Raw genomic sequence first — 144,179 nt, 5'->3', positions numbered from 1 at the left:
TCACAGACAGCAAGCCAACAATCTTTATCTTCACCTTCATCTCACTGAGGATTATGTGAACTTGTGTATCATAAAGTGTTACACATGCTACATTGTATACAGTATCTAACAATTCATTAACCCAAATGCTGAAATATGGCTTTTTGATTGACAAAAATGTGCTTGGTGTTTCTTAATGTGCACGTGCCAAAATCATTCTCTCATTTGTGTTATCTAATAAAAACTTGCACCACATGCAAATTTTTGCTTGCCACATACTATGCTTTCCAGTAATTTAAAGCCATGCAGGAGATGACCTGAATATAGGACATTGAGAAACACTAAATATTGCATACATAATTTACATTTGCTTGGGGACAGTGATGTATGAGTTTCATTGTGCAATTGTATAATTTCTGTACATGCAGTGCAGTATAAGGACATATTGCTCAGGTCAGGGTATTCTTTTTGGTGAACGTGCACATTGCATCATGTCCTACAGAGTGCCTTCTCATAAATGTAAAATAAAGAACTTTGTAGTGATGTCACAACTGGCTGACAGATTTCTACAACGCATAGAAACTTTTAAAACAACTCTAATAGGATCCGGCATTGTGGTTGTTCTGGCGTATTGTGCAATGAGAGAAATGATGGTGTTTCAGTAAATGGTTGAGAAGTGGGCAGTTATTTGACCCCGTGTACTGTTGGGTGTGGGTAAAGGTACCTCTTCTGCATGTCTTCTAGTATTTGTCATAGGCCTGGTGAACGCTGAGGGAAGTTCCCTATTAACGGACAAAGTGTTTCTGTAATTTCCTGAAGTGTTTGTATTCTTCTTATATAATCACATAAATGTCATATGTGCGCGTATGATATTGCTGAAACAAAGCAAAAGCAGTTTGTATTGTGTCTTCTTCGGAAATCACATATGCATCTTTGAAATTTGACTGCTCCTGTGATTCATATCTCTAGAATACCGCTGTGTCTCTGTCAGGTGTGTGCGAGCCTTTGTACATGAGAGAGAGGGTGTATAAGGGTGTGTGCTGTGCTATCTGGCGTATTCGGCACAAGGCAAGCTTAAAGGAAGCCGGTGGTACATGTTTTTGTATATCTGTTGAGGTAATCAGGCTACCCCAGATGCCATCTACCGCTGGGGGTCTGTGGTCTCTGTCACCGTGTCGTCCCACCACACAAGTACACTTACACAACACGCACACACACACACAAATAGTACACTTCCCGATAGTCCCCCTCCTCCCCTTCCCTTCTTCTGGTAAGTTTCCTCTTTTTCCCCCGTCAATTACTTTGTATAGGACTGTCCATCTGCCGAGGGGAAGGACAGCACGTTTCTGATGCGCTTTATCAATCACACGCACACGGATCTGACATCACTCAATGCAGATCTGTTGGTACTGTTTGTTCTGGGGACAACAGGATTTTGCGAAATCTGTAAAACTTTACGAGAAATGGGAAAGGCCCCTTTTGTGAGCTGGTGCATAAGGGTGCTGAGCTTTACACAGTCTGCAGTCTAATAATTGCACTCAAGGAATATAACCACATGATACATCCCACATTTGAATGCTAAAAATCCCAGAATTACATATATAGTGTTGGGTGTAAACTGTAAACTTTAAAAAATTGAGATATTCGCTCTTTAATCAAATATTTTATTAAAGATGCATTAAAAATTTTGTATGCATGCGTTGCTTGGTGTGTTTAAAGTAACTGAAGCACAGCTTTGAGAAAAAAATTAAACAAAACATTTTTATTTTTAATATTCAAATAAAACCCAGATTGAGTGGCGTTCAGCATTTCATACATTTTCTCATGAGTTTTTTGTGAGTGGAGTGTTTTGGTTCCGGTCACATTTTGAGATTGCTGACATTAACTTGGTTTTGATGGTCTGGCTACAATCTAAAAGTCATTTAAAATTTGTATTAATGTGATTCTTGGGTGCAATTAATGCTGTTGATACAGTTTCTGTATGCTTTCTACACTGTTGTTCAGATCTTGCAAATTCCTTATGTAATGTCAAACTCCTGCTCTTATTAAATTGATTCTTCCTTTCAAGGCCATTCCCATGCATGGAAATGCATGTCCAATTTATATGACATTTGTTTTTTATCATATTTGACTATGTTTGATAGTCTTAGTTTTTTTAGATTATAATCTATTTTTGAGGACAATAAATGTGCAGTAATACTAGATATATATACAATACTATACTTGCAGAACTATGTATGCCTTTTCTGCTGCAAATTCAGCATCAAACTAGAAATGAAAAAAATTGTCACCTAAATACCGGGAACAAACAAACACTTTGTAGAAAGCTGCATCACCTGTTGCTTTACTTCTGGGTTCTTTGGAAAGCTGAACAAGGTTATACTGTATGGGCCCTATCTTGCAGCCAGCGCAATTGACTTTGTCAGTGACGCATGTATCATTCGTATTTTGCACCGGCGCACAGCGGGTTTTTCCCTCCACAGACGCACGTCGGCAAACTATGGAATGAACTTGCGCTCCCTGGGCGGATCAGCCCAAAAAAGCAGGCGTGTTGCGGCGCAAACCATCCCTGATGCTATTTTGCAGTTTCAAAAAACAATTGCGCCACTGACCAGAAAAAAAAAGTTTAAAGTCAGTCGCGCTGTTCATTATGCTATTTTAAGGGCGCATGCTTGACCATAATGTATAGCGTGCACAACGCGCATACACTTTGCTTAACTAATCTACACAGATGCAACAGTTATTTTTGCAAATCATAAATTGTTACACTAAAAAATATTAATACACGAGATAAGGGAAATCATAGTGGTGAGCATTGTGGTGATAGTTTTTATTTATTGTGTGGCTGCGTTAAAAAATTCTCATGCAAATAACGATTAAAATATTTTCATAAGTTTGTTGTGTATTTTATGTAAATAATAATTAAAATGTTTTCATAAGAAACCTTAATGTATATGAACTTGATTTGTAAGAGTACTTTGGGGTTGGACCTTGCTTGCGTTTCTAGGGTCCGATTTCAAAGCCCCCAAATCCTTTCAGCGATGAAGGTGGACGCAGCGATGTCCTCTGCTGGCGTCAGGTCCTGAGGCAGATCCACCTCCTGTTACACGGCGTGCCCGATTTATGCTGGAAAGCTTGGGATTCCCCCGTCTCCTGACATCATTGTAGCGCTTGGCGCAACGATGGGGATGCCAGCTGATGAGACTGTGGCTATTTCCTCTCACGTCTGTTTAACTTACGCTGATTTGGGCGGGTTTCTCCTATCCCTATACAAAACAACTTCTCTGTCTTTGACTGCTCCTACATGAACGGGGGTCTCCTCGGCTGTGAACCGCTCCTGGCATACGCCTGGTAAATCCGTCATAATAATAGCAACCCACCATGGAACTTGCGCCCTTGCGTTTAAAGGGAATGTTGGATGACGTTCTGATTGGTTTATTTGACGTTACGCCCAAACCACACCTATGAATAATGAACCTACTTCAGACCAACCCCTTATTGATTTGCGCCCGGCGCAAGAGTTATTTCTCATTCCGGGAAAATAGCAACAGCGCCCAAGATCCGCCCACAAACTCACTTGCGCTTTGCGCTTTGTACTTGCATTTCAGATCGTTAAAATAGGGCCCTATTTCTCTCACAACCAAAAACACCACCAATGTTATTTCGTGACATTGTAGATTTTGTGATCTGAAAACAAAGCGGAAAATCTTTCTTGAGCTGTGAAGCTCTGCCAATGACTCCGTAACCCGAACGAAGTACGTTGATAGGCATGCTCTTGCTCACGCTCTGGGTGCCCATACAAGGATTTCCACCCTTTATGACAGGGGTGGGGAACCCTGGTCCTGGAGGGCCACTGTCCTGCAGAGTTTAGTTCCAACCCTAATTAAACACAACTGAAAAATCTTATTAAAGTCTTCAGGATTACTTGAAAATGAAATTCAGCTGTGTTTGGTTAGGGTTGGAACTAAACTGTGCAGGACAGTGGCTCTCCAGGACCCAGGGTTCCCCACTCCTGCTTTATGACAGTGGTCACCAATACTGGTCCTGGAGGGCCGGTGTCTCTGCAGAGTTTAGCTCCATCCCTAATCAAACACACCTGAAAGTACCTTAATTAGCTGCTTCAGGTGTGTTTGATTAGGGTTGGAGCTAAACTCTGCAGAGACACCGGCCCTCCAGGACCAGGATTGGTGACCACTGCTTTTATGATTTTATAAAGGGCAATTTTCCAAAACTTTTCAAAACTCCTGAAAAGTTTTATCAGTTTTATCAAATCCTAACCGAGTATTTTCGGCACAGACATTTTAAAATGTGCGCATGTTTAGCATGAGAATCTTGCTAATCGTTAACAGTGTAAATAAGTTCTTTAAATATGTATTTCATTGAAAACATAACTGTGACTTCTTATATTGACATAATCTAGACTGAAGTTCTGATATATGTTATTGACTACACACTGAGCAGTAAAAAAATAACAAAAAGGCCGGAAGCCATACAGCAAATTTTTTCGTGTACACGAATGTATGCACACGGTCGAACACACAGCCTTGCAAAGCATAGTTTATTTGACTCATTCATGTACGCAGACATTCAACGCATGCGCATTGCAATAAAATGAAATGCATCTCCTGGGCTACATACTACATTCTCCTGTACCCCATCCGCGACTTACGCAAACAAAGTATGTGCGGTTACAACAATCTGGAGGCAGGGCCGGAGTGGGGCCACTTTTCAGCCCGGGAGTTTCAGGACCAAAACTTTGTCAAAATGTAACAATTCATGTCCAAATCATGATCAAAATCATGTACAAATTCGCACTTGTGCCAAATTGGATAAATGAAGCAACAGTTCAGCACTTACTTAATACCATGGTTCAACAACTAATGTAAAGGTTAAATATTAATTAAATAATAATAGTCTTATTCACTACAAAAATAATAATAAAAAGTAATTTTACTGCATACACAGATCAAGCTTGAGTTTTGTTATGAATATTAAACTGCATAATATAGTCTATGAATCGCCATGTATTGCATGATACACAAAAGCCTAATATTTTGATTAAACTTTATATTTTGCTTGTGAATAGGTAGACAACGGTATTAGCTGAATAATTAAGTTGCTAATGCTAATCATTACTAGGCATATCTCTCTTTACCTGTCGCCACTTGTGTTTATCCTCTTGAAAATAAAGAGGCAACCTTGGCACATTTGGCAGCATCCTCCTCCAATGTCTTTCTTTTCTTCAACCTGGCTTTTACAGCCCCTTCCTCCCACCCATCCTCCCTGAAACGCGTACTGTTACCGTAGGGCCGGCCCAGCCTACCTGAGAAAAGTTTTGGAAAAGACGCACAATGAACCGAACCAACTCTATGGGAGGGGGGAAACTCACTTACATGGTACAACCGGGTACAACCCATGCAGATGCTGCGCGCTGCGGTGTCAGAATGCGTGTGTAGTGTTATTTAAGAGAAGATACACTCACTAATGTGACAAATGTAAAAAAAAAAACTCAAACAGCCCAACGGTGAAGCGGCCTACCGGAATTCTCCCGGTTCTCCCTATTACCCACCCAGGGCCTGTCCGGAGGTGTACGTACAGTACGCCAATGGTTCTTAAAATGGGGGATGTGAGATGGTGCCAGAGGGTCCCTCAGTTTTATGACATTTTATAAAATACATTAATTTGCCATCAATTCTGTGTAATTAAACCTCAGAAAAATAAGGCTACCAACAGTAATACATTGTATCATTTAATGTGTTTTGTTTAATTAATACAAATGTGATGTTTTGGAATGTTTTATGTCATAAATTTTCTTTTAAGGGAGCCATAAAGGGATGCACACAAGGGGGGCGCACGCCGAAAAAGTTTGAGAACCACTGCAGTACGCGCTGTACACGGACCCTTGTGTATGCGTAAAAACATGACTATAGACGGTTTCATCGGATGCACACGCATTGTCGCGGTTACACGCCTTAACCCGAATGTGAACTTCCTGTTTGTATATTTTTTATAAATCTGGCTAGTGGCTAAACCGAACAAATAAAACCGGTCGAAACAAAGTTTTGGTTTGCTAAAGACGAGGGAAGACGACACATGGATCACAACTATGTGGAGAGGTTTGGCAGCCGGGCAAGAATTCAAGGATCTGTAGTTAACATTGTAGCAGGACTCTGTTGTTATGGAAGTTTACTTTAAGTCGTGTTTAGTCCAGAAAAGCCCTTTGTTTATGTTGTTGCTGCTGAAACCGTCTATACTTCTAGCTTAAAACATTTGAAATTGAGGAACAATCAACATTTAGAGGAGAGGGTTGTTGATCAGTTGTCCATCTGTGATGAGTCAGACATGATCTTTAGCCGCGCCTGCAATGTGGACCTCAGCATTACCTCCCATCATGCAGAAAGGGGAAGCGAAAAGGGCTGACGGCTACTGCAGGCCTCTTTACAGTCTTCCTGTTGGGTTTAATTTAAGGACAAGAGAGAGAACTCCTGTCCCTCTCTCCTCATTTCCAGGTTCTCCATCCATCCACACGAATCACATGGCCCATCAACGCCATGACCAACTTCTGTTTTTTTTCTGCGTATGTGTGTTTTTGTATTACTGTGTGCACGCACATGTACGCATATAGGACTGTACCTTCCATTTAGCTCAGCATATTTAGGAAAGGGAAAGGTTGTAGAAACCTTACTGTTTCCTCATACAGTATTGTGTGGTGGAATCTGACTGCAAGCATAATGAAGTTTTACTCTAGTAATGGAAATGTATGTAAAACAACAGCCTGTTGACAGAAAGTTCAAGGGAATAACTGGACCAAAGCTGATTTTAAAACCTTTTTTGTGCTAATGCAAAATACCAGCATTCCCAAATTCTGTCTTGGAGTATTCCCAACACTTGCACGCTTCCAATGTTTCCGTTTTCTGACACTTCCAGTTAAGGTATCAAAAGGTTTGTAACAGATTTTCAAAAATTAGCTGATGAATTGAATCAAGTGTATTATAGGGAGACATCCAAATGTGCAGTGTTCAGGGTATTTCAGCACCAGGATTCAGAAACTGTGAAAACATTGGAACATAAAGTGAAAACAAAATGATTTTATATTCACAAATTTCTCTCTTGTCATTCTTTCTTTTTTTGTAAGATCTTTTAGAAAAATGTCTGCTGTCACATTGGATGAAATCCATGTAATTTTTTTTTAGCTAAATTAGGTAATTTAATGTGGATTGTTTGATCTTTATGATTTAGTATTGCACCTTGACTACGCTTTATATGTTTGTTTTATTTGGGATGATCAAAATCTACTTTTTCCCTGCTTAAGTTTTTGTTCACGTATGTTTAAGGAATACTGTGTGTGGTGTTATGCAAAATGTCTTGCACATGTTGAATACAGATCGGCATAAACCTCTCACTGGACCCAATGTGATTTTACTGATTGTTTTGGTATTCTTAGTGATGATGAAAGACTTTTCAAAACATTTTTCAGTATTTCGTAAGCAAAGTTGTGTAGAAACTGAAACTTTGCCTGTATTCATATGATATTACTTTTGCTTTCTGTTGGTGTTACAGTAGCCTGAGGAGTCAACTGAACAGAATCTTTACAATATTTAGAAACGTCTGAAGCCCTTTCGTAATCCTCAGCTGAGTTCAAGACTGCTTACAGACAGGCTTACGTGTGCAGGCTTTTTAAATGCATTCTCTATTTAACTTTTTTAATATTTACTGTATTAACAGCTAATGGCAAAGGAGAATTTGGTCATTGATTTGGTTGGTGTTGCTTATTGGAATCTTATATTCTCTGTTAAAACTACTGTACACTGATGTAAATGTTTCATCAGGTAATACAAAAATGTCCTATAGGTCTCAGGTGTGCCTAGAATGTGTCTGTGAAGTTTCAGTTCAAAAAACCCACAGATCATTTTTTATAGCATGTCCAAAATGCCCCTAGGGAGAACAAAACGCTGTTTTCGTGTGTGTACCTTTAAAAGCAAATGAGATTTTAAAGGTACAGACCGTAATGCTTTCAGTTAAAGGAACAGTATGTAAGAAATTTATATCAATGAATCATAAAATGGCCCTGATATGTCACTACACATTAATAAATCATTTTCATTTCAAATACTTATATCACTGACAACAGTGGTCTGGCAGGATATTGTCATTTAAAAAGTGGAGTCTTCAACTGATGTTTATGTTGTCATGTTGTGTATTGGCCACCAGTTGTGTGATTGCAGTACCAGTTTCAGCCACACGTTTTGTGATTGCAATATCAGTTTTGGCCACAATCCTACATACTGTTCCTTTAAAATAGATCAATACAGTCTGAGACAATAGTATCTTTAGCCGCATTAGCACTACAACATAACAAACACATTTAAAAAAGCTTTTAGGTAAAATTAACCAGTCAGTGGCTGCGGGCAGGGCTTTATCAGTGTGATGTCACATTAACAAGAGATTCAAAACAACATGTCTAATGAGTTTAATGCGGATTAAAAAAATAATTATTGGATGGATTGTTGCCAATACACTGTATGTCCAAACACTTTAAAAGTGTATTTTGCATAATTTGTGCCCTTTAATGTAACATTAGGTAACACCAATAAAAATCACAGAAGAACATAATTTGTTTAGCTCTGATAATTTCTGAAGATATAAACGAATCTCTCAAAATGATAAGACAGATGAGAGTGAGGGATTTAAATGGTATCTACATATTACATTGACTAGATCTGAATATGATTTTGGATGAAGTTTCAGCTCTTTATTATCTATTTTAATGCATTCTCAAATGCACTCGACATTATGTTTGTCACTTTCATTTTGTACTGTATAAATCACTGTATTAAACAGGACTAGCAAATGTATTCTGCTTCAGTGTTAGGACAGCTATGGTGTTAGATTTGGGACTGTGTGTATTTGTCTCATCTGATCTCAGCAGTAGCCAAATGAACATAAACTGAGATTAATAAATGCTGTAATAGTATTGTTAATTTTTAGTTCATCTTAGCTAATGCATTAACTAATGTTTAAAACCTTTAAAGTGTTACCGAAATTTCTATGTAGTATTAAAAAACAGAATAGCGTTATAAAAATTTAGTGTGATCTTCTCTTACCCATGTGTTCTGTTTCACAAACAACAACATATTTCAATGTTACACACACACACACACACACACACACACACACACACACACACACACACACACACACACACACACACACATAAACACATGCCAGGCATTAGGAAGAATAAACAGGCACACAATTATGAATTAAACATTGAAATGTGACGACAGACTATCTACGTGCTTTAGGACCTAAGCCAACTATATTGTTGACTTTTGACCTTCAGAGTCACCTTGTGTAAACACCATGAAACCTCCCCTCCATGCAACCCGTCTGAATATGAACTTTGGCCTGGTGAACAGTGCAGGGCAGGGTGTGTGACTGTGTATTTAGGAAAGTATATGTGTGCACTGGGGGGAACAAAATTGTCTCGATAAGTAATCTATATATGACAAAAACTCTTTAAGAGAAAGACGTTTACATGTATTCAAATTGTTATTGTAAATATTACAATGTAACAGGCTAGACTTAGGGTGTGGGTTAAAGTTAGTCTATTGTAATTTTAATTAGAGATCTATGGTATATCATCATTTAAATAGCCAATATGTGTGTGTGTGTGTGTGTGTGTGTGTGTGTGTGTGTGTGTGTGTGTGTGTGTGTGTGTGTGTGTGTGTGCGTGCGTGCGTGCGTGCGTGCGTCCGTGCGTGCGTGCGTGCGTGTGCACATGCGTTTTTGTGATTGTTTATAAATGTTGGAATGGATCATTGTATACTTTGGAAAATTCCATAGCAATTATTAACCAGTGTTGTCCTTTACTGTGAGGCACTCAGAAAACACATACAGACGAGTGTGCATGTGTGTTTCCTTATGTCTATCGCAAAGACGGTTACCTTATGGATTTCTGCCCGATCTGAATCTTACATTTATTAATTCAAAAGAAATAAGATCATATGATTTTTGACTAGCAACTAATTTAGATTTTTAAATTCAGGGTTAGGGTTAAAACACATTTAAAAAGAAGCATTTAATAGTTTGCAGTAATTTAAATGTTCTGTCCTATAAGAAACACTATATCAGTAGTATTGTAAAAACATTACTAAAAGTACAAAAGTTGTACTTTAACACTGTAATATTTTGGTTTAATGGTGTAAGGCTCTACAACTTTTACATTTAGCTCTTGAACAACATATTGGGAGCCACTGGATTCTGTTTATAACACTTGTGCTATATGCATGTTTAAAAACAAAGCATTTAAGAAGGAAATATTTTTATTTATGTTTCACACATGACACTAATAGATGTTTGTAATAAAAATTATATTAGTTACCAAAATAAATACAATTGCTAAGAAATAAAATTACATTACAATTAGTGAACAATTATGGTTTGGGTTCAGAAAATGATTTTCTGTGATGACTGATGAAGTCTTGAGGTTCTTATTGTGTGACTACCATAGCAGATCTGGTCCAACTTCAACCAGTGCTTATTCAAATTTCCGAAAAGTTTCTCTGTTTTTACATTCAGCCTGGTGGTGGATCAGAGCATAAATGACATAGTAACATAAATATAAATTATATAGGTGAAGAATACCTTTGAAGCTCCTTTTCATAAAAATGTGAACACTTACTGGATTAGGTTGGTTAAATTATGGCTTCGCTTTATTCTTCTTCAGTAATGATTTACCAAAGCGACTCACCCTGTTGGCTAAAAGAAAAATGGAAAATATGATTCTTGACCTTTCAAAGAGGTTGTTTCACTAGCCCAGGAACAAAGGTCAAACTGTGAATAGCACAAATGAGGCAAACATTATGGAGATTTTGAATCATGTCAGATATGACCAGACAAAAGAAAGAGAGAGAGAGAGAGAGAGAGAGAGAGAAACAAGAATTAGGTGAAATGGGGGTGAACGTGTGAATAGACAAAAGCAGAAAAGGACAGAGACATGTGCGTGATCTTACCTAAATTATTTAGTCACGCTGAGTAACAGATGTTTGCCTTATTTCTTTGCATAAGTTGGGTTTAACTTCCAAGAAGAAACATTTCTTGTCATTTCTAAAAAAAAAAAACTTAATGAAACACCATTCTTTTTTTATCAATTTAAGTCTTCAAATAGTAAGAGGAAAAAAGTGTTGTTATATTTGTTTATGAGTACTGTACAGCCCAATCTCATGACAAATCATAACTATTTTACAAGGTGGCAAATTCATAGGAATTTGAACAATTTAATTTGTACAAATTTTTACAATTTTGCTTCTTACCCGATGTGGGGTCTGTCCTGGGGATTTATTATTATTATTTTTGTAAATAATTGTGCATTTATGTCACAAAAATACATATTTATTTGCCAACTCTTAAAATAGTGATAAATTCCTGTAAGATCAGGCTGAATAAAACCATAAATATGCCAAATCATCTGTGTTGTTTGTGTTAGTGTTTTGGTGGGATCTTCTTATCTATTGATTAGTAAAATGTAAAAAATAAGATTGTTTGGTGGCGTTACATCTTAAAGGCGTGTGTTTGTGTTCACGTGTGATAATGTACAGTATTGTTTTGTGGGTTTGGGAGTGTTCTGCTACCTCATGCTCAGTCATGTTTGTGTGTGAGTTTCTTTCTTTGAGAGATTTGATAGATTAAAGGCATCATTGCCGTAGGCTGCAGTCCTCTGGCTTCACATTCATTCTCATAAAATCTGAAAAGAGATGTTGGCATTGAGAGTGCCTTTAATTTACATTTTGGGCACATTAATTAACTCACATTAGTGTGAACGATGTTTGGTCTGTGTCTCTGATTTGTATAAACTAGAATGTGAAATGATGTTTGTGTTATCATTAACTTCATTTCTGATGATGTGCGTATGATTTTGTGTATTTTTGACAGGAAAGACTGCAGTGTGAAACATTTTCTGTGTTTGTGATTTCAGGCCGTCTTTTCATTCTTCTTCTTTTAACTTGATTAGGGCTTCTTTGTAATCCCTGTAAAAGTTTAGTTCTAAAAATGCTGGGTTATAATTTAACTTATGCTGGGTTGTTTTAACAAATATAAAAAATGTTTGGGTTAATTTAACCCAACGATTGGGTTTGTCCCTTTTTGACCCAACATTTTTAGAGTGTAAGTCACCTGTGCACATTGATCTAATTATTTTAGTATGAGATAAAAAGATCACCTGCCAAACTATCCACCTATCAGAGATGTTAACTATTGAAGTCTGTCTATGAATGTGTGTGACCTCATCGATCAATATGGGTCTGAATGTGTATGACCCGACTTATCAAAGTGTGTGTGTGCTCTCAGCTTATCAAAATGCCCTCTGTCTGCCGAATAGTATCTCATCTGCGTGTTAAGAGCAGGTTTTATCTCACCCAGTTCTACCTTTGCACCTAGTATCACTGCGTCCTGTTTGTTAAAGCCCATATCTCCATACACCCCATCTTTTTCAGCCATGCACAGAAACACATTCCCTATCTCTCTACGTCAGTCAGTTTGCCGTTGATTAAGAGCTTAATTGTCGACTGAGAAGTCATTGCACATGCAGGTCAAGAAAGAGGCTCCATAGCAATACACATTGTGTTGGTTTTTATTACATTAATTGTACAAGATCACAGGTGCATGAATGGCCATCTTGTTTGTTGCTTACCACTACCCAGTGTTGTTCATTTATTCCAGTCTGTTTAACACTCAGACTTCAGGTGTGCCAGTATTGCGCTTTAGGGGGAGCAAAAGCTCCAGTTTGTGAAGGTCTGGGACACAACACTCACTCACATAATAAAGACACTGCTGTTTGGTGTTAATTTAAGCTTGACTCTGCTGTTTGGTGTTAGTATGAGCTTATGACATCGACACAGTTCTTTTAAAGAATGAAAAGCATTTAGGAAACATTGTTACAGCAGAGAAATAAGCTCAGAGCAAGGGCTTTAAAGGGGCCATGGCATGAAAATCTGACTATAATTGGGTTCCCAATGCTTCTATCAACCTAGTAAATGTGAAAAAGATCAACCCAGTAACTTAGTTTTGGTAAACCATTCTCTATAAGCACATGAAAAAATAGGTAGTTGAAATTTGGCTCTCCTTATGATGTCATAAGGAGCTCTTATTATAAAATACCACCCCTTAATCTGCACTATCCAACCACAGCACTGCCATTTAGTGCAGAGAGAAAGAGAGAGAAAATAATTCACAGCACAATTAAGTTTCAGTTTCAACAAACCATCATCATTGTGATCTGTGTGCACCTCATCCGGTCATTTGCACACCCGAAACGGCACATTTTTGCACACACCTACAAAGTGGCAATTTTAACATGCTATTATAAATTATTTATATGGTATTTTGAGCTAAAACTTTACATATGTGCTCTGGGTACACCAAAGATATATTTGACATCTTAAAAAAGTATTGTGACATGGCCCCTTTAAGCATTTTAACTGTCTAAAAAACAACTTTTTAAAAGTGCATTATATTCATAAAATTATTGTAAAAAAGTGCATTTAATTGCGATTGCAAGAAATTTGTTAACATTATCAATAATACTATGTGATTAGTTTACATCTGTTCAAATTTTGAATGCTTTTAAATGTACACATGAGCATTGGCCTTGTGTTTATAAATGTGCCAGCCAAAGAGATTGGCTTCCCTAATTGAGTCTTGGTTCCTCCCTGGGTTTCTTCCTCAAACATCTTAAACTGTTTTGCCTTGGCACGGTTGCATAGAAAGTGACTATTTTTGTAAAGCTGCTGAAACAATATGTATTGAGAAACAACTATTAGTACTATTTTGGTGAATTTCTTTTGAATTGATAAGTATTGCCAGTCTACACTGTCCTAAAAAAAGAAATGGCCATAGCTTTCACTAGGGTGGTACAGTCAACTAGGTTTGAATTAAAAATTCAAATACATAATTTGATTTTCAAAGATTTATTATAAAAACTGATTATTTTTTTCCACAAAATGCAATAAATCCATGATTTTTTGTGTTAGCATGACAGAAGCTTGATGCTGTCGGTAGAGCAAGCAACAGCCAACATTTTTCGTCTCCCAAGTGCCTTTCATGTAAATTATTCAATTTTGATGGCTTACGTTTCTTCCCCATCACAGAAAACCACCACAGGTTTGCCAACAAAGTATTATTTTGTTTTTGTCTGTTTGATGATCACGAAGTACAAGGTAGATGAGGAAAACTAGGATTCTGTGTGTATTCAATGCGCCGCCATTGTTGTTCACAATGCATGGAATGGTGAGCTGTGCTTTATTTAAACGGATTTATTGCATTCTGCAGAAAAGGAGGAGTGGTGTTTATCATGTTTTGGGAAAAAAGGGAGAAAGATGACAGAATAACATTGTGGATATTGGATTTTGCATAAAATTAAGAATTTACTTTTTAAAACTGACCTGATCCAATACTGATTTTGTAGCTATTTTTTAAAATTGCGTTTAACGCGTTTTGGAACCAAACTCTTTATATATTAGTACCTCAGAGGTACATATTGGTACCAAATGTATGTCTGTCTGTACCAGGGGAGAGGCCAGAAATGAGTGGACCTTGGTGAAATAGAGTGGATCTCAATGCCTACTCTTAAATTACATAACTTTACAATATAGTAAATAAATGGATTACATTTACGTTTTTTAAAACATGGATTGTATCATTTTCGGATCAGCAAAAAATGAATATAAGGAAAATAAAATAAGAATAAATCAAGAAATTATACGCATATGTAAGTAGATAAGAACAGAGGTACAAATAAAGTATAACATTAGTATTTAGGAAAAAAATTAAATGAATAATAACACTTATTCAGTCTTCTTCATTGTACAAAATTAAATATAATTGATCTTTTTAAAGCTACAGAAGTGATTTAAATTTTGTCTTCTGTTGATTGATTACATAATGACACAAACAAGCAGATTTTTGAGGGTACTGTCACTTTAAGATTGAATAAGCGCGGATCCATACTGACACACACATCTGATTTCTTTCTGAACTGTTTGCGTTTACTGACTGTTTTTATGAGATTACTTGCCCGGACTGTGGTATTTCAAGATAATCTTGGGTGTATGTGTCCTGTCAAATGCAGAGATTCTGTGTTTGCGTGCTTTTTGAAATGCGCATCTCCGTGCCTGTGCGTATGAGTGTGTGTACATTTGAGTATGTGTGTGCGTCTGTGCGCACAGAAAACAGCTCACTTTAACATCTTGCGCTCAAATAGTTTAAATGGCTTGAATGTTAAGATTTGAAAGTTTAAGAAACACATGCAAATGATTAACTTACTTTATTAATAGTAATTTATAAAATATTTGAGTGTTTATTATTAAAGATATCATTATAATTTGTGCGTGATTTATTTTGCTTTTATTTTGTGTATCTCTGATTGGGTGGGCCAGTGCCACCTCTTATGTAGCATCACCAATGGTCTGTACTTACATTTTAGGAACTTTATAAAGTGTCCTGCCCAGTAGCTTGGGACCATTTTTGACAATTTTTCTCAGAGTGTACACTGTTTTTAAAATTGCCTGTATTAAAATGTACTTGGGTAATCAAACTAATACAAGTCTAAACAGTATATATCAAACTAATCCATTTGGAAAAAAACATGGTTGTTTTAATGTTAACTTACTGCTTTTACAATAATGTATGTAAAAAATGTAGGCTGCTTTTAGGTCCCTGATATGAAAGGGAATTATTAAATATGTCTGATAGAGGGAAAGGTATGCCATTGTTCTTTTATGTAATAAATAGAAAGCGAGATGTTCAGAACCCATGCTCTAACCTGCCAACACTAATATTTCATCTATCACTCCCCTCTTCTTACCCGTCACCACAAATCTTTTAGATCTATCTTTAATTTCACAGAGAGAGAGAGAGAGAGAGAGAGAGAGAGAGAGAGAGAGAGAGAGAGAGAGAGAGAGAGAGAGAGAGAGAGAGAGAGAGAGAGAGAGAGAGAGAGAGAGAGAGAGAGAGAGAGAGAGAGAGAGAGTTTTATCAGTTAAATATCTGGTTTGCATGTAGCCAGCTGAGCCAACAACCTTCTCCAAATTTGATTCTTTTTCCCCCTGTGGAGACATGTTTAGAATTTAGGACTAGATATCTTTATTATTCAGTTTCGCAGAATGTTCTGTTTGATTTTAGCTATTGTTTGCTTTGACAGACTTTTATTACAGATATTGGAAAGATGAGTGACACTTTAACGGGGGCGAAGTTTCCAGGGGGGATGGAGGGAGGTAACCCCCTCCACGTAATCAAAACTAGCAATTACAACCGTATAATATTTATACAGTGATTAATGAAAACATATGTACATTTGACAATTCAACACCCCATTGTTCAAAACAAATCTACGCCCTTGCTCTTCAGTGCCAGTTATATTGTGCTGTTAGAACAGTTAACCATACATTTCTTGTGTTCTTATAGGTTTGCTTAATAATCACACTTTGTAAAAGATTTCCTGGTGGTCCGTGGAACAGTGATATCCAGCTCAACAAAAGCAGCCACCTAGTATTGCCAATATTTCTCTTATTTGTTCATTTTTTGCCCAACCTGTTTAATTTATTGTTTGCCAATTAAGCGAATAGTTCACCGGAAAATGAAAATGATTCCCTTTACTCGTCCTCGTGCCATCCCAGGTGTACATGACTTTCTATAGCTTAACAAAAGAAGTTATGTTAAAAAATGTCCTGGTTTTTCATAGATTATTACATCATTGAAGTATACCAAATCACAGTTCTTGCATTTCTTATGATAACACACATATAAACACGGCCATGAACAGGGGGGTGGCCCGGTGGCTAGAGCCACTGCCTTTCTGCCTTCATCGGCTGAGGTGCCTTTCTCATCAACTGTCAACATTTCAAAATTCAACGTCGATCTGATGTCAAAATCCAACACAAGTGGATACAGCAAACTGATAACATACCGTTTTTTCCGGACTATAAGTCGCTCCTGAGTATAAGTCGCATCAGTCAAAAAATGCGTCATGAATAGGAAAAAAACATATATACGTCGCACTGGACTATAAGTCGCATTTATTTAGAAAATTCTTATTCTTTTTAGGGGCATTTGGTTTGTTAAGTCTTTCTCTGTTGTCTTTAAGTTAATGTTTCAGTTAACAGTTTTTTTCAGGGGTAGGCTACATGAGCAACAAAAAGCACCCTCTCGGGGCTGTAGACGATACTGTATTCTTTTGGTTTGTGTTAGTCAGTATGAATTAATTTTGCCATATAAGTCGCACCTGACTATAAGTCGCCGGATCAGCCAAACTATGAATAAAAGTTCGACTTACAGTCCGGAAAATACGGTAAATGTTTTTCCAGTATAAGTCTGGACATTTATTATGAAATATTAGCTTACAACCTAAAGGGTTTCTACAAGTCTTAGGTGAGGTTAGGTTACTTTTTATTATTGTTTTACAGTGCAATGACATTCTATGGCATCCATTACAATGACACACCACACAGATCACTCCACAACACATTGGGACAAATAATTAAATAAATTAATAAATCTTAAATAGTCTTAGTCAAGGGACTTGAAAGAACCAATGCTTGAAAGAACCAATGAGATTCATTATATCAACATGCTGCCATATTTGAACCCTCTTTGTTGCTATGGAAATGCTATGTATAGATCACTATATTAGCTCAAAATATTTATTGTTTCCTCTAACAATCATAATTTTTCACTCTCTAAAGTAATTTTGATAACTTTAATGATGGATGGATGTGCTGGTAGGTGCTTGTTAACCCCCAAATAAAAAGGTAAAATGATGGCGTCATACATATTTGTATTTGCAAGTAAATTATGAGAGAATTTTCATATTTGGGTGATGTTATAATTTCAATAATAAGGTGATTTTAAGTAACAATCAATAGTAAAATTTGTATAACCGCTGATGTTTCCAAGAAAAAAATTATAATGTTGTTGATGTTATAGACAAAAGTTGATAAAAAGTACCTTTTAAAAAAGTATATTTGTACCTAAAATGTGCATTTTGGTACCTCAAATGTCATAGAGGAGCATGCTGGTTCCTCAAAGGTACATTTCTGTACCAAAATGGTACAAATAAGGTTTTTGTACTAACTTGTGTACTAATGAAAGTCAATTGTTTATTGGACTATTATTGACAACAGAACTTACATTGTGAAAAATCCTTTGCTGCCTTACATTTTTGTTGTTGTTGAATTATCTCAGATTTACAAGTCATGTCAACTTACTATGATTTATCTTGACTATAGATAAGCTGCTATAACTTATAAAATTTAGTTGAAATATGTCAACAAATAAGTTGTAGCAACTCAAGATACAAAAAGTATGTTGAAATAACTAAGGCAAAAAATTTAAGGTAGCAAAGATTTTTTACAGTGTAGTCTTATCACTTGTTTATAATATAATTACATTTATGAAATAAGTCAGGTCTTTGTTGTTGATGTGAAGTATGTTTCGAGCATGTGTATGTGTAGAATGTGTGGTCTGAGATCTTCATCATATGTGAGTGAAGGGTTCAGTGAAGAGATGATGGATTGGAGTAGAGAGGCTCTTGAGGTAACAGGACAAACAAGTCAGAGCAGAGTAACAGAATCATGATCATTCTTCTCACTGTCATTTTCCCACTGAAGTGATGACATGGAAACAGATCACCATCATACACCCCACCATCTGCCAACTACCTACATCTATTTCTGTTATGCTCCTAACTGGTCTAACAGGTCTACGTAAGTTGAAATGATCTCCTGTAGACAGACAGGCAGACCCCCCCACTACACACACATATACACACAATTTTAACATTTCTTAAAAAGCCTATGCTGGGTTGTTTAGCCCAACCATGCATTGCATTGAAACATTTATTAACCCAACATGTGTTCTGCCCAATATTTACCCAGCATTGGGTTAAAAATAACCCAGCCAAATTTAGAGTGCTTCTAAAAGCAAGCCAAGTGCCTTTTATCAATATACCCTCCACCTACTCATTCAGGCCTAATTCTAGTACCTGACAAGAAAATGCTACGGTTTTAATAATGTCATATAACACAGTTGGCTAAAGTATTTAATATGTTTTGGACTTGATTTAGTTTTTGTAAGCCCTAAATAAAGATATGTAGCTGACATTCGCAAACTCTTACACCAAAGTCACTCAATAAGTCTTCTGAAAGAGGTCCAGAGAGAAAAGATTGAACTTTTTGCACAATGCATCATCGACAGCTGTGAAATCTCTTAATGGCTTGTGCTAATTTAACTGCTACCAGCACATTCCCCCGAGGTGCAGGGGAACAGGAGAGTCCCTGACTGATTTGTTGCTTTTCTGCATTCTGACGCTCAGATAATAATTCTGTCCAAAAAACATAACTCAAACTATAAGTGGGGTGAGGGCTGAAAGGGGGAAGAGTGAAAAATATGTACACAGAGAGAAACGGAAGTGGAGGAGTATGTTTGCCAAAGGGAGGATTCTTTCAACGCTGTTTCTTAACATTTTGAGGCAATGCTGAACCTTTTCCAGCCTACCCCCCCAACGTTTCCATCATTTTTCTATAATTCTCTGCTGTTGTCTTCTTGAAAGCTTTAAAATAAATGAATGTAGTGTTGGAGAAAAACTGTACCAAGTTTTTAAAAGTGCAATTTGAAACCGTAACCAATTTGCAGCAATATTCAGGCTTTCTATTCAAGAAAAGTGAGGAATGGTTTCAATTGCATTTCCGTTCAAGCACGGTGTAAGCACTGTACGATTACACACTGTTCCCAGACTGGATTTCTCAGCACGGTTACCTCAGTTGTTTCCCGCTAGTTAGTGAATTTTGCTACAATTTGGATGAGATATAGAATTAAATCAAAATACATAAAAGGAAACTGAAATGCTTTCAGCTGTTACGTCTGTGGAAGTGACATTTACTCTTATTGATATTTGGGCAAGCACTCTAATTTTGATTTCATATAGGGAAAAAAAACCTAACCATGCCAACTGGCCCAAATCGTCAGAGAATAGAATGGTTTTGCAACGAAAACCGTTCGGCCGATGGTAAAAGCGCACTTTTATGTTATCCTCGCAACACTTTCCGTGCCATCACAAAATGGACAATTTCCCTCCAGTTTCAAAATCATCAATGATTGTGTTACATTGGCTAACAGAAGTGATCTAAAGATTTCAATCAGAATTGATCATTTTGTTTTGAGACTGCAGTAACCCTATATCGCTTTAAGCTACTTTCTTAATATGGAAAATCATCATCATCATCTCTGTTTTTAACATGTTTATTAACACGTGCCAAAATTATAATGTTTTCAAGAGATTTATTGCCATGGTCTGCCAATAGCATCACATGTGAAATCACATATCAACACACTTCACAAAAATCTGGGTTGATCAAGGACGATGTAAATGAAATATGAAATAGTTTAACTTTAAATAAGCTGCATCACATCTTTGAAGGTTCAACATGTTACTACACGCTGCCTTCATAAGAAAGGGGAACACAGTGCAACAATGCAAAAGATTCAGAAAAGTGCAAAGTTAGCATATTCCACTTAAGGGATTCACTTTTCATCTAGTGTACCAGTGTGTTTATTTGAATGCTCTAAACGGTTTTTGTTTGCAATGAAATAAAGTGCTTTGTTTCAAGAAACTGTTGGCTACTTGCAACACAATATAAATTTTTGTTGTATTGAGAAACCGACGGGTTTGGCACCTGTGAATCCCTTATGATTTGATGGCATTGCCAAACTGAGTCTAAGATTTATAGATTTCTGACCATTTCAAAGACCTACATCTGAATTTTATGATGGTCTCTCAAAAGACGAGCTTTAATAATGCAATATACCTTACTTTGCATGACAGTTTTGTTGAAAGAAAAGTCAAATACTGTGCAAATAAATAAAATTTACTTTTCCTCATATTGCTCATGCATACAGTACATAAATACATTATTGCATTTGTTGTGGCACGGGGAAAAATAAAGACAGAAACAGCACAATGTTTGACAAATGTACATTTATGTGCCTTATGTGCATTTACTGTATCTGTAAATGTGTTTAAATGTACTGTGCATTATATATACATTTGACTAGAATGTGTTTTATGTTTAAAATTAAAATTATAGCCAAAAGTATAATTGTGCCAACATTTTTATATGTCTTTGAAATGGATGACTTGGATTAAACAGTGTAAAAAAAGGGTGAGACCTCAAGAAGCTGCTTGATAAACTACATTTTTGCAAATTCTAGGCAAAGGGGGACTATACAGAAGATGCCTAAAAGTTTTGATTTACACTAAAACATATAAAAAATAAAATTTAACAAATATAATTGATTACATTTGTAATCTACAGTACACAGCAAAATCACCAATCTACACTGCTAGTGTTTATATGGGTACCACGAGACCTGGTGGTACCCATATATACACCTTGAGTGTACATTTCACACTAGTGATTTTGCTGTGTAGGGGTGTTAAAGTCATTTTAGGTTGAGGGCTGGATCGTAAGAAACGTCACCATGTCAGGGCCGTATCAAACTTTTTTAAAGCTTGGTGTGCTGATAATGTGTTAAAATTAACTAAGCAAACTACAAAATTTTTAGTAAGAAAGCTAGAAAAACATGGCTCTATGAAAACTTAAGTTTCTCATTAAAGTTCCTGTAAACATTAACATACTCATTAACATACTCATACTCAAATATACACAAATTTACATCTGTAAAAACCCACTGGTCTCGGGTTGAAAAGCCTTAATTTAACTTCCTCTCTATGAAACTTTAGCAGAATTATACCTTAGTCTCTCTGTATTGCCAAATAATGCCAAAATCATTCATAAATCTTTCACTTACAGTCATTTAGCAAAGAAAATGCTAGATTGCATTTGAAAAGCATTACAGGGACTAATACAGTTTGAAAAACAGGCATTATGCTTTTAACTAGTGCTTTCTTACTTTTTTCAACCACCAGATGAACATCACCAGTTTTGGGGAAAGTGCTACTTTCATTTCTAGACCTCTGAGTGTGAGTCCAGACTACCCACGACATTCAATAGAAACCCTTTTCAAAACTAGAACCCACTGTTCGTCGCCTGTTGCCATCGCGGCTTGTTAAAGCAGAAACTGATTCATGGGAGTTTCATACACTGTACGCAAACAAGCGGCGGAATCGCCATGCGGCTGGCACTTTTCTGGTGGCTATTTATTTGTATGATACAGCTGCAAATAAGTATTTGAACACCTGAGAAAATCAAGTCAAGGTTATATTTTAGTCTCATCTGACCACATGACTTTCTCCCATGACTCCTCTGGATCATCCAAATGGTCATTGGCAAACTTGACATGTGCTGGTTTAAGCCGAGAAACCTTCTGTGCCATGCATGATTTCAAACCATGACGTCTTAGTGTATTACCAACAGTTACCTGGGAAACGGTGGTCCCAGCTCTTTTTAGGTCATTGACCAGCTCCTCGCATGTAGTTCTGGGCTAAGTTCTCACCTTTCTTAGGATCATTGAGACCCCACGAGGTAAGATCTTGCATGGAGCCCCAGTCCGAGGGAGATTGACAGTCATGTTTAGCTTCTTCCATTTTCTAATGACAATTTCAGACCCCTCCATGATTTCTAAGTGGGTGGAAGAACTTGCAAAATAGGGTATTCAAATACTTATTTTCCTCACTGTATATTATATATTTGGCCACCTGCTAACGTCTTCTATCCACTCCACAATAGTACGCGGATCTGGTAGCCGCATACCATTTGATAAAGTGCCATTTTTAAAATAACTTTCTCTGTTTGTGTTGCTTAATCTGCTTGCGTAGCTTGACACGCTGCTGATCCTCGCCATACTTCCATTGCCAAAATGCGCGCACACTGCCACATCATCATTCACACATTATCATCAAAGGGTCTATATTCAATTCTTAACACTGTCATTTTTGGAAACAAACAATTAAACAGCTTTTTGTTTAGCAGAGAGATATTATCTACCATTAACATCAAGAATACATACTCAGTATTAAGTAATGTAAGTTTTGACAATTGTGCTTATCAGTTTTACTTTCTCTAAAAAGAAAATGACAACATCTTCTGTTCTGCAGAAATGCTTATGTTGTGATCATTGGTGTATCTTTACTTTCAGGAAATGTTTTATCTAATCTGAATGAGTTTGTGCTAACCGAATCCATCTATTCATCCATCTGTCCTGAGTTTCTCGCAATGAAACTCAGCACATTTATTTTTCAGAGCAGGAATGATTTCTCATCATTTCTTAGTTTTGTAAAAGTTACAATGTTCTGACATCATTGCTTTTATAGCACCAAAAGTGCGTCATATCGAGTGACACATCCAGCTGATTTTTTATTGTGTGTAATTTTATAAACATATTGTCTCATAATCTGGACAGGGTGTATGACTGTAAGCAGTAGGACATATAAGTGCTCTGTTTTCAGTGTTTGAAGGATGATTGTGTGTTCAGATGCCTGGTGCGAGTATGCATGGTAAAGTTTATGTGTTGGGCAATATGCGTATTTTCTTTGCCGAACGCTGCGAGTGTTTGTAGCCTTGCAGGGAATGATTAAGTGGTGTAATCATTGGCTGACATTAGAAGATGTCAATGAAATGCTCTGATTGAGGCTGACATCAATTACATGTAGCTGGAGTGGATAACTGCTCGTGTATGTGCACAGGTTTTGTGAGGGCCAGATTTGAAAATGTCCTCACTGATATAGTAAAACATGCTGAAGAGGTCCTCCCTATTTATAATGCTTATAAACTGGCTACATTATGACTTATTTTTAGACATCAACAGGTTTGCTTGGAGGTTAGAAGTAGGTTATAATAAATGTCATTATCTTTGATTTTTTTAATAAGGTATGGTGTTATACGTTATACGTATCATTATTAGAAAGGACATCCCATTAATTTTAGATTAATCTTGTAAAATATATTTGGTAAGATTTGACAAATATACAGATTTTACAAATTTGTTAACATGAACTATAATGAAAAATACTACAAACATTCCATAGCAATTATTCATCTTATTTAATTTTACAATTTAAGATCAAATGTTAACATAGTTACTAAACGATGAACTTTATTGGCATTAACTAACATTAAGAAAAATGAATAAATGCATATAAAACCTTATTGTAAAATGTGACCAAATATTTCAATAAAAACAAGATTTGTCTGGTTTAAAGGGTTAATATTACAGTAACATTTGAGTAAATATTCACATATTTTACCAACATTTAAATATATTGATTGCTTGTTTATATTGTTAAAATTGATAGGAAATTATATTACACTTTAACCATGGATCTGTGTTTAAACATCACATGGATAAATATAAATTTGGAATCAAGAAAACAAAATTTAGAAAAGTAGCTTATTTCTAAAGACATGACATTCATGATATTCAAGTAGGGCACTCCAGGTAAACCCTCCCATTGAGAAGATTTACTGTCAAATCACAGCTCAAGTACAGTCTTGTTGTGGAATAAAGGAGCTGCACTTCTAGAGTCCCCAAGTTCCCAAGTTAGAACATGCAGTGTCACAGTGAAAATGTGTGAAAGCAAACACACAAAAACATCACAGTGCGTGCTTGCGTGGGTATGACCAAACACCATGTGGGTGATATAAGGTCATCTGATACCAAAATATCCTCTGACACATATACTTATCTGGTCATCCCCTCTTTTAACAGTGTTTATCGATAACACTTCATGATAAAGCTGTGTTAATGTATTTAAATAAATTACAATAACACACAAAATGTAGGGGAAAGGCGGGAACAACCAACACATTTTGGTTTTGACTAAATCATTCATTCAAACAATTTTTTTTAGATTAAGCATTAATCATATTTTTACACAAGCAACATACACATCTCTGCTACAAATGAGCAGTAGACTACAAACTGTTTCTAGAACCTACCGTTCTCGTACAATTAAACCAAAAGTGACAGAAGTGAAACTGTTTTAAGTTACCCATGAGGTTAATTGTAACAGACAGGGTTTGTTGTAACACTTGCTAGATTCTGTTTAAAAAAAAGAGAATTAATTATTACTAAATTATTGTTCTCAACACTGTTAGAAGAAATGGTCAAAATATGTTCCCCGGCTGTTACTGGGGCAATACTCTTTTAAAAAAAATACACCTTTGCTTTACAAAGTTCATATTGGTACTTACCATCAAAGGTACATACTGCTACCAAATGTATGGAAAAATTTATGACGGACCATTGAATTATTAGAAAATAATGCACACCCAAGGTGGTAATGCCTCACAACGCAAAAAGGAGTGCCACTACACTGCGGGTGTGCTTTTTTTTTCAAATAATTTGAAGGCACGGAGTTAATTACTGCTACCACCGACATTGCTCTGGTGGTTGTTTTAAGACATATGGCAGGTTAGGTGTGCATTAGTCGAAAAATATTGCATACCCATGAAATGTTTCTCAGCCAATCAGAATTAAGCATTTAAAAGCACAGGGGTATAAAGATATATCTGTACCTAATATAAGGACCTCATCTTAGCATCTTTCTATTATGGATTGATAGATATGGATATATATTTTATGAATGGGCGGCACAAATGAAAAAATCGTCAATTATTGCCCCTGCTGTGTTTACATTTATTATTTTGATTAATGGAATGTACAGTACAATGTTTCAGTGTCGGCACCATGAGCTGGCCCTGGGGGTTGGGGCCTATGGCACGGCCCCTTGGGTCATTGTGCCCCTTTACTTATCGAAATAATAATGAACTTGATCATTTTAAAAAAAGTGTGTTGCAAATCATTCAAACTAATTTTTAAACTTAAGAGTTTACTTAATAAAAAATACTAACATAATGCAATGCTAACATAGTCAGCCCATTACATACACGCAGCCACTACGAACAACACAAAGCTCTTGAAGCTATTGTTTTTTTCTGAACTGAAGGTTGCTGTCTTGTTCGGGGCCATGAGGCTATGTTTCAGGCGATTGTTATCTCAGAATAAAATGTCTTGGAATGTTGCGACTGGCCAATCACAACCAAGCCTGCTGCCTGCCGTCACCATCTTGGCTGCGCGTCACCACGCATCACTCTCATATAACCGAAAAAAAGGGTAAAGAGGGGGCACATGGGTGAAGCTGAGGTGGCTGGTTGCTGAAACCACGCCTGTCTAGCTCGATTCTAGTGACAGCAGTGGCAGTTCACTCGTCACTCAAGTGGCCACGCCCTTAATTATGCAGAACTTTAAGGCTTAATATAATTTAAACGGATGAGTTACAAAAAACTCACCACCCTCACAGTTGTCATGAAGGGCAAAATTAGCTATATAGACCAAAAACACTTTTTGTACCAGGCTGTAAACTCCCTTGCGGAGCCACCCGATGAATTGCAGTTTAAGTCACTTCCGTATTGTCTTCATCAGAGAGTTCAGAAGGTTGCCCCTCAATGCTGACCCTGCATTGTTTCCATTTCATTATTTGAGAAAGAAAGAAGGCTTTGTAGAAATGTGTTTTTAAGTTAACAGTTACTAGGAGTTGCTAACATGTTTAAAAATTTTGCTGTTTTAGCCAACAAGAAACAATAAAATAAGCTTGGATTTGGTGACTTACACACCCAACTCAGAAATCGAAGAAACATGAAGAAGAAATTTACTTCCATGCCTTCAAAATACTCTATTTCTTATTGTTAGAAGACGTTATGATACTAAAGACCAAAAGCACAGATTGTTCGGCCCTGTGTAACTAAAAGAGCTGTGTTACAATTAAACCTGTGTTAGTTTGTGCTCTAGTTTCCCACATTCACCTGTTTCACCCTAAATCTTCATTCTTACTTTCAGGGCTTTTCACATCTGTTCTCCCAGATGTTCGTAAAATCATGTGGCTAAACTGGAAACACAATGATGTTACACTAAAGGTAAGTATTTTCCCTCTGTTTCATATTACTTTAGCCTTTAGGGTCAAGGCTTGATTTTCTCATTTACATCATGTTTATTTGATGACTTCATTATATAAACATCATACAGAGGAATTAGCGGTTACTAATTCCTAAAAACAATAGAAGACTTTACAAAAACAATAGAAGACAAACATAAACTAAGAGATCACTGATCATGAGTCGAAAGTTAAAATAATTTAACTTTGGGGGGCATGACATACAGTACTGATGTGATCGGAACAGAATGTGTCATAGTGTCATGAGGCTGTCATTGTGGGTGCGCGGGTGCGTGTGTGTGTGTGTGTGTGTGTGTGTGTGTGTGTGTGTGTGTGTGTGTGTGTGTGTGTGTGTGTGTGTGTGTGTGTGTGTGTGTGTGTGTGTGTGTTTTAGAATAGGACTGTTGCTTGTTCTGCAAAGGGGTCATTTTTTTTATTACTAATCACATGCAGAACAAACAAACTAATTTACCATTCGTCATTTTCCTAACCACTGACTAATGCATTTATTCATTCTTTTTCTCACTGATTGCTGTAGCTGGCTATGATATCTATAATTTCTCCTCCATGTTTTTGAGTTAATTTGCCATTAAAAGATCGTAAAGAATGTCGGAGCCGATGATGTAGTGGACAGTGCTCCGACATATGGTGCAGACGCATTTCCGGCGACCTGAGTTCGATTCCCGGCTCGAGGTCCTTTGCCGATCCCATACCCCTCTCTCCACCCTGTACTTTCCTGTCGTCTCTCAGTTACCCAAAAAATTACTTTAAAATAAAAAAATTTTAAAAAAGATTGTAAAGAAATATGTAAGCAAACTATGAGGGGGTCAAGGAAAGACATTACGTATGCATTCTATATTTAAACAGATAGATAGAGAAGGAAAAAGACAGTGAGTAATTTGACAAAGAGCATTGGGAACAGGGTCATGATCATTCATATGGTTGGCCTGTGAGAGGAAATGTGAGTGCGCTTTCGGTGATGAGGTCAACACTCGTGGACTGCTCAGACTGAATGAGTAACACATGCACAATCATGGGTGCCTATACGCACACAGGGTAAAGTCACAAATGTACATTTATTTAAGACTCCCATGTTAGGATGTGTTTTTGCTTTTTGATGCCCTTGATTCTGCACAAGAGGTACTTTGCGGTGTGATAAAGCTGTTTTAAATGGTTTGCATGTTTGTAATAGAAAGTCTGACTGCTGTAATGTTGAGCTTTCTATACAGATATGGTTGCATTCTAAAAAAAGTGAACAAAACAGCCACAAGTGTTTCCACTGCACACTCTGTTTCAATGTCCTTTGACACAAATATGATTCAAACTGAGAATTAATCAAAGTTATAGAAAGGCATTTTAATAATCTGCCTTAACGACTTTATTTATCCAGGGATGTATATAATGCCAAGTTTACCATTATAACAGCCTGTCAGAACACATTCTCTCATTCTCGTGTGATTTGTCCTCAAGGAAAGCTTGTGAATCTTATTCCCTGACAGCAGATTTTGATCAGTGCAAACAATTGGATTTGGATTGAACTGGATTTTTCATCTATTTGCGAAAAGGGGAGGGGAAGGACAAAGTACTTTGACTGTGGTACGCTTAGAGTATGTGCTGAGCCAGTTTGGTGCCAGGCATTCCGGTGTCTGCACATGGCACAAAGCAGGTGTTGTACAGTGCGTACAGGTGCTAAGAGTCTTATGGACTTGGAGTTACTTTGATGAACATTGGGAGGGCATTCCAGTCCACTTCAACGCAGTGACGTAACAAGCTGTAGTGTCCTGGAATGAATAATGCATTCAAACACAAATTCCTGTTTGTTTGGGATTTGAACGTTGTAACCGAAAGCCAGAGGTGTAGATATGAGCAGAGACATTGAAAATATTTTTTCGGTGCCATTGTTTCTCTCAAAATGCACACTGTTAATGTTTCTTTCTACAGCATGTTTTTTTAAAAAGCAACTTAAATATCCTAATCTACCTGAGGAATAGTCTTGGCTTAAGCTGAGCCTTGTCTGTGAAACCGAGTGTGTGAATTTCCTTTGCTTTTGATAACAAAGTGACAGTTTACTCACTTTCAAAATCACCTTGCACACAGGCTGAGTGACAACATGCCGATGTTTCAAAACACAGGGACAGTTGTATATGTCTTAGGATTGAATGTTGTAACTCATTACTGCTCGCTTCTGTGGTTAACCAATGTATTCGCTTAAATATATTACAAATGTAAATCAGCATTTTAACTGTATGAAAGTGTAAATGAAAGTGTTATGTCATCCATGATCATGCAAGATAATTTTTTTTCTGTTTCTAAAGTTTAAAGAAAAGCATTAAAATAAACAAAAATTAAATAAGAAATAATTGACAAGGCAGTTGAATTATTTGAAAATAGTGCACACCCAAGGTTTTTATTCAGACGGAGTCAATTTTTCCAGAAAAAATCATGTTAAATAACATTTATCAAAAAAAAGGCATACCCGTGGAACATTTCTCAAACAATCCGAATAAAGCATTCAAAAGCCCCATGATATAAAGATTAAAAAGAAATTGCATTATATGAGGTCATATTTGTAGCCTTCTGTCAGTCAAAACAGTTTGTATGAATGCGGCATAAACTTTATACTTCGATTCAACGTAAAATTGTTTGTTTAGCTAATATTGAAAACAATTAATTAACTTTGTCTTGACAACTTAATATAAGAACATGGCATTTCCGTCTGACGTACATGTATTTCTGGTCTGTCTGACCTATTCCTTGTTTTTATTGATTATGTCTCGCCAAGACATATTAAAGATTTTAATTTGAGCACATGGGTGTGGTCTAGATGTTTTCAAAGTGACTGAAATGATTAATTGTGGTTCAACCGAAATATTTTTGTTATGCACATAATACAAACCAAGGAAATATTACAAACCACATCACAGTGATGTAATGTTTCATACACTGCAGTATGATGCATTGGAAAAACACTGCGGTGCTATGATGGGTATAGAAGTGAACTTTAATATTAGATTAACAGTAAGGATCTAGTACAACAGGATTATAAATCTTCGTAAAAATATCAAAGCCCAACCTTTAAATGATATGGGTAGAAGAGTTACACCAACAGCTTTGGATGCCCACATACACTTTACTTTGTGGATCTAAATGTTTTATTTCAGTCTCAAAGCAACAATGAAGTAAAATACTACTTAAATTGGTGAAAATCTGCCCGTAACTGTGCAGAGATCAGCTCTTAATGCCGTTAAACTTATGGGAATAAAGCTGAAAACACTGCCATGCATACTTATCACAAGTTAAAATCTATGGAAATTTTTTCTGCCATTTTGAATGGATTTATTAATGATAAAATAAAAGTTAAAACCATATTTATTTTACATAACATTATAAAAAACATTTTGGCACAAATTTTGCATACATTTTTCTATAATGAAATGGTAAATCTGTTTTTAATTTTAATTTTAATCATTAAATGTTTTATTTAAACCAGAGGCTTGACATAAGATTCCGCCTGATTTTGCAACACTGTAAGTATCATCTGGAGCTCTTTTATACCTGTTGAAATACAATTTCAAGGCTTGTAATGTTGTTTAAGAAGAATTAGCTGTGAATTGTGTTAAAGCTAAATGGTCATTTTTGTCGCACTAGAGATGGCACACACAGGCTCCTCAAATTCATATAGTTGGTTGACCAAATGTTGTAGATGCTTAGAAAAAACAAAGCCTTTAAAGTTCACACTTTCATTAAAGTTAACCTGTAAATGGTAAATCTGTTGTAACATGTTGAGCTGAGTTTGCCACACAATTGCACACTAACAAACTTTAATTTAAAAGGTTAATACTTGATATCTTAACATGTTGCCACTGTATTGTCACAGTAATTTTAAACATATGTTCTTAATGTCATTTTTATCTGTTTTCAGAGTTTGTGGGTGGAAAGTGTTTGTTGTTCATTGGACTTGTGAATCAGCACAACACTGCCTGCTACACTGGGAAGTGGTTAACACGCTTCCTCTTTCAGTCTAACAGAGGAGAGAAAAAGAAACAGACAGACAGAAAGCATGGCTAGTCTCATGATTGAGGGTGGATGGGGTTGTTTATAAAGAGACTGTCTGCAATATACATATACAGTATTGTAGCCTGTCAAACAAGCACACACATATTGCTGGATGTTGTTCAAATTTGTTTATTTGTCTCTACAGGAAGTAGATCCTCTTATAGAGCATGTGGTCCTGCATCATCCCAATGGTGTGTGTATGGTTTGCAGCTGATCTTATTAGAGTCATAGTTATATAAACTGTAAAACAGCTTGAGTATAATCATTCCTTTAGATCCTTTTTCTTTAGAGTGTGGCATTTCTGTGTATTAGTAACACAGCTATGTCTGGTGTGCATTGGGCGGCTGCTAATCAGGGTGAAAGTTGACAGGAGAAATATTTTAAATACTGTGCGAAGGTTCGCTTACTCATTTTTCCGTCTGAAGTCTTTAATTACTTAGACAATAAACCCTAAGGGTACACATAGAGATACAAAATGTGTACTTTTACGTTGTCACCAGTGCAGTACATTCAAATAGTACACATGCTATACCTGATGAAAAATGTACATCAGGTGTGTCTTTTGATGGAGCTGTAACAAGTAGCCTAGGACAAAAATACAAACTTTACACATTTTAATGATAATAATTTAAATTTAATAATTTAATCCAAACCGACTAACAGTGCATTCAAGTCATACATTAAACCAATGTGTTAGTTTCTCTTTAGGAATCGAACCCATAACCTTTCACGCCACTGACGCAATGTTTTACCAACTGTGCTGTTTTGTGTTAAAAATAAGTTAACATCAGGTCATGGCTTCAGATGTAAATAGCATTGATTCCCACATCCCTCACTTAACCACAACTAACTTGTTACTATGACTGCAATAAAGGGAGGATTCCATATTCCTAATCCCCATCCCACGTCAGACAAGTGATAAGAGCCATTAGGGACTGATGATGGGATCCTCCTACAGCAGAGTGCTCTGAGTGAACCAAAGCATGTGAGATCCAGGCTTTGTTTTTGGCAGACGATGGATAATCTATATAGCGCTAGTTCAGCAAACATGTCATTTGCTGTAGCATGACACATATAGCTGCATATGTTGAATGATAATAAGTATATTCTGGATAGCATCTTAACTGAGATACAGAAAGTTCTGTTCTTCGTGATTTACACAAATACATTTGATGTCAGTACAATTATGCAGAAAAGGCTGTGAGAATGTTTGGATCCGTGAGATTCAGGAGGATCTGTACTTTTTATGTCTTCAATGTTGTAAACTGCAGAATTGCTTATCCATCCGCATATTAATTTTTAGAATACCAACATCGAGGCCTGAACCGTGCTGTATCTGTTCAATGTTTGGCGTAAAGCAAAACATTTATTTAAAAAAGGAACAGGAAATCATTTTTGAGAAAAATCACTTCCAAAGCATCTGATCATCATGTTGGTTTATCTCCTGACCGCATATCCAACATAGCCTTTAGGGAGAGCACGGGTCATCTGGCTTTATTTGCTCATGTTATTATTTATCCTTTGAAGTTCATTGAAGGATCGGTCCAGAGAACATTACTAATGATTGTGATGAATTCCTCACATGCAGATTTTAAAGACCAAAAAGACAAATGGAAAAAATCTGTATGTGATACGGCAAAGTTATTGCTTGTTTTTTGGAGAAGAATGATAAATGAATGAGTCTCATGTTCTCACATGAATATTCAATAGTCACAATGTGATTGCCAATCATCTCATCGTGATTTTGCCCTTTAGGAGATGTGGGGTTTTTTGTGATGTTTGTGAACTTTTGTTATTCTTTGCTGGGAAAATAAATCACTGGCATCTGCAAACAGATTTTGGAAAGCGTTTAGAATATTCTTCTAATAACCAAAACTAGCTCACAGAAAACAATGGGGCCTGTAAAAATGTCTTGTTTTGAATTACTGCATGTTTAGTTGTACCAGAAAAGTAAGCATTGAGCGTTCAGGAATTCTAATAAAAAAATCATTGAGACCATAATGTATACGTATGAAGACATTTATAAGTGCTAATATTTAGATGTTGCAGAATGATGCTTTGGTTACTGCCAATATCGTAAGCTGTAGCAAACTGGACAGGATCAGAAAGGAATCTAATGAATATATGACGTAATCTGATCTGGTTATTTGGTTCAGATAACATCTTTTTATATGGTTGAAATAGCTGTTCTGTAAAGGGCGGGAGAGGGGTGCTAATGACCACAGCTGAGTTTCCTTTTGAAGAAAACGGCACTGAGATAAAGTTTTCATCTGTTTGCTTTGTTTATCAGAAATTGAATGTGTCTTATATGAAGAACGGCCCAAATTAAGCCCACATGGTATAAAGCGTATGATGTCATCCAGTCGAGTTTTAGCATTGTGGCCATTTGCAGTGCAAGAGTTTATTAGTGGGCTCTCATTGCCATTTAAAGCCCTCAAATCTATTCAGTATATTTCAATTATGTTTAAAAGATAATTGAAATGTTTGGCAGGACGTCAGAGCAGACTGGTAATGCTGCTCATCCACTATACAATAGAAACTGATTAAAATAACCGTAATGCTCTTCTCAAATCTAAAGGGGGTCGGTCGGTACACCGGACGAGAAGCGTCGCGTCTAGGACAACTCGTAGGTATTGTACACATTAAATTGCGCAAGCTTAGTCACATAGCGTCTACTTCAAAATGCAAAATTTATGTTAATCGCTAATGATTTTGGACAAATATGATGTTATTTAATGTTAAACTTTGTGAGTTGCGCTCTGTGGTGCGACAGGGATTTGAGCAGTGTCCAGAGTCACAGCGGACAGGCACCGCCGGTGTGGGAACATTCATAGAAAATAATGTGTTCTGTTTTTAGATTCATGGCGTGGCACTTCTTGTCCGGTGTGCGACCACCTTTAAGGAATCTCTTGCTGTATCCAAAACTGCTCCATGTCTTTTATATAGATGGTTTCATCAGACGCACGTGTTGTGGTTACTCTCCTGAACCAAAGTGAACTTCATGTCTGTATTTATTTATTGGCTGAACTGATCTCTGAAACACATACCTTGTCGGAAATAAAATGTTTTGGTTTACTAAATGCGAGTAGAGATGACAAGCATGGATCACAACTGTGCAGAGAGGCTTGGCAGCCAGGCAAGAATTCAAAGATCTGTAGTTAAAGGAACAGTATGTAGGATTGTGGCCAAAACTGGTACTGCAATCCCACAACTGGTGCTCAATACACAACATGATAACATAAACATAAGTTAGGGCTGCAACTCCACTTTTTAAATGACAATATCTTGGCCGGACCACTGTTAGGTATATAAGTATTGAAATGAAAATTATTTCTTAATGTATTGGAACATGTCAGGGCCATTTTATGATTAATTGATATAAATTTCTTATACTGTTCCTTTAACATTGTATAAATTAATTTTACACAGTAATGTCAGCTCAGTGTAATAGTTGATACACATTAGATATAATATATGGACAGAGGTAATTTACTTGTCATTTATTTCCCTTGTTATCAAAAATAAACTAATGAAAAATGACTATTATTATTTATTCTGGAAGTACTGGAAGTCCACAAAAGCTGTTTGTTTATGTTGTTGCTGCTGAAACCGTCTAGTAGTGCACTATATTAGGTGTCAGCCATTTTGTAGTGGTGTCCCGAAACCTGGGTAAACAAATTGCCTATAATAATTCACTCTTTTTTCTTTACAATGCACTGTCTGTGCATCCAATGTAAACTCGCTAACTTACCATTTCCTATGTTCCCAGATAAGACAGCTGCCTTACTGAATTGTGTAAACCCTGTAAATGTATAATCATACGCTTGCTTAGATTATAAAATATATAAAATAACCTCTTCTTTTAAGAACCTTTGACTGAACGGTTGGAACCAGAAATAGTTCTTCTGTGGCATCGCATTATTTTTAAGAGTGTAATGTTTATAATGAAAGTGATAATACTTTCTGCCGTATGGTATTTACGACAGTCTCTGGAATCGCTCACTCATTTCCATTCACTTCTTCCTTAATACTCAAATGTCTTCTGCTATATAGGGAACAAGAAGAAGTGAACAAGTGAGTGGTTTCGGACACAGCATCTGTGCCTCAACTCAAAATGTTTAAGGTCCAGCTGAGCTTCTGCCAGAGAATGTCAAGCCCACGCCCTCCGAGGCAAACACTGGATAACGGCCCAGAGAGCTCACATGATAGGCCAGCTGACCGCAACCCTTTCAGCCAATGATTACACTTGTGGAGCTGACAACCCACCCCCTTTTAACCTTCCACCTCATTGGGCATCCGGGATTGGTAGATTGGTATTGGCCTAACATGGTCTTTTTAGCATGACATAGGCTATATATGCAAATGTACACTCAATCATATTGAAACTCATACAGTCAATTCAATACACTGGATGATTCCAGTAAATCCGGGATCCTTTTTATTTTTGTAGCCTGGCATGGTTTACCTGGTGGGAGAGGAGGGGATGTACTGTGTAAGCCATTTAGTTTCACCTTGTGTGCCCTGCATTCACTTTTTCTTTAATTTGTTCAGAAAAATATATGACTCATACCTTCTAACTGACCCTTTCTCATTTGTTTAACTATTCCCACTCATCCCTTACATACACACTTTGCATGTATCCAGATCAAATGCAATGTGAGGACACAATCAAATAGATCAACATGCCAAAGTCACGTGGTGTGTGAACGCAATTACAAACCAGAATTACATTTAGTCAGGTGTAGGTTCAACAGTTTCATCAGCTGGTAGTATTTACATGTAATTGTAAGACAAATTGTTGCTTTTCCTAGTTTCATTTTTTTTTATTCATGTGTTATGCATTACTAAATTGCACAACATTTTGTTTCGTTTGTTGTGTGAATAACAAAGACCTTAATGTGACATTAAGGGTGGCCGCCAATCAAAATGACCGTAGAGTTATTAGCGCTTCACGTGGAAATAATCCACGGTCTGAACCCATGATTTGGTACGAAGCCAAAATGATTTATTGATGTCTGTCATCACGCAGTTCCTGTTACATCCATAAGGCAGTGTTACATATCAAACGCTCATTGAAGCACACATTCGTACACTCTAAACCGTGACTACTCACACCTTTATTGCCAGGTAAATGCCAATCAGGTTTTGGGACAGTTCAGGGCTTCAATCGCCCATAACAGGCATCTATGACAGAGTACATTCCTTACAGCACAACTACTTCAAAGCCAATGGTTGACCGGAGCTCCTGTTATTCAGAAAGGGCTTTCACAAACCGTCAGTGACGCATGCAAATGCACTCACAAAGCATTTTCCAAATATTGTCCTTTAATCAAGTGTCATTATGTGATTTTCCTGACCTTAGAGACAAACATCACCCACTTATTTTGATCCAAACAGCCTCCTTCCTCCTCTTACGTAAGACCATTAAGATTGTTCATCTGTCTTTCTCATTCTGTCTCTTGGATCAAGTCTCTCTATTGTATTGTTTTTAAGGCAGCACTGGACCAGTGTGCGTTCTGATTGTATTACAGTGCATGTGTGGGCACAGTGGTGGAGATGTGGCTTTGCTGTCTCATAAAACAGTGAGCAGCTCTGCCGTTTAGCTTGTCATGTAGGCCCACATGAAATCTGCACCCACACAGAACTTCACAAGCGCTGCAGCATTCAAAATAAAAAATAAAATAATGCACGTTCTTCACAAACTCTTGTAAGGTTATTAAATATTTTTGGATTTATTAATAATGCATTTTCAATTAAACAGGATAAAAGCAGAAGCAGCTCCATTTTGCTGTGTTTAAATCTTTTTGCCAGAATTCTGCAGCTTAATTGTGATTTAAATGTACAAAATGCCAAAAAATCCAATCGATTCTGTCTGAGCTGGGTCATAAGATACCAACACAAGCCTACAGCCATGTGCTCTTACAGCACTCATGCTTCTCTCTCTCTCTCTCTCTCTCTCTCTCTCTCTCTCTCTCTCTCTCTCTCTCTTTCTTTCTCTCTCTCTCTCTCTCTCTCTCTCTCTCTCTCTCTTTGCTTGCTCTGGTTATTATAAAACAGTCCAAACTTAGTACCCAACACATTTCTTAGCATGTTCTGCTATAGAGAGTTAAGATTTTAAGCTGTATATATTGGAGAACCAAATGAAAAAATATTCTTTATTATTAATAGACTGTAATATATATTATGAATATAATATACTGTATATTCACTATAGTAAATTCTAGTAAAATTCCTGAATACTAAATTGCTTCTGAACCTATACCATAGTAAATATAAAGGATACTGCAGTATTTGCTACAGTTTAGCAATTCACTACAGTTAACACTACAGAATACTGTAATATACATTATCAAAGTGTAGTTATTATTATACTAGTCTACAGTATACAACATTTTGCTGTAGTTTACTTTTTCAGAATTGGGAAATTAGCAGTCGAAAGGATTTTTCACATTTCAGTGGTGCATACAAACATGTTAACATTATTCCAACCTTTTTTCTTATAAATACACACACATTGCATGAATTCTCCAATATATCTCGATATAAACCCACTATATGCATGTGACTCCAGCAGAGTTTAAAAGGTTAAGACACAAAACTCGCATGCACACTCACACACAAAAATACACTGTTGGTAATACCATTCCTTGGGGGCTTATCATGTTCTCTATGTGTGAAATGACTTCACATGTAACTGCCTCTAATATATAGGTCTTGCCCTCATAACTAATGCTAACACCTTCACCACAATTAGGCCTTCACGCTTTTCAAACTGCATTTCCATGGAAAACACTGCTAATGCTAATCCGGTTAAAGGTGATGTTGCTGTCATGTGGCCAGAGTCGGAAATTCTTTCAATCGTGCACTGAAACATTGCAAGCGTTGAATAGACAGAACTACCTTGACCAAAAAAGTATCTGGTGGCACCATTGCACAGAGTGCAATGGTTCCATAGTATTAAATAATTACCATAATGGTATTTAGAAGTTAATAGTTTATTGTGCATGTCCAAAAACCTTATACAGCTGTTTGACTTCTGACAACTATTGTACAACTATTGACCTATGACTTTTAATTCAAAACACATCCTTTTTACTTTGGCTTTTTATATCAGTGCAGTTGTTGCTTATGGTTAATCTAGTAGAATAATGATGCACTTAACCTCAAGCACCTCATTTAGATAAAATTGTTGTTATTTAACTGCTATTACATTATTAAGAAATATTATTTCCTTCTAATAATAATCCATTTTGATGGCTTCTTTGAAGTATCGCTTTCTCTGGAAAGCAAGTCATATGAATCAAGGTTGTCATTCGAAAGTTAACTTGTCCAATCAGGTTTTTACTGTATGAGTGATGCACATTTTTAGAATGACATCACAACTCCCTCCTACACCGAGGTCCATATCACACTATTAATCCTAAACAGATCATTTGCACCAATATTTTTATTCATAGGAGAAAGAGGTGAAGAAAAGTATTTGGACCAGATCCGTGCTGTATTTTATAGTGTTTCTGCAGCTGGATGAGTCTGTGTGCTGTTGCTTTGCTTTGGAGGTCGGATTGACGCCTTCAGGGCAACAGCTGATGGATAAAGATAACAGGGAAAATTAAAACAATATACCGCATCTGTTCTATGAGCCTCTCTTTTTCTTTTTTATTCAGCTGGAAACAAACACCCTGATTTCTGTATGTATTCTGTAAATTAATTTATTCTTAACATGTAAATCTGACAAAACTGGACATCAGCACGAGTGCGTTTTTATTTTGAAATACATTTTCTTACACCAGTTTAGTGCAAATACAACCAAAAATGTCAGATTATACCCCACAGTATTTATATAGTAAATATATGATTTCGTTTTAATGGCCCAACATTGGCTAAAACCAATGACGTGAGTTCAAATCATGTACATGGAAAAGTGTTCAGGAAACCTACATAAAAAAAACTATACAGAAAACAATATTTGTATTCCAGTTCTTTGCGATAAATTCTTAAAAAATGTCTGGTGTTCTGTTGTACCTCAGTTTCACCCAACGGGGGAGGTTTGCACGAAAATGTCTATTTAATTAAGTGTCATTATGTGGTTTTCCTGTCACTACAGACAAACATCACCCACTTATTTCAACCTACAGAGCCCCCTTTTCTCATCTTACATAACTAGTCCGTTTTATACATCCATCTGTCTCTCTCCTCTTTTTCAGATGAAGTCTCTCCGCTTTAGCCGCATGGGACCAGTGTTCTGACTCTATTATAGTGCTTGTGTGGGCACAAGGGTAAAGATATGGCTTTAGTACAGTTTACTGTTGTTTTAGTTTCATAAACAGCTTTGCTTATGAGGTACAAACACAGGCCCACAGACAAAGTCTTGTATCAACATTCCTAGGAGGTGTTTTATCTCACACTGTCTGGCATTTTTTGCTTTTTTCAGAAGGAATCACCTGAAAAACTTTGGAGGAAGCATTGTGGGTAAATAAAACTTAAATAAACATGAATAAATATAAATAAAGGAAACACATAAACAATGCCATAAATATATAATACAATTTCCCTTCCTTTTTTTTTGGTAAGATGTGTGGTTTGATATAATCAGCTGAACTACTTTAACAGGCTTAAATATGTTTAAATTAACTCAGACCACAACAGAGAGACCAGGACTAGAGAAAAAGAAATCACATGAAATCAGAGTTTTATGTTTAGCCACTTGCAGGGTTCGTGTTTTTCTCTATGAGACTGTGTGTATCCGTTCAAAAAAACATAAATATGTTTTGTTGCCTTGTACTCAATGTTTCCACTGCGGTGAAGCGTTTTAAACACTCAACAACACACAACAAACAAGTCCTCTGCAACAAATTGCAATGCCATTAACATTCTGTAATTAATAGACGTTTATTACATTCGACAGCATAGGGCAAAAAGGAATGCTGCGCTAAAGAGTGTGTTTAACTTAACATTAAAATTAATAATATTAAAGCTGGGTGAACAATATAGTAAAGCAGATATGACTGATCACACATGCTGAAGGAATGTCTGGCCTATTTGTTTTACTCCAAATAAAAATCATACTTGTTCATTCACCTCAGAATGGCCAAAGGGCCAATGCCCATCCGCAAGACGCTCTCATTGGCTCAGGCGCTTATGGATATTTTATGCAGCAGATGTATTTCATCATCCTGCTGTGCTGTTTGTGCTCACAAACAAAAAAAGTGTGAAATTGCTGTGGAGAGATTTGGGACGCTGCTAGCAGGGTAACGTAGAGCAACGTTTCCATCTAGTGCTGAGAGGGAGTAGTTCATTGTCACCCTGATGCAAGACTGAGATTCTTTAGCTGTGCAGTCTTACTGTATAATGTGTGTGACTGCATTCAGAATACATACAACTTAAGGATGTGTATAGATAAATGAGTTTATTAGTTCATCTGTCTTTCATAGATAGAGAGCTGTTATTTCAGTAAGAACATCAGACAGTGTGCCTGGGGAAACCATTTGGATCAGGAATCAACCTTTACACACTCAAATGATTCAGTTTTTATTGTGTATTGCAGACCAAGAGAGGAAAGTAGGCTACATGTGTTGAGATGTGCATTGGACACATAATGTTGAAATCCTCTCTTATCCGCAAGCTGTATGTGATTTTGAAACATGTTGATTTGTGATGAAGTATGGGCCCTGAACTTTTCTTAAGCTCTCTCTGAGGACAGCTGCTGGGGTGAGTTGCCACGCGCTGACTAGCAGTAGGGGATCTGGAAAGGAAGAGCCGGGGTCTTTAGCTCTCATTGGACACACAACACAGAGTTAGGGGAGGTCACACACGTGCTACAGCCAAAACTGACTTCATTGAGAAAGAAAGAAAGAAAGAAAGTAGGAAAGAAAGAAAGAAAGAAAGAAAGAAAGAATTGTTCATGAACGTATATGAACATTAAACTTATTTACATTATTTGTACTGATAAAGATAATAAAATAAATTAATAAAATAAAATTCTCTGTGATTTTACAATGGTACAAGTTTAACCTGAATGCAGTGAAAGTATGGATAGAAGTGTCTGCCAAATGCGCAAATGTACAAAATAAATGTATTAAATGTATTTAAATGTTTAAAACTTGAGCAAGAGTCAGAGAGAATGAGAAAAAAGAAAAATCTCCCTTTCATCCAGGTTCCTAAGAGAGGATGCTGGAGAGGTACTGACAGATTTTAGACAGCAAAGGATAGGATTTACTTTTAAAGCAGTCAAAGATTAGACATGGACTCTCTGGCAATCTCCTAAAGGACTTTGCCTATAACAAGATCAAATGCGTTTGCTTTAAATTTATGAATTGTTGAGTGATGGGACTTTAGATTGAGAAACCACATGACAGGTTGTTGATCATTTGCCGTCCTATAATATTATTTCTCAGGCCGAATATTAAGATTTTTATCAGTCCCATTCTCCCTCTCCTATTACACGCACTGTCAACTGCGGTGCGCCTCAGAGCCACTAGGTAGCGCGGTAGCCACTGTTTTCGACACTCTCTTTGCGACAATTTCTGACGCTGTACGGCAGCGCCTAATGTCCACATGGTCGCTCGTGTTATTAGCTTGTCTGGATTTTTCAACTACCTCGCAGCTGATATTACATTTAAAGTGTAAAGCACTTAAAAAACATCCAGATGGGAAAGACGAAGAACACCAAATTTAAACGACCGCCGTTTTCGCCTGACGGCCTTGCAGTAACTTCTGTTACACATGCTGCTGAAGAAATAGATGATGAAGATTCTCCTGCAGCGGAGTTACTCGATAAAGTGAGTTTACTATGAGTTTACAACACTGACAGCTTTGTTGATAGGCGGTAAATCATCGTTACAAATCAGTAACTCCAAAGTAAAGTAAATAGAGACCGTGACAGGAATAAATATGGCGCATATAATGACTGTGACAGCTCTTAAACTTGGATGCATTGTAAGCATGGTCACTCGATAAAGCCAGTCAGCTAACATGCTTTAAATCCTGACTGTCAGACAATGGAATCAACTCCTCCATATAATTTCGGATGTACGCAGTCTTTGTTTAATTTAGTAGAGGGTTTATAAAATCTGTTTTTTTGTGTGTTTGTTTAGTTGCAGAGTCCGTCAGCAGACATGCGCGAGTATGCTTGCGCGAGCATCTCTCGTGTTGTGCAGCAGAGTCTGACAATCCCAGCATTCCTGCAAAGAGATGCAGTCAGGAAGATTGGACCCTTACTGCTGGATCACAGCCTGGCTGTCAGAGAAACTGCTGCTGGAGCACTCAGGTGACACTGACAGATACATAATACATAACACACAAAACATCAAAGAGTAAATGTGACCCGAGCTGGCGGAAGGAGCACATTTTCAAAAATGAGTTTATTTATATTTTGACATTCTCTAATAAAAACAAACTTCAAAACGATGTATGATTTGTTGGAATTTGACAAAAAATTCTACACATGTTGCAAGTTAATAGATTCAGCATAGTCAACCTTGAGAGCAAAATAACTGGTGAAACTAATAGATTTGGAGCGCACAAAGTCAAAACAATATCTCATTTTCCAGCATGGGTCCCAAATTGCCTCGCCCCTGTGAAACACAACCAGGTGTTCCCAAACTTTGTCATTTCAGAAACCACCTGGACAAGTATAATTGTCAAAACACACCTAATTGTTTTTTTTAATGGAAATATGGGGGAAAATAAAATTATTTTCTTTAGTAGTTTTTTGTCATTGTTTGAATAAAATATAAGTTTAATAGCAATACAAAATATTATGATTAGGTAGTAAATCCATTGTCATTGCTAGTCATTAAGTGCAGGGACTAAACTGGACTAGACAGGGAGTAAACTATTTTTGCGTCATTGACCACAACAGCCAAGTGACTTTAACACATGAAAGGGATAGTAGGCCTACACCCCAAAGTTAAAATGATGTCATCATTTACTCACCCTTTTGTTGGTTTAAACCTGTATGAGTTTTGTTATTTTGTCAAACAGAATCAAATATATTTTGATCATGGATGGTAAGCACACACTACCTTCTGACTTCCATAATATTTGTTTTTCCTACTATGGAACTCAGTGGGTACAGTGTCAACTGTGTGGTTAGCATCCTTTATCAAAATACCTTCTTTTGTGTTCAACGTAACAAAGAAACACGTGCATGAACAACATTAGGAGGAGTAAATGATAACAGTGGTATGAATTAGTTCAGATCAGATGTTCATCTGAATGTAATTTTGCTTCTTTACCTTCTGTGCATGTGTTACAGAAATCTGAGTGCCTGCGGAGGTCCTGAAGTATGTGAAAACATGGTCAGACAGGATGTGCTGACGCCTCTCTCTGCTCTCATGAGGGAGGTATGAATGTTTTATCTTTACACTGTTAACTCTTGTAGGAATACAAAAACTGAAAATTCTTATATCATTTACTCACTTTTATGCCACCCCACCAGGTGTATATGACTTTCCTTCTTCGGTTGAACACAACCACAGTCAATTAAAAAATATGATGTCTCTCTTCTCTTAGTAATGGAATTGGATGATGCCAAATTTGTTAAAACTCCAAAAAGCACATACCGCTATCATAAAATGAATCCATATGATTCCATCGCCTGAATAAATGTCTTCTGAAGCAAAATCATTTTTGGAAATTTGCATTGTGAAAATTTTATTTAAATGATCCACATGGGTTTCCAGATCAAACATTCACAGGGGAGTCGAGTTCACACTGCTTCTTACATGAGTGACACATTATAAAGCTTACTTGAGATTTTTCATTTTTGGATGAACTATTCCTGTGCTATTCACAGCTGTTACCCTATGATTTATACATGTATATTAAGTCAAATACCTATTGGGATTGATTTGCTTGACAATTTTTTTATTCACTAAAAACACCTGCTCTTATCTGTTTTATATTTTCTGGTGGAGAACAGTGCTGTGCTGGTTTTGACGTGAACCCTGCTACTGTTACGAAGGGACAAAAGCATGTGGTGGAGAACATTGCCAATGAGGCTGTGAATTTACTTTGGAACCTCTGGTAAGATTGAGCTCAGACAGACATATTATACAATACCTTAACAGCTCTGTGGCAAGTTTCTTGAATACATCTCCTTAGGCCACCTGATATCAAATTGAGAGGAAGTGTTTTTGTGACTGCATATATCAATCTCAGTGAGCATTCTGGTGTGAGGCATACAGAAAATGAATAATGCAGTTGTCTAGACTTAACTATGAAGAGTATTTATCACAGATAATAATGAGATCTCTGTGTGTGTTGTGTTTTGCTGTGTGTGTGTGAACAGTGAGAGCAGTAGCACTGCGGTATCCATGTTTAATAAAGCCGGACTTCTAGATGCTCTTCTACACTGTCTAGAAAGGCACCACCAAAATATGGAGCTTGCGTTGTCAGCAGGTGACACCAACTGCATTTATTATTTATACCTCTCATGTATGAACAAACACAGCTGTATGTGTCTCTTTATTCATTCTCATATTTCCATGTTTTGTATGTTTTGTCTGTGTAGCCCACTGCTTGCACACAGTATCAGAGGAGAACTCAGACCTGGTCCGCAGTGTGAATGCAACAATGTTTGCTGTGTTGGATAACATTCTGTCCGCAACGCATACCAGTATGGAGTACACTCTCTTGCGTACCCTGGCTGCAGGTAAATAACACACAACACTGGATGTGCTTATTCCTACAATGTACAGGGTTCCCACTGGTTCTTGAAATCCTTGAAAGTTTGAATTTGGGGGGAAAAAATTCAAGGCCCTGGGAAGTTTTTGAAAATATACATAGATACAGGTCATTGAAAGTGCTTGAATCTATGTAATGTAATGTTTGTTCCCTGAGAAGGGAACGAGACGCTGCGTCTCCCTTGCCATACTTCCTGCCTCCCCGTAACGCCATCTTTGGCAATATTTCAGATAGCAATATTCTTCATGGCTCTCGTGTCACCCTGTCTTTGTCGTTAAGCCTCACCATTGGTTGAATTTGATATACACATTCAGATGCACTTAACCCCGGAGGTGTCCCCAAAGTGTTACTGCAGTGACGCAGCACGGCTTTCCTCAAAAGGGACTTTAACAATGTATCTTAAAAGGTAACACAATGTAACTTTGCTCTCACTTGAAATTTGTCCGCACATTTAGTCCTTGAATTTGAGGGTATTGGACCTGGAAAGTCCTTGACAGATCCTTGAATTTGAAGTTAACTAAGGTGTGGGAACCCTGAATGTAGTAAGAGTACAAAACTTGCCCTGCAACATGCTTCACAGCCTCTGTGGGACCATTTTACGGATTTCAATTGGATTTTGTTAATAAAGAATTTGTAAAAAGCTAATAATAAGTTATTGAGTTAATTATAAATGCTGTTGTAGTGCTTTGTGATTGGCTGGTTTACGGAGCCTAATAAATGTTTCGTATAAATAATAGTTATTTATGTTTCCGAAGGCTCTTTATGGAATCTAAAGAACGGTCTGTCTTCAGCCCAGCAGTCTCAGACAGTCAGCGCACTCGTAGCCACTCTCTCACAAAGCCTCAGTTTGGACGCTGGAAAGTTTATCCCAGATCTGTGGCGTGCTGAATCTGCTCGTCTGACTATAGATAGCACATCTGCCACAGACTCAGCTAATACAGACGAACAGCCGCACAACACAGATGAAGCAGAGGATATGGAGGAGGATGGGAAGATTAATGGAGGAACACCGAATGGCAGGAAGTCCAAAAAAAATAACGATATCTCAGATTTGTTGCCCGTAAGTTATAGCTGCTCTGTCTTGTGATGCTTTAAGTGGGCACATTAAAGAAAATTTTGCACTAAAGCTGCCAAAGGTAATGGGGTGCTATATTAGATTATTATGTATTTAACAGCATAAAATATTATTTGCAGTTAATTTCATCATGGAGTTTGAAAGTAATACAGTATCTGAATGCACAACAAGTGTACGTGTTCAACAGCATTCAGATATTTTCTTTTTATCAGTAAAATATGGAGAACATTTTTTTTATTCAGTCCAGATAGGACCTTTATTGGCAGCCCTAGTTTGCACTCATTCTGTGCTAGACATAGAAGAGTCAAAGTGCACGCAGAGGTCAGCAACACCCATCGAAAGACCGTCTGCACTTTATTCCACTACTTGATGGCTCTGTCTTACCCTCTGGGTAAATGTTACATGACTCAGTTATGGGTATTGTGAAGCAGGACATTCAGTACCATACTCCACCCTGCCTGTTTTCTCTGTCTTCCCTCAAACCATCTTAAGCATGTGGTGGCACATCTGTCCCTCAGATGTCAGTCAGTTGATTTCAGCATCGGTTATATTGCTAAATAGTAGTCATCATAACAGTTCAGATGCAAAACCCTCTAACAGAGTCTGAGATGTTTTCTTATGTTTAGATTCTGTGTTTCCACTTTAATGCCAATGAAATGGTTATTGGTCAGTAATTGAAAAGCATTATTTTCACAAATGTCACTTATTTTGCAAATTTGACTGTCTTTCGCTGCAAAACCTTTTAAATGCAACTAACTTCTAACTTCTAAAAAAATTTACTTCTTTTGATGGGACATAAACAGTTGCAAAATCACTGTAAAAAATAAACAATAAACATTTCAGAAAATGTCAGAATGTAAAAATAAAGAAACTGAACCCCAAATTAGGGGGCGCTGTAATCCATGTCAGCCATATTTGGATTGTGTTCAGGTCTAAAGCCTGATTTATAGTCGTGCGTAAGCTTTATGCCGTAGGTACGCTGCAGGTTACCCGTTTACTGTGCGTAGCTCTGCGTAGCCTGACGTGCACCTCGCTAAATTTTTAACAGCGTGTCAGTTCTACGCGACCTGCAAGCGCTGTGATTGGTCCATCAGAACCCCACCCGTCAGGTAAAAATTAAACTGCGTCATAGGTATTTCCATTTTGTGAAGGTGAAAACAAAGATGGGCCAATTTGAGGAGTGATTTAACTCAAACTGCAACAAAAGTTGCTGTTTATTTACTTCCATCATTGTTGGTCTTGTGAAATCATACACAAAAAGTTGCTGTTTCTTCTTTGTTTGTGGGTTAACTTGCCAAGCTGCTGCTTCTTTGACGGTCGCGCTGCTACTGTGGTTACACACGTCACGTCGATACTGCCTACCAGCGGTCTGTGCATGTTTGCAAGTCGAGGTGGACGACGACGCAAAAGTATGAATGAAAACGATATATCGGGCCGATATTTGTGAGTTTTATGTGCATCGGCCGATATGTGACTGCCTTGTTCGACGATTTTTTCCGGCATTATTTACAGACAGAGTGCTGGAAGGCGCGAGCGATTGCAGGTCATGTGACTAAAAACAACCAACCTTTCCATGACAACATCGAAAGCTCGGCCTAACAGCTGATCATAGCTGGACAAAGCGGGTTTTTATTTCTCATCTCTATGGGGTGGTTTCTCGGACAGGGATTAGACTAGTCCTAGACTAAAATAAATGTAAGAACTGTCCAAACTAATAACATCTCTTTTTAACATATCTTAAAATACATCAGTGCCCTGTGTCTTGCCTCAAAATGGACACAAGTAATGTTTTTAGTAAGGCATGTTTGTTAAAACTAGTGATATTTCCCAATTAAACTAAGCTGTCCTAGTTTAAGTATATATATATATTTGAAGGAGTAAAGTGCTAGAAATCAATATCCTTTGCTGATAGTTTCTCGTCATTGTGGAGAGTGCAGTTCATGGTTCCATATCACCCTCACCTGTTTTTACTATTTGTTAAATATAGTTTTTTTTTTAAGTTCAATAAATGTTACTTTTTTAAAATTGAGACTTGTAACATTTGGCATCATCATTGTCATTTTATGATGTAAATTGAGTGAGCAAAATCAGTATCAGCTCAAGAAAATTGGCAGCCTGTATCGGTCATCGGCTAAGGCTGATGAAACAAAAATCAGTATCTATATCGGCACTGAAAAATCCATATCGGTCGATCCCTAGAACCTACCCCATCGCAGCTCCACCATAGGACCTAAGCACAACTATAAAGAGCTCTTAAGTACTCACAAGGGATATCAGTTTGAATGTGATCCACTGTCATCAAGTCTCATGCACTTAGAGGACTTTGCTGTGGATGTGGTATTTCTGAATGGCCTTAGGCCGGGATTAACCCGATTTGAAGGGAAGGTATTTGATAAACATATAATACGTGCCGAAAACATTTGGTTAATATCATCTGATTTTTGTAGGAGTGCCGTTAAGTGGCTTTTGCATCTGAGCTCCTCTTATATACCCATCTCTACATGTGTTCAGATGACTCCAGTAATTAGTTTTTTGCTGTGTGTTTATAGAGAGACAGACTGGAGTTACGTGAGGCAAGTGCACTGCTGTCAGCACAGCAGACGTCTCTGGAAATCATCGTCAACATGTGCTGCTCTGATGGTGAGTGTGTGCGCATAGGCAAGCGGGTGCTTGTGGGAGCGACATTATTATTATTTGAAGTGCTAATGTGCCAGATTAGCGCAATGACCTCTATGTGTTAAAGAATACCAGGCAGAGGGTAACGTGATTGGGTTTTTCAAAAGAAATGACTGTACTCCCAAAGGACTACAACATGTGGATCAACAGCATTGATGTTGTCTAACACTATTCATTCTCAATTAGTGTTTATTGTGTGTGTGTAGAGCCGTCAGATGATGAGTGGGAGGAGATGTCCAGCAGTGATGAGAGTGAGATGTGTGCTGATGGGATATCAGACACTAACTCCTCCCTCTTCTCTCCTCTATGCCTGTCTGCCGAACTACACACAACCCTGCTCGATCACAGCATACCTCAACAGGTAACACAACCATGGCATTACACAGCAAGCAAAGGCCAGAACCACAAGAGTCTGATTTAATGATGTGTTTTACTGAGCGTATACCTTACCGGTCCAGCGGGAGGATGCAACTTTTTCATGCTTCATTCCAGACTGCTCTTGGATATTTGCAAAAATAAACTTAAATGAGAGCTTTGTCGGTGTATTTTGTACTTTGGTGATTATGGAGTGCATGCCAGCTTTGTATATCTGTTTTTTAGGTTTTAAAGAAGGCAGAGTTTCCAAGCCCCGCTGCCCTCGAGCTCTGTAGCAAGTACCCTGTTTGGAAATGCCTTGTGAAGAAGTAAGGCATCCACAGATATTTTATGGTTTTTTGTATTGTGATCTTTATTCATCTGTGTTGTTAAGGTGCTTGTAGGTGGGATATGCTATACACTTTCTTTGTTTCTTCCAGGATGTATCGGGTACAGTGCCGAGCACTGACGTGTCTCCATAACATCCTTGCTTCTATGGACACAGACACTCTTGGTGGGGCTTCAGGGCTCCAGGCCGTTGCTCAGCACCTCTCCTCTTTAATCTTCAGCTCAGCAGGTAGGCCTTAATTTTTCGATTTCCTACCAAATCTGTCAGGCTTTTAAAAGAAAGTCATTAATATGACTAGCCACGCATTCTTGGGGCTAATGTGGTTTTGCACATTTCATTGTTTCGGTTGGTCTTTAGACTTCTATTAGATCTTATAAGAGATGTTAGGTCATTATTTTAAAGGAGGTTTAAAGAAGTGTAATATCTTTTGTATTTGATTATTCATTTTTAGAGGTATTGAAAGATGAGGAGTTCCTAGAGGCGGTAACCAGTGCAATACGCTCTCTGCTACAGATCATGGCCTCCAAAAGCATGCCTCAGGTAAAAAGCACAGTTATTTATTATTTTAATCTATTAGTAGATCATTGTCGTAAGCTGTAGTTTGTGTTTTACATCTATGTGTGTGTTTTCCTGCAGTGTATGACTCCACACCAGCTAATGAGTTTTTGTGAGGCAGCAACCAGGTGTGAGTTGGTCAGTGTGAGAGTTAATGCTCTGGCCATTCTCGGCATTACAGGAAGCTCTCTTGCCAAAGAGAAAGACACTGCAGAAACTCTACAGGTAATACTGATAGTAAAAGTTTTTCAGATCATATTATTCTTCATATTCTGTATTTTTATCCTAATATGGACACAAAACATTTTAAAATTTTGCGATACACCAAACCACTGCCAGCAAAGTAGCGCAGTCTGTGAGGTTGCTTCACATTGCCAATTTGCTGGCTGCGTCAGGGTTCAAAGTTGACCTGGCACAACAAATGGACGTTGGCCAAATCCTACGTTTGTTTTGCACCTGCGTGAGTTGAGATAACTTCCTGTACCAGCAGGTGCCAGTGGTTGGTGTTCATTACTCAAAATGGGTAACCGGAGGAGCTAGTGAATGCAGTGATTCATGATATATTTGTAATGTCTTATGAGTTGTATATTTTAGGAATATTCTTATGCGTATTTAAATTAGCGTTCTTGAATTCGTTGTTTAGTTTCTTCATCACTTCTGCTTTTCATGTGCACTGGTTGGCTATGCAAAACAGCCAATCAAAATGATCCGACTCCTATACTACCACCACCGCTTATTCAACATGATGAATCGGCCAAAAAAAGTGACAGTGACTTACTTTAGTGGGCAGTGCAGAACACACAGAAAAAATAAGTCAGATGACGCTCAAAACCTGCTCAAATGCCGACTATTGGCTTGGTGTGTAATTGGCTTTAGAGTAAATTGAATTTAAAACAGTGATGTTTTATTACGTTATTTTATGTTTTACAAGTTAAATACGATTGTATACAATGAGAAAGTTAATCTTTTTTTGGGCTTTGTGGAAACTTGGATATATGGTGTATCATGTCAAGCTATGTGCTTCTGTGTATCTTGCGAGTTTAATACTGAGCAATTTTAGCAGTATGTGTCTAAAGAATTTTAAAAACTTACTTATTTGCAGATGATTGGAATTGCATTGCTGAATATTGCAATGAAGGACACAAACCTTGTGGTGTGTGGAGAGGCGCTGGACGCCCTCTTTGATGTGTTTGCCGATGGCGATGAAGCTGAAAAAGCTGCAAAAAACATTAACCTGCTCTCATCTCTCAAAGCCCTTCAGCCAGGATTCAGGGCCAAGGTATTACAGAAAAGCAATATTATAGGAATATTATCAGAAGCTCACACTGTATATCACATTCACACACCAAAAAGAAACATCTCGCATCTCATGTACATGTTTTAGTGTGGACCTAAAGGTCAAAAGCCAAGCTTTCCAAAGCCACTTCACACAGTGAGGAAAGTGACACTTAAATTTGAATGTACAAAACTGTTGACCAATCAAAGAATTTCCACTTTAAAAAGTGTTTTATTTTTTTAAAGAAATTCCGTCTGGAAACGTCTAAGGACACATAAGTATATCTCTGTATTCTAGTATGTTCTTAAGCCTTTAGGTGGCAGGCTTTTCACAGTTTGGCATTTTATTCTCTCAAAGCTACGAAAGGAGGGGAAAGGAAAATACAGCCCTGATCAGCTTTGTGTTCTGGACAACATAAGGATCAACCTCAAGAGATTCATCGGCTACCTAGAGAACCTGAGAAAATGAGTTTCCATATCATTAATACAAAACGGCTCACCTTTTTGTAATTAGCTTTTTTATGTCTAAAGTTTTATTGAGTGTTTATGTCTGGAAATTTAAGTTGAAAAAATAGGTTTGGTGACATTACTTTGCCGTTAATGTTTGTAACAAAACATATTGGTGCTTGAATTAAAGCATAAATTATCATAAGTGTCTGGTGGTGTTACATTTTTGTGTATACATTTTTATAATATATACTTTTCTGGTCAATTGATTTTTGCATTTGTATTGCTTTTAAAAAAATAAAAAATACGATAAAACGACATTCATAATAGTCCCATAATAGTTATATCATGCTTTCTTGTAAAACATGTCCTTAATCTCTGCATTAGCATATAAAAAAATTATGGATCAGTGCCCAGGGGTTACTTTTACAAAAACTGCTATTGCTAACCTTCCCCTGCATCCATAATGATGAGGGAGAACAATCAAGCACTATTCTGTAACAGATTAGCAATGTTGCATTAAACCTCTAAACTGTTAGAAGAAGAAATAGTGCCTTTGAGTTGTTTTCCCAAGTTCTGGATTTTGATAAATCTTAATATTTTGTTTTGTCAGTTCTGTAATATGTTTGGAATTAGATTAACCAACACCATATCTATCTTCAAGTTTTAGAAGCTTCACGGCCAATTTTTCTTAGTGTTCTCAATTACAAAATCTCACAATTATATAATAATAGTAAAACCCACATAAATTGTTATAAAGCTCATGCCTCGTTTCACGTGCAGTCTGAAATATGACCTCAAGTCACGCTAAGGCTTCACATTACATGTATTCAAATTACTACATTGTATCAAAGCCTCAGCGTGGCCGGCTGTTGTTACGTAACAAAACCTTTACGTGCGCTCTTGCGTAACATTCGATGTCCGCGCGCGCGCACACGCCGCTCGCCCGCCATCCGAAGCATGCGCAGTAGCCCCGTTAGTAGTCCGCCATTGAGGAGACACGATCTGAGATAGAAACAGGTCAGAGGCATTAAACAGACGCCTGTCACGTTTCGCTGTCCACGAGCTCTGAAGTTCGACGGTTGCCTATTTGTTTTAGCTAACGTTAAGCATCTTTTTACGGTATCTTCATAAAGCGCGACGCTGTATTTTTTTCTCGGGAGAGACGTTAATGGACCCACACAGTCCCCAACGGATATTTTAGTAGCGGTCTAGGGCGAAGAGAGCGAGCGTGTCCCTCAGCGCAAAGCGTGCTAGTGGGTTAAGCGAACCGAGCCTGGCTCTGGTCTGGGGGCTCTGGGGTTTGATGGATCCTAGAATCGCCTGGTCTCAGCCAGAACAACGCGGACCTGCCAACAACCTGTGGATGCAAATCTGGGAAACGACACAGACGCTGGGAAATCTCTACTTTAACAACAACTGCAACACCGCCAGTGCCAAACCGACTAAAAACGGCAGCAGCAGCGAGCCCAAGGATCAGCAGGGGATGTCTGGATCCAAACCTGACAGTGAGGTCGCCGATCAGCTAGACTTTATTCCGCTGGAAACAAATAACAATAACAGCAGCAAGGCTGTGGTGACCAGGGGTGTTGGCGGAGGGGGGCAAGTGGGTGGAAGTGGGGTCGTCGGATTGGGCAGGGGGCTCCCCAACAAGAGGAAACGAGACAACAAGGCGAGCACCTACGGTTTTAACAGGAGCCTGCAGACAGCTGGGGAAGAGCAGATCTACACGGGCACACCATGGAAAAACAGGAACTATTCACATGGCATCGTGGGGTGAGTTCACGAAATAACTTTATATGTGTGGGTGAATGAAAACATCTCAAACCCATGTTGGGCCCGGTTGTTTGCTCGGAGCAAAGGTTATGTTTCAGGAGGTGGCCTAACGTTACATTTATGCTAAAATAAGGGTTGTGTGAAAAGTTGCGATGAGTGAGCTGACGCTGGAACAGATTATGATCATCACCATCTCAGCAAAAGCTGTCTTTAAATATTTAATAAGATGTGTATAAGCAGCACGTCGTTGTTTCTGGCACCATCTATTTATTACAGTAACGTATAGAACCTCGCATGTTTATCAGTCGTTAAACATCCAAGCTTGTTTCACCATATTTGGCATGTCTAGAGTATCCCAGCAATCCTTCCGTTTAAATACCCTGCTCTGTTCCCGTGACGTTTCTCTATTCCAAAACCAGCAGTCTCACAGACTTTCAGAAAGTTCTCGCAGTTTTTACTTTTGCTTTGTGATAAAAGATCTGCGATGAACACATAAAACCCTTAGGTAAATGTGCCACAAATGATGACTCACGATTCCATAGTGAGAAAACCTATACAGATACAATAAAACGTAAGCATCACTGTAAATAAAAAGTAAACAAAATGTTAAAGGCTAATCTTACACAGTTTTACAACAGAAACAATAGTGGGACTAACTGTAATTTTGAAAACCGTACTTACTATGGTAAAGTTTAATGCAACAATTTACATACCAATAAATGCTCAAAGTTATTATTGTTTATGTGGCAAACATTCCTGTAGCTCAACGTATAGCATTGTGATAGCAACGCAAAGGTCATGGGTTCGATCTCTAAGAGCACAAATACTGAATAAAAATGTATTTGTTCAAAGCACTTTGGATAAAAGCATATACCAAATGCTGAAATGTAAAATATCTGTTTTTCCAGAAAGATTAACAGTATATGAAACACTGTATATAGTGTTACACGTGGTTGTTGTACGGTTTCTTCCTCCTATTAATCATTATCTTTCAGTCATTCAGGTAGTTAGTAATCTGCACCATGCATCTCACATTCAGCTTACCCTTAAGTTTTCGAAGATTACGAGTCATACTGACATGCACTTTTTGTCTGGATTTTTATTGGCGTCATTAAAGGTGTTTTTAATTACACCTCCATTATACATCCGATATTATTTTTATTATTTTAAGCTGTTCTCCATGTTTGTCATTCAGAATAAAATATGTTGACCCGTGAAATTAAAAGTGAGCAACATGCTGCCAATCCATTCTTATCTCTGTCTAGATGGATGCAGTTGGGTTATAATGGTTGGGTTTTATTAAGAGCACCAAATGTTAATGTTAAATCTTCTAGTGTAATAGAGAGGTGTACTGCTAAACTATGAAGTGCAAAGCTGTCAATTTGTTGGATCCTATAGTGGTGTGTTGTTAGAATTCGGTGCTGTGGGTGTGGTGGTGGTTTGGTAGGTTTTTAGAAAGTGCATATGACCGTTTGTGATATATGCAGCAGCTTGTGAAGCCCAGAGCAAAGTACACTGGAGAAAAGCTTTATCCTCATTTATAGTAATGTTAGTAGATTGTTTATATAAGAGCATTCCTTTGTGATTAGTCTAATACTCCAGCCCACACCTTACAGACCTTCCCACCTGATGATCTCACTTTCTCTGTTTTCTGTTCCTCTTATAAATAATCTCCTTTTAGTTCAGTGAGTCTTATAGATGTGCGACAAAATGTACTGATTTAAATGTTCATACGACAGCTTAATATTCAGAGAAAATGTCTGGGATGCTTTAATGTTTTTTTTCTGCTTATTTGGGGATTATTCATTTTCGGCAAACATAAAATAAGAATGAAATCTACATATGTTCTCCCTTTATTCGGTATAGGGTATATCCAAGCTACGGCAGTATAGCAGTGTTTTATTCATAATTTTTACAGGGAATTTTTGCTGTGTGTGTGTGGTTGAGGTTCATTTCTCACTATAATCATGTCAGTCAGTGTACTTTTAGGAGGCATAAGAAGAGTGATAGTTTTATGGGTGTGTCTGAGTGTAGAGAATTTTGTTTATATTCTCTGCGTGTTGAGCGAGTTCCTTCCCATTCTTCCCAAAACAAACGCTCCCCTTTTCAGATGACACACGATCCCAGTCTCTCTGATGTCACAGTGCTTCTAACCAATCAGCTTTCTCAGAGTGAATTCTGATCTTTTCATCAGCCTGACAGCTATGCTGCAGTGTGAGAGGGTTTCCCCTCTGTTCTTTCTCCACTCAGTTGTGCCGCTGCTGAATTTTTTATGTTGGGTTTTTCTAAAAAAAAAAAACAAAAAATAGTAGGAAGGTTTCAGTATTTGGCTAGCCTGTTAGTACACTGAAGTAATTTAAAAATGTCACTCTTAAAAAAGTGTGAGGACCCCTGTTGAACACCACTATTGTTTTTATGGCTGTCTCGTGCATGTCTGTAGACTAAACATGATGTACACATTTACTGTTTTCACAGATTCCTTTTTTTGAGAAAAATGATAATGCTGTCGTTTTGCAAAACTTTGAAACTCAGGGAACGTCCCCAGGGAACGTCCCCAGGGAACTTGCATACTGAAACAAAATGTATAGATTGAATGCACTCTTAAGTTGCTAAGTGCATCTGCCAAATGCATAAATGCATGTAAATGATTGGTATTATTTACTGTTTAGAATAAAAACCCTCTGGCTGCTGCCTCTCAAATTAAAGCTAAATGTTCCGTTTTTAAGCGATCACTGTTATTACGTACATACCATAATTACACAGGACACGAGGGAGGCATTTCTAGTTGGTTGATGGAGTCTATATTAAAATAAAACCGTGTTTGTTTCCTTAGAACTTTAAGATACTACACAAGTAATCTCACTCTCAGCATGCATTTCCCTGAGTATACTAAATCTCTGTTGCTAGGAGAGGTTTTTGGGTGTGTGAGTTTTATAAGCTCTGTGCCAAAGGTTTGACTGTGCCAGACACCCGTACCCAGTTAAAGCCCTTAAGTCAGACTCTGAATCATTACTGTGGCTCTTCCTAAAGTGGTATTTTCCGAAAAATAGAGTTACTTTGGGTCAAGTAAGTTAAACACTTTGACAGTTGTGTGTTAAAGAATGTGTATGACTCATGTTACTTTTGTTTTTAGTACAATGGCAGCAACATTTTTAGAATCTGCATTATGCAATTTGTTAATGACTGCATTATGTTGGTGATGTTGCCTGGTAAATAATAGTTAGCAAAATTTAGGAAAAGCTATCTAGGAACAATATTAAATGTGAGGCCATGGGTGAGGCCATGTTGGGCGCTTTTTATGTTGTACTAACAAAGATATAATTAACATTGCGGCCAAAATCTCTAAAATGCTGCCTTCAGAGGCATCAAGGCACGTCCGAATCCAATGTTTGTTTTACTTTCTGTCTCCTGAGATACAGTGCCTTCATTATCTTGTGCCTTGATGCATTGATACCTGGAAGGCAGGGCTGGATTTGAGTTTGTCCATCAATATCTGATTGGATTGTTTGAAGTTGGGTTGTGTTGCTAATTGCTAATCTCAGCGATCTTCTCCGGGACCCCGCCCACCTGCCAAACCATATGACCGGAAGTAAAGAGAGATCGTTTTGAGGAGGGGAGGAGATTTGCGTGTTTGGTTAAATATAATGAGGGCACATGAATAAAAAAAAATGAAGCTTACAGATAATTCATTTGTAAAAAAGCCATAATATTGCAAACAAATGACAGTTTTTCCTTTTAATTTAATGGCGACTTTAAAAACAACCAATGTGTGAACTGCCTCTTTCACATTGTTCCTGTGTGTGATTATGATTTGTATTATTGACTTTTGAAACAGAAGGTAGTCCCATAAGTAACAAAGCTAACTTTGATTAAAATCAGTGTTTTTACATCAGATGTAGGGGACAGGATTGCATATTTATAGGAAGTAAACCGTTAGCACACACTGAACACGAATAATGGGGGTGTATAATGTATGTAATTGTGGTTTTATCATGGTTCTCCTAAGTGTTTAAGCTTTAAAGGGTCAGTATGCTCTCAGCAGCCTAAAGGCATTGCCATTCCTGACTTGACAGCAGGTCAAACTGTGCCTAGCAACCTGAAATGGAGCACCTTGCCTAAAGGTATTGCATGTTCTTTGGTCAGACTTAAGTTAAGAGTTGGGTATTGTACTTTGAACTTTAATAATTGCTTGAAGGTCAGTTATTTATCACAGAACTGTGCCAAATATGTCTTGTGGAAACTTTATATATAATCGGTTAGCAAAACGATTGCAATGGTAAATTTAAACAGAGACACAATTCCCAAATAATAAAAAAGACTGGCTGTCTAGCCAATAATACAGGGCTTTCTAAACCCAGACTAGTCGTTTAATTTTGATTATAAAAAACATTTCTGCATATCCCTACTAAGGATGTAACGATTGGCGGTTTTACAGTTTATCATGATAAAAATTCCAGATGGTTAGTATTACCATTTTCAAATTTTAATTATCGGGAAACCATAAATACTGTCCTGCATCCACTAGGGCTGTGACGATACATTGCGTTCCCCATTAAAAAGACCTGCCTGAAATTGATTCTGAATCGCAAGGCTCCGATTCTGTGTAACATGCACAGCTTGTGCATGTACTACGGCTCTGTGATCAGTAGGAAGTCCTTATCAATCTAAAATCACTATGAGTTTGACTCGTTTGTAATGTGAATTTAAAAAAGCAACACTCGTCAAACACAATTATTCAAAATATTCTTAATTATCATGAAAATACCTCAAACAATCTGAAGAACAGCGATATAAATATCCCTTTAGACATTTTCATGGAATAGCGTTTGCAATGCTACTTCTTCTGTGGCACAAATGGCTCTTCTAGACCAGAGCGCCCTCTGGCTTTTGGATGTGGCGGCATTTCACTGTAATTCATTCAAATTCATTCATTGAGAAAACGCGCATTTGCACGATTAATCCACCAAAGTTGCCAACAATCTTACACAGGCAAGTGGATCATAAAACAGGTTTTATTAATTTATGTTAGGAATGCAAAAGCAACATGCAAAATAATCTGTAGTTAACTAGGGCTGTGATGATTAATGGTGCAAATGCGCGTTTTCTTAATGAATGAATTGTAATGAATTACGGTGAAGCACGCTCATGCAGAGACTTCATTTATGCCACAGAAGAAGAACCATTACAAACGCTATTCCAGGATATATCTAGTGGCATATTTATGTATATTTAGGCATATTTATCACTGTTCTTCAAATTGTTTCAGGTATTTTCATGATAATAAAGAGAATTTGGAATGATTATGTTTGACGAGTTTTGCTTTTTTAAATGCACATTACAAACGACTTAAACTTGAAATTCAGAATCGTATTTTTTATGTGAAACGCTATGTATCATCACAGCCCTAAAGTTAACACAACACACTGATATTCATTCACTTCTCCTCCCATTTATTTGTGATAACAGCGCTTCTCTATTACAACCTACACTCTAAAAAAACAAACGGTGCTATATAGCACCAAAACAATTGCTTTGGATCGTAACGATAGAAGAACCATTTTAGTGCCATATAGCACCGGTGAAGAACCAGTGAAGCACCAGTGAAGCACCAGTGAAGCACCAGTGTAGAACCATATAGGGGCCATATAGCACCACATATGGTTCTACATAGCACTATATGGTTCTACACAGGTGCTTCACTGGTGCTTCACTGGTGCTTCACTGGTTCTTCACTGGTGCTATATGGCACTAAAAATGGTTCTTCTATCGTTACGATCCAAAGCAACTGTTTTGGTGCTATATAGCACCGTTTGTTTTTTAGAGTGTATAGTCCAAAAGGGTGCATACATAACCAAACATCTTGTTCATGTTTTCATTATTTCTTCTTTGTTGCTTAAGCTGACCGATGCTGACAGATGATTGCTGTTTTTTGATGAGATTTATTTTATTATTATTATTATTTTGATGCTAAAAATCATTTTGGTCACTATAATCATGATATTAAATGTTCATGTTACATCTCTAATCCCTACTGTAGTCAAATTAAGGCAATATTTTGGCACATGCAATCCATTAGATAAACAGATGATTAATGACTGTATGTAGTATGTATGATCATTACCGCCCCAAAAAGAAAGGCCTTGTGGAGGATAACTTGATATCAGTCTTGCCATCATGCCAATGAACAATTTGATCTCTTGGAGGGCAGATGGTTAACTTACTTGTTCTGTTTTTTTACTGTTCCTTGTTTGTTTGTTTGCTTGTTTGTTTATTGAATTGTGTTGTGTCTATATGATGATGTAGTTTTGCATTTATAAAAGTAGGATTTTCTAACCTAAACATCACTGCACATTACCATATTTGTGTATTGTATTCTCTGTAGAGATGCTGTAGGTGACACAATGATTGACCTTTAACAATAGCTTTGAACTTGGTCAACAGATACCAAAATGTCACAATAATTTTTTTCACAGAAACCCATTTTGCACACAAACACACATTGCAACCAAAATCAATGTTATCTCAACATTAAAGTATGCATGTTTTTATGTGTACTTTAAGTCATCCAGTAAAAACATCTTTTAGGTTTTGGGATGAATGGACTTGTAGGGTTGTGACAGGCTGATTGGCTGACAGGGGCAGTAAACCGCATGTTGCTTGTGTTTGATTGGATGGCTTAACGGGCAGCTCTGAAGAATGGAAACTTATCTGAACAGCTTTTCTTGTGAAACGAAACTCTGGGCTGTTATACTCAGTGGGTGTCTGTTTTCCCATAACATGAATGGACAACACTGAGGTCAAATGTGCCTTTGAAACAGGCTTCTAGGGATGAATGCTTTAAAGGTCTAGATCTTGTTTTAGATTTGGTGAAATAAGTTGAAATCAGAATGCCATTTATACTCTCTCTTCCTCTTTCAACTGATCTCAGTTCTGTTGTTAGACTGAGCATACTTTCTATGTAGACTTTGTGCTACAACATATGTGCAAGCACATTCACTATTATATGCAAAAAACTATTATTGTAGTTGAACTTCTCAAATTGATATGTGATGATTTGATTACAGACTGATGTGTGTAGTTCATGATGGAGTAATGTTATGATAAACTATACTATAATAGTGCTAGAAAATTAAAGTATCATAATTTAACAACTGTTTATTTATCGGCAATGTGTAACATATTCCACTCCCTCTTTTATAGACACAACTTAAACCAAAGTAGCCTATACTTGGTTAGTGGGAACAGCTTAAATCTCAACAAATACAGATTTTGCCACGCCTCAATACAGGACTAATCAACCAAACAGACTGCAAATGCACATCTCCTGGCATGTCAAGAAATGCAGCTGGCACTACCAAAAATGTATCATTCTGCACAACAATTGCAGAATGCTATATAAGGCGGCGGCCATTATTAAATTAATTTATTATTTACTTTTTAATTATTTAATGCATAAAGTATATGATGATAAAACAAAGCAGCATCAGAACTGTCTTTAAACTGAGGTGGCTCAGTCAGAACAGCATATAAGATGTTTTAAATATGAAGTGAGCACTCAATACAGCAAGATTAAAACAAAAATCATTGTACTTTATATTGTAATCATGATTATTAAAGCTGAGAAGTGTTATGGATGCTGTTTTAAGCATTATTTAATTAAGTCTAGTTGCATGATAAACAAAATGTGAATTCAAACTGGTAATAAATGGTGTACCGAAAGCGATCATAATGGATCACTGAAACTGTCAATTACTTAAAATTAATGTCCCAAAACTCTCTTGCATGCATCTAATTTTCATCACATATTAACTCTGATGTTTATGATGAAAGCATCAGTGCGCACATCAGAACTCCTCATTAAAACACATCTTATTGCCCATTACATTCCTTAGCTTAACAGACATGCCTGTGATTTGTTTAAATGCACAACACTGCAAAAAAATGTATTAGGAAATCTAAAATCTAAATGTTTAATGCTGCAATTGACATGTTTCGTTAATTTTTACAATTCATTAAGATCACAACATTTGTAAAAGGTCTGGTTTGAAACTTGGGTGACAATTTTGTTGATCTTTCTGACCATGCTTTCCATTTAATTTGAAAACTGCTCATATTCTTTTACTAACATTTAAACATCTGCTGAGATTGCGAAATGTTTAAGGGTGCTTTTTTCGCATCATGGGATTTTCTTGGCACAAACGTTGCACATTGCAGAACCGTCCAGTGTGTTTGCATTGGGTGTGTTTGTGTTGCAGCGGTGACCGCCTCTGATGAATGTTGTCCGACTGCCTCTGCGGAGTGTCTTTGAGAGCAAAGTTAGGGCTGAATTTCTCATGCAGTTTGGGTTCTTCAGCACAGTCAGACAAACACACGGGACCCCAAGAGACCACGTGTTTGCATGCTCAAAGTTTTGCATGACTCATTTGTTTGTGACTTGTTATAGAAAATGTGAACATTACTTTCAGAGTTTCCACTCAGACAAGCACGCAGTCTGCATTTGTTTCACTTATTCAGTCAAATGAATCCCTGTTTAGGTCAACTTTACCTTTATGAAACCACTTTTTCACTCGGCACAGATAAGGTGTAAATGTGATCCATCAGTTTGACTCGTGGGGCATTGCCACAAGGTTTGTTAACAATTCCTGAGAGTCACTCTCATTCTTCTGTAATAGGATGCATAGAATTCCCGAGCGACAATGTTCTTTAGGGCAGGTGTCACACCTGTGTGGACTATTTCTGAAATATCTGGGTGGAAGATATTTTTCTTGTATTCTTTTACTGTTAAGTTTCGTTTTATTTATGTCAGTTGTTCCCTGACTATGTAAGAAAAAATATGGAAGAACTTGGTTAAGGAGTGTTATGCACATTGGGAACTTTAATAGTTACCTTGAGGTTCAATCAATTAAAGCTCAAGAATTTTACAATATCAGCTTTTGTTTAAAGCTGAAAACACATTTATTGGTATCTTTAATTTTTTATTAGTTGATTAGTGAAGCCATATTAGTTGAATGTAGCATGCATGTTTAAATGCACTAGGACTGTTGGACTTCAGTGATGTCTACTAATCTAGGTTTTGGCCTGGAGGTGTGTAATGGGCCATCACCTGCCGCCGGCAATCTCTATCTGCCTGCTGTAATAATAACCAGCCTTTGAATGTTTACTTGAGCGTAACTAGGGTGTGAGTTGCTTACTGCTCTGTCACCGCCACCACTCAAAGCACATAAATATGCATACATGCATACATACATACATACATGCACACATAGAACACATAGAAACATATATAAATATTCAGGACTCCGGTCCTTTGAATTATGTAAGGAATAATTGACAATGGGCCTTTACAGTCCTTTGAATTATTTGAAAATAACTTGTCAATTATTCCGCTTGTACCACAGTTAACATAGACATTGCGAAGACATTGCTCTGGTGGTTATGTTAAGACATTTGACTGGTCACGTGTGCTTGAAAAATAATGCATTATCATAGAACATTTCTTAACCAATCAGAATAAAGTATTCAACAGCCCAATGGTATAATTGAAAATAACACACACCTGTTTCACGTTGCACTGCATTGGGTGCGCAATATTTTCGAATAATACAACAGCCCATTGTCAATTATTCCTTGCATGATTTTTGACATTAAAGAAAAATCTATAATTTTGAGCCATACAATGTATTGTTTCCTATTGCTAATATACTTGTGGGTACTTATGACTGGTTTTGTGGCCCAGGGTCACGTATATGCTTTAGTTAAGTGCCATTAAATACTGAAGCAAACTACAAATCTGTTACATGGGTGGAACAAGTCTGTCAGGCTTGATTCACATTCTACTTACAGTGCACACAGACACATATAAGGACTTTCTAGTAAGTCTGTCATGTGATTATAGCTGCACCTTGTGTTTGGTCCTGTAACTTCTGTTACATGTAGAGTAATTGCTATTAGATGTAAACATGATCCCTTGCCTTAAATTATGTTTACATTAAGTATTGGAAAACTATTTGTATTATTTTAATTTTAAAATAAATTCTCCGAATCGGCCAACAAATACTCTTCTTTAGAAATTATTTCCAAAGAACAATGTAAGCCTTAGCATATGCATTTCAGCTCAAAAGGTCACAGGGTTTATTGTAGGCACCACCTGATTCTGGTACTGTGCTGCTTAAGCACTTCTGTGTGGTATTACTGTTAATAATTTAGGAGCCTTATTTTAAATGAAGACATCATTCCTTTAATATCTAGTGATTCTGTCATGCTCAGTTAATTTCTCCCTCTTTTTCCAGGCTGCATGAAGAGATAAAGGACTTTTATGAATACATCTCTCCTCGCCCAGAGGAAGAGCAAATGAGGCTGGAGGTGGTGGCCAGGATCCAGAGAGTCATCAAGGACCTGTGGCCCAGTGCCGAGGTTAGTGTTACTTGCACACTTGTAGTTGACTGATTATCCACATAAAGTTTCTATAATGTATATTATTAGACAGTTGAGTCCCAGTACAAAAACATAAAATCTCATCTGACGGAGATATTTTAGTTGACCTTTTTAAAATCTCAAAGAACCTGAGTTCAATGATTGTGCAAACGATTGTGACAAATTCAATTCTAAATATAAATTTATAAAAATAAATAAATAACGTAATTTAAAATAAACAAAGTCAGTTTAATCTATGGTCTCAGTGAGGCGCCAAAGTACCCAGGAGCCTATAAAATCTATTCATTGCCATGCATAAAAATACATTGTAAAAACTGCACTTCAAGTGCCAGTGCTGAGGTTGTTTTTTTCCTGCATGGTTGCTTATGTATTTTGGGATTTAGGAATAAAAAGTTTTGTCAGACATGCCCATTTCTCTCAAGATCCCTACTCCTCTAAAAACATGTAGGAAAATATTATTTCTATTATTCAATGGACATCATAGACTCGTACTGGAAGAGCTTCATATGAATAGTGTGTAAGCAGATTGAGTATTTAACTGTGCAAGGAGAGGCTTTATCTGCTATTTTTGAACCATACAGACTCTTGCATCACTAAGCGCCTGCACAACAACACTGTCTTAATAAATATTGATACTTATTTTCTAGGCCCAAATTCAAATTTCTAAGTTCAAATTTTTTTATTTCGAATTAGGTTATAATATGTTGCGGCATTCTGTTGATTTTAACAAAACGTAGTTTTAACGTTTTTCTCCTTTTGCAATAAAAGCCATTTTGACAGAAGTACCAATGACAGTGGGAATCCAAGACCATGGGAATCTATGGGGGATTATGGGGGACATTGTCCTATAGACCTTGATTAAAAGCACCAAATCTAATGAATTTTTAAGTCAAGACTATGCCACAGATGTTGTCAGAGCTTAGCTTGTTTTTACATAGAACAATACGTGTTTTCTTTTTTTTTGCTGTATATATGAGGTCAGTTCTTTTTAGCTATTACTTACACAATGTCACCAAGAACTATATACGAGGATTAAGATGGGTGCCACGTGGCACCTGAAAGCAATGTTTGGGGCTTAAAACAAACACAAAAACTCTCGACTATGTTTCTAAAGGCTTTTGACACATGTATTAAGCTGTGTCTGGCTACATGAAACAACACAAAAGTGCTCTGATTTAAAAGGATTTGAAGAAAAGCCACTGAACATCCATATCAATATAATGCAAACTAAACTAATGAGGTTATTTGACCAGTATTTCGGCAGTGTCTTGTTAGTGCCTGAGCACTGGGAGCAGGCCAGAGGGATTGTTTTTTCTTTTTTCAGGGTCTTACCATCCTCAAAAAGTCCTAAAACTTGGTACAAACGTCAGCGTCGTCGGCCATTAGGGCAAATGCTGGCACACAGGTGTGATGAGGGGGCTCTGTAGCGAACCCCTGTAATGCAAAAAATCTTGAAGGAAACATTAAGTGTCTTGATATAAGACATGCATTGTTTGATTGTGAGGTGTATGTTTGACCAAGGAGTCTGATCACATTGATGTGGCAATTGTAAGTCCCAGGCATAGTGCCACCAACTGGCACAAGGAAGTGTGACAGTCACAAAAGTGGATGTTTTTGACAGTTGCATGTAATGAACTTTTAAATACTCCTAGGGGATTCATGCGATTTGACACCAAACTTCATCAAAATTATGCCAATTGGACATTGGAGATGCTAAATTTAAGGCTCTTGGCATGCTTAGAATAACATGAAATTTGGCACAGACATAGTATTCAATCTTTACGTGGGGGCAAAAGCACAGACTTTTCATTCTTGCTTTCAAATCCTATCATTACTTTGTTTAGTTGTACATGTATTGTTATTATTGTGTTTGTGGTTTGAGGTCTATGTATGAACAGAATGGACAGAAACTCGGCTCATGGGAATACTAGTCATCTGTTCAGCCTGAAATCTGAACAAAGGAATGACTATTGGTGATGATGGTTTCACAGTTTCAGTCTGACCTCTTTTCCTTTTTCCTTGTTCAGGTTCAAGTATTTGGCAGCTTCAGCACGGGCTTGTACTTGCCTACAAGGTAATGCCAAAACCTTTTTACTTATGCTATTTTTGTTACTTAAAACAACATCTGTATGGTATATTTTAATAGTCTTGAAAGTATCTATTATTCCACCTGTTTGGCCCATTTAAACAAAGTGGAGAGGTAATGGGATTTAAATTACTTATTTGTTTCTTAATTCAACTATGTTAAAGAAGTTATAAGGTAGAACAAAGATTGCATTGTATTGAATCAGTTTTTTTTAGTACTTTGTTCCCTCATTTTGTTTCCATGTATGAGTAGGTAGGGGTGTGTGTGGGGAGATTAAGATTTGTAATTTTAGCTCTGCTTATCCCATGATCCAGACTGTGTGCATTTTTCCATGAGATTCAATCTCACGTCACTCAGCCCAGTCATACTGCATTTATTCTTCCCCTGAATCACTGAACCATGTCTTATTTAAATAAATCTGTGTGTGTGCACGTGGTGTGTCCAAAGCAGTCTATCTCATTCATGTTGAGTTAATTTTGTGTTTTTTTCACTATCTCTCTTCCTCTGTGTACCAGTGACATAGACTTGGTGGTTTTTGGGAACTGGGAGACTTTGCCTCTCTGGACTCTTGAAGAGGCGCTACGCAAGAGACAAGTTGCAGACGAGAACACTATCAAAGTGCTTGACAAAGCAACGGTACGAGCGCTGCTTTATGTTGTATGTTTTGGTGGTCATTTTGGTTTTCCATATATAATGCTCTGTTCGTGTGTCTGTGTGTAGGTCCCCATCATCAAACTCACAGACTCGCGCACAGAGGTCAAAGTGGACATCAGCTTTAATGTGCAAAGTGGTGTTAAAGCTGCAAACCTTATCAAGGACTTCAAACAGGTGAGTGTGGGGTGCTGGCACATTAGCGCACACTGAGGTGTAAAATAGATGCTGTGTAGGTTTTAGATGCTGTGATTTGAAAAAAAGTACATTGGATCAGCACCAGGGGCTTGATAACTCAAACAGATTTTGACTTGTTTGTATTTGTGTGTTACAGCAATACCCTGTGTTACCATACCTGGTGATGGTTTTAAAGCAGTTTTTACTGCAGAGAGAGCTGAATGAGGTTTTCACTGGAGGAATCGGATCCTACAGTCTATTCCTTATGGCGGTTAGCTTCTTACAGGTCAGGCTTCTTCTCTAAATCTCGCTCTTGCTTGTAAACACATGCATACCAAAATGTACTCAATTGTGCATTTAAAGCTCACATAACACATGCTGTTTCTGCTTATTTCATGTTAATTTTAAGTATCTATAGAGTAGCATTGCAGCCTTCATATATCCAAAGAGTCTTCAGTTTAATCAGATTTATAAAGGACAAATCCCCTGTAATGATTCTTTCTGAATACACACAAGGCCCTACCACGGGCGGACCGAGTCAAGAGCAAGCAACACACCCAAAACATTATCCCAATATCTCGGTAACTTATGATTCACTATATGTTCGTGTTGTGACTCCGACTGTAACTGCCCCATTTTAACAAAATCCACCGTTGAACAAACACTTGCAATCCACTGCTACCCCAGATAAACAAACTATATCTATCGTTTCCATACTGCTGGGTTCTTTGGAAAGCTAAACAAGCTTAAATTTCCCTCACAAACAACAACACACTTCTTTGGTGAGGTTGATTTCATGTCAGCTCTTGTTTGGTGTGTGCGTGCGCTATTCTGGTTAAAGTGCCCAGATAAGTACTCCACTGTAATTCCAGCAGTGAAATTGCCCAAAAAAAGAAATAAAACAAGATTGTTATGTATGAATCTTGCATGTTCAAAAAAAAAAAAAACTTTCTGAAACTTGTACGAACCTTGGAGAGGTGCATTCGGCACAGAAATACTTTGTCATCAACTGCTTTGTTAACACTTTGCCTATGTTTAGCATGAAGAATCCAACTCTTTAACAGTGTTAATAAGTCAGAATGCATAAAATACCTTTAACCCCCCCCCCCCCCTAAATATTTCTGGTAAACACATTTAACTAAACAAATTATATAATGAAAGATGATTTTCTTTTAGAAGATCAGGATTATTTTAATTCTTCCCTTGATAGTTTTCTGATATTACGTCTACTTTCTTTGTGCGCATATTTATAAGCTGTTAAGTATGCAATAACATTGTAATAATAATTTCTTCTTTATTATCTAGCTTCATTACCGAGAGGATGTGAACAGTCCAAACCCAAACCTGGGTGTGCTATTAATAGAGTTCTTTGAGTTGTATGGTCGGCATTTTAACTACCTGAAGACGGGGATCAGGATCAAAGATGGTGGCTCGTATGTGGCTAAAGATGAAGTGCAGAAGGGCATGCTGGATGGGTACAGACCCTCTATGCTTTACATTGAGGATCCATTGCAACCAGGTCTCTTATTCACATTCAGAAAGAATACAGACATTTACAAGAAAATTTGCTGATCTGGATATATACAATATTTATGCAATCTTTCCCACCTGAATGTTCTAACATATGTTTGTGTATCTGCCTGTCACAGGAAATGATGTTGGACGAAGTTCATATGGAGCGATGCAGGTGAAAGATGCTTTTGATTATGCTTACCTTGTCTTGGGTCACGCTGTATCTCCAATTGCCAAGCACTACCCCAACAGCAAGTTTGAGAGGTGAGACAGTGCATGTAAATTTACAGTCGTCTTACAAAAATTGTGCATTTCATTTTCTTAGTAGTTAATAGCACGGTGATACAGTATATTGTGTAAATACAACATACATTACTGTTCAGAAGCACTTGCTTGAAATTTTTCGCATGATCATAAATATATTGTAATCTGAAAGTGGATGTTTATATTAATTACTTATAATAACTGGGCCAGCAGAAAACTAAAACACAAATTGTATTTAAAAACACATTTTTGGAATCGATGATTTGGACTGAATAATGAAGAAAAACAGCCAATAAGAGCCCAGAATAAATGTGAACTCATTCAATGCTGTTTAAAAAGTATCTCGGGTGAGACTTCAAGAAGCTTTTTGGTGAATTTCTGCAAATTCTTTTAAAGGCTGACTAGATCGAAGATGATCAAATATAACATAGTTTTGATTTGATTTTGGATGCTTTTGGATCGTTGTTATTTTTTTTGTAAAGTTTAATATTATTATAATTAATAGTAATAAGATATTACTTTTATGATTAAATATATACTTTCTTTAATAAAATACTTGTTTTGTGGTGGTTGTGTCAAAAATGGGATAGTTCACCCAAAAAAGAAAATTCTGTCATCATTTACTCACTCTCATGTTGTTACAAACCTGTATAAATGTATTTGTTCTGATGAACGCGGCGGAAGATATTTTAAGGAATATTTGTAACCAAACCGTTCATGAGCCCCATTTACTTCCATTGTATTATTTTTCCTATTATGGAAGTAAATAGGGCTTATGATCGGTTTAGTTACAAACATTCCTAAAAAATCTTAATCGTGTTCATCAGAACAAAGAAATGTTTAAGGTTTGTAACAATATGAGAGTGAGAAAATTATTTCTATTTTTGGGTGAACTATCCCTCATCCCTTTAACACTCAGGTGTAAATAAATAAATCCTGTCACAAAACAGGATGAACTCAGGATAGGATTCATATCTTCACTTCATTTTTATCTCCCACAGCATTCTGGGTAGAATAATCCGTGTCACCCAGGAAGTAGCAGAGTATCGTGACTGGATCAGTAAACACTGGGTCCAGCAAAGCAACAACGACCCTGCCCTCAACTGTAATGGTATGACATTACTCTATGACTTAGCTCATTGTGATCTCTGGTATACCTCTGTCTTTGGAAAGCTGAATATTCCTTAATGTTTTTTTTTTAATAGGAAATGATGTCACTCTGCTAGTTGAGCCTGAGGATGAATGTAATAATAACTTTTCAGAGGAAGTTGAAGAGCTTCTTCCAGTCCCCAGAAGCAAAGTGTCATCCAGTTCCTCCTCTTCTTCTCCTTCATCAACATCCTCTTCACCTTTAACATCTCCATCCTCAACAGCTTCCAGCTCAAGCGATGCGGTAAGCACTTTTTACCCATGCAAACACGTTCTTTCATCTGAAACAAAAAGTTTAGGACCGATGTCATGCGTCGTGACTGTCTTTCTGCAGGATTCTGATGGAACGCCCTGTAAGACGGCAAAAGCACTGGGTGGGCGGGGCTCCGGCACTCACAGTGAGAGTACTGAGAGAAATATGTCCAATCACAGATCTCAGAATCATTCAACGCCAATGCAAACACCCACTAATAAGGGCAGTAAGGTAAGCAATGTCTGTAAATCAATTTATGACAGACATTATTTTCCAAGGTACCCGTCATCTATAATGTTTTTCATGTGTTTTAACTAGAACCGGCAGCGTGCCAACGCTAAAAGTGCTCCAGGGCCACAGAACAATCCCAACAAGATACAACAAAACAGCAAGCCTCATCACAAAGTCATTGCGAAGAAGAGGAAACCCCAAAGTGAGGCAGCGCTCAAGGACCTGTGTAGATAGGAGGCGCTGTTCTTGCAGACTCACACCTGCTCTTACCGTCTCTGACCACAGAGGAGCACCGATGGTATCATTTATCTCTCCTGTCCCACTGTTCAGGGGCTACGTGTGACTCTGTTGCTGGAAAAGAAAAAAAAACTTTTATTAGGGGTTTAGTCCACTGAATTTAAATCATGTGGGAGAGTTTAGGCCTGAACTCCACTGGCTTTTGCACAGCTTCTGTTCACTGCCTATAGAGGAGCTGCTCTGCCCTGCTGAAGGACTCCATGGTGGTTAATGTGGAGGACCTGAGAACGTAGGAGAGAAATTTCAACTTGAGCAATACCTAATACCCCAGACTTTTACCTCACTGAGGAAAACTGAAATTTAAAAAAAGACTGATTACAAAAAAAGATGTGTTATATTGAAAGTACAAAGATTTTTAAATGTCTATAAAAACATGGAAAATGTAATGAGTACAAAAAGAAATTATGCATGTTTTTGTTCCTTTTTTGAAGAGTGGTTATTTTTGGTCATGTACAAGATAATACAAATATTTGTACAAAAAAAAAAACTTAACAAAACATAAAAAGCTTTAAAAAAAGTTTAAAAAAGAAAAATACATGATCAAACTTGGAAATGGTTTCATAAGACTTTTATAGCATTGTTCAAATTTAGCTATGCTATAAATATAAACATATTAGCACTGCGGTTCCTCAAAGCTATGTACGGGTTTGGGTTCAATTGCCAACATTATTCATCAGCCTCTGTTATTATGTTGTGTTTATGTATGTTTTGGTAGGGCAATGTCGGCAACTGAAAGAGAGCATATTCATAGATGACCGCACCACCCATTTTGAAGTGCAAGTATAAAATTGCGCTTACATGAGTTTTGCTGTCTTTCACAGAGAGTTTGAAGAGGAGAAGTGTGTTGATGTTGACATTTAAAAACACTATCAACATTGCCATGTTTAAAAGATTACAGCCTCTCGGAGTCATCTGCCCATAAGAAGTTATATTTGTTAACGTATTTATTTTTTATCAGTGACCTTGGATTTATGTATGCTTTTGGTAGAGGCCAGATGTTTTGTGTCCTGTCTTAGGGCTGAGTGACAATTAATGATTGTTGCTTTTCATGTAGTGTGCAATTTTTCTTTTTTCCTGATAACCATTGAGTGACCAAGTTTATTTCTGAAATCTGAAAATAACATTTTAAAAGAGATATAGAAAAAGTGATGTAATTATTTTAATTTGTGGCTGGTCTACTTAAAGGGAGGTAAGTTTTTTTTGTCTATGTGAAATAATTTTTATTTTGTTTATTTTATTTTTTCCATTCCACTGGATCTTGATGTCTTGCAAAAGAAAGCCTGTGCTCTGAACCTATTAATGCAGTTCTTAAAATGAACAGTAGGTGATGGTATAACCTAATGTTACTTCATACACTGTAACTCCCTGTTGACTTTCCTCTTTTTGGTTTAGTTATGCCAGCAGGTGTATGTTTAAGAGACGATGGCTTTTGATCAGGCAATATTAGTTCTCCATCTGTATTGTGAAGCTCTATATGAGATCAAGCCCCCTATCAAAGCCAGTAGTGTCTTAAAACCAGATGGATCTCATTGAAATAGATTTAGATATAGGATATTTGAAGTTCTTCAGTGCCACGGCAAATGCTCCAACAGTTCACATTACATGTATCCATGATTGGCTCCAATTAATGCAATAAAATTACAGCACAACTATCAAATATCAAGGTGGTATGTTTACTATTTCAACCTGCAGTGCATTCAGTCTATACATTTGTTATCAGCATGTATGTTCCTGTTTTTTGAGAGATTGTTATGGATTTTATACTCTCCAAAAGTAAATATGCTACATGTTGTTTTGATAATGTTCTGTCTTGGTATAAATGTTTAGCTGTCATTAAGCTAAATACAAATATATAGCCGAACCGACGACTAATGCCCCCAATAGGCAGCTGGTACAACACTGCATCCTAATGGAAACATATTAAGCACACTGTCCAAGATCATTTAATGTTTCTTAATTAGCTAAGACCCAAGGCAGTTAATGTGTTACAATCTCTATCCAGCACACAAACTAATTTTCCCACAAAAATACTGATACCCACTTTTAAAACATTATCTGAACCGTATTTCATCAAGTTAAATCTCTTAAAATATCAGTCTGATACTTCTCACAATGTTGGAGACATTGCTAGGCTCAAGGATTGATTTTAAAACTAAAGTAGTGATGGACATAATTTGTTCAGGTATCTCTGTCCCAGAGATAGTTTTCTTTTCGTCTTGTCTTTGGTATGCAAATAGTCATACCTTGTTATTTTTGTGGTTGTGGTTTGGGAACAATTGTTGCTGCTTGCAGTCATGTCTCAAAAAGCAGTTACCAAATAGTTAAAAAATGGCAGAAATACTGTTTCATAATACTTTTTGTATATTTCCTACTGATAGTGTCTGTCTGTGGGGAGGGTTTAAGCAATTCCAGCTGGTTCACTAATATGCACAAAAATTGCCGTTTTTCATGGTTTTCTATAGACTTCAATAGTCACTTCTTAGGTAATATTGTCAATCCCAAAATACATATTCATGAACAATATATATATATATAAACAATATACATAATTATATTTTATTATATTAATGTTATTATTTTTATAACATTTTCATGATTGATCTGTATTCTGAAGAATTTGTGTTAAATCATCAACTGTATGACTGTGATCACCCATTTTCTTCATAGGATAGCCTTCTGTTAGGACATCAATATGTTTTGTATATTTTTGTGAGAATGCAAATTGTGGAAAGCTCAATCTGTAACTTTTTTGACTTAATCAGAGGAAAGATCTGTATTCTACAATAATAAAATGCACTTTCAAACCCGAAATGTACGTGTTATCGACTTTCTTGACGCTTTCCAACGAATATAAACTATAGTCTCAATATTTACAGTTAGTACCGTTATGAAGACATTAAAGTCATACCGTTTGGAATATAAACCTCTGATTGTTGTTTTGGGTTTCTAAGAGTAGCCTAGATCTTTGTGATATCACATTATTATGTATAATCTCTCAAATTGCAGACACTACATAAATACTGTATTATTTAAACATGTGAAGGCTTGTCAGCATTGGCTGTACGCAGGGAGGCGCGCGCTGAACACAAATGTTCCGCGCGCGTTTTTCCGTAACGCGTGCACTCACTGCACAGTCTGGTATCTTAGCTGCCTGAGCTCGAGCCTCTGCGAGAGAGACAGATAGACAAAAAATTACACAGTCAAAAATACAACAGGAGGACAAAATTGTAACATTTCTGGTGCGGGGTTCGGCAACCAACACCATTTATTTTTTACACTTGACGATAGCAGCCGGGTGAGTGAAGTTTCTTACTTGAGCGGTTTGATACCTGTAGAGCTTGGTTACCTGGACTCTCGAGGAAAGTTTATTTCTTCTTTTTGTTTTCTTTTAATATTGCTTTTAAAATGATAAATACACGACTTTCCTGGACCACAGTCAGATGACAAAACGGGTTATTTTGTTTCCTCTTTTGTTTCGTCTTTTGTCTCCTCTCATGTCTGTAGCTTAGGGCATCAGTCCAGTTCAGAGAAAGATTTCTGACTAAAGCATTGCATGATGTCGTGTTATTGATACATTTGGAGTAGCCTACTGTCCAGGATTAAGTTGGATAGAAGTAGCTTACGTATTTGTTTTAGATATAGCCTAACTAAAACGCAACTTAAACATAACTTCTTTAGTTTTTGTCTGTGAAACTGGTAACGATAGTTGACATGAGATTTGTATGATAAAGCACGCACAGTAATGTTAGTGGTGACTTAAGTTTCGGGTTAAATCTGAGTATAAGTAGTGTTAATATTGCCTATTCATACTAAACTTTAAAATGTTTTGTAACCGATATAACAGTAAAAAATGAATTATCAGGCAATGTTTGGTAGATAGTGAAAGTAACTGCTTCGCATCTTGCATGAATTTGCCCTTGTACAGGAAATGAACATATTAGCTTGCATGAACCTAAGTGAAGTGGAAGCTTATATGCAATGTATTTTCAGTAAACAGAGCCACAGGGCATGTCGTCTGAAAGTGAACAGAATGACAGTAATACAAAAATATTAGATTCAACATAAGATTTCTCAACTTAAGTCTCAGAACCGGAGAGATGAATGCACTAAGTTTAAACTTAAACTCAACCAACAGTGGAAAATGTAACTACTTTTTCTTGAAGGTTATCCACAGACTGCAGAAGTGATTGTATACAGTCAGTGTAGACTTATTTAAGTTTGTGACATTTTGGTGGATCACTCAATCTTTGTACAACTGAAGAAGCACACCAAGGTAATACTCTGACAGTTGATCCCATGCGTCATGTTAAGATTGTAAATGCAACGTTATTAGGAAATGATAACTAGTTACAAAGTTAGACTCTCAGTGTTGTCTGTTCGCCAGTGGAATGTGTATAATTTTGTGTTGAATCCATGAGTATGATTTAAGACTTGACTGAAGATGAAACCTCATAGAGGATGTGAGCATTGTCTGCAGTAATTTGTGTTTGCAGCAAGAATCAAAATGTGTATTTATCGTCTATAAAAACATCCATCTTTTGTTAAAAGCTTTCAAAGTTATGTTGACATGCCAAAGCTGCTTTCAAGACAACAAGTGTATTTTGGAGCCTTGCCTTGTTAGAAGTGACGCCAGATTTCACCCTTCACCACTCATCATCTTAATGCCAGACTGTGGTTTCATGTTGAGAGTGCTGGGTGGAAGATGCATTCTCATTAGGATGTGGTGGTGTTACCTCTCTGTAATAGATGCTGTGTTTAAAGTAGCCTATAGTCATTATTTCAAAACTTTTCAAAAAGTTCAGTTTTAATAATACGCAAATATTGGATAGCTTTTTACTGATCCTGAACAAGATATTGATATTTATACTAAGCCACCACGTAAAACTATGCTTTAATATGGTCTTAACTCTCGGAGCTGTCCCTTGAGTTCGTCCCCTGTGCTGTGTATTGAACACTCCCTTCCTCCTGTGGAGATTTTCTGGAGTTCACGTTCCACACATCCACACAGGCGATGTCTCTTCCACAGAATGGAATGTGGTGCACTTTAAGGGAGTGACTTCCTCAACTTACTTTTGCCTCTGCTCTTCTAAAACACACACATATACACATCTGCAAATTGTTAAATTTGTAGCTTTATTTTCCTCCTTTTCCTAATGATGAACCAAAGAAAACAGCCAAACATTTTGGATGATTTGGGACGGTTTCCCAGACATGGTTTAAGTTAGTCCAGGGCTAGGCCTTATTAATTTAATCATTTAAGACATTTTTACAAACATACCTCACAAAAAACACTACAGGTGTGCATCTTAAGACAAATAATGTCAGTAAAATATGTTAAAATTAAACAGGACAAGGTGTTTTTAAATTAAAGAGGCTCAAACATGCATTTTCGTCTGGTAGTAGGATAAGCCCTGTCCGGGAAACCGCAGCTTTGTGTCTTTTAATTGGGCTTTAAATTTTGGCCTTAAAGTCCCCAACAGTTGATGGACTATCAAAGTAGGACTGTGTATCGGCAATTATCGATACATATCACGCTAGATTGGTTGTGCTGCGGTTCGATACATTGCGCTGCTGCTGTGGTGGTGGTATATTGGAACATTTCCTGTTTTGGGAATAGAATAGGATATAATTTAAGGAAAGCTGCCATCAAGAACATACCTCCAGTCATTTTAAAGTTTAGAGAAAAGAAGACTAGCGGTAAACAAAAAAAAACCTGCCATGAATCTTGTATGATTTATATATTAAAAAATAGTGAATTTTTTGCAAACAAAATATCCCAATACGCACGTGTATCGATATTTTCTTACCCCCAAAGGATTTTTTTGTTTTACAGTTTTTCCATCATAGCACGGTTAAATACTTGACCGAACAACCTCTTTAAATGATGATCAGTATGCTATTATGAGTGGACGACTATTGATTCCTCTCATCTCAATCATGTTTCATAGACAATTACACAAAATCAATTCATCCACAAATGTAATCTCCTAACCAATATCAGACGCAGTGGTGCCATGCTGCTGTTTTAAGGCTTTAGTCAGATATGTGGTAGAGCCGATCATTACCGTGCTACAGTTTATTATGCTGTTGCTTGCTGTGCTGTTTGACTGACAGGTTAGGTCTGTCTCAGCATAATATTTTGAAATACAGAAAAATCTGAATAAAGCACATATATGACAAGTAAACTTTATTAGAGGGAGAGGAGGTGGGAGATTGCAACTGATGGGAAAGCATGAAAGACATCAGCTGTATTAAGTCATTGAGAAGAATAGCTAATCTAGTGTGTTCACAGCCAACACAAAAGGTTCCTGACTGTCACTCAGAAGGTCAAAACTGTTTCCCCCTCAGTAGTGTGTTGCTGTTCTGGCTTTGTGGGCTGTGAAGCATGTGCTGTATGATCTATTTTAGGTTTGGTCTATTTTGTGACCCTTACGAACAGCTCTCGCACTGCTCAGTGTTTGCTGCAGGCTGTTTGGAGGAGTTGTAGGGTTCACTTCCATCTCTTCTTGAATAAGCAAGCAAGTCTAGTTCTAAAACTTTAGCATTGTCATTGATAAACTTGTTTGTATGTTAGCTGACATGAACAATGAGATCCCTTTCATGAGAAAATGATCCAAACTGTTTCTTGGATGTAATGGCCACATGCTAATTCTGTTGTCCCTTCAAGCAATCCACAAAATCTTTAGATGTGTTCTCTCTATAAAGTTTTACTCAGTAAAGAATTTATGTCCCATGTTATCCTTGTCGAAATCCATGATCAAGTCATGATTGTAAAGGCTTTAAAATGAAGCAGCATTCTTCATAGAGTTCAACAGGTTTAAGATCACACAGGGTTTTGTGTTAAATTGTTTGGCCTGTGAGAGATGATGTGATTTCATTTGCAAAGTCTTACTGTTTGATCCTCTCATATCAGACTGTTTGATCCTTTTATTGAGCTGATAGAAAAACCTGTTTTCTGCTATTACATTTTTCCTGTATTTGTTTTCTTATTCTCTGCTTTATTTAATTGTTGCACATCCTCTGCCCATTCCTATGGCATACAGTTAAAAGCATTTAAGAGAAAGTCTCAGCTCGTCCTTAAATAATAAACAAACCCTTAGATCCAAAATAAACCCTGCCCTCTCAGAAAAAAGGTACAAGAAGGTAAAAATGTTGTCACTAGGGACTGGGGCAGTTCCTTTAAAAAAAGTACACTTTTAATGGTGCAAATTGGTACCTCAAAAGTAGATGTTGGTATAGTTGAATACTGGTACCTTAAAGGTACATATCTATTTTTCTAAAGGTACCATCACAGTCACAACTTTGTATCTTTTTTCTGAGGGTGTGGATGCAACACAAGAGCAAATTGGACTTAAAGAGCAGATTGAATATTTCAAAGCTTTTTGCAATGTAAATGGTAAAGAAATGTTCAAAAATTGTCCAAAAAATACAGATTTGAGATTATGTTATTATTATTATTCTATTACTTGAAACACATTATTACTGATAAAGTACCATATAAAATGGCACGATTAACCAATCAGAATTGAGTATTTCAGAACACTGAGTAAAATAGGATTAAAATATATGGAGAAAGATCCAGCATGCAGCGTGTTTCATGCAGTCTGAACATTCTTTATGTAGTGTGTGCTTGTTTGCAGCACTGCTGTAATGTTTTGTCTAGCGTTGTCTTCCAGTTTATTCATCATGAATCCTTTACACACGCTCTAATTCTGTGACGCTAAGGTGTGGACATCGGTTGACAGCCGTGTGCGGTCTAGACTGAGTGGAAGTTCTCCCATTCTTGACCCTTTCGATGCTCTTGTCTCTTTGTCCTAAAAGTGGATCCGACACTTGAGGGTGTTTCTGAAGATCAGGCTTTTCAGTTACTGTTGAAGGTATTTCAGGTACTTATGCCAAGCTGTGTATAGCCGTGGTGTTTTTTTTTAAATGTGAAAACGCTATGTAATATGTGAAACGCTATTGTCGCATTACTGTGTGTTATACATTGTGTAATTTTGTGTGTGCTTTTTATACTCTTGACTTGCAGAAGACTGGTTGTGGGATTGGGGTAGCCAGATTTAGCGGACAATGTCACCTGTATGTGAATGTTTTGTATGCTTTTTTGTAGCATTTTTTGTGGATTGTTTTTCCTGAATGGTATGTGATGAAGAGACATATCTCTACAGATTGTGAAGTAGAGATAATGATAAACTTGTCCTGTGGGACAGTCCACAATGCTTATTATGCATATTTTTGTATCCTTTCTATTCATTTAGTTAAAGCATCCCTTTTGGGTTTAAAATTATTCCTCTGCTGATGTTTTTTACTGAGTTAGAGAATAAATAGAGAATGAGTATTTGCAGTAATAACAGTCATTGCACAGTAGGGAGAATATTTAGATTTCAATGCACCTGAAGGCCAGAGGAAGTGATAGGGTACACCCTATGTTTGCGCACTGTCAGAGACCAGGTGTTGGGGTCTTTTGTCACATAACATGTTTAAGACATCCTTATCATTTATGTGACAAGTGAATTATAGAGCTTGAGAAATTGACCGTTCTCTTTCTCAAAAATTCTTCAGAAAGGTTCATTATTTTTTAAATTTATCTCTCTGCTGAGTGCTGCCTGTATTGCACTGCTTCAGCTCTGTAGTTAGGGAAATGAGTCACAGTTGCTAAGGAAATGGGTTGGTGTGTGTGGTTAGATTGAGTAGACATCTAAGGTTGTCCTTGATGCGAGTTTCTCTGCTCAGAAAATGGTTGAATCTGTCTTCTGCATTTCTGTGTGCATTTCCGCAACCTATTATTCTAGGGCCCATTCACCACTGATGTGGCCATTTATCAGGACATCAATACTAAATAGCCTCTGTATTAATTCTGCATCCTTTACATCATCTAAAATGTCTAAGCAAATCCTCTGTGTTTGTGCATGAATGGTTAGGGTTAAAATTATGTTAGTGTATTTGGAAAGGCATACATATGAAAGCATCAAGCTAGTTTTGTGTGATAGGAGAGGATGTAATATGACCTGTGCTCTGTGTGGTTTTTCAGTATAACTTCCAGTAAGAGCTGTTTGCTTTTATGGGAAGAAATGAAAAACTAAATTTAATTTTGATTAACTCATAATTACAATGATCTTTTGTCATGACCTTATGTGTCAGATCGAGCTAAGAGAGAATGAGCCAAAGTAGGATGTAAAGATACAAAAGTAATGTAACAACATTACAAGTCATTGCTATCTAGCTAATAATCCACTTCTGTCACATACTGTACACAACCATAACAGATTTTTAATTGCATACTATTTTTAGAGTTCTTAATTCTATATTTGTACATTTTTATTGTCCTGCAATTTGTCTTTATTTGCAAACATAGTAAACATTTTATTGTGCCTTGTACATATGACAATACAACGAAAACTTGAACATGAAAAATACTAGTGTGAATGAATTACTTGAGATGTGCTGAATGTGTGTGCATGTTATGCATGTCTAAATATAGGGAGGTTGCACATATTCCTGGTTATGATTAGATTTTTTTTGCTCTGTTTCAATATTTATCGCAATGGAAAAGAGACTGTATCACAATAGCATGTAGAAATACATACAGATTTTACTCAAATGTTTCACACAAATGCACACACCTGCAAAAACACTCATTATGATTTTAAACACACACACACACACACACACACACACACACACACACACACACACACACACACACACACACACACACACACACACACACACACACACACACACACACACACACACACACACACACACACACACTATAGTTGAAACAGTGTAATGTAACACTGGGGCACCAGTTTTGCACACAACGACTGCTTTCATGGAAAGGAATGGAAAAAAAGCGACTGATACATGGAACGAGACAGAGCTTTATTCTAAACCACAACTAGATCATGTTCTGTTATTTTTTGTGAACACTATATACAAATCTTTTTTCAATTGCTAACAAGCATTTTTAATACTGTGGCCACATTTTCAAAACTCTTTATACAGTCTGCAATATTGACATGAGCATCTGCCAAACTGTTAATCTGACCCCCAAAACCAATAAAACACTTCATATATGTCTCAAAATAAGTTCGCTCCAATATAACACTGGCAACAATTGGCATACACCTGATTCATAACACGCTGACCAAAAAAACATCAGGGAGCGTTTAACTTTTATTTATAAAGTTTTAAATGATTCTTCAAATAAATCACTTTGTTATTTTATAAGTTTATCATTTCATATAGGATAACAATTTTTCACTTTAATGAATGTACAAAAATGCATATTTAACTAATTCATGAGAAATGCTGCACTTTTCTCTCATGAAATATAGCCTAGTATTTCATATTTAAAATAATGATGCAGTAAAAAGGTGATAAAGGGAGAATAAATTCCAGGGTTGCAATTTACAATTTAAAAAAGTAATAAAATTTAAATATTTAACACATTAACAACATGTGCAGTTAGTTGTGTGCTTGCCTGTTTCTCTTTGTATTCGTCATCGGCCCTTTCCTGTACTACAATTCCATTAATCCTCCACGCTCCCTTAACTGTCCATTGTCTGTAATCATCTTCACCTGCCAGCCATCTCCCTCATCAACTCTCTTATATATAAGCTCTGTCTGTTTTCCCTGTTGTTGTCTGGTCTTGTTTTTAGTGATGTGTATTAACGCAGTTTATTGTTATTAAAGATATATGTTATTGGATTTCTCTCGCCATTGTCATACACTTACCAAACACTCATGACAAGTTGTTCATTCCTTAGTTAATTATGACCAGAAAATTGAGGATTCCAGTCTTCCATCTCTCTTGTATTTGGCAACATCACATCTGATGTCTTCTCTGTCAATGCATCTTGGAAAGTAATGTAATAGGTTTTAGTTTTTTTAGGTTTTATGTTTTGATGTGATTCTAACAAATGTTACTTACTGTTATTACCTAGTAACTCTGTATTTATAAAGATTGCTAAATGCAATATTATAGGTAACGTGTTAAACCATGCTCAACTGACAGATTTCTAACATGATCTAAAGTATGTCACTTACAGTTTGTTTTGATAGCCTTAAATCTTGCTTTACAGTTTTAAAAGATATAGACGTTTTCATCGGACGCACGTGCGCTGACGCGATACACGTCGGGATCCGAACTTTACTTCCGGTTTCGTTTTTTTTTTATGGTCTGACTAGTTGCTAAACTGATCTCTTGAACAAAAGACTCGTCGAAAATAACAAATGTTTTTGTTTCCTAGGTAATCTATGTGTTGTTTTTTTGCTTGTTATATAAATAAACTATGTTTAAAGAACTGTTGTTATTTATTCTTAGCAGAGTTTACCAGAAGTTACGTGTGGACCAAACAGCCACTTGTTTATGTTGTTACTGCTGAAACCGTCTATATATATATATTTCTTGTCTGAATCTGCATTTAAAAGTTGTAGTTTTCGTGTTTAGCAACATCAGTTCCGAGATAACGGCACCGACAACAAGTTTGCCACGTTGCGTCTCCGTTTGACGCAAAGATCTAGAAATCCCTAGCGCGCTGGAGCTCAAGCTGAAGTTGAGCTATGTGAGTGTTGTCATTTATCGGTTGTTTAGTTATGTCGGATGCTAGAAATACTGTCTTTTCAGCTGCTTGCTTTTGTGTTGATAATGACATATGGATGAACAACACAGTTTCTGAGGCCACAAGACTTCAAAAACTAATACAAAGTCAGAAATTGTGGGAAACCACCTGATTCAGTGGGGAAATAAAGCCAAGTTATGCCGTGTGCCACAAGTCTAACACGTTTGTACAGTAATTATTGCTCCTATTTACATTTTTGCTTTCGGCAGGCACTTTTATTCAAAGCAGCTTGAACTGCATTCAAGCTACACAATTATCATCAGCATGTCAAACCCATAATATTTGGTGCTCCTAACACATTGCTCTACCAACTGAGCTTCATGGAAGCAGACCTTATCATACAATTACTTTTTATTGGAAGAAAGCCATTTGTTAAAGTTGACATTAATATTTTGAGAGGCTTAAATGATTTGTTAAATGTAATCATTCATTCATTGTGTTATAAACATAAGCCATTTTGTGACCCTGCCTGTGAAAACCCAGCTAAAGAAAATTGTTTCTGTTTTCTACATAAAATCAACTTGATTGAGATTTGGTTGCACCCTAAGACCGGCCTCTCTCAAAGAGGGACATGCTTTCAATATGCTCTATAACTGTGGCCCATACAGCAACAGAGATTACCACTCTTCTTCCTCTCCTTTATCCTCCACACACTATCCATATCCCAACCAGTCTTTTTTTAATCCATATTACAAAACACAATCAGAACTTCCAAGATATCCCATTTTCCTACTGTAAATCATGGTATGAGACTAGAGCAGAATACCTGGGTAGGCTTTAAAAGTGAAATTGCATTTAGCTTAGAATGATTATTATTTAAGGTTCTCCTACATTTTCTATATTTTAAAACAATTACTACAGAAAGCATGCAATGTTCCATATTTTTGGGGGGAATGTTTTTAACAATTTTAAAAGCAGTGTTTTAGCATTTGAGAAATATGTTTTGCAAGTGGTAAAGATTGAATGACAAAAGTGTTTATACATTTTGGAAGATGTGGATATTGAATGCGTTTTATAGGAAAACAATGAAATATGCTTTACAGTTTGGTCCAGATAAACTTTTGCTGACTGTGTCAAGAGATTTTTCTAAATGTGGTTTCAGTATTGAAAAATGCTTGTAAGCAATTGAAAAAAACTGTAAAAACAGCATTAACTAAGTCAAGTGCCAAAAACATTTATTTCAAAGTTTCTAGAATTCCCTTACAGTAGGGGACTTAGAAAGCAGAACTGAGAATCAGCACACAAGACAGACAGTAAGATGAGTCAGCCATCTAGTCCTGATGAAAGCTCCTAATGAAAGAGAAAGACCAGATCTCCGGTAGTTACATCAAATAATTATACGTGCAGTAATCAGATGAGAGGTGTGGAGTGGTTGGGTGACCCGGCTCCAACCTCAGGTGGTGGATAATAATGCCTTCCTGTGCTACACTTACCTGAACTATATATCATACCACCCTAGCTAATGATATTTTTCGAAGAGTACGAATGTTAATCTAGTTTGCCAGTCTAAACTGGTTGTGTGTGCAGGTACTTTCAATAATATTTCATGACGAGAAATGAATGTTTGTTAATGTTTGTTTAATAGGGGTAGAAATAGTTGGGAACCACACAATTTGATTGGAATCAATTCATGGGGTCATGGTTTTGAATGAAAATTAACTCTAATTTTTGAATAAAATTTTGATTGTATAGATTTGATTCTAGTTTGCTGTGTTACTTTCCCTAGTTGACTGTTCACCCAAAAATGAAAATGTTGTCATCATTTACGCACCCTAATGTTGTTCTCAACTGGTAGGGGTTTCTTTATTCTGTTGAATAGTAATGAAGATATGTTGATAAATGATGGTAAGCACACAGTTGACGGTTACCCATTGACTCCATGGCAGGAAATACAAATACTACAGAAATCAATAAGTACAATCAACTTTGTGCTTACCATTATTAAGGTTTAGAACAACATGAGCGTGCGTAAAAGATGACAGAATTTTTTTATTTTTGGGTGAACTATCCTTGAAGAAAATCCCTTTGAATTCAGTGTTTCTCACAGACTTACAGTATATTTGTGGTGGTACATTTGCCAGAGGGGATGGGTGAATAATGGGTAACTAAAATGCAGTCAGGTCGGTCACTTTCGGAAGTGGAGCCGTGCGCAGAGTTACAAAAGACACTGTGCACACGCCACATGAAATGTGGTCTTGCACACTCAGCACGCACAACCACCCACTCAGTGATGATGCAATTTTCATTGCACACACCAATGGCAAATAAGCTTGGTATAAACCAGGTTTCAGAGTCTTAGTGGGGTGCGGCAACTGATGCCATAGGTGTGTATACAGAACCTCTCAAAAAAAAAGGGTTGTGCAAAAATCTATTTTGATGTAGTAGTGGGCCACCACAAAAAAAAAAGAATTTATGGGATCAGATGCAGTCCTACGACAAACAGAAAAACTTGTTAGTATAGAAATATCATTGACCTGTTTCTGAATACAGTTTTTTTATTCACTCAACTAAGCTGTAAATTGCTTATGACATTTCATAAAAAAAGTCCTGATAGCACTTATTGGTTGATGGGACCTCAAGAACATGCACAGTCCTAAACTCTTCACTGCCTTGGGATTGTAACACTAAAGCCAGCTGTCAGTGAACAGGGAGATTATATTAATGTTTATTCATCTGATACAACAAAATATTTGTGGTTTATATTTAGTTTGCAAAAATCTTTCATGCCTGTGGCACAGGATCTGTGAAAGGTACTCTACTAGGCAGCAGACCACTCTGGGCTGGATTCGCACAAGATCTGCACAGGAGCTGCTGACTTTGGCGCAGATCCTGTGGGAATCCGGCCTTGCTATCTGGGATAAGTCTAGAATTTAATTTCTCATCTATTCACTAGAAATCACTAGGATTAGTTTTGATTTGTGTCAAAACACTGAACACTCTAAAAAATGTTGGGTTGTTGTTAACCCAGTGCTGGGTAACTATTGGACAGAACACATTTCTGGGTTAAAATGACCCAAATAATGGGTTGTTTTTACCCAACTGCTGGGTTATTGTTAATCAACCATGTTGAAACAACCCAGCAGTTGGGTTAAAACAACCCATTATTAATGTGTTCTGTCCAGTAGTTACCCAGCCCTGGGGTAAAAACAACCCAATATTTTTAGAGTGTAGGGTTCTAGAGAAATCCAATCTAAAAATGACCTATTACTGTGCTTTTATTGAACAATGGCCAATATCGTGCGGACATAGGTGATGTACTGAAGGTAAAGGGAAGGGTGCGGTAGTTCAGAAACGCACTGCTTCTCCAGTGCCACCCAAATCAACACTACCAGAGTTCCTTTGTAGCTTGACCTTGCTGTCCCACAGCAGGGTCACTATTGTCTGTGTTTCCGAAGGATAACAGTATTGTTATTAGAGTGATGCTAGAATATGTTTCCTTTAAAGAGTATATTTCCCTCTTCTGGGAGCCATTAAGCACACCTTTTCTATGATTCACCAGAGATGAAGCAGAGTTGGCCTCTGGTAAAAATGACTTTATGCTCTGTAAAGTCATAAAATTATGTAGGGCTCACTGCTGCCCATTGTTGTGTCAACAGTAATAAAGTAACCTACTGTTTGGCAGTAGAAAGCAGTACAGTGTAACTTGCCACACTTTGCATATTTCACAGTGATGGGAAGTTTATACTCGGCACCTAACTAAATTTTATACAACATAACATTCCAAGATGTGTGAAACTCCTAAATACATGTAAAAACATTAGTATTATGTTGTTTAAAAATGAATATAAACTTCAGGGCTCATCGCTAAGGATTTTTTTGACTGGCTTAGTCAAGCAAGCCAGTGGTTTAGATTTTACTTGCCCTGCCAAAATGGTCACCAAAATGGCCACCAAAATGGCACCATTGGAATACTAAAATAAATTGTTTTTAATAGTTTTTTGACCCATGTAACTGTAAGATTATGCCTTTATTTAAAAAAAAAAGAATCAATCAAGAACAGTTTGATCTTGTCTTTAGAGCCCAACCGATATGGATTTTTGGGGGCCGATGCCGATATTAACTCGAAAAGAGACGATTTATAAGCCGATATTTTGATTTTTAAAATAAACTGGATATTAGACCCATTTCCTATAAACTGCACTTACACAACATCAATAGCAAAATATCTGCCTGTTCTATGTATGTGGGCTGTATAAACCATTTTCCAGAAGGGATTATGTTAAAAAAGCCTTAGATTACAGTCTCAATGACTAAACAATTGCACATCAAAAGTATATATTTTTTAAATGATCAAAAAACTGTCTGGTTTTAAACATTTAACACTTCTACTTACTTCCAGTTGAAGCTGGTTTTAACAGTCTGTGTACTGTAAATAAATTATAATACAAGTCCCCTCTGGTTTAATCATTTCTGACGCACCTACTGTAGTTACTGTAACTACACTATATTTGCTCTCACAGACACATTCACAACGGACCCGTATATCTTCTCCTCTTCTCTTTGTGCAGTCTGAATCAAAACATTTGCAGTTAACAGGTCATGTGTGAACAGAACCTTTCCGGTGATTCAGTGCTCCCAATTTACTAGCAAGACCGGTTGTAAGATTGAAAGTAATTTACCGGTAAGTGCTATATATAGGATTACCGGCTTTAAGAAGGGACAATGTCAGACCGCGCTGACAGCTTTGGGCCAATCAGAACGTTTTTAAACAGATGACGCGTTTACCCCTTGCAGCTTAAAAGTCGAGCACACCTGAAGCTAACATCCGCATTTCTTTACCAAAGTTGTTTAAAACAGCTTACCATCTATTAGGGATGCTCCGATCGATCGGCCGCCGATCGGTATCGGCCGATAATGGCATTAATTGACTCGAACGGTGCTCGCTAAATCTGCCGATCTCATAAACCGATCTTTCTGTTTACTTTTGTCATCAAAAGGATCCTGAATGCGGCTGCAATTAAAGACATTTTTTACGTAGCGCGAACATTTTTACAACCCGTTGCTCATGTGCGGCATGCAGATTTGTATGTCTCTCTTTTCCTTTACAGAGATATGCGTATTTTCTATGAGGACACGCTCCGGTCAACAGCGCGAGGAGTCTTCACATCCCCATCAAACAGCGTATACAACACATATCTATTACGGACAATTGCATCCTCATGCCACAAGTTTATTATTTGCATGCATTTTAAAGTTTTGAGCGTTTAAACTTTTATTTTCCTCACAGCTGCTTGTCTGCGTTCAGCCGCCGCCCACACACAGCAGCCTGTCATCAGTGCACGTGAACAGAGCGATCTCTCTCTCACGTCTTAAAGCTGCAGTAACCTAATTCATCTCTCAATAAAATCACTCTCTGCTCTTCACTAAAGAACTTTTATACTTCATACGAATGCGTGTATATTTAATTAATACAGTAAAGACTAAGTTATTTTCAGTACTTTTAGGAGACATAAGCCGAATAAATATTTGTTGTGCTTATTTATTTGAGTCTCTATTAAAACAATAATATACCTAATTACTGCAAGTAATATAACAAAGGCAACATCCGTGGTATTATTTTATCTAGAAAAAATGTAACAGTTACAGTCATCAAAGAGCTTGCATATCAGCTTTAAAAAATCGGAATCGGTATCGACCGATCACGAAGATTACAAATCGGTGATCGGTATCGGCTGCAAAAATCCTGATCGGAGCATCCCTACCATCTATTTGCCAAACTGCCGACGTCCTTAGCACATTCTCTGTGAAGCCCCGTTTGACGCCGCCAAACGCAATGTTGTTTGGTCACGAGCAACTTCGCGACCGTCAGCGTTTGCCACAGGTAACCTTCGCTTTTTCTCCGAGTTTACATGCCAGGTGTAATGCTCTGCAATCGGCTTGGCTGATAGTTTTCTTCTGTAGTGGATTTCTGGCGCTGTTGTCAACTGAGGAGTTGCAGACCTCCCTCTGGTGGGCAAACTATGCACCACTCATAACATAAGTGAAGCATGAGAGACTGTTTCTCATGTTTTATCGGCCGTTATAAACGCCAATGCCGATATATCGGTCGGGCTCTACTTGTCTTTGTCTGTTATTATTTGATTAACATTAAAATGAGACAGCAGCCGGTATATTTAGGGTGTTGTCACATTAGGACATAATGCAAGAATCCAATATAAGGTTACACATGGGCTTATTTCTGATCTTTTCACGATCACTAAGACAATACAGATTACATTTATGAGGATATTTGCAGCATTTTGAGATATGTTTGTGTAAAAATTTTCGTAAAGTGCAAGAAAACGTGAACTCTGTATTTGAACATTGTATGAACCATCTGCTTTGTTTTTAACTTTTATAACATTGTATGGTAAAGTTGTAAACCGTTTTTACTAGAATAGTTGAAATAGCCAATCCCTCTAGAACAGGACGCATACATACATTTGCCCATGTAGTGTTTGCTAAAATTCAGACCCTGTTTCTCTTTGACCTATAGACTAAGATGTGATTTCTGTGTGGGTGTTTTTGTGTGTGTATATATATATTGCATACTGTTTTTCAGATACAGCCACAGTACCCTATTTCAAGAATTTATCATCATAACAATAGTCATATCATTGTTCACATTATATTTCATGATGCTGAATTCCAGATTTCCGAGGTGAAATTGTCTATTGTGTTGAGAGAAATGTGGTTTCTCACTGTGGTTTCTATACAGACATATAAACCCCTAAGGGTGCCAGCCCATTAGGACTAAAGACTTTAAAGTACTTTGCTTTAATCTTTAAGACATTACTGTGGTGCTGTACTCTAAACAGACACAAACAGATAGAATGTAATGGCATGGACTAAATGAGGTGCTCAGAGAGATAATGAGTGTAAATAGTGCATTTATAATTGATTTTGTTGGAATATGGCAGAGAATGGGGCTTTCATGATGTGTTGAAAGGGTGTTGCTTGCAATGTTGCCCTGAGTTTAACCATAAAAAACATCAGCTGTCATATCACATGGAGCTGTTGGAATGTCACATTTTACGTGGCTTTGATGAAGACATACATTATATGCACTTCCTTCTTCCTCTCCTCTTTTTTTCTCCATCACATGTTTTTCCATAGAAATACAAGATGTGTTTGAGGCAGACACAATTTGCTAGCAAATAACCAACCAACAAAATGTCTGTGACCTCTTCATGTGTAAGCTTTTAGAAGGCTGAGAAATCACTTGAACTTTCACCTTTTCTATTCTTAGCAGGCAAGTGGACAGGATAGAAGAGGAGTGGGTCTGATCTTTGACACAATAAGGTAGGGATGCACCGATACCACTTTTTTGGAATACGAGTACGAGTATTTGCATTTCAGTACTTGCCGATACCGAGTACTTAATAAAAAACATGATTTAAATGTACAGGAAACAGCTTTTGTCATATAATTTAACAAAAAAACAAGGGACTAGTTTTCCAGTTTGTTGTAAACTCTGCCTCTTTGGACAACACAAGAGGCATTAACCCCTTACACGCCGCTCAAACATAGACATTTCTCAGACCGTGGTATCGATCCCTGGTATCGGGGGACTTTTAACGAGTACGAGTACTTTAGAAAATGTGGTATCGAGGCCGATACCCGATACTAGTGATGCACCGATGTATCGGCCGCCGATATTTATCGGCCGATTTTTGATGAATTTGAAAACATCGGCATATCGGCAGTAGCACGAGAAACGCCAATACCGATTGTTTATTAATTAACTGCATAAAGAAATCCATTATATTTAAAAATATGAGTTAATGTTGTTAATAAAATAAATGCTGAATAGCAAAAACCACCTTTGAAGGTTGTCATGCTGTCTTATTATATTTTTTTAGCTTAATTTGTGCCTCTCTTATTATGTTGGTCAGTTGAATGTTAATAAGATCCAATCCATGTTCAGTAAAAATTATTTGATACAGAAATAAACTAGCTTATAGACCAACTGTATAGTATTGTATACAAGTGTTTAATATCGGTATCGGCCAGAAGTTGTCTGATTAAATCGGTATCGGCCTAAAAATATCCTATCGGTGCATCCCTACCCGATACCAGTATCGGTATCGGTGCATCCCTACAATAAGGTTTAGACTTTTCATTGGTCCTGGTGTTTAGGGATAATACTGAGCTAAAATTTTAAAAATATTTTATATTGTGTTATAAAGTTTAGTTGAAAAAGTGACTTGATTTCTGCAACATATCTTTTGATTGCTTTTCAGGTTATCCGATTTTAGTTACTGACACACCACCTGCACCCCAATTATATTGTGTTTTTTTACAACTAGATTCCAATAGGGTGGTCTTCTCTTAACAAAAGTGTGTGGGTGGTCGACCTTTAGGCATGAGAAGTATAAAAGAAATATATCCTTTTATTATAGTTTAACTGCATTTAATAATGACACCTGATAAAAATGTAAGAGTTTACAACACAACAAGACGGTTGCTTCACAGCAAGAAGGTCCCCATTTTGAGCTCGGGCTGGAATGGGTGGTCTTTCTGTGTGGAGTTTGAATCTTCTCCCTGTGTCAGCGTGGGTTCAATCCGGGTACTCCTGTTTCCCACAATCCAAAAACATGCAGGTTGGGTAAAATTTTGAACTGAAAAATGTCAGATTGCCCCTCCTCCAATGCGTGTATCGATCAACTTTTGTGGATTAATTTGTGTGTGGGTTGACTTGTTTCTGCCATGAATATAGCCATTGATGCTGGAATGATGTTAAGAAAAAATAAACAAACAGATTACATAATTCAAAAGTGTTGGCAGGTTTACTACTTGCCGTTATCTAGGTATAACATAATTGACATTGTTGTAAATCAGTCATATGCGTGTGCACATGTTCCCTCCCAAAATAAATTCCTTTGGTGTTGATAATGTTAATAAGCATGTACTAGTCATGGAATCTCTATTGTCTTGGGTTGTCATTGGTCTTGCAGTATCACTGAGTGTTATGTGCAGCTGCAAAACGTTTCACCCTGAGAAGGTGGCCAGATTGTAGAGCTATGCTTGTGTCATGTTTAGCATCAGATTATTGTTTAGGTTCTGCTGCTGCAGAGCTGCACCACTTTATGATCGCAATTCCAGAAACTAGATCAGCAACTTACTGAGAAGGACTTGCCCTCTACCTTACCCACACACCCTTACTTTACCCACACATGCATGAAGACTATTTAATCTCATTCCCCCCCCCCCCTCTCTCTCTCTCTCTCTCTCTCTCTCTCTCTCTCTCTCTCTCTCTCTCTCTCTCTCTCTCTCTCTCTCTCTCTCTCTCTCTCTCTCTCTCTCTCTCTCTCTCTCTCTCTCTCTCTCTCTTCTCTCTCTCTCTCTCTCTTTCACTATTTCTTTCCCCCTCTCTGTTATTGCCCTACCAGATTGTTCCTTTGCCATGGTAACTTTAGAATGGGGATATAAAGGCTGCTTGTTGGCTTAGGTGCTGTTGTCTGGGAGAGTGAAACAGTGACACACTGTTGTCATTTAGTTTTGTAATGAGCATCAACAAAGAGAAAATCGGGGAGCATCCCAGTTCTTTCACTCTCCACCTCTCTCTCTCTCTCTCTCTGCCCCCCTGTTTTTATGCTTCTTTTCAGAGGCACTTCCATAGGACTGACTACTTGTGCTGTCTCTTCACTTGTTGTAACGTCCTTCACTGTCTCTTTACTTTCTCTCGCTCACCTTATATAAATCCCTGTTGGCTGTTTGTAATAGCGTTGGAGAGTGACAGCACTTGACTTGCCCCTTTCTATTGGACTATGTTTTTAAGTTTTAAGTTGAAATCCTTTCTGTTTGATAAAGCATACATTTTTGTCGAATCACTCTTGCATTGTATTTTACCGTTATTTTATTTCAGTATGTTAAAGCACTCCTCTATCATATTTGCGGGTTTTTAATTATTAAATTAAATATGGGTGATTCTCACGAAATTCAGACTTAAAAGGTGTCCAGCATCAGATTTTTTTAAAAAGCCATTGAACCCAATTTTTTTTGCACATATAAGATTAAGGTCTGAACTTACTATAACCATTTTTTTTAGAGGATTTTAAAAATATTTCCTATAGAATTATTTGCTAAAACATGCAAATAATTCTATAGGAAATATTTTTGAAATATATTTTTGATTATCATTATAAGAAATGATCATTACCGCAACATGATATTACATTAAATATATGCATTTACAAACTCATGTTTCGGTAAAGAGAACTGAAAAGGTACTATGTCAAATAAAAATTTTCAACTTTTATCTGGAGAGAAAAAATAAGAACTTCTTACCTGGTAGTCACATTCACTTATGTCCCTTCCAACATTTTTTTTTAATTTTAGTTCCTTGATGGCTTAAACAATGAATGAAAATTGTTGCGGATGATGAGAAAATTGGTCTTGGACACATTTATATTCTTTATTGTTGACTCTACATTTACCAATGATCACCAAACACCACATGTTTCTTTACTGCTAATTTTTATAGTATAATATTCACTGAAGCTTTTTATTTTTTAGATTTTTTTATTATAAATATTTCCATGTCAAAGAACCCAAATCTAGTCATGGACACATTGCGGTAATGAAAATTTTCCCCTTAAATGTGGAAAAAACTACAAAATTGGTTTGTATGATGTCATCTGAAATCATGTGCAAAATAGTACATGAAGAGATGTTTGTAACTGTATGCTGAATTATTTTGATACTCTTACTTTGCATTTCCTTTTTTATCAAAATGTTTCATCTCACCTCATAAGTCTTATTTCGCAAGAATCACCCATATGAGTTTTTAGTTATTTAATTGTAAAGCACATAGGTCAAATGGGGTTGTATTTAATGGTGCTAAATAAATAAAATTGCCATTAGGATTATATCTAATGTAGTTTATCGCCACCGAAAGAAATGTGGTAAAATATAATAGTAGTAGTATTACAATAAATACTGTGTCTTTTGCCTTTCTAATTTAAGACTTGTCAGCCCTGCGTCAGCATGTCCACATTCAATGTCACACAACATTCAAGATTTGCAATGCGGTGTGTGTGCGCTTGGATATGAGACTGTTGTTTATGCTTCCCTTATCGAATGCTTGCGGTTCCCAAACAATTATTACCTGTGATGAGAAATCGGGACCTTTGGACACAGTTAATTTACAGAGTCGTGTCTCCTCTTCCTCCTCTGTGGGCCGTTGTTCCACTTGAAAGAGGATGTAGGATGATATGGACCGTTATTCAGCTCACAGAAAAGATGCAAAGTTTTCCAGTTTTGATGAAGCCTTCATTTTAATACTTCCTCTAGGCTGTGTGCATGTGTGTGCATGCACGTATTACATATGCATGTCTGCAGATGTCACAATGCAAACACATAGCCACAAACACACATGCTTTAAAATGGCATATGTGTAGGGCACAGGTCACATAATATGTGTCTAGCCCTTACTAAAGATTTCTCTTTAAAGAGCTATGCGTGTCTCGCTGTGTATTTCTTTCTGTGTAAGTTTAGTTGAGGTTTGGCAGAGGATTTCATGGAGAGCAGCCATCAGCATTAGTCTCTGTAATGAAGAGAAGACTGAATCCACAAATGTTGAACTCTGCCCAAAATCCTTTTTAAAGACACAGAGAGCAGCCAGTGTGGGAATGACTACACAGAGGAGTGTTTATAGTTGACCTGAAATTGTGATTTTAAATCCTTCATGAATTATTTGACAGCTTTTAAAACAGGTCTAGGAAGTTTTAAAATAAAAAGGGTCATAGGATGAAAGCAGGAGGTGCTGTAAAGGATTTTATGAACGATCTTTATAGTGCATCTAACAAATACCTCCCTCTCATTCTCTATGTCTTGCAGGCACCTAACCAGAAACCGACAAGGAGGCACCTAAAGGTCGCTACGCTCTGCCTGCTATTACATAGTGAGGGACAAAGCATAGTAAGACTCAACACAGAAGGAAGAAAAATACGGTAAAGGACATGAACAGGTCCTTTGGAGGGGCAAGATGAAGTGTTCTGCAATGGAATGACCTCCCACACACACTTGTGTGGTTTCTATGGGGATTTCTGCATAGCCACGCACTCCTCTGGATGGAAGGAGGTGTACTTCTGTGCCATCTGATTGCTCTGCTGTGATTGGTCAGTATTATTCGGCTGCTGCACTGCCACTGGTCAGGATGCCAGCAAAAGGGAAATACTTGCTGAACGAGCAGAAGTTGAAGCAGGAAGCACTGTACAGAAAATTTTCTGGCATTAGCCAATACCAGCCGTTCGTTCTGTTGCTGGGACTGAGCATTCTCACATGTGCAACGTTGCTAGTGCTCTTCTTCAGCTTAAAACTGGTAAGAGTCCATAATCATTTACTCCCTCTTCCTCACTTACAAATGCACAAATCAAATATAAAACACATGCTGTTGGAACGGTTGCAAAATAACCTTAAATGTATTCATTATTTTTAAAGTGCATGGAATTTGCTTTTATATCACTTCATTCCGATCCCAGTATCCTAAGTGGCCCTTCTGGTGATTAAACTGTCTCTGTTATATAATCCTACGGTGACTGTGGTACCATGATCACTTGCATAATCTGATCCTTGATGACCACTGGCTCTATCAAAAAGGCATTTTCTTGTGTAATAAGCAGCACATCATATGATATTCTCGCTCTGGGTATATGTGCCGCTTTCTCACTGAACTCTTCTATGTTGGATACACACACAAAGATATTCTCAGCAGTCAGCTGTTATGGGGAGGGTCCCAGAATGCTCCTTTTCTACTGCTATTGTTAATTTCTCTAGCAGATAAGCGCTATACCATCTGTTCAAATTCCTGTAACCTTCTGCCTCAACACCAACCGGTTGTAGGAGGAAAGAATAAGTTAGCATGGCTCTGTTTGTGTGGGCTTCTGTCTGTTTTTATTTTACTATCTTTTTGAACTTTCACAAAGTCCGTAGGATGATAGAAGTGTGTGTGTGTGTGTGTGTGTGTGTGTGTGTGTGTTTGCATGCTTTTTGACTGAGGTATGTATCTCTGCACAAGTTAAGTCTGTAATGTATCTTGGTAATAAATCCACATGTTTAGAGAATGGTAATGTAATTAAGTGAAGATGAGTGGCGGACTCGCTGCGGTTAGTTTCTACATGTGGGTTGGGAGAGAGGCTGGGTCAATCTGCCACAGTGCGTCACCCACACAGGTCGCAGATTTTAGTTTGATAGGGTAATTTAATCAGTTTGCTTTGCATTTATGAACATTATCATGGTTGACGCAGTTTTTAAATTATTATTGATTTAATAATTAAGTCATTAATTTACAATGTTGTACATTTAAATACAGTCTTACTTGCCTTAATGGGTTGGATGATTCAGTAATGTTTGGACCAAAAGTATTGGAAAACCAGGTAAATAAAATGATACACATTAAACCAAATATCACTCCCTTTATATTAAAGGGGACATTTCACAATACTTTTTTAAGATGTAAAATACATTTTCGGTTTTCCAGAGTATGTATGTGAAGTTTTAGTTCAAAATACAGATCATTTATTATAGCATGTTAAAATTGCCACTTTGTAGGTGTGAGCAAAAATGTTCTGTTTTTGGGTGTTTCCTTTTAAATGCAAATGAGCTGATCCCTGCATAAATGGCAGTGCTGTGGTTGGATAGTGCCGATTAAGGGCCGGTATTATTATAAAAGATTCCCTTCTGACATCACAAGGGAAGCCAAATTTTAACTACCTTTTTTCACATGCTTGCAGAAAATGGTTTTACCAAAACTAAGTTACTGTGTTGATCTTTTTTAGATTTTCATGATATTTCCCCTTTAAGTAACAAGAACAAAGTAACTAAAAAACCCAGTGCAGAGATTTACATCAGACTTTAGAGAGGTCAGGTGAGCCTTACTGTCATTTCAACTATGCACAGTTTGTACACAGGACATACAGTAGTGGTTCATTAGACAGGCGTGCTGTGTTATTCTTATAAACTTCGAAGAAATAGATTCAAGGGTGTGTTGACATGTCTGTCTGTGAGGGTCTGGTTTGTGGTTGAATGTCTGTATCTGTTTACTTTGTGAGTCTATAAATCCATTTAATAATTTCTGAGATTAAATTCCAGAGACTGATGTCTGGACAATCTTCCTGTTTATGAGAAGAATGGTTCAGTTTTAGAAACATAATTTCATAATCCAAAATTTGCTTTTAATGGTTAAACAGTCTCTGGTTTGAAACTGGTATTGGTGTTATCGAATCAGACCATAGGGGGAGTTTGGGGGACAGACCAGAGCCAATTATGATTTTGTCTGAGCTATTAATGAAATGTAAGATTTCATATTTTATTTGTCTAATCATAATATTTAAACGGGTAGAATTAAGGCTGAAATAGTTAAAAACCATGAAGCTGAACTCTCTCGCTAATCTTAATGTATTGAAGCCAGCTTGCCAGTAAGTGCCCCCTAAGCACAAACACAAAACTCCGCTTATGAATTACATGATCTCTTGGTGTTTTGTAATACATTTTGACTCCAATGTGTTTGTTTGTCTCACCTAAGAAAAGTAAAAGGAAAACAGTGGAAAACAAATGCCTTCAAGAAGGAGTGCATGTATAAACATGTAGACACAAACATGTAAAGTTTTAATTGTGAGAGACTCAAGACAATTGCACTTTAGTAAAGTTTTGTTTGGAAATATTGTTTGGTAATATACATGCACACAAGCTTATCCTTCTAGGCCTTTGAATGAGCTTGCTTATATGATATGTATTTCATATATTGCTTTTCTCTGTGTTTCAGAAAGTTCAGAATCATGGTCCACTTGTGGGTGTTTTGGGAGGAGCGTTGTGTTTGTTCCTGGCTGTATTTGTGTTACTCTGTATAGAGACCCTCTCTCAGAGATGGAGAACTTTGCTTGGCCTTGCTGTGTGGGCCACACACCTCACACTGGGCTTTACCTTTATTTTCAGTACAGACAAAATAACCAAAATACCACCATGGGACCAGGTAAAGTGCAAATGCATGCTCACTTGGATGACTGGCATATCACATTTTTACATAACTATATTACATAACACTTCTCTCTCTCTCTCATCCTCTTTCTATCTCTCCAATTCTTTTGCTTTATCTTCAGGTGCCCTTCTTCCTCTTTATCATCATTACAGTTTACACCATGTTGCCATTCCAGATGAGCTATGCTGTAACTCTTAGTATCATCTCGTCTCTATCTCACATCATTGTCCTATTAGTGCGCCTCACAGTGTTCCAGAAGGACCCCATATCACTCATAGCCAATCAGGTAATTTTGAAACAGGTTCACTGCAAAAAAGTGATTTTCCAGAAAAAATTTTTTTAGTATTTTTGTCTTGTTTCCAGTAAAAATATAAAAAAATCTTAAATTAAGATGCTTTTTCTTTATTTTGTTGGGTCGTTTTGCTCATCAAGAAAAGGCATCTTAATTTAAGAATTTTTAGTTATTTTTACTGAAAATAAGACAAAAATACTAAGAATTTTTTTCTTAAATCATTTTTTGCAGTGTTCATTTTAACTGTTTTCATTTAGCTGTATGAAACCTATTAGCAAACAAACTGAGAAGGATGTAACACTTCTATGTTGAAATGTTAATCTCTTTGTCTCTCCCTCTCTCTTTGTTTCCCTCTCTAGATATTGTCAAATGTAGTGGTGTTTGTTTGTGGAATTGTAGTTGGGGCTTTTCATAAGGTTTTGATGGAGAAAGCACTCAGACAGACATTTCAGGATACTCTCCGCTGCCTTGGCATTCGCATGAAACTGGAGATTGAGAAGAGACAACAGGTGCTTATACAACTTCACTTCTACACACATTACAGGAACATTGAATGCATTTGCATTGTATATGTTTCCTTGGCATACATTTTTTCTCCGCAGCGTCTGAAGTTTGCTTATTAGCTGTTATTTTTCTTCAAAAACCACTCACATGCATTTTTGTTTATGATAAGACTATAAAGAAGTGTGTGACGTGCTATTCTTTTATGCTGCTAAATGATCTCCGTTTTGGTGCGGATAGTGACTAGCTTCCTGGGTAGGGTTGCACCAGTCGTTCGTAAGTTCTTACTTAAACTGGGACGTAAAGTCCAAACTAGAGGCTTAGTAACTACTAGCTAGTTTATAACTAACTCTTTACTTAATTCGGTTGCACCACTTGTTCTTAAGGCAGAACGTAGCTAGTAGGTCGTAAGCTCTCCATAAAGTAATGCGTTGTCGCATAGAATGACGTTTATTTTCCTTAACCCAATCACAAGCCTTATAATGGGCAAGCAGGAAATAGTCTGAACAGTACGTAATTTCAAACTCATTCTTGTCTCGCCTAAACTGAAAGTTAAAAAAAGACGTTAAAGCATATGTTATCGAACTCAAAACATTACACTTTTAATTGAAAATATATATCCCACACATGGAAGAGAAAATAAACAGGAAGAAATTTTAAATCTTATTTTAATTGATGGATACACAGAAAATTAAACAGTTCTTGAAAAGTCGTTGACGAATTTGCGGCTCTTCATAATTAATACGAGCTCATCGATGTTATATAATCTGGATGACATCTTATTCCAAACGTTATTCATGGACAGGGGCTTCCGTAAATATTTAGTTACAACGTATTGTTACGTTTAAACTAAGTTTAATGGTGCAACGCAAAAACATTTAGTAGTGCGTAAGTTGTAACTTAGTGCCTATTTACGTCGTAACTAAGCTACGTTGTAACTTACGCACTGCTGGTGCAACCGGCCCCTGATCTCTGCTTCAGTCCAGTTTGATGACATTTCTCGATGTGAATGTTAATCAAGAGTAACTAAACCCTAAACCAACTTTTTTAAGTTAATGATCTGTAAGAATGGGGCTTTATTAGTGCTGTTCATTGATTTGAGTAACTTTTTTGACATTTGGTTATAAAGTGTTCAATGCTACAATATATGGTGTAAAAAACGTCTGAGTGCTGCCCTCTTCAATTTTGAACGGTGGCTACTGCAGTTGAATTTTCCTATTGAATGTTGCTGTACTACGTGATTTAAGCGGTACGACTTGACGTAAGCAGGTTACAGTTCACCACGCCCTTGATACGAGATCTCACCACACTCTTGTAACGAGCTCCGTTTGTCCCCTCTATCTCTGTTGGGGTCTGCGCACTTTTCTTGCATTTTTCAAATATAGCCAGTTGATGGAGTCAGGCTCTGACCAGTGGTTTAGTTACTCTTTAAAGAGCTAAACCATAACTTCATTGTTGCGATGACATGAACGTCCTTACTATGGCACACCCCTTACGCTGGGTTTCTGGGTCTTGTTCACACAGAGGGCTTTCCGGGAATGTTATGGGAATGTTACTAGGTCCTTTTTCAAGAGCGATCCCAGAACATTTATGGGACGTGTTTGCATTCATACAGAAGCCTGTCTGCCAATTTTACGGGTATTTTCTGGGACCAAAGTGCTGTGTGAATGAGGTTATACAGTTCTGTTATGATAGAAAACATTGATTAGAAGTTTTGTCTGGATCTCTAAACTGAGACGTTTCAGCGACAAACTGTTGTTCTGACTCAGGTTGTTTTTTTAACTGATCAGGCTGGCTGTATTTTTGAAGCTAATGGTCAAACTTCACACACCATAAACCCCAACTCAAAAGTTCTGTTTATCAACTGTTTAGCAAATACCCAAAACACCGTTGCCGTCATACCCAAGTCGAGACTGAAGGGATTTTTTTTTGTAGTTTAGCCTAGAATCTGAAATAATCTGCCAGTATGCTGAATATTATTGTGCTTTAGTGTTTTTAGTTATCTGGTTCTAAGTTCTATTTAATGGTGCTACATACACTCTAAAAAAACAAACGGTGCTATATACCGTTTTTAGTGCCATATAGCACCGGTGAAGCACCAGTGAAGCACCTGTGTAGAACCATATAGGGGCCATATAGCACCACTATAGCACCACACATATGGTTCTACAAAGCACTATTTTGGTTCTACATAGGTGCTTCACTGGTGCTTCACCGGTGCTATATGGCACTAAAAACAGTTCTTCTATGATTACGATCCAAAGCAACAGTTTTGGTGCTATATAGCACCGTTTGTTTTTTTAGAGTGTTATTGTTAATAAAATTTCCATTGCCTTTTAACATTCAAGCCTTTCTTTACTTTTATGCAAGTCTTCAACATTTTAGCTTTGACTTCACAAACCTTACATATCTAAATAATTCTACATGTCACCTTTGGCTTCAGTTTTTGTGTCCACTGTTTGACAGCTAAAGGTTATATTAGCGATTAAAGTAAGTGTGTGCCATTAAAATAATTTCTAATTAAAAATCAGTTGGCATTTTTTAAAAGAGTCATAATTTATAATTTCTTATAGTTTCTTTAAGAACACTGAAACTTTGCAAAGATAGAGTTTAATGGCAGAATGTTCACCTCCTTGACAGTGTGTTTGAGAATAGCCAAGAAATATGTACCAGATAGATCAAATGATAAAAAAGAATCCCCAATAGAACCCCCAAAACAGGAACCTAATGCTGACCCCCCCCCCAAATTTGAATACTGTACAAGCATCCTTGGAAAACACAGTAAAGAAAATACAGACAGTGCTGTGTTCTTGTAAATGATTTGATCTGTTAGTTTCCCATTTCACCTTCACATCCAAATCACATAGCCCAGGGACACTCAATCTGTTACATTTTAACAACAACAGAAACTGATACTGTATTGGACACTCCAGATGAGCGATTGTATAAGATTGCTGTAAGTATGGATATGTTTAGTGTTCCAAGCAGTGCATAGCAGAAGAAAATCAGAGAAATTAAACAGTCAATTAAATGGCTGATATCAGGGATGTCATCTTAAAATAAAAAATTGTATCTGTGTATTTGGTGTTCCTAGGAAAACCTGTTGCAGTCAGTGCTTCCTGTGTACATCTCCATGAAAATGAAACTAGCCATAATGGAGCGTTGCAAGTGCAAAGACAAAGAGGAACAGCAACGTATGGTGCGAGACAATAACTTTCACAGTCTCTATGTGAAGAGACATGAAAACGTCAGGTAACAAACATACGCACGCAGTCATTCCAGTGCAAGTCTTAAGCCGTTTGTGTGTAATTCAGTGTTTTTTATTCTCAGCGTATCTGATTTCCTTATGAAACTCCTAATATTCGATATTAAATGAATGGTCAGTCTGTATGCTTATAATGCGGCCGCTCTCCTGATTAATTTTCCACTGACCCCAAGACGAGAAATGGGGGGGAAGGGGTGCCTCTATTAATATTCTATTTGTGTGTCCCATGCACAAGATGGTCAGTTCTCAGGCATATTTAGATAGATGGCTTGTTCGACTCCCTTTACAGCTGCTCCGATAAAGCACAGACGCACTCACTTGTATGTGTGTGAGCAAACAATGGAGAGCTGTTCACCTGCCGGGATTCATACGGTCTGCTGTCTTTCTGAACTTGCTCATTAGAAGGGTGATGACATGCATTGTGAGTGTGTGTTTGATCTTTTAGTGTGCACTGAGGACAGGTTGAGTCGTAAAGGTTAATTTTCATGAGACCCCTTATATGAAGTTTTTCTTTCTTTCTGAGTGTTCAGACAGCTGTTACACTGAGCTGCTGCGGTTCAACACAGTGTTATTTAAAAACTCATTTAAAAGAAATCAAATCATAAATCTCTGCTCTCCTTATCTGACGTTATTTGAGCATATGATCTGTTTTCCATAGTTAAAAAATGAGCTTAATTAACAAACAAATTTATTTTTGTCTTTCTTTTCTCATGATCTAGTATTCTGTATGCTGATATTGTGGGTTTCACACGTTTGGCCAGTGACTGTTCTCCTAAAGAGCTTGTAATCATGCTGAATGAACTTTTTGGAAAGTTTGACCAGATTGCAAAAGTAAGTATAATTGTAAACTTAAAGTTTATTTTTTTGATAATTTGTTGTTTGTCATTCATTCATTTATATTCATTATTCAGTTGATCAGTCAGTTTGAAGCCTAAAAAAATTTCATTGATAAAATCAAAAAATAGATTGATAACTTTCTCTGTTTTTGCCTGTAGGAGAATGAGTGTATGCGAATAAAAATTCTTGGTGACTGTTATTACTGTGTTTCCGGCCTCCCTGTTTCTCTGCCAAAACATGCCAAAAACTGTGTAAAAATGGGCCTGGATATGTGTGAAGCCATCAAGTAAGTTTATATACTCACACACAATATTAGAAATACATGTATCATAAGTTTAGTGTTTGCGAGACAAAGACCGAAATACATAAAGTTTGTCTAATCTTTATATGCAGGCAGGTGCGGGATGCAACAGGTGTGGATATAAACATGCGAGTAGGTGTGCACTCTGGAAACGTCCTATGTGGTGTGATCGGCCTGCGAAAGTGGCAGTTTGATGTGTGGTCACATGATGTCACCTTAGCCAATCATATGGAGTCTGGGGGGTTGCCAGGGTATGAACATTTAAATCATAAAATTTTTTGATTTAACCAATGTAGGACATATCAGTTTTTTTAGTAGTTTTTTGGAGGTACTTAAGTCACTACTTTATTACATTTTGCTTTAAAGGGACATTCCACTTAAAAAAATATGCTCATTTTCCAGCTCCCCTAGATTTAAACATTTGATTCTTACTGTTTTGAAATCTTTAGCACTTTTAGCATAGCTTAGCATAATCCATTGAATCTGATTAGACCATTAGCATCACGCAAAAAAATAACCAAAGAGTTTCAATATTTTTCCTATTTAAAACTTGACTCTTCTGCAGTTACATTGTGTACAAAGACTGACAGAAAATTAAATGTTGTGATTTTCTAGGCAGATATGGCTAGGAACTATACTCTCAAACTGGCGCAATAATCAAGAAATTTGCTAATGTGACATGGCTGCAGCGGGCGTAGTGATATTACGCAATGCCCAAAAATTTTACACAACGTAACTACAGAAGAGTCAAGTTTAAATAGGAAAAATATCGAAACTCTTTGGTTATTTTTAGCGCGATGCTAATGGTCTAATCAGGTTCAATGGATTATGCTAAGCTATGCTAAAAGTGGTAGCGCCAGACCTGGAGATCAGCTGAATGGATTTCAAAACGGTACGAATCAAATGTTTAACCCTAGGGGAGCTGGAAAATGAGCATATTTTCAAAAAAGTGGAATGTCCCTTAAATCCAAAGCGACTTTTTTGTGTTGTATTTATTGCATTTATTTATTGCCTTTTCCCCCAGCCGAGTTCACATCACAGAGGCGACTCTGAAGCACTTAAACAAAACGTATGATGTGGAGGAGGGGAATGGTCACCAAAGAGACCCCTACCTTAAAGAGCTCAACATCAAGACTTATCTGGTCATTGACCCACGGGTAAGAATTTGAGCTTGCACATTACTCTTGCCTGCCATATACTCTATATGTGTACACACGCGTGGTTTGATGTGTTGATTGATATGTGTATGTTTAGTCAAAGGAATCATCACTGATGGCTCCCAGTGTTGCTAAGCCTCGTGGGAGCGAAGGCCTGAAGATGCGGGCTTCTGTGCGTATGACGCGTTTCCTAGAGTCATGGGGAGCCGTCAAACCATTCGCTCACCTCCAGAGCAGAGAAGAATTCAACACAGATGCCTTAGTCAATGGCAAGGGTCGCTGCAAGGTCAGATAAATACATGCATTCAAAATAAGGGAGTTGATGACGGTGTGCAGGATACAACTCTCTGTGATTTAGCATGTGACAAAAATGCTCACATTTGTGTCTCTCCTTAGGACATCCCTCTTAGGTCAGTACCGCCAAAAATTGCAGAGAGGTGAGCAGTGTTTCAATCTCTCCCTGTGTGTGCGTGTGTGTGTTTATTTAGCTATGCTCTGAAGATATCCTGGGTTGTCCTTAGTTAAAAATTAGTCTTCATGAAGTATACAATGTTCCCATTCGAAAAGCTAGGTAAATTTGTGAGAAATAAATTAATTTAACATTTAAGTCTGTACGCAGACAACTCCAGGCCGGTTCCGCTGACTTCAGCATGAATATGATGCAGATCTGGCCCAGAGTCTGGTTTTGCAAGAAGTGATTTTAAAGTAATGTTGCTCTCTGACAGCTTTGATGAGTCTCTTGAGGAGCCCTTCTCTTCACCTGTTGCTCCCTTGAGCACACATAAGTGAGTGTAGACATAAAGACTAAGCCAGCTCTCTGTGACCCGTAGTTTCAACACTAACAATGCAATATCTAATTGAGGCTCTGCGACTGGTCACACAGTTAGCATTACAATAGCTGCACTCTCTCAATATTACTCAGAGTTCATTTCTTTTTTCAAAAGATATCTATGAACTCTCGGCTTTGACACGTGTGTATTTCTGCTTGCAAGAGAGAAAGGAAACAGTGTTTTTCCTTCCTGAGCCGTGTTGAGACACATTGCAAAGGGGATCTTGCAATGTCTCCTGTGGGGTTTAAGCTAACACACAGCATCCTGCCTGCTACAGCCCTCACACGCATAAACACATAGAAGCTCTCAGCAAAACTACAATATTTCCCTTTTTTTCTTTTTATACAAATGCTTTAGATCTCTAAAGCATTACTTATAAAACTATTCACCCAAGCGTATGTACAGGCTGCACTGCAGGTCAAATACGACTCAATAACAGCATGACAACAGCTACGTTATTCTTATCTTAAAATGCCCACGTCTTGATATCACTATACAGTATAGACCTCAGTGTTTTAAGTGCATTATATAAATGTAAACAACTCTAAGATCAGTACTTTTCTCTTTAGGCATAAATCTCAGAAGACTAAGTTTGATGAAGAACTTCACGACAAGATGGCCACCACCATCAATGATCTGAGCTCCAGCAAGTTAGTCTTTAAAAACAAATATCATTTCGGATTGAGTACATTCTTGTTTGGTTAAGGTTGCACATTTATTTTTTACTGCTTATACTGTGCATGTGCTTGTGTGCAGGCAGTGGGTGAAGTCTGAAGAGATCTCCGGCCTCACACTGTGGTTTACGAAAAGAGAACTAGAAAAGCAGGTGAGTTATAATAATCATAATAATAATACTTTTATTTTAGCCAGTATGATGATGTTTTCACTGTTATTAAGAAAAACAATGAAATGAATATAAAGTGTGTGTGTGTTTGGCTCTCTCAGTACAGGACAATAGAGATGCCAAGCTTTAAATACTACATTGGCTGTGTCACCTTCATCTTCATCTGTATCTTCATCATCCAGATGTTGGTTACCCACCAGTAAGTGCCATAAACACAAGCAAAAGCTCACAAGGAGATTACAATGAGATTTTGGTGTTGACCTTGTACTGATAATCTACAATCATTTACCATGGGGTATTTAACACTTGCTCTCTCTCTCTCTCTCTCTCTCTCTCTCTCTCTCTCTCTCTCTCTCTCTCTCTCTCTCTCTCTCTCTCTCTCTCACTCACTCTCTCTCTCTTTCAATCTGTCAGACATAAAAAGCTGGGGCTTGCATTTGCAGTGTTGGCGTGTGTTCTACTTTTGATTCTGGGCATCTGTTTTGCAGGTCATATTCAGGTTAGACCACCACTGCCTTCCTTTTTCTTAACACACACACACACACACACACACACACACACACACATACACACATTCAGTTGTTATGGTGTATTTGTGGTTGACTGGCACAATTAGGTTCCCCCTATTGTTTCCTTGAGGTTAGAGCATAGGCTGTCTTCTTAGCTGTGTGTTTTGATGTTATGTGGGGGATGACATACAGAGACAAAGGCACTGACTTATTCAGGAATCTGAAATAACTAAAAAAACACTGACATTTGCTAAAGTATCATTCGCAAACATACATATACTGTGAGAGATCAAGACAGACACACGCATTGCTCTTTCCTATGTCTAAGGGGTTAATCACACCAAATGCGCTTTAAACGCTTGGAAACGCAATGTGCGACGCAATGCCTTTTTTAAAAAAAAGAGCAGTGCGACGCAGCTTTTTATATTGCTAGGCAACCACCGAGTCAGTTGTCTTGTCAATCAAAATATTGAAGCATGAGCGCTCTTTTGCTGTTAACTGTCATATTAGCAGAAACTTTAAAAAGAGGGCGCTTGCTCTGACCTTGTTTGAGGGTGAGAGGTGCACAAACACGCAGGAGAGAGTGAGCGAGTGGAGTCCGGTTCTTCAAAGCTATTGTAAACTTCCCTCACCACGTAAGGCCCACCTCTCCCCTCATTCGATTGGACAATGAAAAGACGCGAATGCCGTCGGGCGCTTCTCCGCTCTGAGCGCTCCTTCAAAAGCGCGTGGTGCGGTTGGCGGCAAAAACCGTAAGGCGTTCGGCGCGCATAAACAGCGCGCAAACGCTCCCTGCCCATAGAATACCATTCAAAAAGGCGACTGCAACTGCCATAAACGCTTTGGGTGTGATCAGCCCCTTAGGCCTCACATGTTGCCAACGGTTTCCTTTTATAAAAAAAACATTCCAACCTTCTTCTTTATTAAGTGATATTTCCTATTTGTTTCTCTCTCAGAGGATGTTTCCAGAAAAGCTGAAGTCATGTACGTGGCTGTCAGCTTTATCAAAAGCAGTGGTTAAGAGACCTTTTGTGCGACTCCCATTGGTAACGTTTGCCACTGCAGTCATAGTCATCCTCGCCATCTTTAACTTGGTAATTTTCAAATTTTCTTACAATTTAAATAAATAAAAAATGCTCCTGTTGTTAGATGTATAAATCTAAAAGTTCATCAGTTAAACTGTTCACTAATCCACAGTGCTATATGGATACAAGTGATGTCTGTCATTTGGCAAATAACGGCACCATTAATGTAGATAGTTTTTCGTATTTGCCTGTAAGTAGCAAACATACACACAAAATTCTTTAATGTGTCTTAGTTTAAAGTGCATCAGTAGATATTGATACATTTTCTTTTCTTTCCAGTACTCTGTGTACAGTTGTATACTAACGTTGATCGCCTGCGGGGTATTTTTGAGAGTGAGCTTTGAGCTCAAGGTGGCCTTCTTCTTCATCGTCTCTACTGTTTACTACATCATCATTATCCACTCTCATGCTATACTATTCAATTACTTCAGATGTTCCTTCATCAACAGCACTTGGTAATGGTTGGTTTAATCAAAGTGACCCATATTGCATTTATTACAACAACATGCCCCTGGAACAACCTGCTCATGGGCAAAATGTTTCATAGATTACAACTTTTCGGTTACCATCTAATGTTAACCACTATGCCATGCCACTCTCTATTACAGTGCAATCATATTCAGTGTTTGTCTGTTGCAGTGTCAACGATCCCCAGTGCATGAATGATGAACTTATGAAGGACCCCAAAAAAATGAGCTGCATATACATAACCCTCTTTCTCTTTGCCATGTTGCTTATATCCCGGCAGGTAGATACCCATACCGCATAGACCTGTATCTGTTTCAGTAGCATACTGCCAGTATACCCCCCTGACCAATGCTTCGTTCTCCTTCTTCATCTCAGAATGAGTATTGCTGTCGTCAAGACTTCCTGTTGAAGAACAAGAACTTGGCAGATAAAGAAGAAGTTGAGCTATGCGAAAATCTGAACCGTCTCCTTTTGGAGAACGTTCTTCCTGCGCACGTGGCTGCTCTCTTTGTGGGCGAGAACAAAAAGAATGAGGTGGGGCTGCTGTCCACTATCTCTTTACTAAACCAGAAATACAAGGTAGGAAGCGCCATGAAACAGCTGGGATTAGTCTACCCTGTATATCCACCCCGTCTCTCATGCAAGACCAAATGCAAATATACCAGTGATTTCCAACCATGAGTATAAATATGAGCGGTTCTAAACGGATGCTTGAACCGTATTTATGGCACTTGAAATTCTGCTGGGTTACTTTTAACCCACTGCGGGGAAAATATTTATCCACCACTTAAATATTTTCCCAAATTATGTCCCAGATTTACGAATAAAGGTTGGGAAACACTGACATATTATCCATACAGGACCATATCATGGTACCTCATTGTACCTCATCCCAATTTCAAACTATTCAATTGCATCATACATTATACAGAGATTATTTGATCTTCCCATATAGTATCACATAATTAACCTATCTACCATTTCTCACCACAATCTATATTTTACCATATGACTAAAAGCGAAAAATAAAACAAAAATTCAGAACATGGTCCTGAAATACGAAATAAAATCAGTCAAGAATTTTCATGTTTATTTTACTAAGTTCAGGAGGATCATAGTTATGTAATCCAACCAATCAGTGCAATGAGGTCTCTATATAGTATAAAACGTCCCTCACCTCTGACCCATGAAGTTTTTACAGCATCCCTCCTCCACCCCAGGCGCCTCACTCTCAGCTGGTATATCTATTCATTATCCAAGTTAAGGAGAGGGGAGTACTCTGGATTCAGGCAAATATTCCGAATTCGTAGCCCTCTTCTCGGACAGCACGCCAAATATGCTTTATTTCATATTTGATTACGTGTTAATGTGAACTCGTGAAATATAGTTAGTGCGATTGTTTCCCTGCATGTGTATAACTGTATTGGAAATTCTGTCTGTTCCATGACAAAACTCATATCATGTATCATCTATCAAGTGTATCTCATATCCCTTATGAATCTGTAGATGTGATACCCTAAATTATTTTTTTACATTTGTGCAAAGGAATGATTGTAACAAAAACGGTGTGTGTGTGTTCATTCCTTTTCCCCAGGACCTGTACTATAAGTCGTATGACTGTGTATGTGTGATGTTTGCCTCCGTGCCAGACTTCAAAGAGTTCTACACTGAGTGTGACATCAATAAAGAAGGACTGGAGTGTTTGAGGCTTCTCAATGAGATCATCGCGGACTTTGATGAGGTCAGAGTGAGATCACATCTCGTATCTCACTGTATATACATTTTTCCTTCTTTTCTCTGATCTCCTCATTATTTTCCTCTCATTCCCTAAATGGTTAAATCTTTGAATATGAATAATGCATTTCAGCCAATATCTAAGAGCTTTGACGTGTAAGCATGTCACCTTGACTTTATGTGCCCCCCCCCCCCCCCCCATTTGTGAAAACCGATCTGAAGTCATTCTACATGTACATTTAAGTCTATTTTCTACATTAAATCATTATGTTAATGCAAGGAACATTCTGTAAAAATATAACCTTGGCATCTTGAATATGACTTTAATTGAAGGGTGATTTAATGTAGAAAATTTGAACTTTGATGGCCCAAACTCATAATTAGATTATGAATTTTTTGCCTAGATTTAACAAACAGATAAGATGACGAAGACTTCAGCTGTTTGCTTCACTGTGGAGTGAGAGATGAAGATCCTTTTATTTTGTATTTTGCTTTATGCCTCAAAGTCATTGGTGTTTACCACATCTGTTTGAAAAGCAATGTCTTGTAGTTTCATGACTACACAAATCCTCAGGATGAATGTCACAATAGCTCTGAAACCAACTTGGTTTATCCAGAAGAGTCTAATTCAGGCTCAGTGCACGCTTGCTTTGAATGCTAGTATTTTGTTGTGGTATAGCTGTTGTTTTCTGTTTGCTCTCTCTCTCTGCCTTTAACTGTAAAAATCACATTGACACATACCGGTATATTAAGTCAGGATTAGGCCTTAAATTAGGGCTCATATTCACGGTCAAGGCTTAGCTAAAGCCAAGACTAGGCCTAAGACATTTAAGCATTTTTAATAAACATGCGTTATAACATTTTATAAACATGCATTATGCATTTTATAAAATACGTTACTAGTGTGTATCTTGAGACAAATCAATAGCACTGGCAAATTTTAAGATCTGTACGTGCAAAGTACTTTCAGATACAACTCAAACATGTGTTTTAGTCTATGACTAACCTTGTCTGTGAAACCGGGGTTAAAGCCCTGGATACACTGCAAGATTTTTGACTGTCCCAGGCGAAAGATTGCCATTGTGAAACAATCGTCGCGATTTCTGTGATCGTGGCTCTTCATCAGTGGTCCTATGTCATACAGTGAGAGAGGTTCAAAGACGTCCGTTTTCCCGGTCTTGTGTCCAGAGATAACCTACGATAGTTTTCTGATTGTGTCAGAAATTCAGCATAATCACCGCACAGTGTGTTTGCTGCTACAACCTGCATACTGGTATTTGTTTACCACGAGCGCATGCTGGTGACGTTGCGCTAATGTGTGATGCAACCGTCGAAGCCTTTGTGTCCTCATCGTACAGCCTACATGCCTGTCATACCCAAGTTTAAACGTTCCATGTCGGACAGTGTGATAAGGAGTGCAAAAATCCTGCAGTGTATTCCGGGCTTTCGACTTAAGTAAAGGTCACGTTCTTCCTGATCCCATTTTTTAAACCCTAGTTAGGGGATAATCACACCAAACGCTCTTTAAATGCTTGGAAACGCAAGGTGCGACACACTGCCTTTTTTAAAAAAAAGCCAGGTGATATATTTTCGTTAACAGAATTCGCCTTTCAAAGCCTACAGGGAACGGCCGGTTTGTACTACAGCCCTCTACTTCCTGCTGTAATGACGTCAGTAGAACAGTTTTTTGACTAAACTCTGCCTACAGGAATACATCATTCACTAGCTAAACTAACAACAAGCTAAGCTGCTATCCAATCACAACACACTAACAAACTACACAATCAGAACTCGATACGTATTTCTGAAGGAGGGACTTCATAGAACAAGGAAGACATCAGCTCATTTTTATGACAGTGAAAATAGAGATAAGTAAATTGTGTGGAAAAGAATGTTTTTTTTTTTTTAAACGTGAAACATGAACACATGTTATATTGTGCACTGTAAACACAATCAAAGCTTTAAAAACAAAGAAAGAACGGGACCTAAAAGACTTAGAATCAACATTACTGGTGTGCATCATAAGACAAAAACAATGGCACTGATATATTTTAAGATATTTCAGGGGCAGTTGTTTTCAGTTGAGACATCTCATACATGCATTTTAGTCTGGGACTAGCCTCAAGCCTTGTCTGTGAAATCGGGCCATTGTTTAATAAATACGGCTGAAAATGCTGACGTCAACCATTTCCTTTTGTTACCTGCAGTTACTATCTAAGCCTAAATTTAGTGGTGTGGAGAAGATTAAAACCATTGGCAGCACATACATGGCTGCTGCAGGACTGAGTGGACCTCCTGAGCAGACCAACCAGGTACTGCAGTGAACTGCACGCTCTTGCATGCATAGTGTATGTATAAGACCAGACTTGTGTTTATTTCACCTCATTCAAAAACCGATTAGTCATTTTGATTAAAGGTTAGTTTAAAAAAAATCTTACATGTTTAATAACCAAGCGAAAGTATCAATACCAACCATTTAAACTTTAGCCCAGTTTTCCCGAGCTACATAATTTGAGTATCCTAGGTGTAGTGTGCAGATTGTGCTTCTTGGAGCTCAGAGCTTGTTTATGTGCTCTCAGGATCGTGAGAGGCAGAATGCACAGATTGGAAACATGGTAGAGTTTGCCATCGCTCTAATTGGCAAGCTGGATGGCATCAACCGACACTCATTCAACACGTTCAGGCTTCGCATGGGTAAGTCTGGCTGCAAAATACTACCTTAATGTTTATCCAAAAATGTTACTATCATTTACTCACCCTCATGTTATTCTAAACCTCCATGAGTTTTAAAGAAGATAATATTTTGATAAATGATGGCCAGCACACAGTTGACCAGCCCCCTTTAAATTCCATAGTATTTGTTTATCCTACTATGGAAGTCAATGGGTACCAGCAACTGTTTGCTTACCATTATTTATCAAAATATCTTCTTTTGTGTTTAACAGAATAAACTGAGGGTGAGTAAATGATGACCGAATTTTCATTTTTTTGGATGAACTATCCTTTCAACAACATTCTAACCTACATTCTGCTTTGTTCATTTATTGTTGTATAACAGTCAGCTTTTAACATTAAAGATGAATTATGCTTTAGATGAGGAATATATTTTAAGATATATATATTTGTATTTCAAGGCACAAAGACATTAAAAAAGCTCTAATTTCTGCATAAAGATTTAAATAAATGAAAATCGTATGCAGATGCAGGTGAAAATCTCTGGGAAAAGAGAAGCAGCTCATAAGAGAGATCGCAGATATTTTTAGTAGGTCATGGATAACAGATGCACCCAAAAATATCTTGAAATGCTTTAAAAACAAACTGCAGCACAGATCAGTCAAAATTACAATAACAGACATATATCCCTTAATTCTGTTAGGTAAAGGCATTTATTAGAAAGATAATGAAAGCACATTCCAGCAGTCACTTGTTCCCGGTGTTCAGAAGCTCAGAGAAAAAAAAGCTTTGAGTGTTTGGATGCCAATTATGTGTTCGAGCCTAAATTAAAATGAGATCTGTTGTTGATGCGGAGTGGTAAACAATAGTACAAAGCAAATGAAAGATACTGTTGGGCATTAGGAAATTTTGCTCAATGGCTTGTGTGTGCAGGAATAAACCATGGCCCAGTGATTGCCGGGGTGATTGGGGCCAGGAAACCGCAGTATGACATCTGGGGAAACACTGTGAATGTGGCCAGCCGGATGGAAAGCACAGGAGAACTAGGCAAAATACAGGTACATCACTCTTCTCTATCGACCTTTGTTTGATCATACGTGTCAGTTAATGTTCTCTTGGGATATTCACATCTGCACAAATCCCCTGCTCTGGGTTTCAAGTTTATTATTATTACATGGTTTATTACTATAACCAGATATGCTGTAACTATGACTGCGTACAAGTCTTTAAAAAGCTAATTGTCGAACATTTATTTTCTTTCGCTCTCTCGCGCAGAACTGATGTGACTTTGTGTTTGTGTTGTAGGTAACTGAGGAGACATCTGATGTCCTGCAGACGCTGGGTTACTCATGTGAGTGCCGTGGCCTGATAAACGTAAAGGGCAAAGGAGAGCTGAAAACCTTCTTTGTGTGCACAGACTCCAGCAAACAACAGGGCATCGGTTTGAGCTGAGACTGAAGGTTCAACCACTCACAGATCCACACACACACAGACTCCGGACCTATATGTGATCTTATTTTTAATGATGTTTCTTTCAAGCATGTCTAAAGAACTGAACACTGTTTATTACTCGGAACCATCTTGCACCATTTAAGTATTTCACACCTTACAATCTGAACTTTGCCATCCTTTCGTGGGAATCTGAGTTCACTGAAGGAAAACTCAGTGTATTACTATGAGACTTTCTGAATACTGTGGTCATTGTGCCCTTGATCCAGTTGGATTTAGACTGATTTGGTATGACTGAATTGGTCTGCTGGTTCTGAACTCACACTTTCATCTCAGACTCGCAGTCAGAGGGACCAACACATGACCCACACAAACCCCTAACACAGAAAAGAGCGAAAATGTGAGAACATTTAGTTTCTTTCATTGTTTGGAATCATGTCTATCTTATCTTATAGCATTTTATCAGTCTAGCAAGACAATAGAATCTGTGTTTTGCGGCTTTTTGTTACTTGCATTCCTTAAAAACAACTGCAAAGGGACTCTCTTGCATTGATTTGCTGTTGCGTTGGTTGTCGATGTCTGGGCTTTGCTTTGTCTGGCTTCATAATGTGTTACAGATGGAAACTATCAATGAATGTTTACATCTACGTGAATAGGAAAAAATGTAAATGACTGAAATACAGATGATGTCTTCAATTTTCAGTTTAGCTTACAGAAATCATCTCTTGACACTCAGATCCAGATCAAATGTTTATGTGGCTGCTTCAGTCTGAAGTTGTAAATTTGCTGTTTGTTGAACTTAAGCATCTTGCTGTGTGCCTTAGGTCACATTGTAACCGACTGCTTCTGTTCAGTGTGAATGCTTAGTGAAGGTTTGGGCTCGGATTTCTGTCTGATAAAATGTTCAAATGCGATTTTAAGACAATTCTATGTGCCTCTCTCGGTGTGATGTCCTTTTAGTATCAGTATGACTGAATTGAGAGCATTGTTGTTGGCGATTCTCTGCTACCTTTCTGTATTTGTCTGCATTGTTTGAGGAACATGCCTGCAATTTGGATTTTGTATGCACTGTTACAGAATAAATCCGTTTACACTTCCTGTGCTTCATATGTAGCATGCAGCCAAGTTGTTGTTGTGAGGATGTAAATGAACTTTGACAACCAAAGGGAAATGTTGAGCACATGGCTTTTTTTTTAAAAAAAGTCTCCTTTTAATGTAAAATGATATATTTGCAAATGTTTGTCATTGTCATTGATGTTATATAAAAATGGCATTGCCTAACATAAAGGGTGATAATTATCCTAGATTTCTCTGTAAACAAAAGGACATTTAGTTTGGCTTAATATAAAAATCATTAGTCACAACTTTCAGTGGTCTTGCATTCATTACCAAAATCACTATGGAAGCAAATCCATGCAGTCATGTTCCAACATCTATAGCACATTTACACCTGGGATTTAGATGCACTTTGGTCGATCGGATCACAAGTTGGCGAGAGAGAACCAAGTACTTTCACACCTGGGGCCTCATTTATAAAATGCTGTGTAAAAACCATCCTACATTTGATTTTACGATCATTTATTAAAAATGTAATTCATAAACCGAACGTACGCACAGAAAACACGCATACCCCTTTCAAATCTAAAAATCGCAAATGAACTTGAACTGTGTAGCCGAGCAGTTTCAGATTTATGCCTTTAAATGATGCCTAATTTATGTCATAGACATATAAAAGAGCGCTTGTCAATGTTTAAATCTTTTACAAGCAGCAAGAATGGCTTTTATTTCCAAAAACCTGCAACAATCGGATTAGCAAAAGTGCATACGTCTGCTCAGACCCCGACGTGGCGCTAAGCACTTTTCCACATCAAAAACAGTTTTTATAAATATGGCCTTTGCTGTGGATTTTTGAATACGCACACTTTGCGATCAAATCTGTCCACTTTCGCTTCTCCTAAATACTTTGGGGGGTTGCCTATGGGAGAGTCCTTAAAACACAAGCGGGAGAAATGGCGGGTTTAAATTGACGCTCACTAATATTATGTCAGAGTACCACAAAACCAATCAACTGCGAAACTGTGGTCGAAAGCGGATGAGCTCAAAATGTTTCACGCCCCGTTTACAGTTGTATTAGCGCCGTTTACCTTTCGTCGATCAACCAAAACACATCTTAAAGGCGGGGTGCATGATCTCTGAAGGCCAATGTTAAATTTGAAATCACCTAAACAAACACGCTCCTACCCTAATAGAATCTGGACCTTCATTTGATAGACCCGCCCCACACATATGCAACCCAGGCAACAATGTAGGTTAGTCGACATGCCCCTTACTGCTGGTTGGCTACAAGTGTGTTTTTGGTACTCAACCCCGACTCCCTTTTCCAAAGCTTTTTTCTAAAATAATTCACCCCACCTTTAACTACAGGTGTAATCGGGAAAACCCCTAGAAGAGTGGAAGTGTAATAGCAGTAAAAGGTGAACAAACCTCACTTTTATAAGGCTAACTTAAGAACAGAAATACAGTCAATACTTAAAAAAGATGTTTATTAATGAAATGCAAACAAATGTCAAACACAAACAGCATCATCAAGGGGAGGATTGAGAATAAGCAGAACAGATAGACTGCCATCTCAGCACACTCCTTCCATGGGTTCAGCTATTTCTCCCACTGAAACAGATAACAGAAAACTTCCCATTAAATTTCAGTTAATGGTTAGAAAAGACCAACATCCTAATATACATAAAAAGCTTAATTTGTCTTTGAGATAAACATAAGGGATTGATTCATTAATTACCTGTGGTCAGGTGTACAAAGGTGTCCTCTGTGGCATTGCTTGGCAGTGAAATACCCATGGCCTTCCTGATACCATATATACTGCACACATCACCAGGGTTCACCTGACTAGTCAACTGTGTCAGATTACCTGTAACTTTCTCCGCTGCAGAAGCAGAGAGATGGTACAAATAAATAATCATTTATAAAAAAGCTTACAAATGATTACAATACACAAAAGATATAAATTATAAACATCATTCAGTTGGGTGTGTTAATATGCAGAGAAAGGAAGTGAAAAACAAGATTTCTAGTTAGTGTTTGCCTAGTGTTGTCTGACAAGATGAGAGCAGTGGACCTCTAATACAAAGTCAACCTTTACCCACAACTAAAGCGTATTATATGGCCTGAAAGGGATCGTTCACCCCAAAATTCTAATTTTGTTAAAATCACTTACCCGTGTCGTTCTAAACCACCAAGTGCTCTAATTGTCTTCAGAACACATTTTTAGATATTTTTGATGAAATCGGAAAGGCTTATGTCTGTCCTATTGACTTCAGTTAGTTTCACAATTCTTTTCATCAATTCTTCAATAGTAATATTATGAAATGACGAGAACACTTTTGTGCACAAAGAAAACAAAACAAACAATTTTATTCAACAATTTGTTCTCCTCCTTGGTTGTTCAGTGCACGACCAGACTACGGCGCATGTTGCTGACGTCACCTGTTGACGTAGTTCGCGTTTTTGTTTTTTCCGCTTTTTTATTTAATCCATTATGCAACCACTGTAAACAATACTTAAAAAGCAGGTATAAATGCGCAAATTACTTGCCAGCGTATTCTTTGTCTGTACGCTGGCAACAACGTCAGCAGGTGACGTCAGCAGCATGCGCCGTAGTCTGGTCGTAAATGTGCTCTGAACAACCAAACCAAGCAGGAGAACAAATTGATGAATTAAATGGTTTGTTTTTCTCTTCTTTGGGCACAAAAGTGTTCACGTCGCTTCATAATATTATTATTGAAGGAGTGATTGAACATGGACCTTTTTGGCGATGTCTTTCATTCTTTTCTGGGAATTTTCTTAATCTTAAAAAATCTTCTGGGAACTTTTTTTTAAAAGCCACCTGGTTTTCATAAAAAATGTGTTCTGAAGACAATGAGAGCACTTGGTTGTGTGTGATTTATGACATTTTTTTGTCATTTTGGCATGAACTATCCCTTTAAGAAACAACTACAAGTACTGTGATGATAAACACAGTTAATAATTACTACTTTTTTAGTTTAAAAGGTATACACACAGACCAATTGGGATATTTTAAAAGTTAATACTTATACAAAGTTGAAGTTAAACCATGAGGATAAGTGTCTTGTTCAAATGATTTCTCATGGATCACCACTTGAGTTTCCAAATATTCCTTACTGCTGGTTTATTAAGTAAGGGCTAACTAATACAGTTAACTTCAATAACACAAAATTAGCAACTAGGGTACTAGTTGGAAAAAATTGTTGGGTGCCAAAATTCAAATTAGCCTTGACCAGGATTAATTAACCTAGTCCAACCTAGTTCAACAATTTCTGGAATGAAATGCTATCCTGAGCCACGGCAGCCACATGGCTTGAGTTGTGCAGCACTAAAGTCCAATAAGCAGATGATGTGCTTGTGTGTGTGTGTGTGTGTGTGTGTGTGTGTGTGTGTGTGTGTGTGTGTGTGTGTGTGTGTGTGTGTGTGTGTGTGTGTTACCAAGCTGGAGTTCTTTAGCAGTAGGAGCCAGCAGGCAGATGATGTTGGGTGGCTGTTTAGCACTTAATCTCTCTTTCTGAGCCTTCTGCAACTCCCTCAGCAACAGTGTCGTCTCATCCAGCTTCTGCTGGAAATTCTGTGTTTCTAAGAGTGAAGCAGAGGAGGAAGATGAAGTTTTACAAAGATAAATCAGTCTGTTAATGCCAGTTGACTCGCAATGAACCGGTTGGAAACAGATGGAGTGGTTTAATTTAAAACAATAAAAGCAAGATGCGTTTAATTGAGTTACAAGACAATTTATTAAATTTCCCTAATAAAATGCTGGCTTGCAATTTACTGTTTAGAGAGAAGAATCATATTGGTTTGTGTAAAATAATGAAGATAAAAGATGTGTCTTAAGAGAGGATCCAAATAATGTTTCAGTAATACTCAGGGGTCTGATGACCCTAAAACAACAGCAGATGATTGATATAACCAGTAACTTTTCCATCACATACACCTTAAATTGCAATAAAAAGAAATTCTAACCGTCAGAGTCGAAGCTCTCAGGAAGGTCAAGATTTGAAGTGAGAGCGGTTGTAATATTGCCACTGCTAGGCTCTGAGCCAACAACCTACAGGAAAAATGTACAAAAGAAGGGCTTAGGTTAAAATAACACATCAACTATGAGCTATGCAACATTTCCTATTTAAAAAATAGCTTTTAACCGTATAACCACACTGCCCTTCCACACCAACACTGGTGTACATTCACAGGCGACTCATACTTCACCCTCCAAGTCTACCACACATGCACGCACACACATATATGTGCGAATTAAGGAGGAAGTCAAGGAGAGGTGTTTGTCTGTAAATATTCTTTCCATTTGTGTGTATGTGAGCTGGTTGGTGTTGTTGACACAGCTGCTACAGTGCAGAGCCTGCGGTCTTGACCCTGCTTTTAGATACAAGGCTTGTACCTTTACTGCCACTCGGGTTAGTTGTGCACTGGTATCGCACACTTTGTACTATTGCACATTTTACTGTTCTCGTTTTTGTAAGGGTATCTTACCTCAACATCATCCGTTGTGTCTGCTTTCTCTACAGGCTCCTCCCCTTGCAGATTCTCCTGTGTTAAGACAAAATCATCCAACCAGTGTTCACAAACCCATGTCAATCAAATCAAAATAAAGAAACTATAAGCTTTCAGTGCTTTTATCATAAATTATACACATGATTCTTTTAAACTTGTTGAAAATTTGTAAGGAATATGTAAGTGATGGATGAGTGTTTTATATGAATGACGGGTTTCTTACAGGTTCGGTCTCCTTCAGTTGTCTGGAGTGCTCTCCATTGGTCAAAGCATCCAGAATATTATCTGCTAACCTGCTCATGTGCTCCTCGGTTTTAACGAGGCAATCTGAAATGCTACACACACACACAAACATAAACACATAGAAAATTTGTTTTTGGAACGTACAGAGGTCTGTGAAAGGGTGTGAACCAGGGCTTTTGAGCTTAAAAGTAAACTTTTCCATGTAGGTGAACAAAATGTTTTAACAGCACAAATATGTGCTTAAAGGAAAACACCACCGTTTTTAATATTTTACTATGTTCTTAACTCAACTTTAACACATCCCTATCTTTTTTCAATGCGTGCACTTAATCTTTGTACAGCGCATTGTGAATGTGTTAGCATTTAGCCTAGCCCCATTCATTCCTTGGGATCCAAACAGGGATGAATTTAGAAACCAAAAAACATTTCAATGTTTTCTCTATTTAAAGACTGTTACATGAGTAGTTACATGAGTAAGTATGGTGGCAGAAAATAAAATGGTGATTTTTTTAAGAGGATAAAAATGAGAACTATATTGTATGACGGAAGAGCACTTAATTTGCAGCATTTTGACCTCGGCGTGCAGTAACATCATCACTCCTGACTACTCCCCATCTTGCTCAAACTTCCTTCAATATTACTGCACCCGAGGTCAAAGTGCTGCAAACTACTGTAAGTGCTCTTCCGCCATACAATATAGTTCTCATTTTTATCTGATAAAAAACGGCATGTTTTATTTTGTGCCACCATACTGTAACTACTCATGTAACTTTAAAATGTCCTAAATTAACTAAAGCCTAGTCCTGCATTTACCTAAACCCTATTGGGGAAGGCAGGTCCATGATCTCTGAAAGCCAATGTTGACATTTGAAATCACCTACACAAACACGTCCCTACCCCAATAGAATCTGGACCTTCTTTGATAGAACGCCCCACACATACGCAACCCAGGCAACAATGTCGTTTAGTAGACACACCCCTTACTGCTGATAGGCTACAAGTGTGTTTGGTAGTCGGCCCGACTCCTTTTTCCAAAGTGTTTTTTAGAAATCGTGCACTCTGCCTTTAATGCATTTTAACAACAGCCTCTCTTGTGTTCCTGTTATCATTTCTCCCAAGCAATTTGTTGATACTTAAATTAAACAAAACTGTAAAATGCATTACATCTACAAAACAAAAGGTTTTGTGCAACCTTTGAACACAAAATTTATCCTCTGGGTCGCTGGCAGCTTGTGTGATGTTGACCCTATAGAGCAGGGGGGTCCAAACTTGTTTCTGGAGGGCCGTGTCCTGCAGAGTTTAGCTGCACTTCCCTAACACACCTGCCTGAAAGTTTCTAGTCTGCCAAGAAAGACCTTGATTAGCTGGATCAGGTGTGTTTGATTAGGGTTGGAGCAAAACTGCTGAGACACCAGCTCTCCAGGAGCAGGAATGGACACTTCTGCTATAGAGGGTAATCTTTTATAACTGTGTAATGTATTAAAGATCATACCTTTCATAGCCTTGGTCACTGCTCTCCTCGCCATAGAAGGAATAAATAAGATCAGAGTCATCTTTGCTAATGTTGGCAAAACTGGAGTCATATGTTGGTGCATATGAGCTATATGGGCCATAATTTATGTATGTAACTGGAAAAAAGAGAGGGGAAGAATCTGAAAACCTTATGAAATGATAAACCGTTTATAAAAGCTTCAAACACATTACTAAACTTCAGACAGAATCCAAAGACGTAAGAATGTTTCAATAAGTTACTGCCAAATCAGGCAATTAAACTGTAAGAAAGACTAAACACAGTTAAATGTAACAGGTTAGATTAAATAGCTAATGCTCTGTATACTCCAAAACTGTCATTTCCGAATTCTGATGCAACTATGGGGATTATACAATTGCACGTTTTTATTTTTATCATCACATTTTTAACATTTTAAAACAAAACATTAGTAATGCATGCCTGTGTAAAAGTGCTATGCAGTTGCTTACCAATCCAAAATTAAGGAGCACCAAATATTTATGATATTCTGGTGCACAGATATGGATCAAGTACCTCCTACAACAATTTTTTTCTTTAGGCGAAAATTGCAAACACATTTGCATAAAAGAGTAATAGCACACACTTGAACAAGTAGGAACAATAATAACTGAATGCTTGGCAAGCATCCCAAAGTACTGATAGATATAAGATACTGAGTAGAAATCACAGCAGACCAGATCCACCAGTGAATATATTCCCATTGACAGCAGGAACTAAGGATTTTTTCTGGCACGTTACATGACATTATGCCAGCATGGTGTGCAAACAGAGATTAAATACAGGAACCCTTGCCATGATTCTCTCCATATGACTCAAGGTAAGTCCACTTATTCTTAAGAGGCTATAAACAAGACTTTTCCCAGATCACAGGCCAATTAATACAAGCACTGTAATTACTGACAGACTGAACTAAAATGTAAATGTTCAGTGAACATGTCGAAATGAGGCAATATTGTCTTAACCTGTATCAGAAAAAAGCTTAACTGTTTGTTACCTGGAGTCACCATGTTTCTCTTGTCCTCTTTGAAGCCCTGAAGGGTATTGATTCCAGTTTGAAGTCTTCCTCCCATCATGCCCAATTTGACCGGGCAGTACCCAGGATCTAACACAAAAGCATCGTACATATGTTTGCATGGGAAAGCCGAGGTACAATTTCACAGTTCCCCATCTTCAACTGATTTTCACATACCTCCAGCGCTCAAGTCGGCAGGGTTCAGGATACCCAGGGTGGTTGAGCCATCAGATTTTCTTCTCTCAAAATCCAGCTGCTCAGAAAAAAACAAACCCAAATAAATGTGACAATTTACCAACACATATCTGATATATTTAGTGCAAGTGCAATAAAATAACGTTGTTCTGCTGTTACCTCACATTGCAGGCTTCTGTTAGAAAGTTTCCCCCCATGCTCCTCCATGATCTTCTTGATCTCCTCCAGGTCTTTCTCGGTTTGGCTGGCACTCTTCTGAGAATCATCTTTACTGTCTCTTCTACACAAACGATGGATACTTAAAGGCTTTTGTCATATCTTCGATACATTCAAATGAGGTCAGAGTTTGGTCAGGGAATTATGGGTAAGAAGATGGAAATGATTATTATCATTTCCAAAGAAACGATTATGAGGCAACACTTTAAATGTAACACATTTAAATATAATAGTAATTATAGTCCAACAAACTGTAAATATGCAAGCAGCAGCATGTAGCCTAATGATACTTAGTATATGCCCATCCCTTTAAAGGGACAATCCACTTGTTTGGAAAATATGCTCATTTTCCACCTCCCCTAGAGTTAAACATTTGATTCTTACCTTTTTGGAAACCATTCAGCTGATCCCGGGTCTCGTAGTACCACTTTTAGCAGAGCTTAGCACAATCCATTGAATCTGATTAGACCATTAGCATCGAACTAAAAAATAACCAAAGAGTTTCAATATTTTTCCTATTTAAAACTTGATTCTTCTGTAGTTACATCATGTACTAAGAACGACTAAAAATTTTAAGTTGCAATTTTCTAAGCAGATATGGCTAGGAACTATACTCTCATTCTGGCGTAATAATCAAGGACTTTGCTGCCGTAACATGCAGCCGAAAATAGTCCCCTTAGTATCTTTCAATAGGGGACTACTACAGTACGTAATATCATTGCGCCTCCTGCAGCCATGTTACAACAGCAAAGTGCTTGATTATTACGCCAGTTTGAGAGTATAGTTCCTAGCCATATCTGCCTAGAATATCACAACTTTAAATTTTCAGTCGGTCTTAGTACACGATGTAACTACAGAAGAATCAAGTTTTAAATAGGAAAAATATCTTTAATGCTAATGGTTAAATTAGATTCAATGGATTGTGCTAAGCTATGCTAAAAGTGGTAGCACCAGACCCAGAGATCAGCTAAATGGTAAAAATCAAATGTTTAACTCTAGAAGAGCTGGAAAATGAGCATATTTTCAAAAAAGGTGGAGTGTCCCTTTAACCGACTCAGCTGAGAAACGATCAAGATGATGATTCAATCTCAGTAAAAAGCTACGTTTCGTATGTGAGGAGCGTGTATCTCATGAAGTACAGAAGGCCTACAAGTCACCACATGTTTTAGGCATTCCATGTAACTCGCCTACTGCAGCTGCCAAACCAATTTACGTAAGCAAGAAACAAAAACAGAATAGAAATGAGAGAGATGGTGAACACTCCAAAACATCCTGGAATGCCTCACTGGTTCCAGCACAGAAACAAAATCCACTTCACTGGATTTGTTGCAATCATTTTTTTTTTACTGGTGGATGTTAACATTTTTCATCCGAATCATTTACATTGCTTAGTTTAACAACAATCAAATGTCAGTCTGGCCAAAAATGTGAGTAACTGTTGAATGTACATACCCAAAGCCAAATTTTACTCACATTTTCCATTTGGACAGTATCAATTCCCTCCCTGCTTATGAATTTACAGCATTATATAAAGCAATTTTCAAAATAAAGGAACCCTAGGATCAAACTCCTTCTGGAATGGCCTTTTGATGGCTGGAAAGAAAGCAATCCTGACTATATACTTTATAATCAGTGATTATTTCATGACAAATTAGCCATAATTAAATTGTTAATAGCTAACATGTGTGACTCATACCTTGGAGTGTCTTTGTTGGGTACACGGGGTGACTGTGAGTTATCGCTCGTGTCCATTACAGATGAGTTCTCTTTGGCAGGGTCAGACGCTCCACCCTCCTCCTCTCCATCCTCTGCTGACTGACTGTTGGATGTCTGAAGGTTCGCCATAAACTCTATGCTCTGCTTCAAACTGTCAAGTCTCTCCTAAATGTACACAGGTAAAAAGAGATTTTACATGTTTGCAAGTCTAACAATTTATTTAGTTAATAAACACCCCTTATAAATGCAACAGCAGCAAAGGTATCAACATTGTACATGGCATAATAGCGCCATCTGGTGTCCACATTAATATTTACAGTCGAGCTTTAAAAATGCAATCCTACAATTTGTTTGCAAAGTTATTGACACTTTCTGTATGATACAATTCAAATGCAATCTATATACATTCAATACAGTGCACTCACTGGGCTCAGGATCTTCATGCCAGAGTGAAGGAGTTTTTTAGCTGCTTTGTAGTAAATGGTGTCTGGTTTGTTATAGATCATAGCGTTCTCACACATTATTCTGAAATCCAGCTGTCGAAAAAAGACACAATAAGTTAACTGCCAAAATATATGTTCACCATCGGAATTGAAAATTTGTGATTGAAGCCAGGCTCACACTACAGGATTTTCCACTTCAGGGAATCCAAACTAAAATCAAGTCCAGGACCTCGATCAGTTCCGATATTCAGCACAGATTTTAAATTAACGTGTGACGTTTACAGATCAAATCTTACACTTCTTGATCTGCTTGCAAGAAAAATGGCGCCACCCCAGTCATATCAAACATGTTTGATATTTAGGATTTTAAATTGGAATGTTTACGTCAGTACTTAAAGGGACTGTTTACACCTGGTATTAAGATGAGTTTTGGTTGATCAGATCACAAGTGGACACCGCTAAAGACAGGTGTAAACGGGGTGTAAAACTTTTTGAGCTCATCCACTTTTGACCACATTCAGAGGCAGTCGAAAACGCATTTTCTTTTATGGTGTATGTGGTCGCATGCATTTAAACAGCCACAAAAAATGGACTACTCTCCGCTTATTTATCTAATATGATGTACTGAGCACAATGTTTTACTTCATCTTTGACTTCTTCATTAATAAAAACTAAAGCGGCTGCAATTCTTATCTTTCAATAGTTTCATTTTGCAAGCATGTAATCGTTGCGCAAGCTGATTTACAGTAATCAATTGCTCAAAAATATCAGAAAAAGCTCTTACATATACAAAACATTGTGCATATGTACTTCCAACACAAGCAGCAGACTCTGACCTAATATTAGTTTGCATTCATTTAAACCCTGCATTTCTCTCGCTGGCATTTAAATGAAAGCTAAAAGACTTGCCCACAGTGTCCAAAGACCATCCCCTCGAAAGTTATCAGGACAGAGGCGATCGAAAGTGGACAAATGAGACGGATTTAAATACCAAGTGTAAACGTGAATGTGTCTCTCTCGTCCACTTGTGATCCGATCAACGAAAACGCATCTTAATACCGGGCATAAACAGCCAATTACAGTAGCCAGTGAGAGACGGAAATGAATGACAGACCTTTAAAATAGCAACCGCCAAACAATGCACTATGATTTTTAAGCTTTGTAGTGCGAGCATGTTTAAGACTTAAGAAAATCTGTCAAGATTCTCCTCATGTGTGTGGTGCAACAAGATTTCGTAATCGTCCAGAATTTTAGTGTGAGGCTGGCTTATGGATGATAGCTTGTGTTGTGGTATAAGCCATGGTTATCACATTACCTTAAGTTCCTCAAGTGACTGGTAATGCTCTTTTTTTACTTTGTCCTTCATAGAGCTAAAGTCCATGGGCCTCTTTATAACAAGGGTGTATCCCGGGGCGATCAGGTCCGTAACAGGGAAAGAGAAGAATGCATTGGGGTCCTTCCTGCAATATACAACAACCAACAGCTTTTAGTTCTCATTCCAAATGAATACGGACATGCATATAAACACAGACTACTACAATAGAACAAGGATAAAATTGGAAATACTGACGTAAAATCTAAGGTAATTTATCCTCACACATGTCAAGCCTTAAACACATAAAAAATATACATTATGTTTTACTGAACCAGGCTAAACATCAAAAAAATGCTGTCTCTCGGTCATACCTCTGGAGCTGTCGGATGAGCTGACTCAATGCTTCCTGTAGAGGGGTCTGCTCTTTATCTGCAAAAATAAAAATCAGTCAAAATCAGCACAATCTCCCTCTGCAAATTTTTAACTAACTATATAAGGGTGCATTGTGATACCTTCCATTCTGGCAAGCGAGGGGGTATGGGGTTTGTCCTGGGAAACATCAGAGCGAGCAGGAGTTCTGCTCTGCTCATCCCAGTCTGGTTCTACAGAGTCTGGGCCTTTTCTTTTTTTAGTCATCTATGAGACAAACATTTTACTGCTTAGGACATAACAAGCATGTAAACATCCAGACAACGCAACTATGAAGCAATCCACATCAGTGTATGTATTTAGTATTCATATCTCACTTTTTTCTTTTTCTTGTCATCAACCGGTGAGACTGGAGGACTGTTTCGACCCTTTTCTTCCTTCTTTTTCTTCTTCTTTTTCTTGTCTTTGTGTTTGTCGTAATCTACCTGGTCGTCATATGTGCTCTCGAGGTTTGGGCTGCCTGTGGTGACCTCATTCCCAGCCACTTTTAACACCAGCTTCAGAGGGCGCTCAGTAAACTCTGCAATGGGCCGACAGTACAGATACAGTAAGCACAGTTTACACACAACCTGATTGGATTAGCCACTTCAGTACTGCTCGGGTCTGTCAAAATGCAAGTTTGACATCTTTGTAAAAAGTTTTCTTAGATAATACATCAAGAGCCAGTATATCCATTAATGCTTAATACAACTTATCATATACAGTATCCTATACAAAGTAACACCCTCGACAGATAATGTTATACTTAATGTATTTTTCTATTCAAGACTGAACACTAATACGCAACACAGGAATGGTGTTTCTTAAAGCAGCATTTTACATGACACAAAAATAAGTCAAGTTTACACTGTAACGTTACGTCTCTTTCTATGTTCTTATTCAAAGTTAGTCTGCCCCGGCTAAGCATATTGCTAACGGCTAGCTTTCAAACTGAGCTAATGACAAAACACACGCAATACTACACGAGCAGGCTCAAATATGTACATCTGCTGCATTAATATTGTGTTAATACAGACATAATAAAAAGAAATCAGATTGCTACTCATCTATGACAGCATCAGTCTCAGTGATAAAACTGCTTCCCCATCTAACTTCAATTCAGCCTACTGAGAGACTGCATTTTCCAGCCTATTAAATTAAGCAATAACGTTAAGTGACCTACCGTCGTGTGTGTGCTTGTCTGATTTGTGTTTCTTGTGTTTTTTGCCCATAATTTAAATGAAAGCTGTTATTTTAGTGAGGTCCGTGCTTTGCAAGATTTGCTTCTCTTTGTTTTGTGTCGGTGAAGAGTAAAGACTCCAGAGCGCCTCTTTACTGCGCTTCAGATTTTAAACAGCGACACCACATGTTCGGCGGTGTGTACTGCACCTAAGCGGTGTTTTATCTCTTAATTTAAAACTAAACTATTTGTGGATCCACTAGTGAGTATTTAAACATAACATGTATAATAATAGGTTTGTTTATCTAAGTAGTTTTCGTCCTCTGAACCGAGCAAAAATCATGCAATGAACTTACCATCTAAAACCGCTAAGGGGCACCATTGCTTTACATTTAGAACAACAGTGCCCAAAACCTCACAAGCCAATCGAATACGTTACGTTTATAGCCCTGTGACACGGAAAGAAATTTAGACTTCGTCGTATTTGCTCATAATTTATAGCAAAATCAGTGTTCTGCAATGTCAAGAAACTTGTCAATTTTGTAAATTATATAAGATGTTATAGCTGTTATGCGTCTGGAAAAATGCAACCTACCAGAACAGATTAACCCACAGGAATCCACACCACAGTCATGCTACTTTAAACGGTGACAAAAGTTTGGAAGGTACGAGTGAATGCACAATTTGTACATAGCCTACTTCTTTTTAGATAATTTGCATACATTTTCTAACTACAACAGGTTTAAAGTTTTGTTGAAATTTTCTTTATGCAAAGGACTAAATAGCCTACCAAGTTCACAGGTCATTTCCAACTAGAAGTAGGCCTACCTGGAAAAAATATTTTAATCAATATTTATAATATTTAAGTAATTTAGCATGCCATTTCTTATGACATTCAAGTCCTTCTAAGATAAAATGAGTAATTGTTGGGTTGGATTAAGTTACTCAAAGTATTCTTTATTACTAAATCTTTAAAAATGTATTCTTGTTTAACTTCCCATCTGGTTCTCATTTAGAGAAAAGTTCATTGAAGAAGCTCTTTTTCTTGGAAAAGTTCCTCAACCATCAGAGCTGGACAATTCAAGTTAAGACGAAGACAATGACACATTTAACAAGGTCCAGGTTGAAGTCTCTGCAAAAGGATTCACATCATATGGATTCACATCAAACACGCCAAGAAGTGGGCAACTATTAATTTAAAAGTCAAGGGAAAATGACATGATGCAAGGTCGTGAACACGGAGCATTGGGCAGCTATACCTGCACCTCAGTAATTTCCTGCCAGTCCTTTAGGTTACAATCCTAACTCTCTCGGCCACCAGTTTGAAAAACCCTACTGATGGGAACGTGAGGTTCATAAGGATTAAAGGTAGGAACTGCTCATATCTAGTCTTTGTTACGTGCCAGTACTTTATCTTTCTAAACAAGGCTAATCTACTGGCACAAATGATAAAGGCACTCAGTTTTCTTAATGCATCAGGTACATTTTACTTCTAGGTGTTTTAAATTCTACTTGATCTCAAAATCACATTTCATGTGTATGATCTTATGACCCTCGATCTAACTTTGTCTGGTAGGGCGAAAGCTTTCCAAAGCTGCCATTATCTCTAAACTGGAGCTCCCTCAGGCTGTTCTCCAGGCTATCTCTGATGTGATTTACCTCACTTCACCTCATCTTATGTAGACTTTGGTCTTATCTTGCACAGAAACACACACATACTGTAGTTATGCTGTATCTGTTTGCAATAGGCCTTAAACCTGAGGAAGCTATCCATTAGAGGTGGTTGACCGATAGTGGATTTTACCGATACCGATAACTTGCCGATAACGGATTAATTGACAGATAGTTTTTAAAATGGATACTGGATGAAACAAATATTACACTCAAAGTAAAACAGTGCTGAAATGTATTACAAAAGTTAAAAACAACAGCACAGAACCATGAAAATGTGCTAAATGTATAAATAAAAATATATCAAATATATTAATAAGTACTGAAGTAAATTAGGGCTGCACAAAAAATCACACACGATTTACTGTGCAGCCCTAAAGTAAATACTTCTGTGAAATACTCTGACTGATAAAATTCAGATGACATAAATGTATATTAAGGGTGTAATCTTGTACATTATTTGCTTCTTTTACTAGGGCTGTGCAAAAGCTATAGGCAAAATCCGAGAAGCTAGGAAAATCGTGTTCATAATCTAGAAAAATCGACTCAGACCTAGTCCACACGGACACGGGTATATTTATAACCAGAGTTTTCCCTAAAAAAAAATCCCGTCCACACATGCTCGGTTTAAATTAAATATCCATCCACACGATAAAGCAAAAGCACGCTATCAAGCGCTGTCAAGAGCATGCCACACCAGCAGGCGGGGATATAACCCAAATCGTGTTCCGCAATATAGTGAGATAACTGAGCATCTATCTGTATACATGTTAGAAGCCCTGTTAGCACAGTTATTATTAGCAAGATACGTCCGCCATTGCACAGAATCATCAACAAAGCAGTCAGCGGCGCACAATCTTGACGTCAAACACAGTGGATAACGGGGCACACTCTGACGTCGCAAGGCAAAACTCCTGGTTTTACTCTCTACATGACACCACTGTAACCGGGGTTTCTTAAAAAGCTCACCATGGCCGGGGTTTTCAAATATGCTCGGCTTCAGTGCCGATACTGCGGTTTCGTGTGGACGAACGGCCGAACCGCGTGAAAAAACTCACGGTTATAAAAGTACCCGTGTCCGTGTGGACTAGGCCTCAGATAATGAGATTTTGCCAATTTTCTCGGTGTACTATGGCTCTGTGTAGTAAATGCCGCTCCATCTGAAAGCAGGTGATGGCAATTTACTATAATCACCGAACCGGCTCGCTTTACTGATGAAACACACATGAGAATTGCAGGCGATTTTTTGCACAGCCCTAGTTTAATCATTTAATAGTTATCTAATCAAAATAACTACAGACTACATTGCAGTGATGATAAAAAAGAACTGAAATCAGATTTTGATTAGTTGGATATGTTAATGTAGCTGACAGCTGCATAAAGTTTGCTTTCTTTCGTTATTAACTTAAAATATGGATACAAGTAACCAGCTTGTCACAAACTATCAGTGCCGATTAATCGGTTTTAGTCTTGTTTAATCGGTCTACCACTACTATCCATCTTTCACCTAATCTTCTCTATTTTATCATTTCTGTAATGCCATATCACATCTTCTCTGAGTTTGCCCCAGAATTTAGCATTTTTGTTATCAATATTACAGTGATCATTGACAGAAATAAATCCTAAAATTGTAATCATGAAGGAGGAAATGACACTTTTTTTGCTCATCCTTTAACGTGTGTCTAATGGGTAGCATGTTTTGGGCACACAAACCAAAGCCTGCTTAGTTTATATAAGGTTGTGATGAAATCCACTCTTTCCACAATGTTGATGCCTTGCTCTCATGTACTAATCTCAGCCTCCACATGCTGTTTTATTAAAGCAGGATAAATATGCTTCATTCTTTGAAATAAATTCCAGGAATAGAAATTAATGGAATCTGACTAGCATACCGACCATACTTTGGCTTTAGTGAAGAGATTTCAGTTCCAAGAGCATAGTCAGGTCGGTCATTTTCATCCACTTTAGTGTGTGTGTGTGTGTGTGTGTGTGTGTGTGTGTGTGTGTGTGTGTGTGTGTGTGTGTGTGTGTGTGTGTGTGTGTGTGTGTGTGTGTGATGGCTGGCAGGTCTTTACTGTCGTTTCAACACTGTCTTCTGGGTGGATTTATCATCAAAGTGACCACTAACCCATGAGAGACAATCATCACATTTGTTCTGGTGATCCTTTTACCGTTAATATCTAAACCAGGAGTGGTCTTGATTTTCATTTAACTCTGCAAATGAAGTGACCAAGAAGGATAACACTGTACAATTACAAAATGTATCAGTTACTGATTACTGAAGCACCAAATGTACACAATCATCTCTCTGAACTGTCAAACCCATTTGCACTAGTTACTCAGCTGTTTTGAGAACAGGTTTTATGCGTCATTTGACTTGCTTGAATTTATTTGAATCGTGCAGCATTTGTTTTCCAAGTATGTCTGTAAACACTCTAATAAGGCTTCTGTCATTGGGAATGACACCGGTCCTTGTTAAGTATGTTTAACATGTTTTATAAGTCATCCAGAATGAAATCTGGATTTAATACAGAGGAATCTGTGCAGCAGAGGAATTTTCAGCCAGCTATTCTTTGAAGTCTTGAAGTCCAGCCTAAGGTAGCTCTAGATTTGCTCTGCTTGGCTGTAGATTTATATCGATTTGTTTTAGTATGGCAGGTTAACGCTAGAGCTATGGTTCTTCTTAGGACGGTAACTGTCTGTGTCTGGTACTCTTAAGCCTGTGTAGAGACAGACTCCTTCATCAGGTGCAGCAGAGATGCATGATCTGTCCCTACAGACATGAAATCTTAGAGCTCTACACCATTAAGTCTTAGTTTACCTTGGCTCCCAAACATGGGGCCCTGCTTCAGCAAAGAGAAACTATCTTTAACTCATTTCCAATCAAACGATGGTGGATTAAAACATTCAGAGTGATTCATTACAGGAATATTGAACAAAATGAGCCTAATTTTTTTATAGAGGGACATGGTTAATGTTTAAACAGTATTAGTACATTGTAATGTTTATTAATCAGCAACTTAAGGCATACAAATGTTGGCTCAGAAAAACAAAAGTACATCTTTGGATCTGAAGAGTCCTTCAAAGGATACTTTGGCAACAAATGTATCTGTACCTTTCGGAACCTTTTAAAGGCAGTGCCCCGGTAACAGCTTTTGTACCATTTTATCTGAGAGTGTAAAATAGATGATTTTGAAATAACATTTAAATGTAGTCTTTTAGCAGACACTTTTGTCCAAAGCGACTTACAAATGAGGTAAACAATAAAAGCAATTATAGCAACACAAGAACAGCAATACATAAGTGCACATTGGAATAGTCTCATCAAGTCTAACACAGTATACAGATAACACAGAAGTAGAAAAACACATTTAATCATCTATATGAAAGATAGTGCTTTTAAATAAATACAACTAAGTATAATTTTTTTTAAACCCTAACATAAAGCGTTTTAAAATTTTTTTTTAAAGCTTTATTTTTTTTGATTTATGCAGCAAAATTATTATTATTTTTTTATTATTTTATTTGTATTATTTATTATTTTATGAGGATTACTCCACTTTCATAAGAAAATGTTCTTATAATTTACTCACCCTCATGTTATCCAAAATGTTTATGTCTCATTCTCTTTAGTCATAAAAAAAATAAAGTTTTTTTGAGGAAAACATTCTAGGATTTTTCTCCATAATAGTGGACTTCAGTTGAACCCAACGTTTTGAAGGTCCAAATTGAAGTTTCAATGCAGCTTTAATGTGCTCTAAATGATCCCAATCAGTGTTTTATCTAGTGTAAAGATAGCCATTTTCACAAAAAAGTGTACTTTTTAACCACAACCACTTATCTTCACTAGCCTAGGATGCGTGTGCACCAGTAGCAGCTCGTGACTGCTTTTCTGAGGGGCACACATTCAAAATATGTGTTTGGAGTGTCATGTGTGTTGCTAATGTTTTCAAAATATGTGTTTGTTGCATCATGATTGTGAACCATATGCATCACGTGTATTGTCAAAATAATTGCCTGCTGCAAACGCATCAAAACTGTTTATGATAAAAGAGACGCTCACGTTCACAAAATACATGCAAGACACTCCCTCTGATGACGCATGAGATTATTCAAGTATCTGAAAAACTTGAGCGTCTATTTTTTTTATTATAAACCCTCTGCAGCCAGCACTTATTTTTTATTACAAGACATGTGATGCACACAGGTTCACTCGACGCGCCGAACACGTATTTTGAAATTACGGACCACACACATGACAGGCTACATACTGTGACGCATACATACAATTTCGCATCATGCACCCTCGAAAAAAAGCACTGGCCGCCATTGGTGTGCACGACCTTACGTTTTACATAATCACGTCGAAAGGTCACGTATGCAAAATGCAAACGTACAGACCATTTTAAACAATAAACTGAGACAAATTCATTAATTGGTGTCATTCCATGTACAAAAACTTCCAAACTGTCCTACTTCTCAACACTTTTTTAAACACTGGAGTGGTAGTTTCCCCTACGTCAAGCGTTACCTTTCGACGTGATTAGGGCATGGTCACGCATTACAAGGATAAGACGAAATGTTGTGATTAAAAACTACACTTTTTTTGGCAAAAATAACGATGGTTTTGCTAGATAAAACTATTATGCCTTGGTTGGGATCGTTTAGAGCCCTTTGAAGCTGCATTGAAACTGCAATTTGACCCTTCAAACATAATTGAAGTCCACTGTATGGAGTAAAATCCTGGAATGTTTTCCTCAAAAACATAATTTATTTTCGACTGAAGAGAAAAATACATAAACATCTTGGATAACATGTAGGTGGGTAAATTATCAGGAAATTTTCTTATAAAAATGTGAAGTAATCCTTTAATGTCCAAACTTATCCCCTGCTCTCCTCAAAGGAAACGATTATCTTTTTAGTGACAGCGAGACACTGAAATATGATCCTTTCTGCCGTCTCTGTAAATCATACGCCTGAGTCCGAGTCTGAAAACTGCAAAGGAATTTTAAAACAAATATGCACGATTTGATTAAAGTTTGCATGAAACCGAAATCATTAAGGATGAATTGAGGCCACCTGCCATTTCTTAACGTAAATGTTTGGAGACTCCCTCTTCCTGAATAATTTATTTTCACGTAATGAGTCGCAGTGGACTGATTGTAGTAAGTCAAAACATTTACGTTACATTCATAATTTTTGGCAGCTTTACATTTATAATTCTGATACAATATACAGTACTTCTCCCTAAAAGATCAAAAAGTATGAGATGAGATAATACATCAAAGAGAGGAACACTTAAAGTTAAAGAATTGTTGAATTTAATTTATTTTAAACATTTATTCTAGATCTACAAAGGCAAGGATCATTGACCTGAAAGCTGTACTTTTAACTTAAGATTTAATACAGCAGTTTCTGCAGACTGGCGTATAAAATTGGATCTTTGCAGACGATAAACACCTCTAACAAGAAGCATCATCTTGTGTCCCCTTAAATTCCTGCAAAGCTTTTCCTCCTCCACAAGATGTAAACAGGCGTCAGCAGCCTAAGCATCAGACTTGAAAAAAAATGAAGGATGAAAGCTAAAATAAAATAGGCTTCTAGGATCGACTTGCCACATGAATCTGATACACTGTCAGCATCAGCAACATTTTCAGTGACTCTCTCAGATGCTCGCTGCTCTCTGATCCAATTACTCTAATGAATATTTAATTTGGCTTACTTATTGTTTTTGTATCAGGACGTCATGCTCTATATCTGATGTTTAAGCTTCTTTAATGTATTATTCTGTTTTTGAAGGTTTCTTTATAATGTAAGTAGTGGGCTTTTTAACAGCCTGTTTGGATGAGAGACGCTATGGGGGAGGCACACTGGATGTGTGTGTGTGTGTGTGTGTGATGAAGAAAAGAAGGATGGGGGGTACTGATAGCTGTCGCTCCAGGCCTTTCTTCTCGCTGAGCCTCTGATGGCAGGGGCCCTTTGGAGAGGAGAATTCACAGGAGAATAAGCGTTCAAAGCCGAGGAGCACCATGATGGTCTTCCACCAGATTCTGAGACGTTTGAAAAGTTCAAGCAATCTGTGATGCTGCCATTGGGAAACAGTTTTAACACACACAACACCCTGGTGTGCCTCAGTCTGCGACTCGCTGAGTTTATCATACGGAGGGGGACAGGAGAGGGGGCGAACGAGGCAGAGAGAGGTAGGGAAAGGGAACAAATGAGCAAGGGAAGGAAAAGTGTGAGATGCAGATAAAAAGATTAGAGATTAGAAGAAAAGGCAAGCTGTGACCTCAGCAAAACTTACTATAAAGGCCTCTCACTGTCATCCCGTTCCAAATCTCTTTGAACTCAAATAATCGGACCGTCAAAGGAAAAGGTTGAGCATCACGTGCTTGGCTTCAACATGTGAGTCTCACTGCCTGGAAATAATTTTGTAAATGGCAAAAAAACTCCACTTCTTTTCTGTAGCTATGAAAAGAGACATCAGTTTTCCACTCTCTATGTATGCTCCATATATCCGGATTATAAAAAAGATCTGCATCAGTTTAATTCATTTTTATGTTTCTTGGTGAACTTTACATTTAGCACACAACTAAGTTGCACCCCACGGTCAGTAATACATGGTTCCCAAATTAAATTTCCACATCAATTTGGGAAATCCATGGTTGACGTGTAGCAAGGTGAAAGGTTATGTTGTCTACACCGTAGTCCAGAAAGCTTCACTAAAGGCTGATTACTAACCAGCCATCATTTCCTTCTCAGCTCTGCTGGACTTCCCACATTATGCATGTAATTTCGCTCTATCCAAAGTCCCTGGATTGAGATTGAATAGGTGTGGGTCTTTTTGTTCACGGAAGCAAGAGAAATGTTTTTAAGTTCAGCGTGGGGCCTTTTTGTCAGCGTTCCGCTCGGTTCTGTGTACGGCAGCAGAAGGCAGGGGTCTGTTCATTCTGTCACCAGAGACGTGAGGAGCCAAAGCTTCAAAGCAACTCTGTAATCTGCCTGAACATCACAGACACCAGGAAGTGACTGTCTACCCGATGCACCGTCCTCGCCAAGAGCGACGCACGCACACATACGCGCTAATGAAAGTGAGATAAAGGGATCATTCACACAGCAAGCACTGCCTGTTCTGATAAAAACAAAGAGACAGACAGAGACCGAGAGAAAATGGAATATCAGTGGGGTTGTTCTTTTGTGGCGTTATTTCATGTCTTATAGAGCGTTTCTTCAAGGATTCGCTAGTAGATCAACTGAGTATCCAGGATTTAATTTGTGTGGGCATATGTGTGGGTTGCAAGGTGATCTTTTTTCAAGCGAGATGAAGGTGGTTTAAGTGTGACAGTGTCTAGCATTATTGGTGGTGGGGATTACTGGTATGCCACATTCTTCTTGTGTTCTGCACATCTGCCATTCGAGATAATGGAAAAATCATGTCTTGAGATATCTATTTAAGTAATAGATTGAATGGTTTGAATAAGGACCATCAAGTTTAATTTTTAATGTTTAACAGGTGGGATGCACTGCAGTCAGAGAGCTTGATTGAATGACCCTTCCTGAAACACTGCATTCCATTACTAATACGTCCAAGATAGAAACACCAGTTCTACCTGGTACAGTATATGTTGGACATAAACACAACAGTATTATCAGTAACCTTAAGTAAATGTTTTCAAAATGTTTAAGAGTCCACAGAAACATTTATAAAGAAGAAATCTACGAAACTGATAGGAAGATATATGTTACAAGGTAGCTAATTCGTTTGAATTTGTATACGAAGTGAATCATACAAAATATATAATTATAAGAAAAAACAACGTACGTATTCAGTTGTACAAATTAGCTAACTTATATGAATTGCAATGAGACTGTTGAATAGTAACACACAAAACACACAACGAAATAATTTAAAGTAGACATTTCACAAGTTTTTTTTAAGATGTCAAATAAATATTTTGTGTTCCGAGAGTACATATGTGAAGTTTTAGCTCAAAATAGCATATAGAGAATTTATTTTAGCATGCTAAAATTGGCACTTTGTAGGTGTGAGCAGAAATGTGCCGCTTTTGGGTGTGTCCTTTTAAATGCAAATGAGCTGATCTCTGCACTAAATGGCAGTGGCGTGGTTGGATAGTGCAGATTAAGGGCGCACTCACATTATCCAAACCAAACCATGCCCCAGCGCGATTGTCACCCCTCCCTACTCCCCCAGATGCACGCACTCACACTGTACTTCTTTTCGATCCGAGTCCGGCGCGCTTTCGTCTTTAAGATGCGATTGTTTTGAAAAAAGCAGGAAGTAAAGCTCTCTCTTAACACTGGAACCCACCGTAATGATAAGTCTGTGTTTTTTATTCTGAGTCATTTGGTGCGCGATTACAGACAGCCCTCTCACATGTCTTCATATTGCTTAGTTGATCTGTCACGTGTGCAGCTCGGACATTCACGTAACCCCGCTGCTCGTAGCAAAAGGTTTTTACGGAGGCAGATGAAGGTGAGTGGTTGCGCAACTTACGTTTTCACCTTTTGAATCGCGCTCAGGCGCGATTGCGCTCACACCATAGCCTTCCGCGCCTGAGCCCAAGTGAACCGCGATCCGGCCCACCTCTGCAACCCGGCCGTGGCGCGATTAACCAATATGCGCACGGGCACGGAACAGAGCGATCGCACTAGTCAAACAAACCAGGCTTTGGGGGTTAAACGCGCCCGAGCGCGGTTTGGATAGTGTGAGTGCGCCCTAAGGGGTGGTATTATACCAATCTGACATCACATCGTATTTTTTCACATGCTTGCAGAGAATGGTTTACCAAAACTAAGTAACTGGGTTGTCCTTTTTCACATTTTTAGTTTGATAGAAGCACTTGGGACCCAATTTTCCACTTAAACATGGAAAAATCAGATTTTCATAATTTGTCCTCTTTAAAAAATCTTAATAATGTCCTGATAAAGAATACTTCTTATGTTGTTGTAGGTAGATTGGTAGGTAGATAGATTGGTAGGTAGGTAAATGCAGGGTTTCCCGAAGCACATTTCAGTTAAGGCGGGCCGCATAAGCTTGGAAATCTTACCGCCTTAACTAGGTCGTCAAAAAAAAAAAATTGCTGCACAAAAGGCCGTTAAGTGCATCTCGGAGAACGGGGACACGCGCCACACGGCCGAAATGAGAAAGACGTGGTCCGGATCGTCACTGTCTGGAGGATAACTAGCCAGTTGATAAAACATCTTGGAGAAACCGCGAGCGTGCACGAGCACCACACAGCCAAAACGAGATAAGACGTGGTCCGTCATGTCTGGAGGATAGCCAGTTGATAAAACGCGTGTCTGTGAGAACTGTAAGTGTACTTATTTTTTGGGGTTATTTAAGCCTGTTATTGTATTAGTCTATAGTTCTTACGATTTTAAAGTAAGTTAGCTGGTGATTTTGTTGTTTGTCCCTTTGTTTGCCACGCCCTCGTCAACTCCCACCCGCCCAACCCTACCACCTTAACTAACAAATTTTCTGCAGGAAACACTAAAATGGGTAGGTAGATAGATGGGTAGATCAATAAATTGGTAGGTAGATTGGTAGATAGGCCTCTTCTGTGTGGTTCTGCGATTTACCACATTTAATTACTATCCATTCTCTCTGATAAGCCTTCAGAAAAAGCATTAGTGAGCAATGCTCAGTAGAGCATAGATTTGTCTGACTTTACCAACCCTTTCTTTGCGGCTGTCTGCCAGCAGTAGTCAGGGGACTTGTTAACTGCAAGTAGACCACATTCTACAGGAAGCATACAGAGAGGCTGATTTCCCCTGAGCATCTGACGGATGACTGGACCCACAGCAGCCTGTCAAAACACCTTCATTTCTTCTTCATGGTTTGGGATTTCAAGTGTAGCTAAAATGTAAAAGCCATTTCCGCTAAAAGAGAACACGTACTGTAGGCATACTTGCTTAAATAAGTGAACATCATACCAGGTGCCTGGAGAAGCTCTAAAATTGTTAGTGCATGAAAAAATGTTGGGATACTTCTACCAAAAAGAATATTTTTTCTACTTGGCATCGCATTAGAGAGTTGTCAAGAGATGGAAAAACTACAAAAAAACACAGAGGATGTCCAGATCTTACATTACAGATTTTGTCAGATTTACAAAACAATTGTTGCACATTAAAATTTCATATGCGTTTTATGTATCCAAAAAAATTGTCACACACAGAAACGTTGCACATTGAATCAGATGCGTATTATTTAATCCGTTGTGAAAAAGTTAGCAAAACTACACAAATGGTGTCTTCATAATGTCAGCAGTACTCGCTACAAATGTATGAATGTTATAAACAACAAGTTATTGTTTAGCTAACTTAATTATCAATATTTGTAATAATTCAGCTGTCCAAAACTTGACAGAGAGATCTTAAATGCAGATGTCAGATTTAATGAAGAAGACATGAAGAACATAATCCAAAACAGGAAAACAACATTAAGTACATACAATAACCGACAAAGGATAATGGAAACAAAAGGGCTATATATACACACGGCAATCCGGGATAACAAGACACATCTGGAGACAATTAGGGCAATACAAAAGACTACAATGACCATGAACATGGAACTACAATACAGACATGAGGTTCATCTCAATTCAGGGGCTGCGTCTTTCGAAGGCTGTCTTTGTAGGCCAATGACTTTTTCACATGCTGCCTGCAAATGCGTCCTTCGTTTCCATAGATGGATCAGAACTGTAGTTAAATAAAAGTGTATATTTTGCAAATGAAAGGTCCTTGTCACTGTTTTACTATTATAAATTATATTTTAGTGATACGAATTTTTATTATTATTGCAATATTGTGCATGCAGTGTTTTACTTTGGTATATTACTAAGGTTGGTAAATTGTACATACTGTTGGGTAGTTTAATCTGCATCAATGTGTCATATTTTCTCAATTAAAAAATAAAAATATGGGTCCATATTTATTTTATAAGTCTGATATGTCTCAGCTGTTATGTCCCGCTGACAGGCATGGTGGGCGGGAACATCAAGTGACGCAACTCCCCCATAAACCAGACCGTCTCATTTCAGCTTTGTGGACTTCAGAGGCTGCAGCTTTCAAATACAGAGTCTGGTCTTCAAAGTCTGTGTTCTTAAAAAGATCCACCCCCTGAATTGGGATGCACCCATGATCATTTCAAAATTAAAGACATGAACTACAAACACAAGACAGACAATAGCTTTGTGCTATGAGAGGTGATGTGGATCATCTTGTCAGACGCCATTCTGGATTTTGGTGTTCGCTTGTACGGTGGCTCTGAATTGCCAAAACCCCTTTCAAAATGCTTGCTATGAATGCAAAAATTTAAACCTGATGTGTTTATTTTTAACATCCAAAAATTTCGGACTTCGTGTGCAAACTCCATAAGACTTTATTGATAACAGAGGCGAATATTTGTGACAAACTAGCAGTGCATAATAAGATGATCTATAACAACCCAGAAGACAAACTATGTCATCTGACAAGTTTATTGACAGTGGTCTTAGAGGCCAAAATGGTACTAATTCACTTTTAGACAGAATAAGCAAAGAGGTTTTTTTATATCACTCAGATGTTCAGAACTTTGTGTCTGCTTTAGTCTGAAAAATACCAAGTCTTTCATCTCACCCCGCCCCCAAAGTGTCAGCTGTCAGCACACTAAAAAAATCTGGGATTTTGTGATCTCTCTCCAAGTTTGCTAAAAACAGTTGATGCAGTAAGACATGTGAGGTTATGTTTCTCATAATTCTCCCCGTACCACTGCGAGTCTTATTCTTTTGTCTTGTCTTTAGACCAAGACGAAAGTGACAGAAAGAAAAACACACAAATACTTATTTCTTTTGCTTGCTTTCTACAACATTCTAGTAAACCCATACACGCAAAATAAAACCCCAGTGTACTGATTCAGACAAACGAAAGAAATTTGTAAGCAAATTGTGAACCAGAATGTTAAAGAAATGTAACATTACACACACAGTAGCAGGCCTAAGACCTAAAACTGAATTCCTGGAGCTTTTTAAAAAATGAATAAGAAATACATATAAACTAGGAATTTACAGTGGAATACTTTTAATCAACATTTTACAGATTAAAAATCCTTGGTTTAGACTTATTCTTATTTATGACTGGCATTGTTTTTGTCTCTCCTTTGTATCTCATCACTATTGGCGCTTTTCCATTGCATAGTACCCCATGGTTTAGGTCGGGTCAGCTCACCTCACCTTGGCTTGGTTAGCTTTTCCATCGAGTTTAGAAAACACTTTGGAGTGGGAGGGATTATAGGCGTGTCGTTATATTTGCCCTGTGACATCATACAAGTGAGAGCGTTCTTGGAATGCTATACATCCCCTTACATTTGTTTTTTCTCAGTCCCCCACAAACTTTTAATTAATTTGACCACCACATCCAGTTATTTGAATATCACGTTTATAACTACCTCTGTCTCACATAACAATGTCTGTATACACACCCGTGGCATCAGTCGACGCACTCCACTGAGCCTCATTTAAGTTGCATTTAAGCATATATGCAAACGTGTGCATCGCGAATGTGCCGCCACAAACTGAAAGACTGGAAAAAACTGGTATGGTGTTCCTGATTCTCAACCTGTGGATGTATACTATAGGGAGTTTGGGAACTTACAGCAAAGCACAGATAACTACAGGTTTACTTGAGACAGCGCAAGCTAGCATGAAGGTAAAGCAAATTTTTTACATTATAATGACGGCACTGGTAGTGATGATTCTCTGAGACCAACCAGTGATCTACAATGTTTTCGCTTGGAACCCCAACAAAGGGTGGTTCAAAAAAAGTATCAGGTACTATGTACTGCACCCAGTGGAAAAGCCCCCAAAAGTAAGCTGACCCAAACCAAACCGTGGGGTACTGCAATGGAAAAGCGCCATATGTCACTATGTAGGGTACGTTACATCCTATGCTGAAACTCTTTGGTAAATTTGTATTGGCCACAACCGGAATCTAGATATTATAATTTAGAAAATGTAAATGTATAAAATTTTGGATATAGATATTTGTCTTAAAAAAATCTAATTGATTACCCTAATAAGGCCTTTATTAACCCTCTGGGGCCGTGTGGATTACTTCTGTGAAGAATTAAAGCACTTCTACTAAAAAAAAAAGGTTTACCCAAGTTCATGCAAAAATGTTAACATTGTAACATTGGTTAGTCATGTTGTGTATGCTTGTATTTTAGTGTGTGTCCTGTCTGTTTCTCTATCTTCTTATTTGTTTCATTGACACTTTTGCTGTTTCTATAGTGATCATAAATGAAATTCTGAAACTGAGACATCTTTTAACCTCATCTGGCCTTTAACCTCATCATTATCTCTTTTTAAATTACAGTAGAATAAAAAATAAATGCATCCAAAAGTGTTTGCACCTTTATTATTTTGCAGACTGCGTTTTTATGTTAATTATATAGCAATCAAATTCATCTTACATAATTACAGTCGGGTGAATTTATCCGACTCCTAGTGCTCTAAAAATGTGTGTTACTGGCCAGTAGCCAGTCTCTGGGTGTAAATGCAGAGAAAGCAGAGTTTCTCTGGGTGTCAGCTGACATTTCAGTTTTAGGGGCAGCGTCCCTCCGCCGTTTCTGTCTCATTCCTAAGGAGCCGTCATTTCAGTGAGAGTTGTGTAATTAGCTGGAGTTTAATTAAAGAGCGATTGAAAACAGGGAGGCTGAGAGGCACAATAAAGCTCCTTATAAAACAGAAATTAAAAGCTTTACAGCCTCTGTGTTGTCCTTTAAGGCTGTTTTGCAATTGCAGAAACATTTTACAAAGGTTTCGCATTTTATGTTCTGTGGCGTTTTTATGTCTCCACGGTTTTGCCGTTAAAAAGAAATTGGACTTTATCAAAAACACACAACAGATGAAATGCATTACAGTATGCTGGCTCCATTTGATACCGAAGCTAAGTATTACAAGTGATTTAATCGTTTAAAATGTTTGTGATTATATTAGGACAATTTAAGCAAGGCAATTAATATTTTATTAAGCACGATGGCTTTTGAATACATTTACACAAGCTTTACAACTATTTATTTATTGAATAATATGAACTGTGGTTTCTCTTTCCATGTGCAGTTATAATATCTTTCTTGGGAACAGCGTTTTTATTTGAGGTGATTGTGTAATTCTGCCTATGAGAGTTATTAGGGTGGAAATTAATTTTTTAACAGAACTTTACCTGAAACCACATTTCCCACAAGGCTAAAATTGTTTACTATTTAAATCTAAATTAACTTAAATAACTAGTTTTGCATTAGAGTATATGAGTCATATCTGGTTGATAAAATAGACAAGAAACTTTTTGCTTGTGTGTTGAAGCAGCGTGCTGCAGTATTTCTGTTTCCTGTCAAATGAAGTGCTCATGTCATCACCGTTTCTCACAGGATCATCAGCTGAGGTTATATTTTATGGGCCGACGCAGTCCTTTGCCAACAACTTTACTTATTTTGGAGTGGATTACAGCCTATGGAGTGCGGTTAACACCGGTGCCAGCTGAAATATAATTTCATGATGGATAGCCTTATATTCTGTGATTTATTTCAGACTCATAGACGTGGATAGTGGTTAAGCTTACAAAACCTTCTGCCAAAAGATCATTTTCTTCTACGTTACCCCTATTTTATTACACGGCTCTCTGGAATGCTTGATTCTGATTGGTCAGTTGAGACATTTGCAGGTTCGTTCTTTTCGAATAATAACCGCTCCAAAATAATAACGCATAGCCGGACTACTTCCACGAGTAAAATCGCTCCGCGCCAATAAAGATCAATAAAGATTACTGTCTGTTTGGCGCCATCTTGTGACAAACACTCGACAACCACGACAAGACACAGAGAGCTTACTGAGACTGAACTTGACAAAATAGAGCATGACAGCGAAGCCAACACACAAAAAAATACAGAATGGGCATTAAAACTTCTCAAAGACTGGTTAAAGAGAAAAAAATGGAGACAGACAAGTATGAAGCAGAGGATCTTAATAAGGTATTACGATCATTTTATGCATCTGTGCAAAGTTTCGCGGAAGGATAAAAATGTTAATTTAAAACAAATATGTCAATAAAATGTTTCAAATTCATATTCATGTCCAGTTTTTTTTCTTATGTGGCAAGTAGCCGTGTAATAAGCGGGATAATGTAGAGTCAGCCGGTAGTTATTGGGAAATAAGCCCCTTCAGTGTGATACAAGACCCTCCGCTTCGCGTCGGGTCCTGATCACACTGTCGGGGCTTATTTCCCAATAACTACCGGCTGCCTCTACATTATCCCTTACATAGTAAATGATCAAATGTGTTCTCGGCTCAATGATTCCCCAAAAGTGCAGAATGGAGGATTGGATGTGAAACAGACATTTTGACACGTTTTACTGAGCTTTAGAAAGCTACCGTGGGACACAGGTGATCGAGGGTAATAATTTTAGAGGAGGATTTGTCTCAGCCCTACTTACGGGGGGCAGAGTAAAATAGAATTTAAACAGGATGTCTGTTAAGTTCGACTGTTAAATAGAGTGTGTGAAACAGATCTTCAATTAAAGATTTTTTATTGTTGAATATGCCCAGACCACGTCTTTATGTTTACCAGGACAAGTCATTTATTCAACAGATGACAAGTCTGACTGGCAAAAGAGAATTATTGTAGAATTGTGCCAAGACTAATTAACTGACTTAAAATGATCAAAGCCCAACAAAAAAATGATTAAAACATTTATGATTAATATCATTTGACCGGAGTGAATTTCCTTTAAGCCTTTGTTGGAGTAGAGTTGAGAGCTTTGATGGTTTTAGCAGATGTATCGGGCTGAGAGTTTTAAAACCAGCTAGCAATAATTTTTTATCACTGTGTAATATTTCACCACTTTTATTGTCT

General features: G+C 37.6%; 4 protein-coding genes across 8 annotated transcripts; 3 read left to right on the top strand and 1 right to left on the bottom strand.

The window, feature by feature from the left end:
• The first annotated feature begins 41,489 nt into the window (after positions 1–41,489).
• Positions 41,490–51,598, top strand: heatr3 (HEAT repeat containing 3). Its single transcript, XM_065289541.1, has 15 exons — positions 41,490–41,754; positions 42,070–42,242; positions 43,233–43,320; positions 43,899–44,002; positions 44,268–44,377; positions 44,490–44,630; positions 45,418–45,722; positions 48,287–48,377; positions 48,620–48,774; positions 49,014–49,096; positions 49,208–49,344; positions 49,568–49,656; positions 49,753–49,896; positions 50,774–50,950; positions 51,305–51,598. The coding sequence occupies exons 1-15, from the start codon at positions 41,623–41,625 to the stop codon at positions 51,413–51,415; spliced, it is 2,040 nt and encodes a 679-aa protein (XP_065145613.1). The 5' UTR covers positions 41,490–41,622; the 3' UTR covers positions 51,416–51,598.
• Positions 51,599–52,357: 759 nt separating this feature from the next.
• Positions 52,358–71,886, top strand: tent4b (terminal nucleotidyltransferase 4B). The gene is made up of 12 exons (XM_065289542.2): positions 52,358–53,169; positions 63,459–63,582; positions 65,631–65,677; positions 66,205–66,325; positions 66,410–66,517; positions 66,675–66,803; positions 67,823–68,036; positions 68,167–68,293; positions 69,295–69,404; positions 69,499–69,686; positions 69,777–69,926; positions 70,014–71,886. Exons 1-12 carry the CDS (start codon positions 52,700–52,702, stop codon positions 70,158–70,160), a joined length of 1,935 nt encoding a protein of 644 aa, XP_065145614.1. The 5' UTR covers positions 52,358–52,699; the 3' UTR covers positions 70,161–71,886.
• A 1,453-nt stretch (positions 71,887–73,339) lies between these two features.
• Positions 73,340–113,944, top strand: adcy7 (adenylate cyclase 7). Of its 5 annotated transcripts, none has more exons than XM_065289546.1 (28): positions 73,340–73,518; positions 89,079–89,131; positions 93,671–94,154; positions 96,597–96,803; positions 96,931–97,095; positions 97,461–97,610; positions 100,697–100,854; positions 101,587–101,698; positions 101,863–101,990; positions 102,098–102,256; positions 103,030–103,162; positions 103,260–103,448; positions 103,559–103,599; positions 103,888–103,947; positions 104,562–104,642; positions 104,749–104,818; positions 104,938–105,035; positions 105,251–105,335; positions 106,302–106,439; positions 106,543–106,620; positions 106,710–106,885; positions 107,070–107,178; positions 107,274–107,432; positions 108,493–108,639; positions 110,840–110,944; positions 111,212–111,326; positions 112,239–112,363; positions 112,611–113,944. In XM_065289546.1, the coding sequence occupies exons 3-28, from the start codon at positions 93,990–93,992 to the stop codon at positions 112,755–112,757; spliced, it is 3,300 nt and encodes a 1,099-aa protein (XP_065145618.1). In that variant the 5' UTR covers positions 73,340–73,518; positions 89,079–89,131; positions 93,671–93,989; the 3' UTR covers positions 112,758–113,944. The 5 variants fall into 5 exon arrangements, with proteins under 5 accessions (XP_065145618.1, XP_065145615.1, XP_065145616.1 ...); XM_065289543.1 differs by having other exon boundaries at positions 107,274–107,477; XM_065289544.1 differs by lacking the exon at positions 89,079–89,131 and having other exon boundaries at positions 107,274–107,477.
• Positions 113,945–115,278: 1,334 nt separating this feature from the next.
• Positions 115,279–126,750, bottom strand: brd7 (bromodomain containing 7). The gene is made up of 17 exons (XM_065289549.1): positions 126,603–126,750; positions 125,758–125,960; positions 125,524–125,647; positions 125,383–125,440; positions 125,012–125,156; positions 123,679–123,789; positions 123,234–123,418; positions 121,481–121,601; positions 121,304–121,379; positions 121,109–121,216; positions 120,076–120,211; positions 118,564–118,675; positions 118,320–118,376; positions 117,798–117,882; positions 117,270–117,413; positions 115,549–115,692; positions 115,279–115,421 (listed from the first exon to the last, which is right to left on the bottom strand). The coding sequence occupies exons 1-17, from the start codon at positions 126,649–126,651 to the stop codon at positions 115,384–115,386; spliced, it is 1,896 nt and encodes a 631-aa protein (XP_065145621.1). The 5' UTR covers positions 126,652–126,750; the 3' UTR covers positions 115,279–115,383.
• Between the last annotated feature and the right edge of the window lie 17,429 nt (positions 126,751–144,179).

The sequence above is a fragment of the Paramisgurnus dabryanus genome, chromosome 2, assembly GCF_030506205.2.
Source record: "Paramisgurnus dabryanus chromosome 2, PD_genome_1.1, whole genome shotgun sequence".
Taxonomy (NCBI): domain Eukaryota; kingdom Metazoa; phylum Chordata; class Actinopteri; order Cypriniformes; family Cobitidae; genus Paramisgurnus; species Paramisgurnus dabryanus.
This window is presented reverse-complemented; position numbering and strand designations above follow the sequence as displayed.

Excerpts from the sequence above, each read along its gene's own strand:
- heatr3 (XM_065289541.1), top strand. The coding sequence starts at position 41,623 with ATGGGAAAGACGAAGAACACCAAATTTAAACGACCGCCGTTTTCGCCT. Across the intron at positions 41,755-42,069 it reads CAGCGGAGTTACTCGATAAA|TTGCAGAGTCCGTCAGCAGA; the intron begins GTGAGTTTACTA and ends GTGTTTGTTTAG. Across the intron at positions 42,243-43,232 it reads ACTGCTGCTGGAGCACTCAG|AAATCTGAGTGCCTGCGGAG; the intron begins GTGACACTGACA and ends CATGTGTTACAG.
- tent4b (XM_065289542.2), top strand. The coding sequence starts at position 52,700 with ATGGATCCTAGAATCGCCTGGTCTCAGCCAGAACAACGCGGACCTGCC. Across the intron at positions 53,170-63,458 it reads TATTCACATGGCATCGTGGG|GCTGCATGAAGAGATAAAGG; the intron begins GTGAGTTCACGA and ends CTCTTTTTCCAG. Across the intron at positions 69,927-70,013 it reads CCACTAATAAGGGCAGTAAG|AACCGGCAGCGTGCCAACGC; the intron begins GTAAGCAATGTC and ends TGTTTTAACTAG.
- adcy7 (XM_065289544.1), top strand. The coding sequence starts at position 93,990 with ATGCCAGCAAAAGGGAAATACTTGCTGAACGAGCAGAAGTTGAAGCAG. Across the intron at positions 97,611-100,696 it reads AGATTGAGAAGAGACAACAG|GAAAACCTGTTGCAGTCAGT; the intron begins GTGCTTATACAA and ends TGGTGTTCCTAG. Across the intron at positions 104,819-104,937 it reads AAAGAGAACTAGAAAAGCAG|TACAGGACAATAGAGATGCC; the intron begins GTGAGTTATAAT and ends TGGCTCTCTCAG.
- brd7 (XM_065289549.1), bottom strand. The coding sequence starts at position 126,651 with ATGGGCAAAAAACACAAGAAACACAAATCAGACAAGCACACACACGAC. Across the intron at positions 121,217-121,303 it reads TGCCGACTTGAGCGCTGGAG|ATCCTGGGTACTGCCCGGTC; the intron begins GTATGTGAAAAT and ends CTTTTGTGTTAG. Across the intron at positions 120,212-121,108 it reads GAGAAACATGGTGACTCCAG|TTACATACATAAATTATGGC; the intron begins GTAACAAACAGT and ends TCTTTTTTCCAG.